At 39.4% G+C, this 144,179-nt stretch overlaps 6 protein-coding genes, 3 long non-coding RNA genes and 2 pseudogenes across 14 annotated transcripts; 3 read left to right on the forward strand and 8 right to left on the reverse strand.

Moving 5' to 3' along the window:
• Positions 1-5,832: 5,832 nt before the first annotated feature.
• On the reverse strand, positions 5,833-46,824 carry LOC125260286 (E3 ubiquitin-protein ligase TRIM39-like). Of its 5 annotated transcripts, XM_048178591.1 has the most exons (12): positions 46,746-46,824; positions 45,060-45,125; positions 44,767-44,808; positions 42,987-43,685; positions 38,895-39,445; positions 38,467-38,547; positions 38,049-38,171; positions 36,927-37,091; positions 36,733-36,850; positions 29,427-29,453; positions 28,739-29,316; positions 28,315-28,699 (listed from the first exon to the last, which is right to left on the reverse strand). In XM_048178591.1, exons 2-11 carry the CDS (start codon positions 45,067-45,069, stop codon positions 28,778-28,780), a joined length of 2,355 nt encoding a protein of 784 aa, XP_048034548.1. In that variant the 5' UTR covers positions 45,070-45,125; positions 46,746-46,824; the 3' UTR covers positions 28,315-28,699; positions 28,739-28,777. The 5 variants fall into 5 exon arrangements, with proteins under 5 accessions (XP_048034545.1, XP_048034547.1, XP_048034548.1 ...); XM_048178588.1 differs by lacking the exons at positions 28,315-28,699; positions 28,739-29,316; positions 29,427-29,453; ... (2 more) ...; positions 38,049-38,171; positions 38,467-38,547 and adding exons at positions 5,833-6,993; positions 7,104-7,130; positions 7,719-7,845; ... (1 more) ...; positions 14,014-14,136; positions 15,494-15,574; XM_048178590.1 differs by lacking the exons at positions 28,315-28,699; positions 28,739-29,316 and adding an exon at positions 5,833-6,993.
• LOC125260318 (E3 ubiquitin-protein ligase TRIM47-like) lies at positions 16,260-23,993 on the reverse strand. The gene is made up of 5 exons (XM_048178639.1): positions 23,834-23,993; positions 22,526-23,076; positions 18,930-19,013; positions 17,726-17,913; positions 16,260-16,417 (listed from the first exon to the last, which is right to left on the reverse strand). Exons 2-5 carry the CDS (start codon positions 23,072-23,074, stop codon positions 16,384-16,386), a joined length of 855 nt encoding a protein of 284 aa, XP_048034596.1. The 5' UTR covers positions 23,075-23,076; positions 23,834-23,993; the 3' UTR covers positions 16,260-16,383.
• Positions 46,825-49,949: 3,125 nt separating the features above from the next.
• On the reverse strand, positions 49,950-55,003 carry LOC125260313 (zinc-binding protein A33-like). The gene is made up of 5 exons (XM_048178633.1): positions 54,831-55,003; positions 53,859-54,047; positions 51,482-51,620; positions 50,973-51,008; positions 49,950-50,848 (listed from the first exon to the last, which is right to left on the reverse strand). The coding sequence occupies exons 1-5, from the start codon at positions 54,888-54,890 to the stop codon at positions 50,304-50,306; spliced, it is 969 nt and encodes a 322-aa protein (XP_048034590.1). The 5' UTR covers positions 54,891-55,003; the 3' UTR covers positions 49,950-50,303.
• Positions 55,004-58,840: 3,837 nt separating this feature from the next.
• On the forward strand, positions 58,841-59,873 carry LOC125260348. The gene is made up of 3 exons (XR_007183016.1): positions 58,841-58,966; positions 59,170-59,306; positions 59,458-59,873. It is a non-coding gene; the product is annotated as an uncharacterized LOC125260348 (long non-coding RNA).
• A 290-nt stretch (positions 59,874-60,163) lies between these two features.
• LOC125260294 lies at positions 60,164-67,499 on the reverse strand (annotated as a pseudogene).
• A 780-nt stretch (positions 67,500-68,279) lies between these two features.
• Positions 68,280-71,009, forward strand: LOC125260353. Its single transcript, XR_007183020.1, has 2 exons — positions 68,280-70,192; positions 70,347-71,009. It is a non-coding gene; the product is annotated as an uncharacterized LOC125260353 (long non-coding RNA).
• On the reverse strand, positions 70,483-81,237 carry LOC125260301 (E3 ubiquitin-protein ligase TRIM39-like). Of its 2 annotated transcripts, none has more exons than XM_048178616.1 (7): positions 81,138-81,237; positions 79,912-80,462; positions 77,044-77,139; positions 75,727-75,915; positions 75,345-75,483; positions 71,848-71,874; positions 70,483-71,693 (listed from the first exon to the last, which is right to left on the reverse strand). In XM_048178616.1, the coding sequence occupies exons 2-7, from the start codon at positions 80,458-80,460 to the stop codon at positions 71,185-71,187; spliced, it is 1,509 nt and encodes a 502-aa protein (XP_048034573.1). In that variant the 5' UTR covers positions 80,461-80,462; positions 81,138-81,237; the 3' UTR covers positions 70,483-71,184. The 2 variants fall into 2 exon arrangements, with proteins under 2 accessions (XP_048034573.1, XP_048034572.1); XM_048178615.1 differs by having other exon boundaries at positions 70,483-71,720.
• A 2,235-nt stretch (positions 81,238-83,472) lies between these two features.
• LOC125260336 (E3 ubiquitin-protein ligase TRIM39-like) lies at positions 83,473-91,446 on the reverse strand. Its single transcript, XM_048178677.1, has 6 exons — positions 90,442-91,446; positions 90,168-90,263; positions 89,350-89,583; positions 89,031-89,178; positions 85,341-85,367; positions 83,473-85,209 (listed from the first exon to the last, which is right to left on the reverse strand). The coding sequence occupies exons 1-6, from the start codon at positions 90,994-90,996 to the stop codon at positions 84,671-84,673; spliced, it is 1,599 nt and encodes a 532-aa protein (XP_048034634.1). The 5' UTR covers positions 90,997-91,446; the 3' UTR covers positions 83,473-84,670.
• A 10,273-nt stretch (positions 91,447-101,719) lies between these two features.
• On the reverse strand, positions 101,720-107,616 carry LOC125260337 (E3 ubiquitin-protein ligase TRIM39-like). Its single transcript, XM_048178678.1, has 6 exons — positions 106,874-107,616; positions 106,609-106,704; positions 105,888-106,121; positions 105,571-105,718; positions 102,737-102,763; positions 101,720-102,614 (listed from the first exon to the last, which is right to left on the reverse strand). The coding sequence occupies exons 1-6, from the start codon at positions 107,453-107,455 to the stop codon at positions 102,076-102,078; spliced, it is 1,626 nt and encodes a 541-aa protein (XP_048034635.1). The 5' UTR covers positions 107,456-107,616; the 3' UTR covers positions 101,720-102,075.
• A 27,202-nt stretch (positions 107,617-134,818) lies between these two features.
• LOC125260298 lies at positions 134,819-140,344 on the reverse strand (annotated as a pseudogene).
• A 220-nt stretch (positions 140,345-140,564) lies between these two features.
• Positions 140,565-141,370, forward strand: LOC125260351. Its single transcript, XR_007183019.1, has 3 exons — positions 140,565-140,694; positions 140,830-140,949; positions 141,101-141,370. It is a non-coding gene; the product is annotated as an uncharacterized LOC125260351 (long non-coding RNA).
• The last annotated feature ends 2,809 nt before the right edge of the window (positions 141,371-144,179 follow it).

Below are 144,179 nucleotides of genomic sequence, written 5' to 3' on the forward strand. Positions count from 1 at the left end.
CAACAGCCCACCCTGAGCCCATGCCCAGCCGAAGCCCAACTAGCCCAAGCGAGGCCCATGTGGGCCCCAACTGGACGTGTTTGCAGGGAACCCTTTGTTAAACACAGAGCTTATTTTCTGCGATTTTCCAAAAGTCTATGGGAAAAATGCATAGGCTTTCAACCGAGGGAACCCGTGCGCCGCTAACTTCCGGGTTGGCCTACAAAAACGCGTCATCCCTGGGCACTCTATATAAACAAGCATGGTTTCGTTTCAGATAAACATTACAATTCTATCAAACAGAAACAAAGCACAAACATTTGCTTGACCATCCGCAACAGCAGCACATTGAAAAGTTATTTATTTACCTCCAGCTCTCGTTGCAGAACACACAATCCACAGTCTCCCCAACCATTTCCTCCTCCATATTCTTTTCTTTTTCTTGTTTTCGCTGCAAATCAGCGCACAGGCAATTCGTATTGCAAGCTTGCGGGCTACCGTTTTTAATAATAATAATAATAACTCCGGTCTTGCACGCGTGATATCGCGTTGTTTCCTTGTCACATCTCGCGTGTGTTTGGTTGTGAAACGTAGTTTGCGTGCCAGACAGAGTTGTCGGCGATTCTTTCTATTGTAAAGTCATGCAGTGTGAAACCTTCTATCGCCGATCCATCGTGCAGTATGAACATAGCAGCGACTGAATGCTGGCCAAGACAGTCATGCAGTGTGAAACCTTCTATCGCCGATCCATCGTGCAGTTTGAACACAGCAGCGACTGAATGCTGGCCAAGATAGTCATGCAGTGTGAAAAGAACAGTGACCCGACTACTTTGAAAATCGTGCAGTCTGAACTCGGCTTAACAAGGAACTATACTTCTAACCACAGGTCAAGAGCTGTCGTTCCAACCACACAAGTTTGCGAACGTTCGTTGGAACGATGGTTTCGGGAAACACCAAATCATTGAACTATGCTGATAACGACGGAACTTGCGACCATAGTTGGCCAACGATGCTTTCGGGAAACGCACCCCTGTTTGTTCTGCCTCTGGATATAATCCAATCAGCGTCGAGTCACGCTCTGTGGAGTACCGCCTCTTTTTGGGCGATTTCAGTCTGGCCGAGATTTGCCCCGACTGCTCCCATAGACTTCCATCCAAAGAACTTTTTTTTCAAACTGCAGGCACTGCAATGCATTCTCTATGGGTTCCGGGAGGGCTAGCACTAACGTGCTTTCGTCATCATACGTAACCTTAACGATTGGTGGAAACAAACCGAAACAAACATACCTCTATTAATATTTTTTAAGCTGAAGTGACATCCAATAATTTCCTCAGTGCATAATTTACATTTCACAGACATATTCTCCATCTGTTAATGTTAGAAAGTCGAGAAAATATTTCCATTTTGCAGTCAGGAGTGGACGAGCCTTCAGCAAACACAAACTTCCGTGAATGAGCGCCGCCGTGCGCATGCGCGCCAAACAGACGGAGTTCAATGGAGCGCAATAATTCTGAGTAAAATACATTTTGCTAAAAATATTTGTTGTTGAAAATTTGTTTTCAACAACAAATATTATAGTTATGCCATATGTAGAATTTCGAACCTACAACTAAGTGTATTTGTACGACAGCAATAACTGTGTAAAGTGACTGTTGTAGGGTAATCAAAATAGCCTGATAATTAGTCTGTTATTTTGTTTTTATTTATTTTCATTTTTAGTTTAGTGTATTTAACTAATGCTTTAAAAAACATTTACATTTACAATTTTAGAATATAGCCTAGGCCTAATGTGATTTGACCCCTTTTTTCACACATAATATAGCATATACTACACGGTTACATTCAGGTTTGTTTTTATAGCCTTCAATATGAACATTGTTTCTAGGACAATATTGGGCAGGATGTGAAATAATTTTTTTTTTAATTAAATACAGATTTTTTTTTTTTTTTTTTAGATCCCAGCCTATGGTATGCTTTACTGAATTTTCCATGTTTTGGATAAGCAGTAATGATGCATTATTATATCACTTGTTAAATGGTTATTTAACAATTAGCCTATTCATTCCTGCATTTCTAAAAAAAAATGTTTTTGCGCCCCCCCAAAAATTTTTTGCACCAGCCGCCACTGGTCATGAAATTACCAAGCATGCGATTAAAGATGCCTCAAAACTGTGTATGTATGTATTTGTTGACATGGTTTTAAAGCTATTGTTATCCAATTTGTTGGCCTTAAAACGTCTTAAAAATGCACATATGTACACTAAGGAAATCTAAATTTTCTCGGGGGAGCATGCCCCCGAACCCCCCTAACAAACAACATTTTCTGACCTCGGTAATTAAACGCTGCGTACGGCCCTGCCTGTATTCTATCTAATGAAATCTGAGGTAAACGTGTATGAAAAAAAAACATTTAAAAACATCCCCCCCTCTGGTTTTTTCACAAATCGCACCCTAGGCTAATGTATATTCTAATGAATGTCTCTTCATATTTACTTCACTGATATATTAGACCTACTGACTGACTGTAAAGTTATTATTTTTCAATCAGTTAAAACTGACTAAATTTCGTTGTACAGCTATTTCTATATTTACGGGCCATTTACATAGAAAGTGTCGTTAAAAACGCGAAACACGGTCAGTGAAGAGAAAAAACTTAAGGGCTAGACTGAATGTGACGAGACGAAATTTTGCATTTTTGACATTAGACATACAAATAAGAATGTAGGCTATTTTTATTATATATAAACGTCACCATTATATATATATATATATATATATATATATATTTTTTTTTTTTTTTTTGCATGTAGTTTAAATTGATTACTTAACCTAATAACTACAATAGACAGGACATACAATGTTCAGGACATGGTTAAGGCCTTGTTTCAGCCCTGTGTATACATCAGCCGTCCGCGTTTGTGCACCGTCCGCAAGACGTAATTTTCGTCATGTTTAGGGCTCACGGCCGGCCGCACACCCCGTCCGCACGCAGCCCAAATTTCAAGACTGCGCGGACGGCGCGTGCAACAGCGCATGCGCAAGCAGGAAAGAAGAGTCCACTAGGTGGCAATACGCACAGTACTGAGCACAATGTGCAGTTGTCGAAGAAGAGTGTGTGAAGAACGATTCAAAAATAAGACGAGTAAACTCCATCGCTTTTCCTGTTCTCTTGGTGTATCTTCTGAACTATGTTGCAATGGTGGCTGCACTATTTTTCTTCTTCGATCCTGCCCAGCAAATGTCCAGTTGTCTGGTAATAGTATCAAAAAATTGCACTGCGCATGTGTCGAACTCTGTTATCTGCGCACATCCTCGGTTTAGTACTACTATACTTTGAAAGACGTGACGCGTCCGGGCGTGGAAAGTGAAGTATACCCGGGGCTTTACACAGAAAGTGTTTTTGTAGTTAAAACCGCAAGACACGGTCAGTGAAGAGGAAAAAACGTAAGGGCAAGACTAGAAATTACGGTTTTGATACTAGTAACGGAAATACCACCAATACCACAAACAATTCTGGCATCGGTATCGGCGAGTAATTAAACTCATGTATCAATGAAATACCATGCTGTTTGATTGACAGCTTCAGCACATGCTGCTCCAATGATTACAAAGGGAGCTTTCTTGCTCGCTTTCTTTATATTACTCTGTTAAATAACAGTTTTCATCCTACTAATAGAAACAATGCAAGTTGACATTTAGTCACTGGATTGATTTACTGATACACAGACAAAGAACATCTGACGGTACATGAATCATTAATATCAGATCAGGCGTTAGAATGAACACAGTTACTGACATGTTGTTGCATTACTGTTGAGTCCAGGCACTGCACAATATTTTGTAATCGGCATGTTTATTGCTTGGTAGCTCGATCTGGTTTAGCACCATGTAGGCCTTTGTTACTTAGGTATTCTATTGCATGTCATGTGCAAATCGGTGGGCGGGGCTAAACAGGCAGTGATGAAGTAGGTGTTGATATTCTTCTGCAGAGGCTTGCTGCCCTTTGACATCATAGATCCCCACTTTGTAAATCCTGTCATTTGCTGGGTCTGGTGTCAATAAAAGCTTTTATTGGAAGGAAGTTTTCAGCTCTAAAACTTACAGGATATTCTTAAAGTATGATGATCTCTTATATATCAAAATCTCAAGGAAAATTTGATTTCTCAGTTCATGGCCCCTTTAAAATGTAATTGTTTATTCTGGCCCATGGAACTTCCAGCTTAGCTGGCATAGAGTGGTGTATTTAGCTTTTGCCTTTGCAAGAAATAATAAACTGAGAATGAGGACTGCTTTAAACTCTGATACTGTCTCAGCCTAGGAGGTACAGTAGTGATCAGACCCTGAGATAATATAATCAAAGATTAGAAATATTATACACCTTCCTGACTCCTCCTGAATAGAGGAAGTGGCACAATAGTCATTAGTCCTAACCCCATAATCTCCTAATCTCTCCTCACTTTACATACACAGGCTGTAAAATGTAATTCCTCAGCAATCGGTTTTGCTATACTTTTGCTAAACAACTGAACTCTCTACTGAGCACAATACTGGCAATCTGTGTTGCAGATTTGGCACATAGAAGGAAACCGTTACAGTCTAGAAGCTCATTGTAGCTAAAGACACAAGTCTCACGTGTATTTCAAATCTGAGAATTATGAAATTATTTTAAGATGATGCTATGTAATTTTTTTTTTTTTTTTTTTTTTTTTTTAGATGAGAATTTCTTTTGGTGCAAACCAAAGAAAATGTGATGTATGGAGTGAAACATCTAGTTTGTTTTAGGTGCTGTAAGGGTAGAATCTCCAAACAGAACTTTTGCCTACAGCTCATAAACACATTTTCTCTTTGATTACTCTTTTCTCAGTATTCACACACAGGGTAAGGTCTGGTTTGGCATTAAAGATTCAGATGGAGATGTGTATTAAGGAGGTGAGTATGTTGAGAGCAGCTGGTGATCCTGATTTAAACTGGATTATTCAGATCTGATCTTTCAACAGCTCGGTTTGTCATCTCTTCAGGTTCAACACATTCACCATCTGCACCATCATCATTATCCATGGCAAGATCTGATCTAGTGTTGGTTCTGTTCTCTGAACTCCTGGTTCCTCTCTGACTGGTGCTGATGAAGTTTGTTCCCACCGTCTCCGGCTCTAAGAAGCTCCTGGCATCGATGGACTGCCGTCAGCTCACTCAGGTTCACGGATTCACCGATATTGTGCTCAAACCAAAGTGAAAAACTCTTTCATTATGAAGCTTTCTAATGCTCTCACTTCTCTTGAAGAATATTTACTAGATTTAATGATCATCTACACTAAATAATAATTCAGTATTTTCATTCACAACTGATGAAAGTCAATAAAGATCCTGTTTTATTCATATTCTGTCTGTTGTTTCTGTGAGCAGATGTTCATGAACTCAAATCATTCTCAAATGTGTATTTACATATTTATTAGCAAGCCATTTAGTTTACAAGCAATATCAGTTATAGAATTGAACTCTTGACTTTATTCAGATAGCTTCATAAATTTCCTTACAAAATAACATGAAACAATCTGGAAAGTCTAGAACTTTAGTATATTAGAAACAATTTCATAGTAGATTTGAAAATCAAAGTATTAATGAAAGACAAAAGAAATATATAGATGTGTAACGGTCCGTGTAACGCTTCACAATTCAATTTTCAGACCATACAATGCAAATGCAAAAATGAAATATTTGAAACCAGGCGTTCATTTTTTTTTTTTTTTGTATACTTCCTTTAATAGATACTTTTGCTAAATTATGACTTTAGAAACTACCATTTGAATAAATGAAATCTAACCGATTTTCTATTTTTCCATTTTTCTGTCTTGTAATTTGCGCTGTGGGCTGTACCATTAGCACGGGGGTGTGTCCGCGGACTACTATCATCTCATTGATGTAACTGCTTTATTTACACTACATGCATGTTGAGGAGTAGTTTAAAAGACTGAACACAGATGACCTTTTCCACCCGAAGTGCTATCATTTTTATTATTAATATAATAACTGTGCTAAACATAAGGCAGTCTCGGACTGGCCATCACGAGCAGCTGGGAAAAGTGAAATCCCGATGGCTTGGCTGTTTTGGCACATTGTCCAGCTTGTAGTTACCTACTTATTCATTATTACTTTATTTTATTAATATACATTATACCCTTGGTCCGGGGGTGCATTTTACTTAGTAGGCTACAGTACAACCATGAGATCCCAGTTAATTTTTCAGTGGGATAGACAGCAGACGGAGCGCAGCTCGAGCAGCGCTTACCAAGATCCTTCACGTCAGTATGAAAGAAAAATACTACCCAGCAAAAATATACAAAAATTTGTTTGTTTTCTTTATATCTGTAAGTAAAATCTACTTGATTGTGCAAATTCTTTTTTGGTTTTTATTTACATATTCTGAAAACATCACATCCACATTTAATCATTTCATATTTGATGTTTTTAGTTTGTTTCAGTTGACAGGTGTGATGATCAGTGGCTTTGAGTTTTTACCTTTATCATTATTGCCCGTATAGAAATATGGATAGAGTTTCTCAGTGAAAGTCTGACCAGTGAAAGAGTAGATATGAGATCTGGAGTCCACGTCATAAAAAGAGACCAGACCCTCCTCATAATCCACAAACACTCCCACCTTCTCAGGTTTCACTCTCAGAGATAAAGAGACAAATGGGCTGTCACGAGCTGCATAATTATTCTCAGTCCACTGAGTCACTGTCCAGTATCCATTCACAGGACTATTGTTTGTGTTCTCCTTCCTGTTAATGGATTCTCTGGCCACTCCTAATTCCCACACAGTCTTTCCCTTCACCTGCACCTCATAGTAAAATCTCCCTGAACTAAATCCCTGCTTTGCCAGAACACAAAACCAGGCATCAAATCTCTTTGGGTTTTTTGGGACATCCTTCTTAATGTCTCCATCACCGACTTGCTTTCCATCATCAGACAGGATGAGAAATGGATTTGCTGTATCAGGATCCAGAGTCACATCCACTGAGAGAGATCAGACATTATCAATCAACTTCAGAACAAACATTTTCATGTGTGTAAAACACAATATAATCAAAAGTATTGTGAGTGTATTGGTGTCAATCTCACTGTACCTGAGAACTTCTGCACAAACTTCAACACTGTGAACACAGATGACAATATAATGATGAATTAGTAATAGGTATATTTCAGTGAGTTTCTCTCTATTAACAGCATCAGTAGAATGTAAATATTGATCGTCAATCAGTTTGTGAAACAGAATGTGTTTAACATTAATGCACTTACAATGAAGGTCTATGAGACGATCATAACAGAGAGTTTAAAAGCAGAAATGTCAAGCTTGTGTTTTTATTAAAGCTGTAATAATCATTCAGTGTAAAAATTGCAGTAGGCATAAAAACAGTGTAAAAACAGTGCATTATTTTTGCTGTTAAGTGCCTAAATTGTCCTTGTGAGGAGGGAAAAGTTTTTAGACAGTTTATTTAGTAGTCAGATTCAGGTTGTGTGTCACATGATCCTGTGATAGAGTTTGTACAGGTATAGTTACGTCATGTGACTTACGTGTCACTAAAGTTCACATTACACTTCTGTAACTGGTTATGACGTGAGTTGTAGTTAAAAGATTTTAATAATGTGGTAATCACCAGCACATCACAGATGCTTAAAATTAATTTTAAAATGCATTTTCTTAGTTACTGACAAGAACCCTGTGTTTGATATTCACATACCAGTGAGTTTTTCATTTAGCAGTTTCTTCAGTTCAGTCAGAACTCTTTTCAGAGAGCTCACATCCACATCAGAGACACTACTGATCTCAGTCCAGTCCTTGGTGTGTGAAAGGGTGTTCAGGTACATCTACAGCAGAAGAGAGAAGACTAAGGTGCATTTGACTTTATTCTCTTTTAAACCACAAGATGGGTCCCTTATTTTATGTAGCACTTAAATAAAAGTTAACTGGATAGGTGTTACACCGTGTATTGTGCTTAAACTCCGAAATGTCATAAGAGTCCCATGAAAACTGGAGGGAGACACCATGCCTTATCTTCTTTCGTTTGGGTTTATTAACATAATAGTCAGATATCGGCTAGATGCACAGAATGCGGGAAAACTATTAAAGACGCCGGAAAGAAAGCATCAAATTTTACGAGACATCGCATCCACAGAGGTTAGTCACATTAACACAGCTAGCTATTATACTGTGGTGTAGCTGCAAGGCTCATTTGGATTGCCAGCCTGTTAAAATATGAACAAAAAATATATCTAGACTTTAAACCTAGCACTAGGTTTTATCAATCTTTTCGTAGTATATGCAGCTTTTCTCTTTTTTAATGTGTGTCCATAAGATAATGATACTGTCGTCAATAACAACGAAGCTGTATAACAAACTGCTGTATAGCAAACAGTGACTCACTGGCGCCATCTTGCGTCCGCTTAGCGACTATATTGAAAATGACTACTTGTGTTGCCAGGATGATTGTTTTGTACATTATAATGGATTATAAAGTAACAGGCTGGATGTACATTATCCCTTACATCATAGTACCTTAATTTCAAACAAAACAGATGATAGAAAGATCATATTATTTTGTCTATATAATACAACTAGGAAAAAAAATAGGATTTGTGTATGAGAATTTTTTTTTTTTTTTTTTTTTTTTTAATGATTCAAGACTCGACATGAACCCATGACAAAATACTCCAGACTTGACTCAGACTCCAGCTTAAAGACTTCAGACTTGACTCGGACTCCAGATAAAAGATTTGTAAACATCAATGCCGCTGGATGCAGCTAAAATTTAGACACTGCACCTTTAACCCTCTGGAGTCTGAGGCTGATTTGGGGCTTGGAGAAGTTTTGGCATGCCCTGACATTTGTGCTTTTTTCAGTTGTTCATGAACATATAAATGACAAAAGTGTCATTACACTGTATTCAACACAAACTAGGCTACAATAATATGTGAGAAACATGTATGTACATGTTTGTATTTTTGAAGGAATAATGTTTATGCGTGGTTATTGAAAAAACAAAAAACTTAAGTCACTGAAATAAGGCCAAAAAAAGTATATTAAATCTGTGTTCACAAGACTTTTGGGTATTGGAGGTTGTAGACTAGAGTTTTTGCTTCAGAATTATGTAAAAATTATGCTGCCTACTCCTTCATATAAAACAATATATTGATTTAGTTTTTGTAAGACACTTTTTGTCAAGAAACACAGTATGCATGGAGGCGTGAATGGTCATGAATAATGGGCCATTTACACCTGAGAAGACAAAATAATCACATAATAATGACCTGAAATGACTTGCATATTAATGAGGACTTTCAGTCAGGTAGGCTGTGAAAAAAACCCTCTGTAATAATGTCTCAGCTCATCATAAACAGCAATACTGTGAAATATTATTACAATTTAAAATAATGGTATTCTATTATATTCTTTAAAATATAATGTATTTCTGTGATGCAAAGTGTCTGAACAATTATGTTACCTCTATGGCATTTCATATAGGCTTTTAGCTTAAAAGCATGCACATATGGAGAAATATTGATGGATTCTTATATATTTATGTCAATTTTCTATACTGAGAAGTAATATTTATTGTCATCAATATGAGTGCTGGATACTGTGTTTTCAATTCATACTTGCAGCCGGAGGGCGCTCTCTGTGCACATTTAGTCCACAAATTATTCTAAAGAAGAAGAGGACATTTCAGGAATGGTGTTTTTAATTCATACTTGCAGCCGGAGGGCGCTCTCTGTACACCTTTAGGCCACAAATTCATATAAAGAAGAAAAGGAACTAGGAACTAACGGCATGTCTTCTACAGATCGCTAACCATGGCTTTAACATCCAAATAAACACTTTTCAAGACAATAAATACACGATTGAGACAATGTATGCATGTATTGCCTCTGAATTTGCATCTGAATAGCGCTGGCTCCGTGGGCGTGGCCGCATTAGCGGGTAATGAGCTGAATCTCGGACTTCTGACATGGCTCTCTTTTCATACAGATTACATAAACACAGAATGTTTGTTTTCGATTTGACTTGCACGATTTAAAACCTTACATTTCAATGTTTCTTTAGACGTAAGTGTCATTTTTTTTGTCATTAGTATTCATAAGTTACAGTTCATTTTCTGAGAACTATCAGATTGGACTTCGTTCAGAGGGAGAGGAGAGATCACGCATCATGTTAGTTTTCTTTATTTTACAAAAAGCACAACATTGTGTTTTTACTCTGAGTGTACACAAATAAAAGAAGACATTCTATAGTTTCAATTGATATATTACTTATGTCTCTATGACAAGAAATGAGTATTTTAAGTCTGTTTTGCTGCAATGTGAAAAAAATCCTGCAAAACGCGCCGGCGCGTTTTCAGACCTCAGGGAGTTAATTATTTAATGACTTTATTATGGTTTCATTCTGTTCAGTTACAGTGGCAGCTAGGATTGAAAACAGTGTTTGTCCTGTAATATTGTACATGATGACTGATGAAACAGATGTTCAGATACCTGTATGAGGTAGAGATGATCGTCAGTGTGTGAGAGCTCAGTGTTTCTCTTCTCCAGCTCAGTGTTTCTCTTCTCCAGCTCAGTGTTTCTCTTCTCCTGCTCAGTGTTTCTCTTCACTTGCTCAATATTTCTCTTCTCTTGCTCAATGTTTCTCTTCTCCAGCTCAGTGTTTCTCTTCTCTTGCTCAATGTTTTTCTTCTTCAGCTCAGTAATTTCCTGCTGCAGCTCTTTTGTGAGATCTGCACCCTGTTTCTCTGCTTCTTTTTGCTGTTCCTTCATCTTCAGCTGCTCAGACTGACATCTCTAAATGGATTGGATCAGATCAGTGAAGAGCTCAACAGTGGAAGATTTCTCGTTATCTGTGCTATGTTACATTAAAAGTTATATTTTAAGTTTTAAGGTGGTTTGCCTCTGCATTCTAACAGTGGACTGAGATGGGCAATCAAATCAAAGAAGATGGGCTTTACTGTACTGTCAACATTTGTTGTTAAAAGAACGGCATAGAAACGGCCTCAAATAAACTATAAAAAAAGAGACTGAAGTTGTGTGTAAAAGCTGCAATCATTATTTTTACTGGTTAAAATTAATGGAGAATATGTCTCGGTTACGTGTGTAACCATCATTCCCTGAAGGACAGAATGGAGACGTTACGTTAGATCATTCAGACGAATGGGGTCTCGCCCGAGAGCCCAATTACCTTTGAGTGGTAACAAAACTAGCCAATGGTAGGCTGAGTACCTTGGTCTGCGTAAACAACCTTTCCTTGGAAACAGCCTTTCCCTTCTGCTGGTGTCCGTAACAAACAAAGAGCTGGTCTGAGGTCAAAGTCGTCATTTTAAAAGAAACTTCAGCTCAACTGAGAACAAAGGCTTGAAGGGAGCTCTCTGCAGTGCTAATAGAACCACAGTGAGGTCCCAAGAGCTAGCCACCCAGGAACCTGATGGCATCAACCAGGTCCGGCCGGGCCAATAGGGCATAACCATGAGGACCTGCTCCTTGTCCTCCCTGATCTTGTCTGTGCAAGAAGGCTCACTGGGGGAAATGCATATTTGAGTAGACCTTGCGGCCAGCTGTGTGCCAGCGCATCCATGCCGAGGATGCCCTCGGTCAGGAGTAAAACAACTGGCTGTGGGAAGTGTCTAGAGAGGCAAACAGGTCTACTTGGGCATCTCTGAAGTGTTGGGCACCTTCCTGCAGCCATCTCCTCACTGCGGCTTGGGTGGAGGCTGCTGTTGTGGCTGGGTGGGAATGGAGAGGCAGCAGGGGGGCCCCCTCTATGCTGGGGCAGAATATGTTTGATGGCCTCAGACTGCTTCTGGGCAGCCGAGAATTGCTGGGTGAAACTCTCTACTGTCTTGCCCAAGAGGCCAGCCTGGAAGACCGGGGAGTTGAGAAGTTGAGTTCAATCAGACTTCCTCATGTCTGCCAGGTTTAGCCATAGGTGGCACTCCTGGACCACCAAAATGGACATCACCTGACCAAGAGACCGCGCAGTTACCTTTATCTCCTGTAGAGCGAGGTCAGTAGCAGCGTGCGCCTCCTGCATGAGTCCTTGGTCAGCACAGCCCTCGAGCAACTGTTTAAACACCTTTGTCTGATTTACAGGATGGCCATGGCATGCAAGGCAGAACGTGCCTGACCTGCAGCTCTGTAAGCCTTTCCCACAAGCGTGGACGAGAACTTAACACCTTGGATAGGTGCTTGGGATCGCCACGCCAGGTGGAGGCACGCTGAGTTGACAGCTGCATCACAACAGAGTGCTCAACTGGGGGGATCCCTGCATACCCCTTGGCCTATCGAGGGCAGTGAAGACAGAGGCAGCCCCAGAAAGGTTTTGGGCAGTTAAAGGTCACTTTCACAAACTGGTGACTTCAGGAAGAAAGGATACGGTGGGGAGCGCTTGCAATCAGCATGTGCAGCCCCCAGGAACCAATCGTCCAGCCTAGAGTGCTTGGGACACTGATGTGGAGCCTGATGCTCTCAGCTACCCGGGAAAGCTACCCATGGCCGTCAGCTCAGGATCAAACTTGGGCAACGCTGGCATACCCAGAATGAGGCAAAGCAGCCGAAATCCTCATCTCCCGAGGACTCAAGCCCTCTCTGTAAGCCTTTCCCACAAGCGTGGACGAGAACTTAACACCTTGGATAGGTGCTTGGGATCGCCACGCCAGGTGGAGGCACGCTGAGTTGACAGCTGCATCACAACAGAGTGCTCAACTGGGGGGATCCCTGCATACCCCTTGGCCTATCGAGGGCAGTGAAGACAGAGGCAGCCCCAGAAAGGTTTTGGGCAGTTAAAGGTCACTTTCACAAACTGGTGACTTCGGGAAGAAAGGATACGGTGGGGAGCGCTTGCAATCAGCATGTGCAGCCCCCAGGAACCAATCGTCCAGCCTAGAGTGCTTGGGACACTGATGTGGAGCCTGATGCTCTCAGCTACCCGGGAAAGCTACCCATGGCCGTCAGCTCAGGATCAAACTTGGGCAACGCTGGCATACCCAGAATGAGGCAAAGCAGCCGAAATCCTCATCTCCCGAGGACTCAAGCCCGCCTAGTGATGCAGTGATTGATATCTGGTCATCCGCCGGACCCCTGAATTAGATGCTGGGACCCTGATGAGAGGGACCAACAAACTCAGTTGGAAGCTCTATAGCTTGCAGTGTTTGTGAGGGGGGTGTGGCCTGAAGAGGCTGTCTCGTCGGGGAAGCCCCAACAGTCACCCTCAGATCACCCTGGCCACCAGCCAGATTAGCCCTCTCATGAGAAGAACTAGATTGGGGTGTGGCAGAGGGGACTCTACCTCATTTGAGGTAATCGAGTCTCGATCTTAACACTGCAATGGTCATGTTCATGAGTCATTCACGAACATAGCCTAAGCTTTCTGAAAGCCCAGACACGTGAGACAGCCCTTGCGACAGTCCGACGGTGCCATATATCGACCGCACCCAGAACCACACGGGCGGAATGACGTCTTTACAAAGATGCAAACTCAACCCGTGTATGCTCTTTTTAGAGAGAGAAAAAAAGCTCTTTCAGCAATGTTGAAGCGCCCAGGGGAGACGCAGAGCTGGAACAGAAGCAGGAAGCTCTTTAAACGATCTCCACCGAACCACGCCGTCACACCAACACCACTGAAGACTCAAAGCGCAGCAAAAATGAAGTGCTCGGCTCCGAAGCGAAAGCTTGAATGCGATAATTCTCATGCTGCTCCTTATATAATCACAAAGCGGGGCAGAAATCGCGATGCAAATTCCGCAGACCAAGGTACTCAGCATACCATTGGCTTGTTTTGTTACCACTCGAAGGTAATTGGGCTCTCTGGGGCAAGACCTCATTCATCAGAATGATCTTAAGTAATGTTAAACACGTGACCGACTGAAAGGGAACTCGAGTTTTTACGTGGGTGCCTGACCATTCGGTGCCTGTGGCTGAGACCATTGCATCATTCAAAAAGCAGCTACACTACACTCCTAAACCAATGCAACACACTCACTCACTCCCACTCACAGTATATTGTTTAGGCAGGATGATCAACGCTGCTACCAACAGGACACCCAGACCAATAACCATCCAGTTTGAAATATGGACGGTTCGAGATGAAGTAAGGAAACAGTCATTGGAGATAAGAGTCTGCAAAAAAGAGTAAAATTCAGTTCAAGTAACACTTCTCGAAAAAAGATAGTAAAACTTGTGCAAAGTTGTGGCCCAAAGTGCAAGAGGCCAGAAAACATGTTCTAAGGGAAGGCTATTTACTCAGTAATGCAGTGTTTCTCAACTGGTGGGTTGTAACCGTATTGGGTGAGTCGTGGAGTGTGTCGTCAAAGAAACAACAACAACAAAAAAGCCTTAATTCTAAAGGCTGATCTATACTAGTGTGTCAGACCTACGCTGTAGCCTCTGCACCTTAGGTTTTCATTTATACTTCTGCATTGTTGTCCACATCGATGTGTAATTACACATGCAGGGAGAGGTTCTAGCAGACCAATAACAATGCTTGTGGTCTGCGTAGAATTGACACTGTGTTACATTTTTGGAGAGGTGGAGTCAGTATTTGCGGTCAGGTTAGATGTTAGGCTATATGTCAGTGTTATTATTCTGCTGTTGTTTCATAACTTGTTACAAAATAAAAACTCATAGCGCTCTGAACTCATAGCGCGACCTCTTCAATTGCGCGTACTGTATGTCACTTAATACATAACGAGCAAATTATTACGAGCATGCAACAGCATAGTTACATTGTTAATTAGTAAATCATGAAATTATCAAAAAGTACCAATAAATCACATAACTGGTACATTGTGTGTTAGCTGGGAAGGATTTGCATGCAGGTATGATGTTCATTCTATTCATCAGGATCATTTCCAAATGTTTTATTAACAGTTCATGTTAGTATTGTGTTTTCAACATGGTAACTAAATACCACTTTATTTTCCCTTTGAGCTATTTTCTATATTTTTGATGACTGTGGTGGCTCTTTATTGTATTATGAAAAACTAGTTTGGGACTGCTATATTATAGCCTTACCTTAATACTGTTTATTCATCTGTGTTAGTGGTATGCTTACAATTTATGTTAATTAGGTGGAAAGTGGTAATTTTAAGTGTGTGTCAACCATTTTTGGGAAATAAATTAGTTTAGTTTAAATTCCTGTTGTGGGATTTTAGTTGTGGCTTAATGACCGTGAGAAAATGGGGGTCCCACAGACAAACCAGTTGAGAAGCACTGCAGTAATGGACTCAGGTACTTTGTTAAAGAATACTAGGTTTAGGTTTGTGTATCAAATGGAAATAATCTGATAAATCTGTTTAATAAAAAGAAATGAAAATTCTCTCTTCATCTATTGGCCTCATGTCACTTGAAACTTTTTAAAAAATATTATGATGTTTAACTGTTACAATAGGCTCAAAATTGCAAATTGAACAAGAGGCAACAAAGCAATTTATTTAAGAAAGTGTTATTATGATTAATTTGAATAATTTCTACGCACTTTTCTTGGCTTTACTGAGTGTTTGATCTGTTGAATTTTCTTCATTCTCTTCTGGATCATCTGCTGCTCATCTGTCTGTGTCTATACATACATGATGATACATAGAGAAAAAAAACACACACATTTATCACTGAAATCTTAGCTTATTTGATCTAAAAACTCAATGAATTCAAAAGTCTCCTGTGCTTTTAGTCCATGTCTGTCAGCTTTGAAAGTGACATATGGTAACATTCTCAAAAACTGACAAAATTAACTTTTAGCTGATTTATATTAAAAAAGTGACAAGCCCTTCAATGTGACCTGCACCAACATCAACACACATGAAAACTGCATTTCACAGTGAGTTTAAAGTGTTTTGTCTGTAACTCTTTACCTTCTTCTCTCGACTCTCCTCCTCTATAGGAACAGTGTTGTGAGTCCTGTGTTCTCCTTCAGTGCAGAACAGACAAACACACGTCTGATCATCTCTGCAGAACATCTCCAGAGGTCTCTCATGTTTCTGGCATATATAATCCTCCAGATTTTCCAAAGCGTTGATCAGTGTGTGTTTCTTTAGACGTGGGACTCTGAGATGAAGCTCCAGATGAGAGACACAGTAAGAGCTTTGACACGTCAGGCAGGACTTCACAGCTTTCTGCTTTCTTTCATCACAGAAGTCACAGAACACTTTAGATTCTTGATTAAGCTTATTAAAGTGTTGCACAAGCTTTACAAGTGTTGAATTAATCTTGAGATCAAGTCTTTTGCTGAATTCTTCTTTACAGAATGGACAGAAGCCGATCTTTCTGTTTGTCCAGCACTTGCTCAGGCAGGTTCTGCAGAAGTTGTGTCCACATGGAGTGGTGACTGGATCAGTGAACACTTCCAGACAGATGGAGCACTGGAGCTCCTCATTTAGTGCTGGAACACTGGAGGATGCCATGACTGAAAAGAAAAGTAATGACAGTTTATCATCTACATTGCTGAAGAGAGCAACTTTTATGAAAAGGTATGTACACTGAGTAATTTAGTTTATGTTCTAAAATGGATGTTGCATTATTTGAAGTGCCATTTTCAAAAGGTGATAACGTCTAGGGTTACGTATGTAACCCTCATTCCCTGAAGGAGGGAACGGAGACCTTATATCAGAACAGACTGACGAATGGGGGGTCTCGCCATGAGAGCCCAATCACCTTCAAGTGTTAACAAAACAAGCCAATGGTACGCTGAGTACCTTGGTCTGCGATATTTGCATCACTTTTTGTGGTTGACCAAAAACATGCCATTTCAGTGCGGTCCCTTTAAATGCAAATGAGCTGCTGCTCTTGGCCTAAGAGGGCGGAGCTTTAAGAGCTGATTCTCCCCTGTCAGGAGTCAGTCACGATGCACTATAATGTCAGAAATTTTATTTTAATTACGGTTATATTTTTATCCACTATATTACTACAAGCTTGTTGTACCTTCTGAATGATGGCCAAAACTTTACAGATGATTTTTATGACGTTTATTGTACTTCACACAAAAGATGAAGTGTCCATTTTTAGTCTGGAAAATTTCTGTAAGAGCTTTATAAAACACTGCAAGTGTGCATTAAAATATTACCTATAAACTCTCTCTCTCCCTTGCATTATCATCAACATACACAGCGAAGAACACAGAAACACTCGTTACAACTGCTTAATAAACTTGTAAACTTTATATTCATAAATCAACTCCGATGAACTGTAACAAAGTGCTCTCACCTTCATTACTGCTGTATCCAGTATCACTCTGGAGACTGTATGTTTTGTATTGTCCCTTTGTATTGACATTCGTTCTCAAAGCAGTCCGGTGTGAAATGATTCGCGCAGACATAAACGAATTCCATCCAGCTACAGAACACCTAAAACTCTTGCGCTTGGGAGACATTCTCGTCAGTGCAGCAATGGCGGACTCTGTATAGCTCACTCCGGGCGGTTCTATGTTCAAACAGCAGTGTCTGTCAACATTCGTGGGCGGGGCCTGTGGCTAATGTGACATCACACTGCCAGGAACCTGACAACGGCTTGTTCTGAGATACTGCTTATGATTTATGCGGATTAAAAAAAAAAGGAGTGGGGGGATTTTTATCACTATAGGGTGGTTGTGTTCACACACTGCCAATACACATGTATGTCCAAATTTTGCATAATAAGTACCCTTTAAAGTGTCATTACCATCTTTTTAATTATTTTATTAATACTAAATATTTAAATTGTAAACCCATAAAATTACCTTTTCAATGCCTGCCTCACCCTATTTTCTGGTTCCGGCAGAGTGGGCAAAGGAGTATTGTCACTTGCCTCGCTCAATCGCACATTTTCTCTTGTTGAAGATGTGCCACCTGATGAAGATGCAGCCAGGCCCCTGGCTAACACCTCAATAAGAGCCCTTGCAGCTGATTCCACTTCTGATGATGATGCCTGTCAAACAAAAATTTTACTTAAAGAACCTTACATGAGTTAATGTTAAACCAACAATTTTATGTGTTATAATATACTGTATACTATTGGCTATAGTAAATCCAGGGACACACCAAGCTGACGATCGGCCATTGGAAGAATGTTTGTAACCAAGCAGATCTCACCCCATTGACTACCATAGTAGGGAAAAATCTAAATGATAGTCAATGGGGGCCAAGATCTGCTTGAGCAGGGGTAAATGATTACAGAATTTTCATTTTTGGTGAACTATCCCTTTAATGCAGTAGGCAATTTGGTGTATTGTATTTCTTTTTCTTTATTCAGGTTTTGGTGCGTATGGTTAATTTGCGTTTGTATTTTGTTTGTGCTCTTGTTAGGAGAGCGGCTGTGTTCACAGTTGCTTCCGTAGTGTTTCTTCACTGTGTGCTGTGGTTTTTGGCGTGCACTGTGTTTCTTTTTTTTTTTTTTTTTTCTTTTTTTGTATTGTTTGACTGATACCTGCATCTCCATGTTTTGCTTGCCACTGGGTAGGAAACTTGTGTAAAGTCTCATAGGTAGATTCTTTGGGTGGCATAGTTAGGCATTATTTCTTAATTTATTATTTTTGCTGATTTTGGTCAATTTCACAGCTGGGCCACCCTGAATATAAAAAATATAACAGACGGCAGTACAAGGAGAACGCTGACAGGTAAGTCTCAAAAATACACACACAATTAATACTATACATACTATACACACTTAAATACTATACACACAAAGGCTATTCACACGCGAATGACGATTTGCACATTCCTATTCAAGGATAAACTCATAAATTTTAAACATTTTTGTGCACTGTTGTATATCTATGAATTGTGTTTTAAGTTTCGTATACAAGAATTGTTTGTGTGTGTGTGTGTGTGTGTTCATTAGGTTTCAATCATGTGAAATTGGCAATGCATGTGTGCATCATGTTTTTTGTGTGAATTATTAATGAGACTGATCTGCTTCCATACACAACTGGCAACAAAACTCACCTTTCTAAGCTCCACTGAGTGTTCGCTCTCTTGATTCTCCTTCATTTTGTCCTGGATCATCTGCTGCTTGTCTGTCTGAACCAGCTGATGATAGATACAGAGAAAAACACATTAATCATGGAATTTGTAGCTTATTTGAATAATGAATAATAGACCCCATGAATTCAAAATGTTAGTCTTTTAGTCCATGTCTGTCAACTTTAAAGGTAACATATGATGCATTCTGACAAATTGACAAAATTAACTTTTAGCTGATTTTTATAAAAAAAAAAAAAAAAAAAAAAAAAAGTGACAAGCATTTCATAATGACCTACACCAACATCAACAAACAGGAAAACGTCTACTTTTCAGTAGCATGTTTACCCACAAGGCAAAGCATGCAATTGTGTGGGTCCCCGTGGGAGCAGCGATTGCGGTTTCCAGAGGGAGACTATACAGATACTACAGAGGGTACTGCTGGCAATGGAGCCAGTGGCGGAACAAAAACAGAACTGAACATAGGATTCTCCACCCAGCCCTCCTCCAGGGGAGGGAGTGGTATAATCACCATCTCCCGAAGAGCTGTTTCCTCCACCACTGGGTTGCTTGGCGGGACAGGCTGGAGTTGAGACGGGCTGTGGTGTCTTCCTGTGGCTGGCTCTGCGCTGACACCTGTTTGGTGGAGACTGCTGCTGAGGCCTGGAAATCAGGGAGTCGAGAAAGTGTGTTCTGTTGAACTCCCTCATATTTGCAAGGTTCAGCCACAGATGGCATTCCTGGAACACCAGAGAGCGCATCGTCTGACCCAGGGAGCGGCAGTGACTTTCATGCACAGCTCCTGCAGCAAGTCTGGATCTGAACTATGCTCTTGCAGCTGTTTAACCCTCTGGAGTCTGAGGCTGATTTGGGGCCTGGAGAAGTTTTGACATGCCCTGACATTTGTGCTTTTTTCAGTTGTTCATAAACGTATAAATGACAAAAGTGTCATTACACTGTATTCAGCACAAACTAGGCTACAATAATATGTGAGGAACATGTATGTACATGTTTGTGTTTTTGAAGGAATAACATTTATGCGTGGTTATTGAAAAAACAAAAAACTTAAGTCACTGAAATAAGGCCCAAAAAAGTATAGTAAATCTGTGTTTACAAGACTTTTGGGTATTGGAGGTTGTAGACTAGAGTTTTTGCTTCAAAATTATGTAAAAATTATGCTTCCTACTCCTTCATAAAAAACAATATATTGATTTAGTTTTTGTAAGACACTTTTTGCCAAGAAACACAGTATGCGTGGAGGCGTGAATCACCACTGAATAATGGGTCATTCTCACATGAGAAGACAAAAGAATTGGATAGTAATGAGCTGAAATGACTTGCATATTAATGAGGCCTTTCAGTCAGGTAGGCTGTGAAAAAAACCTTCTGTGATGTCTCAAGCTCATCATGATATATGAAACATACAGAAAAATATTATTACAATATAAAGTAATGGTTTTATATTATACTTTAAAATATAATGTATTTCTGTGATGCAAATAGTCTGAATATAGGCTTTTAGTTTAAAAGCATGCACATTTGGAGAAATATTGGATTCTAATATGCTTATGTCAATTTTCTATACAGAGGAGTTATATTTATTTAATATTCATTGTCATTACTATGAGCGCTGGTGTTTTCAATTCATACTTGAAGTCGGAGGGTGCTCTCTGTGCATTTTTAGTCCACAAATTCATCTAAAAGAAGAAGAGGCTATTCCATGAATGGAGTTTCCAATTCATACTGCAGCCGGAGGGCGCTAAAGAAACAAAAACTCATCTAAAATTCATCTATAGAAGAAAAGAAAACAGGAACTAACTGCATGTCTTCTAGAGCTCCCTAACCATGACTTTTACATCCAGATAAACACTTTTCAAGACAATAAATACACGATTGAGACGATGAATGCATGTATTGCCTCTGAATTTGCGTCTGAATAGCGCTGGCTCCGTGGGCGTGGCCGCATTAGCAGATAATGAGCTGAATCACGGACTTCTGACATGGCTCTCTTTTCATACAGATTACATAAACACAGAAGGTTTGTTTTCGATTTGACTTACATGATTTAAAATCTGACATCTTAACGTTTTTTTAGACATAAGTGTAATTTTTCTGTGATTAGTATTCACTAAGTTACAGTTCATTTTCTGAGAACTATCAGATTGGACTTCGTTCAGAGAGAGAGGAGAAATCACGCATCATGTTAGTTTTCTTTATTTTACAAAAAGCACAACATTTTGTTTTTACTCTGAGTGTATACAAATAAAAGAAGATATTCTATAGTTTCAATTGATGTATTACTTATGTCTCTATGACAAAAAATGACGGCGTATTTTAAGTCTGTTTTGCTGCAATGTGAAAAAAAACCTGCAAAACGTGCCGGCGCGTTTTCAGACCTCAGAGAGTTAAGGGCCTTGGCCTGGTGCACTTGGCCAAGGGGTGCAGGGTGGAAGCGGCGTGTCCAGTGGCTCTGTAATCCTTAGCCGTGAGAACGGATGAGAACTTACAAGCCCTGGATGGGAGATGCTGATTTCCCCCCAGGTGGCAGCACTTTTGCAACTGCGTGCTCCACCGGGGGATCTCCACGAACCCCTTGGCCACCCGCCATTGAGGGTAGCGAGATCGGTTAAAGTAGCACAACGGGGCTTGCTATGATCTGGAAATCTCTTCATGCACCTTCGGGAAGAAAGGCATGGGGGTCAGTGCCACCTCTGCCCCGAGAAACCAATCGTCCATCCTCTAGAGTTTGGGACACTTTGAGCCATCCACTGGAGACCAAAGCTATCAGCGGCCCTGGAAAGCATGGCTTTCAGCTCTGGGTTGGACTCGGGCAATGCCATTCTCCCCAAAGGGGGAAATGCAGCCAAGCCTTCATCCCCGGAGGACTCTAGACAACCCTCTGATGCAGCAATCGACACCTAATCTTCCGCTGGAGCCCCGAATGAAATGCTTAGTTTCAATCTGACTTGGGTCTTACTGTGATCCTCAGGTCACCCTGGATATTCACTGAATTGAACTGTTCTGATTATCAGAAAAGGAACTTGATCGGGGCAAAACAGAGGGGACTCTGCCTCCTTTCAGGCATGCGAGTCTTGACCACAGCATCACGATGGTCTTCCCACAGTGGGTGCATGACGTATCCACAAACGCTACCTCAGCATGCTTTAAGCTCAAATACGCAAGGCAGTGATTGTGACTGTCAGACAGTGTCAGGTAACGACAGCATCCAGAAACACACAGGTGGAATGATATCTTTAAAATGATGCAGTGTCACACCCATGCTGCTCTTTTAGAGAAATTGCTCTTTTTCAAAGTGCTGCAGCACACAGGGTAAATGGCCGCTGCACAGACTAAGAAGGTATATAGTGCAGCCTGCAGCTGTGCTAGGAATGCTCTTTTAGAAAGCTGAATAAATCAGCAGGAATTTTACACTGGAGGGGAAGCGACCACCGCTGCAGCACCGTCACACCAACACCTACGAAGAGCTTCCCAGACTCGTAGCAAGACTCAAACGATGATTGGAGCTGAACAGAGAACTGTATTTCACAGTAAGTTTAAAGTGTTTTGTCTGTAACTCTTGCCTTCTCCTCTTGACTCTCCTCCTCTATAGGAACAGTGTTGTGAGTCCTGTGATCTCCTTCAGTGCAGAACAGACAAACACGCGTCTGATCATCTCTGCAGAACATCTCCAGAGGTCTCTCATGTTTCTGGCATATATAATCCTCCAGATTTTCCACAGCGTTGATGAGTTTGTGTTTCTTTAGACGTGGGACTCTGCGATGAGGCTCCAGATGATCATCACAGTAAGAGCTTTGACACATCAGGCAGGACTTCACAGCTTTCTGCTTTCTTTCATCACAGAAGTCACAGAAGACCTTAGATTCTCCTAGATCGAGCTTCTCTTTAAAGTTTTGCATAACCTCTGTTAACCTCTGTGCTGTGTTGCTCTCAAGATCAAGTATTTTGCTGGATCTTTCTTTACAGAATGGACAGAAGCAGGTCTGTGTGTTTGTAAGACAAGTTCTGCAGAAGTTGTGTCCACATGGAGTGGTGACTGGATCAGGGAACTCTTCCATACAGATGGGGCACTGGAGCTCCTCATTTAGTGCTGGACCACTGGAGGATGCCATGACTGAAAAAATAATTAATTAATAATTAATGACAATATATCATCTACATTGCTGAAGAAAGCAAATTTCATAATACAAGTTATGTGCACAGTTTTTTTTGTGTGTGTTCTAAAATATATTACAAATAAATACTATTATAACAACTTAAACTATGATCCAATGTCAAGCAGTCAAAGCAATCATACATGCCATAAGCAGGCATACGTAAAAGCAGTTTCTGACAGGAAGCGCCTCCACCACTAACCCTAACCTCACTGAGACTATAAGCTCTATCTCTATTTTACCGTCTGAAACTGCGGGCCTGATGCTTCATATGGCTGCAGTTCGATCTATTGGGCTGCAGAAGAAGAATCTAAAGTACATAATACAGCAAATGTAACTGGTTTTCATAACACCATTTTATACAATCACAAAAAGATATTTTTATATATAAAAGACAGGACAGAAAGGAAAGAAAGTGTAATTTTTCAAACAAATAACCCATGAAATAAATATCTGTAAACACCAGGTGTCATTTCTGTTTAAAAGACTTGTGACTTGTACTAGAAAAATAATTTTTATGGTTTTAATTTTTCATTCTGTCACCAGTTCAAGTACCTCCTGTCTCACCCATTATAGAAAGTCTTTGTGACATGACCACAAAAAATAAAACTTTGATTTACAGCCCAAAAAATGACAAATAGTACTTTTACCAACAATCTGATGCTGCTTCATGGTACCAAACTATACTGAACTAGCTCTTACATTTCCATCACTTACCTGAGAGTGAATATCAGATCAGGTTGTTCATTTCAAATTGTCAGAGAAATGAAATGCTGTTGTTTAATGAAGCTTCCTGTTCATCTGTTAAGTTTCACTTTCGCTGAAGTCTTTTACTCACATGCAGTGATGCTATAGCTCCTGCACCTATAATCATGAATACAGAAAAGTTCATATTTCATCCCTGCTGAGTGTGTAACAGTGTAAGAAGCTTTTATAAAAATCAAGTTATCACAGTTTACACAACTGCAGCTTGATAGAAACAGTTGTTATATCGTTGAACATCAAGATCTGTTGGTTCTGGAGGACTCCACCGCTGATGTGATTTTAGGGCGCCCATGGTTGGAGCAGCATAATCCAGTCAACTCTTGGAGAACCGGCGAAATCCTGAAGTGAGGTGACAATTGTTTCCCGAACTGTTTACCTATTCTACCACAGCATTCCTCTCCTTGTCCAGAGATGCTCCCCGTCTGCACTACGTACATCAAAAGTCCAGTGGAGAAACGTTCGGTCATTATCCCTCCTTGTTACGCCGCCTTCAGTGATGTCTTCTGCCTGAAGAAAGCCTCCAAGTTGCCTCCACACCGGCAATGGGACTGTGCCATCGATCAGTGCCCCGTGGGAATATCTACCTGTTGTCAATCCCTGTGGAGAAGGCCATGGATGAGTATATTAAAGAGGCTTTACAACAAGGTTACATCTACCTGTCGTCTTCCCCTGTGGCTTCAAGTTTCTTCTTCTTGGCTGAAAAGGACGGAGGCTTGCGGCCTTGTATATATTACCAGGCTCTCAACAAGATAACAGTAAAGTTCCGCTATCCACTTCCCCTCATCCCAGCGGCTCTGGAACATCTCCGCGGTGCCACTGTTTTGACCAAGTTGGACCTCTGTTTGCACCTTCAACCGAATGTGCATATAAAAACTATAAACTATCACTATAAAAAAAAATTGATTTTATAGCTTTGTAAGAGAAGATGCTTTTTTGCTAAACCTGAAAAGTATTAAAAAGTAGCATTTAGAAGTTATATTAACTAATAATATAATTTTCTACCATTTACAATTGATTGCACCTAGCTAATAACAACTTGCTTTGTTCTGGTTTCACCTCTCTCCAGTCTAAACTAACTGATTTTATAGGTAGGCCTAATTTACTACACATTGACATTTAAATAACCTGAAAATATTGTGGATTATTAAGGCTAATTTTACTAACCACTCTTGCTAAATGGGGTAAGCACACTTATGTTCTCATTTCAGAGTTGTTCGAGTAAATGATTCATTATAGACCGTGTGGACAGATCAGTTGTTGTCATGATTCATTAAAATGAATCTGTTCAAATGAGTCATTAGGTCGCGAATTGGACATTAGCGGACGTTGACGCACTGCATGCGAATCGCGACTGTTATTAGGACATCGCAAAAGATTTGTCAACACAGAAAACACTTCACCACTGGATAGGATTTTCTTTTTGTTTACTGAAAGTGTGGTTTATGTCAGCTGCACGTGCAGGGCGCCTGTCAGAGAAGATGAGGTGACGTTCTTTTGAGCACTATTCACACCCAGCGGTTATTCAGGAAAAACATTCTCAGAATGCGCCTCGTGAAACGTGGATTCGGTCTTACGAACTTTTAGTATTGTGTCAGTTGATTTAGATTATTATGTGCGAGGTAGAGAGAGTGCAAAGACGGTGCTTACTTTGAAGACAGAGAGAGCTCGCGCGCACGAGAACGGCTCCAGGTTCAAAAGTCAATACGGAATGGATTAATCTGCGTTATTTTTTTTAACACGTTATTTTTTCTCAGATTAATTAATCGAAATTAACGCGTTATTTTGACAGCCCTCATTTTAATACATTTAAAGGTGCTGTATGCGATTTCTCAGATTCGTTGTTGAACACTGTTGATATTTGCAATGACGTTAAACACCTCATTCTCTAGCGGGCTTCAGTGTTCAGTAGTTTACCTGCAAAACTCTCAGTGTCTGGCCTCTGTTACACACGCAATGAGAGTGGTGTCTGTTTATCACAGCTGACACGCAACTAAATGCTTCATGAAAAATAAAGCGCAGTTGATGAACGAATGACAAGGAAACACAAAAGATGAACATACAGTACACAAGAGTAAATACAAACAAGAGTTTCTTGTTAATCACAAAATTTTTTGCTTAAACCATCAAAATATGAGGAAAATATTTTTATTTTTATATAATTTAAATGTTTTAAATATGATATTGACTACAACATAATCAGTTTTTTATATTTCATTGGTTCTCTCTTGTTTTTGCATGTGTTTATAATTTCTTTGCATGACAGCCTGGCCAAAAATGATTTGAAATAAAATTGTAAGTTTAATTTCATTATCACACATGAAACAGTTGACTCCAAGCACATCTACACGATATGCTTACATCTTCAAAAATATTTGAATTAAGGTTGAAGATGTCAATCTTCATATGGCTGGACATCACATTTGGCCTCTACTCACTTCATTGACTTTCCAACTGACCATCAAACCATGCGGCAAAAGAAAGACACTTTTATGTTGACTGTGGACTTCCCTGCAGTTGTTGGAGCCGTTGATGAACTCAGCACACATCATTGCTTTAACTGTAAATGAGGAGACATATATCAATAGAAAAAGATTCCACACCATCAAAAGTAATTTGTGATAATTTTGCACAATGCAAAGCTATTACTTTTAAATAAATTTAAATATTAAAACATTAAATAATAACATCAATAATAATAATAACATTAAATGATTGGTATTGTGCTGCTGTGACTTCACCCTTCCAGGCTCGCTATTGGCTGATTCAGAGGTTGAGGTTTTGAGATGACAACATTGTAGTCCTTAGTTCACAACACTTAAGTCAGCACTTAAGAATCAGGGGCCGTATTCATAAAACATTTGATCTTACCACTAAGAGTTCTCTTAAATAGCAGTAAAAGTTCTTAGCTAAGAGTTTTCTCTTAAAACCTATTCACAAATCTGCTGAGACAAACTTTTACTAAGGAATGCACTGAAGTCTCGAGCTAAGAGTAAGGGCGGGGTTGATCTCATTGCTATGGAGTAAACACACAGTGATTGGCTGATGGGGGATGAGTCAGTGATTTAATCATAGAAATATTGTAGAATGAGGTGTCATGTTTCCAAATGAAAATAAAGGTTTTAAAACACAAATGTTGCCCTATTCAAATAAATATATTTTAATAAAAATGTTGCCATATTCAAATAAAGGTTTTAAAATGTAGGCTAAGTGTCACTAATTAAACTAACATATACAGTTAATTGTGGACCTCCTCTTGGATATCTGCATCTCAAGAGAATGCAAAATGCAAGCGACAAATTATGTTTTATAAAAAGAATAGGGGAGGAACACATTCAAACGGTCTTTCTCAAAAGGATGAATGGCGAGAGCCGACTCACCTATAGTTACTTTGGCAGTTTTCTGTATCCCTCCACCACCCCGCTCCTCGCTCTCGGCTGGGGATATGGGAGAACCTTGGGTTTGGGCTAAATTCCAAGCTTGGAGCCCTCGATCCTCATGGACAGCACACCACATACACTTATTATATATTTTTTTACTCTATTCAATCATTTGTAAATGTGAACTCATGAAAACCACTGCCACAGGTAATCAGACAATATTAATTTATTTATTAAAGGACTGACACGCCCATTATTTTTAAGAGTTTCTCCTAAATCTGCAATTTAGGAGCTACTTTTAGCCTTAAGATGTTTTGTGAATACGGCCCCTGTCTTATACTATACTAAAAGTTGCTTTTAGCTTCTTTATAAAAGTCTCCTACTCTTAGAAAAGTCCTACTCTTTACTAAGAATTTTCTGACACTTAAGTCAAAACTAAAGACTATTCTTAAGAGCATTTCTGAGAAGTTTTATACATACGGGCCCTGGAACAGAAGGAAACACAGGGTTTAAATACACAGTGAACAGAAGGACTAATGAGACTACAGGACACAGCTGAACTCAAACACTAATCAAATCAGAAACCATAGTAACAAACAAGTAGCGGTAAACTGAGAACAAAGGCGAACATGTGACCAAAGAAAAACACTCTAAACGAACTAAACAGAACAAAACACAACTCAAACCGTGACAGGTTTGTCATCTCTTCAGGTTCAACACATTCACCATCTGCACCATCATCATTATCCATGGCAAGATCTGATCCAGTGTTGGTTCTGTTCTCTGAACTCCTGGTTCCTCTCTGACTGGTGCTGATGAAGTTTGTTCCCACCGTCTCCGGCTCTCAGAAGCTCCTGGCATCGATGGACTGCCGTCAGCTCACTCAGGTTCACGGATTCACCGATATTGTGCTCAAACCAAAGTGAAAAACACTTTCATTATGAAGCTCAGTATTTTCATTCACAACTGATGAAAAGTCAATAAAGATCCTGTTTTATTCATATTCTGTCTGTTGTTTCTGTGAGCAGATGTTCATGAACTCAAATCATTCTCAAATGTGTATTTACATATTTATTAGCAATTTAGTTTACAAGCAATATCAGTTATAGAATTGAACTCTTGACTTTATTCAGATAGCTTCATAAATTTCCTTACAAAATAACATGAAACAATCTGGAAAGTCTGGAACTTTAGTATATTAGAAACACTTTCATAGTCGATTTGAAAATCAAAGTATTAATGAAAGACAAAAGAAATATAGAGATGTGTAACAAACTGGACATTTACATGTACATATAACTCACAAATATTTCATTATAGTTCATGTTTTGTCAGTGATTCATTTTTTCTAAAGGCCTGAATATACATTTCTTTTTTGCACTTGTGTCACATTTTAATTTTCTTTATATTTGTAAGTAAAATATACTTGATTGTGCAAATTCTTCTTTGGTTTTTATTTATATTCTAAAATAATCACATCCATATTTAATCTTTTCATATTTGATGTTTTTTGTTTGTTTCAGTTGACAGGTGTGATGATCAGTGGCTTTGAGTTTTTACCTTTATCATTAGGGAATGGGCTAAAATATGGATAGAGTTTCTCAGTGAAAGTCTGACCAGTGAAAGAGTAGATATGAGATCTGGAGTCCACGTCATAAAAAGAGACCAGACCCTCCTCATAATCCACAAACACTCCCACCTTCTCAGGTTTCACTCTCAGAGATAAAGAGACAACAGGATTATCACAAGCTATATATTGATTCTCATTCCTCAGAACCACAGTCCAGAATCCATTCCCAGGACTCAGTATGATCTCCCCCTTCCTGTAAATTGATTCTCTGGCCACTCCTAAATCCCAGTTAGTCTTTCCCTTCACCTGCACCTCATAGTAAAATCTCCCTGAACTGAATCCCTGCTTTGCCAGAACACAATTGGTGTAATCAAATCTCTTTGGGTTTTCTGGGACGTTCTGCTTAATGTCTCCATGACGGACTTGTTTTCCATCATCAGACAGGATGAGATATGGATTTGCTGTATCAGGATCCAGAGTCACACCCACTGAGAGAGATCAGACATTATCAATCAACTTCAGAACAAACATTTTCATGTGTATAAAACACATTATAATCAAAAGTATTGTGAGTGTATTGGTGTCAATCTCACTGTACCTGCAAACTTCTGCACAAACTTCAACTCTGTGAACACAGATGACAATATAATGATGAATTATTTATAGGAATAATTTCAGATTAACAGTGAGTTTCTCTCTATTAACAGCATCAGTAGAATGTAAATGTTGATCATCAGTTTGTGAAACAGAATGTGTTTAACATTAATGCACTTACAATGAAGGTCTATGAGACGATCATAACAGAGGGTTTAAAAGCAGAAATTCTCCCTGTTATCTATAATTTCATCACTTAAACTCATAACTGATCTACAAAATGACACATTTAAACATATTTTTCTGTGAAAAAAAAATCTTCATGCTTTTAAACAGGCATGAATAGAGGAGGAACGAGACACAGACTGGAAATACCAGAACAAGTTTCGTTTTCCCGTCATTATCCTGTCAAACATGTATGTTCGATAAGCAACAAACTAGATGAACTTACGCTAAGAGATGAACATGATTGTGAATTCAGACAGAGCAAACTCATTGACTCAAAGATCATCATAAACCCCAGGCCTAACGAGACGAGCTCATTTCAATCCACTGGAGGAGCTGTGTGTGTTTGACAATAGCTGGTCACACAATACTGTGTTCGGGTGGAAGTGAGCACACTGGAGATTATAACTCTTTATTTCAGATCATTTTATCTCCTGCTGGAGTTCAGTCAGATCTGTCATATGTTCCCGGACCGAACGTTGATGCTGCAGTGGAGAGAATAGTGAAGAACAATGATGCTCTCACTCGCTCTGCAGATCAACCTGATTTAATTTCTTTAATTGATGTGACTTATCTGAATATCTGCATTATCTTCAGCAATATTATGGAGGACCAAATTACTCAAAATGGAATAATGATATAAATCATGAATTCAAAAAAACATAAATTAAATGTACCAGTTTATTCTGAAATAATATTATAATTATTAAATTAATTAAATTAATTAATTATTAATTAAATAAATCAATAAATAAATGTATCTATTTATTTTGAAAAATTCCATGAAAACACAACATTTATTGTTTAATATATTTCACAATATCCACTTTCAACATTATTGTTTAAATTATTTTTTCATAATTGAATGTGCTTTTTCAAAAAGCCCTTTTTCATAATTATATGCTGAATTTACAAATGACGCCTATTTGACGAATCATGTATTTCCAAAGCACGATTTTCCCAAATATTCTTTTCATAATAACAGAGGACATTTCACAAATGCCAATCAACAGGCAGTGGGCGGTGCTTGGCACTAATTGGCTAATCTTTTTGGATGAATTACTTAGGTCTGGCTTGGTGAACTGAACGTTAGATATGCATCGGCGCTGTGCAGGGGTGCGTTTCCCGAACAACGATGTAACTCGCTGCTGAACTACCATAGTACGACGCATTGTTGAACAAATCAACTAGCTAGTCACGACTGTTTCCCGAAACCGTATTATCGCAAACTTGTCGTTCAGCCACGTTGGTGAATGATGTCATGCTTTAATGAATCTGTTTGAGGTCGAATTAATGCTAGAATTTCAGCTATAAATTACGGACATGGTATTAGAGGGCTAATTCCCATTTTCCTCAGTTATTTTGCTTTATTTCCAGATTAAATCAAATGCTTGTTCTGATATACTAGAGCACGTATGCACATGCGCACTCTCCAAAAGCAGTGTTTTAAATCTCTTGACAAACTAAAATATATAAATGACATTTGTATATATTCGAAATAAAAGATAAACATTGTACTTAATGTCAGCTTGCTTATTTTGCTCAAGATAATGACTAAATCCACATGTCATAAAAAAAGGAAACAGTGTTTCTAACCACAGCTGGAGTGCTGTCACTCCAACCACACAAATTTGCGATGCAGTTTGCGAATGTTCGTTTGAACTGTGGTTTCGGGAAACACCAAATCGTTGAACTATGTAAGTAAGGACAGAACTTGCGATGTTAGTTGGCTAACGATGCTTTTGGGAAACACACCCCTGGCCGATCGGCGTATGACATCAACGTAGCGCAAACACATACTGCGATCGGCCTGCACAGCGCCGATGCATCTCGAACAAGCCTTGAGACTGAATATGGTTGTAGGACTTGATCTAGTTAAAAACAAACTGCGTTCATTTGCAGATGAAGTAGAAGGGAATGTTTGTTTGGTGATGCTCTGGTATCTGGATTAGACGACAGAAGGGATCTGCTGGTGGCAATAAGTGCATCAGAGGATCTAGAAATTGATGTCTAGCTACATATGGAACACTTTACGCACTGAACGCACTGAAGTTAGATATGTGACTGGCGTAATTTGCAGGAAGGACATGTGATGTCCCCACCGCATTTTGCCAGGGTCAATATTGTCCCTACCACTTTTTTTTTAATCTCACTGTATGTATATATACTTAATGCAAATGAAACAAACATTAATTTGTGTTATCTGGTGCAGGGATGTGTTGTTGCCGAGTGTTTGTTGCCGCTGTTATCAGTGGTGGAACGTTCTCTGTCGGCTCGTGCACAGACAGTCTTCACACAGACGAGCGCGTGCGTCAATCTACCGCTAATGCCGCTGTGAAGGGTTTATTCTTTCCAGTGAAATCACAAAACAAAATGCAAACAAATGTGTCCCCGCTCTTTATATACAATCATTGCTGATCATTTGATTTTAATGAGGAGAAAAAAAACTTCATGAGGGTGGAACATGGCGTTCCTTGACTAATGTCACCAATCACATGAAGATCGATTTGTCATGTCTGTCTGCTCTCCAACTTTAAACCAATTAGCGCTAAGCACCGCCCACTGTCTTTTGATTGGCAATTGTGAATAGTCCTCTATTATTATGGAAAGGATCTTTGGGAAAATCGAGCTTTGGATATGCATGATTCTTCAAATAGGTGTCATGCATAAAAAATGAAGCATATTATTATGAAAAACAGCTTTTTGAAAAAGCACATTTAATTATGAAAAAATATATATTTGAACACAATAATAGTGTGTGAAAGAGGATATTGTGAAATATATTAAACAATAAATGTTGTGTTTTCATGGAATTTTACAAAATAAATAGATACATTTATTGATTGATTTATTTAATAATTTAATTAATAATTAAATTAATTAATTATTTCAGAATAAACTGTTACATTAAATTGTTGTTTTATTGAATTCATGATTTTTTAAATTATTTCATTTTGAGTATTTTGGTCCACCATACAATATGTGGACTGTCCCACTCGTTTGAACTGGAATATTGATCGCTGTCAGGGGAATATTCCTGGAAATCTGACCACTATGTAATCAGGGATGTGATTCTTCGGGATTAAACTGGAATTCCTATTTTTTTCAGCCAAAAATCCTGAAAATGTGAATCATTTCAATCATTTAGTAACCAGCAGAACTGTTGTTACACCAGTGGCAAACTGATAGTCAGTCCAGTTTCTACTGAGCGCTTACAGGACATCTTTATTTTATAAATGTATATTTATTCTCTATTATTTTTACAGTTATAAAGAAAGCACAAAAAAAAGACTGACCTAATATATCAAAAGAAAAGTGTTGGTATAAAAAACTGCCTTTGAGCATGATTTCAAATGAAATAAAGCGGTTGAATGTTTGCAAAAACAACAATAAAAATTAAGTTATAAAAGTTTGTTATAAAAATTATTAAGTTATAAAAGTGTCTTACTTGTAATTGACACACTTCTGTTGAATCTTTACTTTATAGAAATGGTTTAGTTTCTTCGAAATAGTCTGTTATTTATTCTGATGATGCATTAGTTGATCTACTAGAGAAAACAAACCCCTCAGGTGATTCTGGCTCACACTGAAGCCCCTGAAACATGCTATTGCTCTAGCCAGCTGCCAAGACAAAGGAATTCATTATTTGCACAAAACATGATATAATAATTAAGCCAGTTTTACTTAATGGCCAAAATGTTGAAATTGTGGAAAATTATAATTATCTTGGTACAGTTCTGGACTCGAGCTTCTCTAGTATGTTTTCAAAAGATGCTCACAGAGACTCTGTCTTCTCAGACATCTCAGCAGCCTTTGTGTTTGTCAGCACATCTTAAACTGTGTTTCACAAGTTCACCTGCCCGTTCAGTCTTAATGATTAATTGGATTTGGCTTGCTGTCCTCGCAGGAGGCTTGAACCCGAGGCTCGGCTCGAGCTCCAAACTAAACCCCTCTATAACAGTACTGCGCAGAGGGAGAATAAGAGAAATAGAGGAGATGGGGAGGAGGAGGGATGCTGGAAGAACTGTCGCTGGGATGACGCAGTGACTGCTGCTTATATACACTCATAATCTCCAACTTTATTTATAGAGCACATAATAAAACAACAGAGTTGACCATAGTGCTGTACAATAAAATAAAAATTACAAATATTAAAAACCACAACAAAAGCCTCACACCCAACATTCAAGACTAACTTGGTAGCTACAGCGACAATACCTCAATACTCATACCTGATCAAAAGCCAATGTAAAACAATATGTTTTTAACTGTTTCTTAAAATCATTTAGAGATGATAATTGTCTCAAATACGCTGGTAAACTGTTCCATAACCTTGGAGCAGCTACTGCAAATGCACGGTCACTTCTGGACTTTAGTTTAGATCGAGGAACATGTAGGAGATTTTGTGCATTGGAATGTAATGTTCTCTTTGACTCCTGAACATGAATTAGATCAGCAATGTATGGAGGGGCTGTGCCATGCTGAGATTTAAACACAAAACGTAGAATCTTAAAATTAATTCTATAAGGTACAGGTGAACAATGCAATGCTCTCAAGACAGGGGTAATATGGTCATATTTCCGAGTAGCCTTGGTCCAAAAGTTTCTTTGGGAACCATAATAAAACGAGTTGCAATAATCTAGACGGGAAAAAATAAAAACATGAATGATCTTCTCCAAGTCTGTACGTGTTAAGAAAGGCTTAATCTTGGCAATCATTCTAAGTTTAAATCATTTCAATTCATTCAGACTCAAAAAGTTTGCAGCCATCCATGACTTCACCTCATCTATCAGAGCAACAAGTGCCCCAGACCACTGGAAGAATTTGGGATAAAGGACATAAAATTGATAATCATCAGCGTCAGAATGAAATGACACACCATATTTACCCATAATCACTCCTAATAGCAGCATATAAAGAGAAAAGAAAAGGGCACCGAGATCGAACCTTGCGGGATACCACATGTTAGGGGTGCCCGAGGCTGATGCAAACTCTCCCATGCAGACCGAGAAACTCCTATTTTGAAAGTAAGACTTTATCCGTCTTAGGGCATTTCCAAAAATACTCACACACAAGACGAGATATAAGAATCCGATGGTCAATCGTATTAAACGCTGCTGTCTAAGAGTAAAAGTACTGTAAAATTACCATGATCGGTCACAAGAAAAACATTGTTATAAACTCTCAGCAAAGCTGATTCCATACTATGATGTTTTAAAATCCAGATTGAAACACTTCACCAATCTCGTTTCCATCAATAAATGACTGAAGTTGAATTGCTCTTCTCCATAATTTTAGCCAAGAATGGAAGTTTTGAAATAGCCCTAAAATTAGATAACACACTCTTATCCAAGTTTGATTTTTTCAAAAGGGTTGAATTACGGCATGTTTACAGTGATCAGGCTCAACTCCTGAAAGCAAACTCTTGTTAATTATAGACTCTAAAAATGGGCCAACTGATTCAAAAACTTGCTTTAACAAATGGGTTGGAGAATCCTTGTGGACTTTAGCTTATGCACAATGTCCTCAAGGATAGAAAGAGATTGGCTCAAAATTGGAGAAAGTAACACCAGATATAGATTGCTGTACAACCGTATATGAACAATGACTAATGTTACATTGCAAAAAATGCTGTTCTTAGAGTTGTTGTCTTTGTTTCTAGTCAAAATATCTTAAAGTTCTTAAATCAAGAAGCATTTTCTTGACAAGTAAAAATTATCTTCTTGTTTTTAGGAAAAATAAGTCAAAATTAAGTGAGTTTTTCCTTAAAACAAGCAAAATAATCTGCCAGTGGGGTAAGCAAAATAATCTTATTTCAAACCAAAAATAATATATATAATGTTGCTTTCAGTTTGGATTAAGATTATTTTGCTTACCCCTCTGGCAGATTATTTTGCTTGTTTTAAGGAAAAACTCACTTAATTTTGACTTATTTTTTCCTAAAAACAAGAAAATAATTTTTACTTGTCAAGAAAATGCTTCTTGATTTAAGAACTTTAAGATATTTTGACTAGAAACAAGACAACAACTCTAAGAACAGCATTTTTTGCAATGTACTACATATATATGACATTCGATTCATGAAAAAGTTTAAAAAACTCTCACATAAATCAACAGTCATTTCTTCATGTCTACAAACCTGTCTTAGGGAACGAATATTCTCATTAAACCATGGAGCTGATTTATGCCTTATGCTTTATATATGCTTATATAATGATGATCGACAGGACTGAATGTTTAGGCTCCTCCTGAACCTGCGTTTGGAGCTACATATAAATCTGTTAAGAGTCTTCTGACCTTTCATCTCCCTGCCTAGCTGGTATGGTCACATCAATTGTAGATTTAAGGATAAAATTTATAGAATTGTGTCAATGGCAAGTAAAATAGTTGGTAAACCCCAGAAGTCTTTAACATGACTTTTCACAGAAAGGATAATGAAGGAGGCGAGGAGTTTTCTGGCAAATCGCTCCCATCTTCCCTTCAGCCAGTTTGAGCTCCTGAAATCTGGGAGGTGCTATAGAGTCCCTCGGGCAAATAAAAATGTGTTCAAGAAGTCCTTCATCCCAAATGCCATTAAAATTCAGAAAAGTAACAGAAAATGACATTAACTGTACTTTTCTATATAATGTGAACTTGTCTTTGTGTTGTTTTATTATTATTATTGTTGGAGAGCCAAAGACAAATTTCCACTCTGGTGAATAAAATTTGAGTTTGTACAGGGATAGTTACGTCATGTGCCTTACATCTCACTAAAGTTCACATTATACTTCTTTAGAGCTGCAGTCTGTAACTTTTGGCGCTCTAACAGTTGATAAACAGAAATGAATGCATCTTGTGGAGGAACATTGGTTTGGAAAATGTATTCATGATGTACTCGTTTATTATATAAATTTGTAAATATTGAACACACAAAAAGTTAAGGACTGCAGCTTTAAATGATTATGACAAGAGTTGAACATAAAACTTTTAGTGATTTTATAATGTGGTAATCAGCAACATCACAGATGCTTAAAATTAATTTAACACTTTTTTTCTTAGTATTTTCTTAGTTCATGACAAAAACACTGTATTTGATATTCACTTACCAGTTTGAATGAGTTTTTCATTTAGATGTTCCTTCAGTAGATTCAGAGCTCTTTTCAGAGATTTCTCGTCCACATCAGAGATCTTGGTGTGTGAAATACTGTACAGGGATGAGAACATCTACAGCAGGAGAGAGAAGACTATTAAATATTAATTATATTCCACATTATCGCTGATGAGACAGATGTTCACAGACCTGTATGACATCAGGATGATCGTCAGTGTGTGAGAGCTGCTCCAGCTCAGTGATTCTCTTCTCCAGCTCAGTGTTATTTCTCTTCAGCTCTTTAATGAGATCTTCAGCCTGTTTCTCTGCTGCTTTCTGTTGTTCCTTCATCTTCAGCTGCTCAGACTGATATCTCTAAATGGATTGGATCAGATCAGTGAAGAGCCAAAGACTATAGATAAAGAAACACAGTCCACTCCTCTTAGTTATGAATAGGAGAAACTGCAACGCGCAATATGGTGGAATAGGTCCAGCCTTCTAAGTAAAAGAGCCAATCGCTGATTGATCAAGTCTTTGCATCACTGCAGCTGCTGTTAGAAGCTCTGGTTCCCATAGAAACCCGAGACTCGCGCTTATGACTGCACATGAGCATTGGCTCGTCTAGCCTGAAAAGTAAGCTTTTTTAAAGCTATTTGAGCACAAGAAACAACATTTATGGGACAGTTCATGTCAGATTGTGTTGCTGATTTGAAATATGTTATTTAATTGCAAGTTAAGTTTTTTGGATTCCCCCAATTAAAGAGATAGGACTTGGTATTGGATGTTGAAATAGCTGACAGGAGGCGTTGCAAATATGGCCGTCAAGTGAATAGACTTTCCTTGAAAGGGACTTTGGAAGAGTTCAACACTGAATGATTTCTCTTTATCTGTGTTCCCCTCCCCCCAACTGGACAAAGTTACATGTTTAAGCTGGTTTGCCTCTGCGTAACAGTGCTCATCAATGTCAAAATGATTGAGATGGCCAATCAAATCAAAGAAGACGAGCTTTACTGTTCACTTTGATTTTGTTTTTTGCTTCATCTCTGGATTTCCCTGTTCTTGCCTGAGCCCTGGACTCCATCTTTGTTTGGATTGCCTTCTCTGTGTTTTGAACGTTTTACCTGACTATGATTCTGGATTACCCTTCAATAAATACACTGCATTTGGATCCTCCGCCATTCATGTCTTGGAGCAGTCATTACACCCGAACTGCTGAGACCATTGCATCACAAACACCAAACCACCCACACTCCTAAACCAATGCACTTACACACACACACACACACACACACACACACACACTCACACACACACACACACACACACACTCACAGTGTATTGTGTAGGTAAGATGATCAACACTGCTACCAACAGAACACCCAGACCAATAATCATCCCGTTTGAAATGTGGACGGTTCGAGATGAAGTAAAGAAACCATCATTGGAGGCGAGAGTCTGTAAAAAGAGAAAGATTCAGTTCAAGTAACACTTCTCGAAGCCTTCTCCTATACTTGCAATACAAAAGCAGAGACTATTCCCTGTCTCCCATTCAATCCTAGCAGAGCATTGTTCCTTACATGGAAATGGTTCTGGTACATAAAGAAAATCATATGTTATAACATAGAGTACAGCTTCAACAGAGGACAAAAGACCCTCTGTCCACTTTCCTTCAATGCTGAGTCCAATGCTTTGTGCCAAGCTGTGGCCAAAGTACAAGAAGCTGAATGATTTTAATAATTTTTTCACTCACTTTTCTCGGCTTTACTGAGTGTTTGATCTCTTGAATCTTCTTAATTCTCTTCTGGATCTTCTGCTGCTCATCTGTCTGTGTCTGAACCAGATGATGAAACATACAGAGACAAACACACACATCACTGAATTTATTGTTCAATCTTCTGACAAAAAAAAAAAAAAAAAAAAAAATCTTATTAGAATAATGAATGTAAAACAGAATTTAAAAAATGTTGTCTCCTGGCTTTTAGTCCATGTCTGTCTTTGTCAGCTTTGAAGGTAACATTCTCAAATTCACAAAAGCTGACAAAATTAATTTTTTTTTTTTTTTTTTATTAAAAAAAAAAAAAAAAAAAGTCACAAGCCAATATGACCTGCACCAACATCAACACACAGGAAAACTGCATTTCACAGTGAGTTTAAAGTGTTTTGTCTGTAACTCTTTACCTTCTTCTCTTGACTCTCCTCCTCTATAGGAACAGTGTTGTGAGTCCTGTGTTCTCCTTCAGTGCAGAACAGACAAACACACGTCTGATCATCTCTGCAGAACATCTCCAGAGGTCTCTCATGCTTCTGGCATATATAATCCTCCAGATTTTCCACAGCGTTGATCAGTGTGTGTTTCTTTAGACATGGGACTCTGAGATGAAGCTCCAGATGAGAGACACAGTAAGAGCTTTGACACGTCAGGCAGGACTTCACAGCTTTCTGCTTTCTTTCATCACAGAAGTCACAGAACACTTTAGATTCTTGATTAAGCTTATTGAAGTGTTGCACAAGCTTTCCGAGTGTTGAATTAATCTTGAGATTAAGTCTTTTGCTGAATTCTTCTTTACAGAATGGACAGAAGCAGGTCTGTGTGTTCGTCCAGCACTTGCTCAGGCAGGTACTGCAGAAGTTGTGTCCACATGGAGTGGTGACTGGATCAGTGAACACTACCAGACAGATGGAGCACTGGAGCTCCTCATTTAGTGCTGGACCACTGGAGGATGCCATGACTGAAAAGAAAAGTAATGACAATTTATCATCTACATTGCTGAAGAGAGCAACTTTCATAAAAAGGTATGTACACCGAGCAATTTAGTTTATGTTCTAAAATGCATTATTTGAAGTGCTGTTTTTTTTTCAAAAGGTGATAACATCTAGGTTACGTATATAATCCTTGTTCCCTGAAGGAGGGAACGGAGACGTTACGTCAGAACAGACTGACGAATGGGGGGTCTTGCCCCGAGAGCTCAATCACCTTCAAGTGTTGACAAAACAGGCCAATGGTACGCTGAGTTCCTTGGTCTGTGATATTTGCATCACAAACTCCACCCACACAGTGTAGTTATGTAAGGAGCAGCGCAAGCAACTCGCATTCAAGTCTTCGCCGAGGAGCTGAGCCAATGACCTGGCATTTCAGCAGAACAGCAATTGTGGCAAAGGGACGTAAAGTCTCTGTTCCCTCCTTCAGGGAACGAGGGTTACATATGTAATCTAGAAGTTCTCTTTCAGTTGGTCATGTTCGACGTTACGTCAGAACAGACTGAAGAATGGGGTCCCTTACAAAACGCCACAATAGCTGTCTTCCAGTGACCTATAAATGTGATAGCACCCTGTCGTGAGACTCAGCACGAGTGGAGGACTACACTAAATATGGAATACACTGGGAAGCATACCCCAACAGGAATATGCTAACAAACTACTGGCTGAAGAGGTGAGTACCCGAGAGGAGACAGGCTCTACACGAAGATTATAGAATCTCGCGAATGTGTCTCCCAGCCCGCAGCTCTACAGATGTCTGTCAGCCATGTGCCAGTGCCCAGGAGGAAGCCACACACTGAGTAGAATGGGCTCTCACCCCTAGGGGGCATGGCAAGTCTTGAGACTGATAAGCCAAGACAATAGCATCCACTATCCTGTGGGTTAGCCTCTGTTTGGAGACAGCCTTCCCTTTCTGCTGGCCTCCAAAACAAACAAAGAGCTGATCTGAGGCTCTGAAGAACTGAGTTCTGTCAACAAAAGTGCAAAGAGCATATACAGGACAGAGCAGTGCCAGGGCTGGGTCTGCCTCCTCCAGGGGCAGAGCTTGCAAGTTCACCACCTGGTCCCTGAAGGGAGCGCAGTTTTCAATGACAAAAACTTGAGCTCTACTGAAAGCAAGGCTTCGAAGGGAGCCCTCTGTGATGCAGATAAAACCACTGTGAGATCCCAAGAGGGAACTTGTTGAGGGTGAGGTGGATTAAGCCTACTAGCTCCTCTCAGAAACCTTATGATCAGGTCATGCTCCCCTAATGGCTTATTGTCAACAAGATCGTGGTGAGCCGCAATGGCATCCACATAGACCTTAAGGGTGGAAGGAGACAGCCTTCGTTCCAACCCTTCTTGAAGAAAAGAGAGCACTGACTCGACCGGGCAGGAGCAGGGGTCTTCTTGACGAGAAGAACACCAAGTGACAAAGAGGTCCCACTTCATAGGCCTGTCTAGTAGACAAGGCTCTAGCCGAAGTGATGGTAGCAACCACCTTAGGTGGCAAGGTACCTAACCTTTCCACGACCTGTCCATAACCCACTCATGCAGGTTACAAAGATCGGGACGTGGGTGCCAGAGGGTGCCCCCTCTCTGAGAGAGAAGGTCCTTTCTCAGATAGATAGGCCAGGGAGAGGCTGTCGCGAGGAGAACTAGTTCAGAGAACCAGGTCTGGCCGGGCCAATACGGAGCAACCAAAAGGACCTGCTCCTTGTCCTCCCTGATCTTGCACATCGTTTGTGCCAGAAGGCTCACTGGGGGAAATGCATACTTGCGTGGGTCCCGCGGACAGCTGTGTTCCAGAGCATCCATGCCGAGAGTGCCCTCAATCAGGGAGTGAAACAACTGGCAATGAGAATTGACTGGGGAGGCAAACAGGTCTACCTGAGCATCCCCAAAGTGTTCCCAAATCAGCTGACTGGGGATGGAGTCTCCACTCACCAGGGCGAGACTGTTGCCGAGAAAGCTTGTTGGCCGCAAAATTGAGTCTGCCCGGGATATGAATGGCACGAAGCGACCTAGATGCTTCTGACTCCACAAAAGGAGATGGCAGGCGAGTTGCGACATGCGACGGGAGTGTAGACCTCTCTGACGGTTGATGTACGCTACAATTGCAGTGTTGTCCGTACAGACCAGGACGTGCTTGTCTCTCAGCCAGACCCGGAAGTGGTGCAGAGCAAGCCGAACTGCTGGCAACTCAAGGCAATGACATGCCACTTGGGGTCCTGTCCAGGAGCCCAACACAGAATGTCCATTGCACATAGTGCGCCACCCCATGGCAGAGGCATCTGTTGACAAAACAACATGCCTGGACACTGGAGCTAGAGGAATACCAGCCCATAGAAATGAAAGGTCCAACCACAGGGTAAAGATCTGACGGCAAGCCAGATACAGATTTCATACAAAGGAAATTTCAATACGGAGAAAAGAGATCCTCTGCATAGGGGAGAGTTTGCTCTTTTCCTAGTTGACCCGAAGGCCCAGATGGGCGAGGTGTCTGAGCACAAGATCCTTGTGCTCGCACAACTGATTTAGAGAGTGAGCCAGAATCATCGTCGAGGTATTTGAGAATATGAACACCTTGAACCCTGAGGGGAGCGAGAGCTTCCTCCACAACCTTCGTAAAGACACGGGGAGACAGAACCAGCCTGAACGGGAGAACTTTGTACTGATATGCTTCAGGTCGATAGCTGCAAACCAATCCATGGCATTAACATCTTGAACACGAGTCTGTGAAGAGTTTGGTTTAAGGCACGCAAGTCCAGGATCGGCCATAATCTCCTTGCTGCGGCTGGTGTGGAGGCTGCTGCTGTGGCATCGCGGGAGCGGAGGAAGCCGCAGGAGGGTGCCCTCAGTGACGAGCAGGATGAGGCTGCTGAGCCGGCAGCTGTGCAGGAGTAGCAGCGGTCCGCCGGGGCAGAATATGTTTTATAGCCTCAGACTGCTTCTGTGCGGCAGAGAAATGTTGGGCGAAACTCTCTATCGCATCGCCGAAAAGGCCAGCCTGAGAGACCGGGGAGTTGAGGAGCTGAGTCCGATCAGACTCCCTCATGTCTGCCAGGTTTAGCCATAGATGGCGCTCCTGGACTACACATGTGGTCATCAACTGACCAAAGGAACACGCAGTGACCAAAGGAACACACAGTGTTCTCTGTGGCTTTGTACACCTCCTGAAGGACTCCTGGGTCAGCACCACCCTCGTGCAACTGCTTCGTGCAACTGCTTCAGCTTCAGTGCTTCAGCTTAGACCTGATAGAGGATTCCTCTCGAGCTCAATGCTCTGAGCTCCCAGGGAAAGCATGGCCATCAGCTCGGGATCAGATTCAGGCAATGCTGTCACCCCAGAGGGAGGAAACACAGTCGAATCCCCATCTCCCAAGGACTCAAGGCCACCCTGTGATGTGGCGATCAACATTTGGTCATCCTTCGGAGCCCCGGATGAAACACTGGGTCTCATTTTTTTATTTTCTCAAATTAGTCTTGTGTGTATGTGTGGGTTAAACTAACTTTCTTGCCAACAAAACTTACACAAGGTTTTCCTTTGGGCAGCGACTTCCTTTTTCTCTTTGTTTCTCTGTTTGATTTTTCCATCATCTTCATGATCAAAATCTCCCTCTTCTTCTGCTGTGACTGAATCTCCAGATCTGCTCTTCTCTCCATCTTCTGGTGTTTCTTCTCCTGCTTCCTCATACAAGTCAGAGATAAGAAATTGGTCCTGGTTTTCTTTGAGTATCTTCTCCACTCTTTCAAGTATCTCAGAGTGTAAACCTGATTTTCTTTCATCAAACTGAAGATGTTCACCTCCACACTCCTTTATTAATTGATGAATACAGTTATTGTTTATCTCTCTCTCATCAGTCAACACTATAGTGTGTTTAAGAGCCTCCTTACTGAATTCATTCAGCACATATTTCACTCTGTGTTTGTTATTGTCACTGAAGTCGTTCTGCTGCAGTACAAGTATGATCACATGAGGTCCAGGAGCAGACAGATTCACACACTCTTTCACTCCCTGTGTGATCTGAGTGATTGACAGATTTGGCCTCAGCAGGTGAGTGTTGATGACTGTGATGTCTCTGTCCTTCAGTTTTCCTCTGTATTTCTCAATGTTCAGGTCTACATCAGCAGGTCCTTCACTCTCAAACGCTGCTCTTCCTAAGATGAAGTTTCCCACTCTGTTGTTTTCTGTTATATTCTTCCCCAGCAGAACAATCCTCAAATCACTCACTGGAACACAGAACACAAATAACAGTAAAACTCGACCCGTGATCCATGAACAGAGATGTCAGATTTCAGATTGAAGGTACTGGACCAGATCAACAACTGCCATTGAGATGAGTGGAGATGTGAACACAATCTTACACTATTTTACACAGATTTTTTTATGTTTTTGAAAAAAATCTCTTCTGCTCACCAAGGCTTCATTTATTTGATCCAAAATACATCAAAAACAGTAATATTGTGAAATATTTGTACAATTTTAAAATATCTGTTTTCTATGTGAATATGTGTTAAAGTGTAATTTATTCCTGTGATCAAAGCTGAATTTTCAGCATCATTACTCCAGTCTTCAGTGTCACATGATCCTTCAGAAATCATTCTAATATGATGATTTGCTGCTCAATAAACATTTATGATTATTGTCAATGTTGAAAACAGTAAAAAAAAAAAAAATATATATATATATATATATATATAAAGTTCCAACATTATAAATGTCTTTACTGTCACTTTTGATCAATTTAATGCATCCTTGCTGAATAAAAGTTTTAATTAAAAAAAAAAAAAAAAAACTCTTACTGACCCCAAACCTAGTGATAATGTTACAAGAGCTTTCATTTCAGATAAATTGTTCTTTTAAACTTTCTTTTCATCAAATAATCCTGAAAAACTCGTACACAACATTTTTCAACATTGATAATAATAATAAATGTTTCTTGAGCAGCAAATCATCATATCAGAATGATTTCTGAAGGATCATGTGACACTGAAGACTGGAGTAATGATGCTGAAAATTCAGCTTTGATCACAGGAATAAATTACACTTTACTATATATTCACATAGAAAACAAATATTTTAAAATTGTACAAATATTTCACAATATTACTGTTTTTGATGTATTTTGGATCAAATAAATGAAGCCTTGGTGAGCAGAAGAGACTTCTTTTAAAAACTAATTAAAAAATCTTAGTTGAAAAACTTTTAACCAGTAGTGTATATATAAACCTCCCTTTAGACATACAGTTTCTCAAGGATTTTGATATTTGCAGTACTGAATATTATGAATTATCATATTTGTTGACTTACTATCAGGTCGCTCAAGAGATATACTTCCACATCCTCTTTGAACTGCAAATAAAATAACATGGAAATTAAAACTTTTACCAAATTCTGTTATCATCTTTATTTATTAAAGAAATAATTCACACAAAAAGAACAATTTACCAACATTTATTTTTCCACCTCAGTATTATATTCTTTCTTTCATAATGCACAAAAGTTTATTGCCTGCATGGGGATAAGTAAATAATGAATTTTTCATTTTTTTCAATACTATTTAAATCTGCACAATCTTTTTTTGTTTGTTTTGTTTTGTTTACCAGCAGTCATGTTAGTGGCTTCCTTGTCTGGGAGATCTTTGTGTTGTCTTTGCTGACTTCTGTTTCCTGCAGATAAAAGAAAGTTAAATTAAATACAATATTGTGAAAGAAAGTGAGAAAAAAATCTATCATATTTTTATTTGCCCTCATTTTTGCATCAGATTTATTTAGGCTCTTGTCTGGAATGACTGCAGTATAAGACCATATCTATCTTCTGAAGGCAATGTGTGTTGAAAATTAGTCATATTTCGTTAAATATGCTAATTTTTTATTTATTTCTCGCTTTTATTCCTATTAATTTATTTATTTATTTATTTTGCAGTGCATAGGTTAAACATGACAGAATTGACCTTAAGCATATTAAAACAAATACTTCAGTTTATTTATTTCTTTTTAACCTATAGACTAAACATGTACATAAACGGCAAGAATGCATTAAAGGTATTCGGTCTTCAGTAGGAAAGGTGTCATTAAAGCGAAGTAATAATTAACCATTTTTAGAATGGAAGTGATTCAATCAAAAACCAACTTTAGCTCAATAATAATTTTCCTGTCACTGTGAAGCTGCTTTGAAACAATTAATATGTATTGCGAAAAGCATTATATAAATGAAGATGACTTGACTTCACTAGTTCCCTTCCATTACTTTTTGCCACAATAGAATTGATTTTTGACTATTTTCTGTGTTCATTTTTAGACTTGATGGATGTGAAAGATGAAAGTGAAGAACTGAATGAAGTGGAGGAGAAACATCAGTGTTAGAAACCTCAATCTTCAAACTGAAGAAAAGTCTTTCAAAAACCATCAATATGGAAAGAGTTTCATTCAGAAAGGTATTAAGCATCACAAACCGTACAAATGACCTCAGTGTGGGAGGAGTTTCTCACAAAGAGGAAACCTTGAAATGCATATAAATATTCACACTGAAGAGAAACGTTATACCTGTCATGAGTGTGGAAATAGACAATATATCATCTACATTGCTGAAGAAAGCAACTTTCATTATATAAGTTATGTGCACTGAGTAATTTAGTTTATGTTCTAAAATAGATGTTGCATGATTAAATATTATAACTTAAAACTATTATAACAATTTAAACTATGATCCACAGTCAAAGCAGGCATACATGACAGCAGTTTCTGACAGAAAGTGCCTCCGTATAAGCTCTGCATCTAACTTCCTGTCTGAGTCCATGTGGCACGTGCCATGTGCTTCATACGGCTGTAGTTAGATCTGTTGGGCTGCAGAAGAATCTACTGTAAATACACAAACTAAACATGTGTCTCTGGGAGCCACAGTACAGTAAATGTAACTGGTTTTTACAACAACATCTTATCATGAAAAGGTATTTTTATATATAAAAGACAACACAGAAAGAGGTGAAAGTTATTTCTAACAAATAATCCACTAAATAAACATCTGTAAATGCCAGATGTCATTTTTGTTTAAAAGACTTGTGAGTTTTACTAGAAATATCATCATTCTGATTTTTCATTCCGAATTTTTTAATCTTGCCGCCAATTCAAGTACTTTCTGTTTCTATAGTCTGTGTGACATGACCACAAATAATCACATTTTTTATATCTGATTCACAGCCACAAAAACTTACAGTACTTCTACCAACAATCTGTTGCTGCTTCATGCTATTAAACTACTGAACAAGCTCTTACATTTCCATCACTTACCTGTGAGTAAATATCAGATCGTTGGTTGTTGTTTTCAGAGTGTCTAAAATGAAGTGCTGTTTGATGAAGCTTCCTGTTCATCTGTTAATTTCACTTTCAGTTAGGTCTTTTATACACTTGCAGTGATGCTATAGAACCACCCATAATCATGAATATGAAACAGTTCATATTTCTTCCCTGCTGTGTAACAGTGTAAGAAACGTTTAGAATATCAAGTTATGAGAGTTTACACAACTGCAGCTTGATAGAAACAACTTGTGGAAAAATTCTTTATTCCTTTAGTGGTTAGAATGTAATAAAACAAACACTCAGGAAATGTCTTTGTTGATTTTATTTTTGCAAGAGGTTGTTTAATGCAGATACAGAGTTCTACAAAGAAGAACCACCACACCTAGTGCAGTTGCTTTATATACCCCCCTAAATAGGGCCCAAGCCCCAAAGGGACAGATGCCCTATTAAGCAATATTTTGTGTGGGTGTGTGGCACATTTGGGGCCCTTAACATGCTCGAAAATTTTGCACACACGTCGGAATCATCAACCATAAGGGCCAGGCCGAAGCTGGTACCTGGACATGATAGGGGGGTTCAACAGTGCTCCTTTGAATGGGGTCCGAAAACTTGGTCCATATGTCAAACACACTTGCATTATTGGATCCACGAGTTCACATATCCATATAATTAAATAAAGTAAAGTTATGCGTATTTGGCGTGCTGTCCAGGGAGAGGGCTCCAAGCTCGGAATTTTGGCCCAAACCCAGAGTACTCCCCTGGGTGTGGTAAAAGTAGATAGATCGAGAAGTGAGGAGATGGGGTGGAGGTGGGATGCTGATAAACTCTCAGATGAACAGAGGTAAGTCTGCTGAATTTATACCTCTTGACATTGGTTGAGTTGATTAACTGAATGTTCTCCACCTGTGCTAATTAGGTTAATTATCTTAATTTGCTCCTCCCGACTTTTGTTAATAAAACATAATTTAGTATAAAACTCGGTACACATATAGACCTCACCAGTCCTAACAACTTTCCTGCTCTAAGTTATACGCCAGCCCAACAGGAAGTCTGCTATTGTGGTTTGTTTCTTATAGGTTCCTCCCAGGCGATTCATCTGATCGCAAAACCAAAAGCCAAGACATTGAGGATGCTAAATTGCAGACAGATTTTTTATATCTTAAACAGTCTGGTGTTGAAATGAATTCATGGGATGAAAAGGGAAACAGGAAGTGTGTTATAACTTCTGCATACATTGGCTGATTTTGATGAAACTTCAGCTGTGTGTTCATTGTAGGAGGCTGATTACATATCAGTATTGAGAGTCAAAGTCATAGCACCACCAACTGGCAACATCAAAACAGGGAAGATGTAGACCTGTGAAAGGATTCTTGATATCTTAAATACTGTTGCCATGGCAACATATCGAACTTTAATAATATTCTTGGGTGTTTTCATGCTTCAAATTGCATGAAACTCAACACACACATCAAAGTTGTCAGCCAGTAGACATGGGCAAAGCCTTAGAAACGCGCAGGGAGGAGGGCCTCTATATCGCCACCTTTTGACAAAAGTTGAAGGGGTTTTTTTTACCCACAGTCAATAAACTTGGTACATATATTGTACCGACCAACAGGAATTCATTAAAATGAATGTACTATATTTCAGATTAATATATTTGTTTTCTTTAAAATATTTCTTCTGAATCTCACCTCCCCCTCAATTCCTCAGTCTCACCTTTCATTGTCTGTGTGTGTGTCTTTCTCTGTCTAACTGTCTGTTTCTCTAATGTATAGATGAACCGATCTATAAATGAACATGCATCCCATGACATTATTATAACTGTCTTGCAAACTGTTGTGTGCATGATATCTATTTTATGCATATTTTATGATAAGAACCGATGGTTATCGTAAACTAACCTATACCATGTTTGGTGTCTACGAGTTTGTATTTTGAAGATTTAAATGATTGTGTATATGATATATTGTTTCCTGTGCAACATATCAGTATTACAAGAATCTTTAATAGTTTCTTCAAAACAACTCAGCCAGTTTAATCACATTCAAAGACAAGAGCCATAAACTCCTCCAAAAAGAACCTTAAGAGGAGACGCACAACTCCGCCTCTTTCTCTTGCTTCTTTTGGACGGACTGAAGAGACCCCCTTTTCCTGCAGGCTTCTTCAGGCCAAGGCCTGTAGTCCGTAACCTGCACCCCAGCCATGTGCTCATCTTTCCTACTACAAAAGTCAAATTAATTAGCAAAGATGCTTTATTACTGAAAAAAAAAACTGATGGTCTTTTCCAGATTGTTTTTGACTTTTTCCCAAAGCTCCATTTTCTGTCACACTTCTAGTTCAACTCTATCACTGTTCATTTTTTACCTATGTATGTGTGTGACCTGCGTGTACGTTATGTGTTTGTTAGTTTAGTTATGTGTTTGTGATTTAGTTAATAAAACTTGTGCACAATACATATTTGGTTCTGACTCTCTGTCTGTGAAAGATTGCCTCTTAAATGATCAGATCTTATTACCTGCTTTATAAATGCTTATTACCAAGCACTGGAAATGCTAAGAAAGATAATACTGAGTGTTCACAGGATAAACTGATTTATGGATTGTAATTTTAATGTAGCTACATCAAGTTAATCTGACTGATAATTGACCATAATTAATAATCATAATGAGTTATGGATAATTATTAATAGTCCCCCTTTGAGTTAATTCACAAGGTTTAGAGTTTAGCCCTTTCATTTTTGGGTGCTTTTGTCTGCATTATAGGAGAGGAAATCTCTTAGGCCTTCTCTTCTACAAATTTGAATAAAACCAGTACAACCAGTTTATTTGTACTGCACTGACTACATAGTTTTGTATAATTAGTTAAAAAAAAAAAAAGTTTAATAATAATGCAAAAGACCTTAAAGTAAATACATCTGGATTTTGAACTGCATATGATAACTTTTCACTCATTTGAAACTGATCTATAACATGAAATACTCTCATGGATGTGGCTGTTATGGTTCATGGTCACATTGGCACCAGCTGGCTGCTGTAAATGTGGCATATTCAAACGACTTTGACTTAGTCCTTTTACATTTACTGGGTTTAAATTCATATTGCCTGCCATGCACAGTTTCCCTAACATGCCCGGGGTGACGGTGGCACTCTGGCTCTCTGACCATTAGTGCTGTTCATTCACTACCCTCACTCACCCAAGAAATTTAGTTTACAAGTAATCTAATAAAATTTAACATTGGCCTTTATTCAGATGTTGCAGTTATTCCAATATAAACCAAGAATTGCAATGTTTTACAAGCAATTTTGAAGTTAACAGCTGAAAAGGAGAGAGAGAGAGAGAGAGAGAGAGAGAGAGAGAGAGAGAGAGAGAGAGAGAGATAATGGACAATGGAAATTTCCTTACAGATGTAGAAGTTTATAATATTTTACAGAATTTCTAAATATTAAAAATATTTAATCATATTATTATTTGATTTGCTAATTATAATCCTTATAAATACACATGCATAGTATCTTTCTAGATTTCATGTTTCATATTTTGGGGGATTTGTTAATTTAGTTTGACATGTGTGATGATCAGTGGGTTTGAGTTTTTACCTTTATCATTAAGGCCTGGGTTAAAATATGGATAGAGTTTCTCAGTGAAAGTCTGACCAGTGAAAGAGTAGATATGAGAGCTGGAGCCCACATTGTAAAAAGAGACCAGACCCTCCTCATAATCCACAAACACTCCCACCTTCTCAGGTTTCACTTTCAGAGATAACAAGATAGATGAATTATCACAAGCTTTATATTGATTCTCATTCCTCAGAATCACATTCCAGATTCCATCCTCAGGACTTGGGCTAATGTCCTCTTTCCTATTAATGGATTCTTTGGCCACTCCTAAATCCCAATTAGACTTTCCCTTCACAAGCACCTCATAGTAAAATTTCCCTGAACTGAATCCCTGCTTTCCCAGAACACTCAAACTCTCATCAAATCTCTTTGGGTTTTCTGGGACGTCCTGCTCAATGTCTCCATCACTGACTTGTTTTCCATCATCAGACAGGATAAGATATGGATTTGCCGTATCAGGATCCAGAGTCACATCCACTGAGAGAGATCAGACATTATCAATCAACTTCAATACAAATATTTTCAGATGTACAATAAATCATAAAGATCATTAAGTATTGTACGTGTACAATAAAAGAAAATGGTGTCAATCGCACTGTACCTGCATACTTCTGCACAAACTTCAACCCCATGGACACTGATGACAATATAATGTAATGAATTATTAATTGGAATATTTCAGGTTAACAACGATTATATCTCTATTAGCAGTATCAGTGGCATGTAAATGCGGCTCATCTATCAGTTTATAAAACAGAATGCAGAATGTTTATTAAAGCTCTAATATTAATTACTTATTAGATCTTTTATTATTTATTCAGTGGGGGAAAAATGTGTTACATGGGAAGTAAAGTTTCTAAATTGTCCTTGTGAGGTGGGAAAACATTTTAGGCAGACTTCTGGTTACTGTGTGTGTTTCTGATGTACAAACTCCACTAACAAAAATTACATGTACATTAATAGTTGCGTCACATTCCTTACATGTTGCTTTCAGGTATTCTCAACGGATAATCAAGTTAAAGTCATACTGCTTTAACTGGCTATGGCATGGCTTGAAGTTTGTATTGAACTTTACATAAGAAATCTATTCACTGTTTGAAATTCACATACCTGTTTGATAGAATTTTTTATTCAGAGTATTCTTCAGTTGAGTCAGAGCTCTATACAGAGGGATCAAATTCACATCAGAGTCAATCCTGATCTCAGTCCAGTTCTTGGTGTGTGGACGACTGGACAGGGATGAGTTCATCTACAGCATTAGAGAGAAGACTATTAAATATTTTTTAAGTTAATTGAATATTTTTTTCTAATTTGACATTATTACTGTTTCATTCTATTCTGTATACACCGATCAGGCATACCATTCTGAGCACTGACATGTGAAGTGAATAACACTGATTATCTCTTCATCACAGCAGCTGTTAGTGGGTGGATATATTAGGCAGCAAGTGAACATTTTGTCCTCAAGGTTGATGTGTTAGAATCAGGAAAAATGGCCAAAGCGTAAGGATTTTAGTGTGTTTGACAAGGGCCAAATTGTGATGGCTAGAGGCCAAGGCTGATGCACGTGGGGAGTGAAGGCTGGCCCGTGTGGTCCGATCCAACAGACGAACTACTGTTGCTCATGAAGTTAATGCTGGTTCTGATAGAAAGGTGTCAGAATACACAGTGCATCACAGTTTGTTGCATATGGGGCTGCATAGCCACAGACCAGTCAGGGTGCCCATGCTGACCGGTTTGAGGAGCACAACAACGAGTTTGAGGTGTTGACTTGGCCTCCAAATTCCCCAAATCTCAATCCAATCAAGCATCTGTGGGATGTGCTGAACAAACAAGTCCAATCCATGGAGGCTCCACCTCGCAACTTACAGGATTTAAAGGATCTGCTGCTAACATCTTGGTGCAGATACCACAGCACACCTTCAGGGGTCTAGAGGAGTCCATGCCTCGAATGGGCAGGGGTGTTTTGGCAGCAAAAGGATGCCTGATTGGTGTATAAGAGTGTTTCAAGAGTGGCTGTCTGTAAATTGTGGTGCAGATTGAGTTTTTGTCCTGTGATGTACAGCCCGAATTCCGGAAAAGTTGGGACTTTTTTAAAATTTGAATAAAATGAAAACTAAAAGACTTTCAAATCACATGAGCCAATAATTTATTCACAATGGAACATAGATAACATAACAAATGTTTAAACTGAGAAATTTTACAATTGTATTCACTAAATGAGCTCATTTCAAATTTGATGCCTGCTACAGGTCTCAAAAAAGTTTGGGCGGGGGCATGTTTACCATGCTGTAGCATCTCCTCTTCTTTTCAAAACAGTTTGAAGATATCTGGGCATCGAGGTTATGAGTTTCTGGAGTTTTGGTGTTAGAATTTGGTCCCATTCTTGCCTGATATAGGTTTCCAGCTGCTGAAGAGTTTGTGGTCGTCTTTGACATATTTGTTGTTTAATGTTGCTCTAAAACCTTTATATACCTTTCAGCATTCATAGTGCCTTCCAAAACATGCAAGCTGCCCATACCGTATGCACCCCCATACCATCAGATGCTGGCTTTTGAACTGAATGCTGATAACATGCTGGAAGGTCTCCCTCCTCTTCAGCCCAGAGGACACGGCGTCTGTGATTTCCAACAAGAATGTCAAATTTAAACTCGTCTGACCTTAGAACACTTTGAAACAGTCCATTTTAAATGAGCCTTGGCCCACAGGACACGACGGTGCTTCTGGACCATGTTTACATATGGCTTCCTTTTTGCATGATAGAGCTTTAGTTGGCATCTGCAGATGGCACGGCGGATTGTGTTCACCAACAGTGACTTCTGGAAGTATTCCTGGGCCCATTTAGAAATGTCATTGACACAGTCATGCCGATGAGTGATGCAGTGTCGTCTGAGGACCCAAATACCACGTGCATCCAAGGTCTTCGGCCTTGATCCTTACACACGAGATTTATCCAGTTTCTCTGAATCTTTTGATGATGTTATGTACTGTAGATGATGAGATTTGCAAAGCCTTTGCAATTTGACGTTGAGCAACATTGTTTTTATAGTTTTCCACAATCTTTTTACGCACTCTTTCACAGCTTTGCTCACCTTTAGAGAGACTCTGCCTCTCTAAGACATCCCTTTTATAGCTAATCATGTTACAGACCTGATATCAATTAATTTAATTAGTTGCTAGATGTTCTCCCAGCTGAATCTTTGTTGCCCACGTGCCAACTTTTTTGAGATCTGTAGCAGTCATCAAATTTGAAATGAGCTCATTTTGTGAATAAAATTGTAAAATTTCTCAGTTTAAACATTTGTTATGTTATCTATGTTCTATTGTGAATAAAATATTGGCTCATGCAATTTGAAAGTCTTTTATTCAAATTTAAAAAACATCCCAACTTTTCCGGAATTCGGGTTGTACATGATGACTGATTACACAGATGTTGACAGACCTGTATGACATGGAGATGATCATCAGTGTGTGAGAGCTGCTCTACCTCAGTGTTTCTCTTCTTCAGCTCAGTGATTTCCTGATGCAGCTCTTTAATGAGATCTGCAGCCTGTTTCTCTGCTGCTCTCTGCTGTTCCTCCATCATCTTCAGCTGCTCAAACTGACATCTCTGAATGGAGCGCATCAGATCGGTGAAGATCTCAACACTGGATGATTTCACTTTCTCTGTGTTACTCTGATGAAGGATAAAAATGTGTATTATTACAGCGACAGCCAGTGACTCTCCATTCAACTCAGTACCTTTATTTATGAAGCAGATTGAAATATTATGATGCATTACGTTAATAATTGTAATAATGTTATGCATCATTGTAACCACCCTACACCCTTAAACCTATGCACTTACACACACACACACACTCAAAACATCAAACAAAAACAGCCTTTCTCCACTTTTCTAGCTTGCTTCTTAATCTATTTGTCTAATAAACCTTTGTGCATTACGTACATTGTTGGCTCTTTGACAAATACAATGTTCTGTCATGAAACTCTAGACGGCGCAGGCTAATAGGTCCTTTAACTCAACCTGCTTGTGACCACATCATTATATCTACAGGGTACAGCTGATTGGTTCTTGCTGTATCAGTAGCCAATGAGCTTGCATGCTCAACCTTCAAAATACTTTGGTAGCATTTGCCTTAGCAGTGCAGCATGCTTCAAAACCCTCCACCTTCCCCAGCTCCACCTGTATAGATCTGCTACGGGTAATTCATGTACTTTATATTGTACAGCAGCAGCATGTCTTACTTGCTCACAGCAGTGTGTCGTGTATGTATTGGCAGTAGCAAGTCCCGTACTTGCTCTGCAGCAAGCAGATCTAACCAAACATATCAACATTGTCATACCCATTACCATGACAAACACACAGAGAGTTTTCATGAAAAAAATTGCTTTGTTCCTTTTGGATAAAAGTGTGTGCTATATGTGTAAATGTAAATATTATTTTCTTTTCACTCACCCTTTTCAGCCCTACTGAGTATTGAATCTCTTGAATCTTCTTCATTCTGTCCTGGATCATCTGAAGAATGTCTGTCTGTGGCTGAACCAGCTGATTCTACATACAGAGAAAAGACACCATAGCTTTTAGTCCAGTTCATAAAACACAGATACATTTACAATGTAGTCCTTCTCTTCTGGGAAACAGGCCAGAAATATTTATACTCATCATTTATAATGCTTTCTAGAATGAGAATGTCCTTCCCTCTAAAACCACCTGTCTATGACTAACAACATCAAATAGCAAAGCATAGTTCACGACTATGATGTACAGTAAAGCTACTGGTTTTGACTATGTTTAAAGTGTTTTTTTTTCTTGCCTTCTCTCGACTCTCCCCTATAGGAGCAGTGTTGTGAATCCTGTGTTTTCCTTCAGTGCAGGATAGACACACACACAGAGGTCTCTCGTGTTTCTGGCATATATAATCCTCCAGATTTTCCACAGCGTTGATCAGTTTGTGTTTCTTCAGACGTGGGACTCTGAGATGAGGCTCCAGATGATCATCACAGTAAGAGCTTTGACACGTCAGGCAGGACTTCACAGCTTTCTGCTTTCTTTCATCACAGATGTCACAGAACACCTCAGATTCTTCTAGATCAAGCTTCTCCTTGTGTTGTACAACTTCCCTGAGCTCCTCGTTTTGTGGACCACTAGAGGATGCCATGGCTGAAAAGACAAACAATGACAACATATTATCTACATTGCTGAATTAAACAAGTCACAAGTATACCTGCATATCCAGTCTTAATAGTTAGTGGTAAAATAACTTGGTTTGCTGTCCTCGACAGAGGCTTGAACCTGAGGCTCAGAAGGAGAATGAGAGGAATAGAGGAGGAGATGAGTAGGTGGAGGGATGCCAGAAGAATTGTCACTGGGATGGAATGGATTTGGCTTGCTGTCCTCGATCTCTGAGCTCAACCCCCAAAAAGATTTTACCAAGCTTCAAAAAGCTGGGCAATCAACTGAGAGCAGTTTGGTGACATAAGTAGAGAAGACTTTAATGGATTCAACTCCCCCACCAACACCACCAAGGATGTGCAGAATACTTTTCACTGTTCAATATAAGGCGGGTCGGGGGCTAAGGAATGAAAAGGCTCCTGTAGGAGCGGAGGGGTTAAATCATTGCTAGTTTCCATATCTGTCAGTCACTTCGATGTGGTGTCTAATGCTGACACCAGGGGCACTCTTGGGAGCCCCAAACACCTCTGATACTTCAGAAAAGACCAATGAGTTTGCCTTGGAAGGCCACGATCTTTGTACCACGTGTCTGGGTTGTAAGCACGCTGAGACCGCTTTCATGGATGGGTCATGTCCTTACTGTGAGAACATGACGGATGATTTTAATGTTGTTTCTGCAAACTGCTTATTACATTATGTGCAGTTATTACATTATGAGTTGCTACACATGTGGAATGAAACGATACCAAATCAGAAAGTGAGCTGATGGAAGCATAACATGACTTCATCCAAACATTTTTCTTTTTCCCCCACAAATTTTCTGTAAAAAGCAGTCCAAACACTATTATCGCCATTTCTTCTTGCCTGTCGTCCACCATGTTCGTTTACACTAAACTCACATTTGACTACGAGGGATTTGGTTGTAGTGAATTGAATGTGTTAGTGTGTATTGTGCTGTCTTGGTCACATCGCGGCACACCACACACTATAGGAACAAAACTGTTAAATCTATGATTTTTTTTATCGTCATGGTTGTGGTCTCTCACATTTTGAAAATCTGATAAGATTTTAAAAATCTTTTAGTGTAGGCCAGTCTTCACATGTGCATGGACAGTTCTTCAAAAACCACCACCACAGGTATGGCAAGAAATTCTTAGCACTGAATCTTGTATACTGGTTTAACTTGCGGGTTAACTTGAGCATTTTCGCTTTCAAAAAACTGAAAGTCAATTCATTGTTATATCCGTGCTCATGTTGAAACTCATACACTGGTAAAAGTAACAAAACAAAAAGGTAATTTATGTTTGGCATTGAAATATTATGGTGAGCCTACATAAAAATATAACTAATAACTGCTGTTTTTATCAGAGCCAAAGTACTTGATTGACATTTCTGTGTCAGAAGAAAAAAAACAATACTGAAACTGAATATATATATATATATATATAACAGGTCTATACAACATTATCATCTGTGCCACTGCTGCGTCTGTCTTAGCAACCACACATAGCAATGTAAACATATGTTTGTTTTCAGTTGATTTTGTTCATTGAAGCTTACTGCATTATGTAGAAGAGTATTGTGAGAAACCCAAAGATATTCATTGACTGAGTGTATTACCTGCATTCAGATGTAGCATTTTCCTTCAGGTCAGTCCTATGTTCATAATAAAAAATAAGTTTGAATGTCCGCTGCGATCTTGTCCTTTTAATATTTAATGGGTTTTCCTGTGCCCTGCTGACACTGACGGCGCTGGTCAAAGCATTTTTCATTTGCGTTTTGTTCCGTGTTCAAAACAAGTTTCTCGCTCATAAAGACAATCTTCGCCGCAATTTAATGGCGTAATAATGTAACTTCTGTTGCTGTTCACGCTCAGGGACTATTTTTTCCAGCGGAAGGAAAGCTTTTAGTGATTTTACTTCATGAAAGTTGCATTGATACATATTTTTTGGCTTTAATATTTAAATTGTGTGGTAACCGTTTTATCAAAGCAATAAGCCACAAGAAGTCGTGGTTTACAGTGAATGTATGCGTCGTGCCTAACAACGCCCCTTAACTGTTATAAATTCACTGTAAACAACAGCTTCTTGGGGCTTATTTCTTTAGTAAACACCAGGTGTAATTTAATTTATTTATGTATTCATGAGAGGGCTAAAATCAGCATGGAAAATGGCCTTTTATTTCTAAATTATAACCATTGTTGATGTAAAAATCATACTAACATTATAAGTGCACCTCAGGAAACAAAATAATAAAAAAAATGCAGTTTATAGTTTTTATTGGACTAGTTAAAGGTGTCCATTCTGTCTGAAGTTCAAGTGCTTTCTATTTCTAAAGTATTCAAGTTGACATGACAGTACACATCAAATGTTGGTTTACAGCCAATTAAATGACACACTCATTAATATTTAATTACTGTTTCAGAGTTTAAAACTACTGAACCAAATACATTTCTATCACTTACCTGTGAGTGAATATCAGCTCTGATCACTAGTTTCAGTGTGTGAATAAAGTGGTTGCTGTTTGAGGAAGCTTTCAGTTCATCTGTTTTATTAAGTTTCACCTTCACTGAATTTCCTTCACTCAGCTGCAGTGATGTCATAGCCCCGCCCACAGCTGTGAATATGTTCCTGATTTATCTCTAATGAGTGTGCAAACACTTTGTGTTTTAAAATCCATTTAACAACATTCATCACATTTACAAAAATATATTTTAGTTTTCATACAAAACAATGTTTTCAGTTGCCAGGACAAGCACTGTACGAATGCACACCTCACGACCTGAAGCGCTTCCTTGTGTTTTAAATCTAAATGGTTATATGACTGTCAGTCAATCTGAGAAGAATCAGCTGGTTCATCGAGCTAAAAATGTTAGTATTGCTTTTATTTAATTTTAATGTCTGAACAATATAAATAATTGCGCAAAACCTACACTTTGGGATTTATATAGGTAAAAAAAAGAAGAAAAAAAAAGAATAACTCTTCATCATCAAATTTATGAAATTCTTTACACGTGTAGCATAGCAGCATAACAGAAAATGTCATTTAGGGTTTTTTTAAGCGTAAGTGAGATTCATTACTTATCCTAATTTATTCCTCATTTTTTGTAGTTGGATGCAATCCATGGAGTTTATGATCAAATCCGATCATGTGTTTTTTTATATATATATATATATGAGGCGTTTTATAACATTTTAGTTACTCTTCAACACAGCTGCTGTTTTAAATCATAACAGAGACAGTCTTGCTCTAAAACTACAGTACAGAATTAACGCCCTGTTCTCTTGTCTCCAAGACTATTCCCTGGACTCTGTATAAGGAGTACATGAATCATCTGGTGGATCAGGGCGCTCTGATGCTCATGCTCACCGGACGGGTCAATCAGTCCAAACAGATTCTGGCCACACGGTTCAACTTCAGTAAGATTATATAACTATAAAATTATCATAAGAGTAGTGCACTACATTCTGACTCATGCACTATATTCCAAGTCTTCTGAAGTCATGTGATGCTTAGAGTGAGGAACTGCAACCTGATGAAACATCTGAAGGCGTCATATTCAGATTCAGTTCATCACAAACAGAAACTCTACATTCTTTGATTGTGTTTGTACTGTTTTCAGCCTCTAGATGGCACTGTGGTGTGTAAAGAGTTGACAGTCAAGATCACGTTCCAGAACCCGCTGACGCAAGTGTTGAAGAACGTTTTGTTCCGGATAGAGGGATTGGGAATGCAGAGCGTCAGAAAGATCCCGTATGGGTAAGACTTTCAGTGTTTCAAAATGCTGTTAGCATTTTAATTTCAGCTGTGACGTCTGAATTGTTTAGACACATAAATTGTACTACACTAAATATGATATTTAAAGAGTGAAAATCTTCCATAGAGTTGATATTGTGTTTCTGTCTGTCAGTGATGTGGAGAAGCTTGCGACGGTTACACTGATGGAGAAGTTTGTTCCCACCGTCTCCGGCTCTCAGAAGCTCCTGGCATCGATGGACTGCCGTCAGCTCACTCAGGTTCACGGATTCACCGATATTGTGCTCAAACCAAAGTGAAAAACTCTTTCATTGTGAAGCTTTCTAATGCTCTCGCTTCTCTTTAAGAATATTTACTAGATTTAATGATCATCTACACTAAATAATAGCTAATTCAGTATTTTCATTCCCAACTGATGAAAGTCAACAATAAAGATCCTGTTTTATTCATATCCTGTCTGTTGTTTACTATGAGTAGATAGTAAACATCGCTCTCCAGAGTGTATTTGCATAATAATAAAACAAGCTGTTTAGTTTATAAGCAATTTCAGTAAAAGAATTGAACACTTGTCTTTATTCAGATGCTGCAGATATTACAATATAAACCAAGAATCACAAAATTTCAGAAGCAATTCAGTGTTAACAGCTGGAGAGGAGAGAAAATGGCTTCAGAGATTTCCTTTAAAAAACATGTAAAACAAAGTTTGGAAATCAATGTATCATGTATCATGTAAAATTTCACCATATAATATTAAATCAAATTATGTAAAATTTCATAGTATCACAAGCTACAGATATGTATTAAATGAAAGAGAAAAGCAAACAAATCATTGTGTTGATTAGAAACGTATAGGCTCGTAACACATTTGCCATTCAAATGTAGCCGTGATGAAATAAAAACAACATATAACTCAAAATATATTTCAATATAGTTGGTATTTATTGTCAGTGGCTGATTTTTTTTAAAGGCCTGAATATACAGTTCTTGTTTTGCACACATTTTTTTATATCACATTAATTTCTTTATAACTAAGTAAAATTTACTTGATTGTGGTTTGTGCAAATTATTTTTGGGGGTTTTATTTACATATTCTGATACTTTAAAGGTGAGACAGGTGTGATGATTAGTGGACTTGAGGTTTTACCTTTATCATTATCGCCTGGGCTAAAATAAGGATAGAGTTTGTCAGTGAAAGTCTGACCAGTGAAAGAGTAGATATGAGATCTGGAGTCCACATCATAAAAAGAGACCAGACCCTCCTCATAATCCACAAACACTCCCACCTTCTCAGGTTTCACTCTCGGAGATAAAGAGACAGGTGGATTTTCACAAGCTGAATATTCATTTTCATTCTCCAGAATCAAAGTCCAGAATCCATCCTCAGGACTCAGTATGATCTCCCCCTTCCTGTTAATGGATTCTCTGGCCACTCCTAATTCCCACCCAGTCTTTCCCTTCACCTGCACCTCATAGTAAAATCTCCCTGAACTGAATCCCTCCTTTGCCAGAACACAGCAAGCCTTATTAAATCTCTTTGGGTTTTTTGGGACGTCCTGCTTAATGTCTCCACGACTGACTTGTTTTCCATCATTAGACAGATAGAGATGGTGATTTGCTGTATCAGGATCCAGAGTCACACCCACTGAGAGAGATCAGACAGTCAACTTAAGACAAAATATTTTTAGATACAGTATACAATACAGATTATCAAGTAAAAAATTTTTTTCTATAAATGTATTAAAAGAAAATAGTGTCAATCTCACTGTACCTGCATACTTCTGCACAAACTTCAACTCTGTGGACACAGATGACAATAAAATGATGAATTATTTACGGAAATATTTTCAGGTTAACATTTTGTTTTTCTTTTTGGAAGCATCAGTGGAATGTAGTGATTTCTGGTTAGGTATTTGTGTTTGTACACAGATAGTTACATCATGTAACTTACATGTCTCTAAAGTAAGTTAAAGTAATACTGCTTTAGCTGGTTGTGATGTGAGTTAAAGTTTGGATAGAACTACTGGGTTTAGTGAGTCTTTTATTATACTTTTATCTAATGCTAACATAGCAAGTTTAAGTTATATTTCTGAAACTGTGATTGTTGTAACTTTTTTTTGTTAAATAATAATTTAATTTTTCCTTAATAGAAGCATGTGATGTTAAATGTAAAAACAGAAAAATATGCCGATACTTTTATAATGTTTTGTGTTTATTTTGAAAGGTAAGCGTCTCAATTTTCTAGAACTGTCACTAACACTGATCCTTTGTAGACTGAGAAAAATTATCTGCAGTGATCACCGTATGCCACCGATGTTTAAATTGGATTTAAAAAAAAATAATGTTCTTAGATTACTGGCCAAAAAAAATCTATACATTGTATTTAAAACTCACATACCAGTTTGAATGATTTTTTCATTTAGTGTTTCTTGAGTTTTCTTCAGTAGAGTCAGAGCTCTTTTACAGAGGAATCACATTCACATCCGAGTCAATCCTGATCTCAGTCCAGTTCTTGTTGTGTGGACGACTGCACAGGGATGAGCACATCTACAACAGGAGAGAGAGGGATTATTAAACATGTTATTTTTTATTTTAATGTTTTACATAGTACCTTTCTTACGGTTATATTCTCTTTTTTCACTTTATTACAGTTTACAATCAGCTCATCAGTTTTGTGAACAGAGTGTTCCCATTCAGTCAGTCACGTTCGACGTTAACGTCGATACTGACGTAATGGGGTCTCGCTTGGGAGTCTAATCACCTCCAAGTGGTACAAAACGAGAACCACCGAGAATGAGAGGTGGTGAGGTGGAGGAGAGCACACGTCCAAATTCCAGGGGGGCATATCTCTGTGACCAGGCTGAATTGGGGCTCCATACAGCCAGTGTAGGGGGGTGCCCTTGGGCCCCCTCTGTGCTCGGAGTCTGGAGCTCCAAGTCAGCTTGGTTCCCCAGTTATAGCCAGTCAAAATTTGACAGGAAGTGTCTGTATCTCTGCGAACCAAGCCTGAGTTGGGGCTCCATACGGCCGGTGTAGGGGGGCACCCTAGGGTCCCCTCTGCATCCGGAGTCTGGAGCTCCAAGTCGACTTGGTTCTCGAGTTACTCCCGGTCCAAGTTCCAAAAGAAGATCAACCGTATCTCGGCCCCCCCGCGGGCCACGGGAATTGGCCAGTGAGATTTACATGCCGGGCAACATCCCCGGCATCCGCGTATAAATAGGACCGGCTTACCCACTTCCATTCATTCTTTTGCTTCAGAGCCGATCAGTTGTGTGATCGTTCTCTCACCTTCAATCAAAGAAAGTATAAATTTCTCAGAACAAAAAGAGCAATTTTAATTGCATGGAGTGATCTCCACAACAGCAATTTTCATTGCTTTAACTGTTTTTGTTCTGGTGGCTGCAGCTTGCGGATCTCTCTCTGTCTGGTGGGAAGGCACGTTCAGCGGTGTGTGCGTGTGACAGCATGCTTGCACAGGATGGTGCGGCACTTATCCCTGTGTGCTTCAGCTAAAAGAGCAGTTCTAAAAGAGCAAAGCATGGGCGATCAGCATTTTTTTTCAAGATGTCTTTTCGTCCGTGTGTTTCTGGATGTGGCCGTTTCCTGACCTCGTCTGACGGCCACGATCGCTGTCTCACTTGTCTGGGTAAACAGCATGCTGAGTCAGAGCTTGTGGATGGTACATGCCCTCACTGCGAGGGCATGTACATGTTGCATGTCCATGCTTTAACACAGAGGTAGGAGTGCCCTCTGCTGCTACCCAGCTGCCCGCAGCTTCAAAAGCTGCTGGTCTGGTTAGCACTCTGGGAGATCTGAGGGTCACAATGGGAGCTTCTTCGTCGGGTCCTTCCCCTGATCCTCCCACTCCTCTAGCACGCCATGTGCTGTCGAGTTGCTGGCTGCTGCCACTTTCGGCGCTCCCAATGAGGATCAGATGTTGATCGCTGCATCAGTGAGTGGGCTTTTGGTCTCTGAAGAGGATGACAAAGCCGATCTTCCGCACTCCGGGGTGGCTGGTCAGGCGGAGTTGGATTCAGAGTTAATGGCCATGCTTGCCCGGGCCACCGCAGGCATCTGACTCAAGTGGAACCCTCCACGTCAAGTGGAATCATCCACATCTCCCATCCAAGGCAAGTAAGACCACGGCAGCCCAGGCCTCCACCCTGCACGCCATGGCCATCTTGCAGCTCCCTTCGAGCCCCTTGAGTCAGTTGAGCTGAAACGTCTGTCATTAAAGATGCGCTCACTTCCTTTAAGAGGGTTAGGGACCTGCAGGCATTTTTGGTCAGTGAATCGTGCCTAGAATTCGGGCCAGCTTCCTCTCACGTTATCCTGAGACCCCGGCTTGGATATGTGCCCAAAGTTCCCACCACTCCCTTCCGAGACCAGGTGGTGAACTTGCAAGCACTGCCCCTGGAGGAGGCAGTCCCAGCCCTAGCATTGCTGTGTCCCTTTCATGCCCTGCGTGTTTATGTGGACCGCACGCAGAGCTTCAGAGCTCTGAGCAGCTCTTTGTTTGCTTTGGAGGTCAGCAGAAGGGAAAGGTTGTCTCCAAACAGAGGTTTGCCCACTGGATAGTGGATGCCATCGCCTTGGCGTACCTGTCCCAAGGCGAGCCGTGCCCCCTCGGGTTGTGAGCTCACTCCACTTGGGGTGTTGCTTTCTCCTGGTCATTGGCGCACAGTGCCTCTGTAGCAGACATCTGCAGAGCTGCAGGCTGGGTGACATTTTACATTCGCAAGATTTTCTCCGAGTGGACCCGGTGTCCACCCATGTGCTGTCTACACATAGGTAGCCATGGGTTTTTTGCTTGCTTGTGCCATTTCCCTCAGACGAGGGAATACGAGCATTTTCCTGCTCCTCAGTTAAGTTCCCCACATGGTGAACCCTGTGGAGTTACTCCTGCATCCTGCGGCAGTCAAACGCAGCGGAGGCGTCCGATGCCAGGTCCAGTATTTGTGTGCATGCCCGGTTGGTCAGCCCTTGTACTGGGCTAGATGCCCATATGATGTGATTGCCCTTGGGTAATCCCATATGTGTCTGTCCATGGTATTGTTTCCCTGATGGTAAACCCGTGTCTTTCCCTGGGCGGCTCTGCTCTGCCCTGTCTCTGAGTGATAGAGTTCCTCCCTGGAGGTAGGACCTACATCAGGGATCTTCCATATGCGTCACTGCCCCACAGGTCAGTCCATATGTGTCTTCCACACGTCACCTCCGTTCGGGCAGGGTGTGGTCTCCGTAGCTTTCTTCTCCTTTGGACTGGGAACACTTTCCTGGCGTTTTGGTCATGGCTGAAAAACATGGGAATCGAGCCCCGAAGCACTCTTCCCCAGGGGTAAGGAACAGTTGCTTCGACCATCCCCTGAGTAATGCTCTGTCCGCTCCAACCCACTGGTATGGATGAATTTTCGGGCTTACTCCAGGCGCTGGAAGGTTATGACTCTGTGGTTGCACCTGTATTGGGCACGCTTTGGCTTGCCAGCATCTGCTTCCCTAACACTCGTAACGTGGCTTAGTTGCTATGGTGCTTTTCATTGGACCCCATTACATCAGTATCGACGTAACGTTGAACGTGACTGACTGAATGGGAACTTACTATTGTAACCCCTGTTCCCTGAAGGAGGGAACGGAGACGTTCCGTCCCCTTGCCATAGCCCTGAGTCACCTCTGAACGGCCGGGTACCTATCTCGGCTCCTCAGCAAAATATGAATGGAAGTGAGTATGCCGGTCCTATTTATACGCGGATGCCGGGGGTGTTGCCCGGCATGTAAATCTCACTGGCGAATTCCCATTGGCTCGTTTAATACCACTTGGAGGTGATTGGGCTCCTAAGCGAGACCCCATTACGCCAGTATTGACGTAACATCTCCATTCCCTCCTTCAGGGAACGGGGGTTACAATAGTAGCCTAGACGTTTCTGCAGCAACTCGACTCAGACTAGCTATCCCTTTTTCTCCTCAACACACGCATTACAAGTTCACAGACCTGTATGAGGTGGAGATGATCGTCAGTGTGTGAGATCTGCTCCAGCTCAGTGTTTCTTCTCTTTAGCTCAGTGATTTCCTGCTTGCAGCTCTTTAATGAGATCTTCAGCCTGTTTCTCTGCTTCTTTCTGCTGTTTCTCCATCATCTTCAGCTGCTCAGACTGACATCTCTCAATAGAGCGGATCAGATCAGTGAAGAGCTCAACACTGGATGATTTCTCTTTCTCCGTGTTTCTCTGTAAGTTCAAGTAGCAGATTTGTTTATTATGTATTTACATATTTAAAGGGATAGTTTACTAAAAAATAGAAATTCTCATTTCATCTAATGGCCTCAAATCATGTAAATGTTTTTTTTAATCTAATTTATTAAGCAGATCAAAATATTATAATGCATTTTTCATTTTTTTAACATCCACTCACCTTTCTCAGATCTACTGAGTGTTTTATCTCTTGAATCTTCTTCATTCTGTCCTGGATCATCTGATAAACGTCTATCTGTGTCTGAACCAGCTGATTCTACATACAGAGAAAAAACATTTTAGATAAAGTCTGATTTGAATATTGATTTTGAAAACCATTTAAAGACCCCATGGATTCAAAATTGTTGTTTTGTATCTTTTAGTCCATTTCTGATAGTTTTGATGGCAACTGCTGTAAATGCTGTAAACACTGACAAAAACAAATAATGAAAGGCTATTAGCTTTGGGGGTTTTTTTTTTTGTTGTTGTTGTTTTTTTTTTATGTGTCAACATACAGGAAAACTGATTTCATGAGGTGTTTAAAGTGTTTTGTCTGTAACTCTTTGCCTTCTTCTCTCGACTCTCCTCCTCTATAGGAACAGTGTTGTGAGTCCTGTGTTCTCCTTCAGTGCAGGAACAGACAAACACACGTCTGATCATCTCTGCAGAACATCTCCAGAGGTCTCTTGTGTTTCTGGCATATATAATCCTCCAGATTTTCCACAGCATTGATCAATGTGTGTTTCATTAGATGTGGGACTCTGAGATGAGGCTCCAGATGATCATCACAGTAAGAGCTTTGACACATCAGGCAGGACTTCACAGCTTTCTGCTTTCTTTCATCACAGAAGTCACAGAACACCTCCGATTCTTCTAGATTGAGGTTCTTCTTAAAGTGTTGCACAAGGTCTCTGAGTGTTGTATTAATCTTGAGATCAGGTCTTCTGACAAATATTTCTTTACAGATTGGACAGAAGCCGATCTTTTTGTTCGTCCAGCACTTGCTCAGGCAGGTTCTGCAGAAGTTGTGTCCACATGGAGTGGTGACTGGATCAGTGAACACTTCTAGACAGATGGAGCACTGGAGCTCCTCATTTAGTGCTGGACCATTGCAGGATGCCATGACTGAAAAGATAAGTAATGACAATATATAATCTTCATTGCTGAAGAGAGCAACTTTCATAAAAAGTTATGTGCAATAATAATTTAAGTAATTTATTTTATGTTCCAAAATGGATGTTGCATGGTTAAAAAGTATTATAACTAAAAAAAATATTATAACAACTTAAACTATGAACCACTGTCAAGCAGTCAGAGCACACATACATGACAGCAGTTTCTGACAGGAAGTGCCTCCATCACTAACCCTAACCTCACTGAGACTATAAGCTCCGCCTCTAACTTCCCGTCTGAGACTGCTGGCCATGTGCTTCATACGGCTGTAGTTAGATCTGTTGGGCTGCAGAAGAAGAATCTACTGTAAATACAGAAACTAAATATGTGTATCTGGGAGTCACAGTTCAGCAGATGTAACCAGTTTTTACAAAACCATTTTATACAATCATGAAAAGATATTTTTATAAATAAAAGACCACACAGAAAGGGGTAAAAGTGTAATTTTCCAAACAAATAGCCCACTAAATATACATCTGTAAACACCAGGTGTCATTTTTGTTTAATAGACTTTTTACTAGAAAAAACATTCTGATTTTTAATTTGTTCATCTTGCCGCCAAATTTAAATTCTTCCTGTTTCTAAAATCTCTAAAATATGACATGGCCACAAATAATCAAACTTTGATTTACAGCCAAAGAAAAAATTTTTTTTTACCAACAATCTGATGCTGCTTCATGCTACTAAACTACCGAACAAGCTCTTACATTTCAATCACTTACCTGTGAGTGAATATCAGATCTGGTCGTTGATTTCAGAGTCTCTAAAATGAAATGCTGTTTGATGAAGCTCTTACTTTCACTTTCACTTTCACTGAAGTCTTTTACACACTTGCAGTGATGCTGTAGCTCCGCCCATAATCATGAATATGGAACAGTTCCTATTTCATCCCTGCTGAGTGTGTAACAGTGTAAGAAACTTTTACAATATCAAGTTTTCACAGTTTACACAATTGCAGCTTGATAGAAATGACACACATTAAACATGTTTCACAGTGAAATCTTCTGTGATTTCATGAGTCTTGTACAAAGGTAAAACATACAATATATAAAGCTATTTAAAAAGTAGCAAAAAAATAAATAATGGCATGTTTAAGAAAAGTGTGAACACGCAGTCTAATATTTCATAAGTTTATGTGGCAGTTATTCTTATAGTTATCAGATTATTCAAGTGTCTTTAATATTGTTTTATCTTTTTATGACATTTGTCTGCTGTCAGTACATATTACAAGATTGTTTCAAATTACTCAAGAGTTGCTTTTAAAGTCACTTCGCTTTATTTACTATCCCTAGTAAAAAAAGTAATATATTTAAAATACATTTATTTCATATTAAGTGTAGTTTAAATCTATTAACATATTTACTGACATATCACTAGAGACTTACTGATTTAAAAAATAATTTAACTTTATTTGAAGTTTTTCTTTATTGCACAATGCACATTTTTTCACGAATACTGCATTATACACCACCCCCGGTCTGGAGCTGTGGAAGCTATGGGTCTGGCCCCTGATTCTCGAGTGGTCCTTCACCGTCCACACTTAAGGTCTATGTGGCGGCCATAGCTGCCTTCCACACACCTATAAGTGGTGGCCCTTTGGGGAGACACCAATTGATAGTTTGTTTCCTTCCTGTTGTCCAAGCCAGGGTTCCTCTTTAGGACCTGGCAGTGGTTCTTGAGAGGTTATCCCTTGCACCCTTCGAACCCACTGACGAGGTGTCTGAGAAGTTTCTCACTTTCAGAATGACCTTCCTGCTAGCTATTACATCCCTCAAAAGGGTTGGGGACCTGCAGGCGCTATCTGTTGATCCCTCTTGCCTTGAGTTTGCTCCTGGGAGGGTAAAGGCTATTCTCCACCCTAGGCCGGGATATGTGCCCAAGGGGCCATCAAATGTAGTGTAGTCTATCATCCTGCAGGCTCTTCATCCTGCACCACATGTCAGCTGATCATGAGAGGCTACACCTATTATGCCCTATCCGGGCCCTAGAGGCCTATGTATGGAGATCCTCAGGTTGGAGGAATTCTGACCAACTATTCGTGTTTTGGGTCACTTAAGAAGGGTTCCCCTGCCTCTAAACAGACAGCTAGCAGGTGGATTGTGGAGGCTGTTTCTTCAATGTATGATGTGTGCAGTTAGCCCTTGCCTCTCCTGATAAGAGCCCACTCAACTACAGGAGTAGTAGCATCTAAAGCCCAGCTATCAGAGGTCTCCCTTCAAGAGGTCTGTGATGCCGCTGGCTGGATCTCCCCACATACTTTCATAAGATATTATAGCTTGGATCTGCCCTCCACACCAGGTTCTCAAGTCCTCTCGTCCTGAGCTGTGCCTGACAAGTTTCACACCAGGACAGGCACTAGTCATTGTGGTGCAGTAGATATTTTCTTCTCAAAAGTGTCATCTTCAACGCAGTGTGAGTTCCCTCGAAAGGGAACGTCTCGGGTTATGACTGTAACCTTTGCTCCCTGAGAAGGGAACAAGATGCTGCATCTCTTTGTCACACCTGAGAACAAATTGCTTCGACCTATCAGAAGCTAACACTGTTCAGTGCCTGACTCCCCTTTGTAGCTTCTGTGTACGCTGTCACATGTGACATCATGATGCAACACTAATTTTAGATTGGACTAGATCTACATGTGCTTCAGACCCTATCATGCTGGAGGTGTTCTCCAAAGTGTCGTCTTCGATGCAGAATCTCATTCCCTTCTCAGGGAACAAGGGTTACAGTCATAACCCGAGATGATTTGTAGCCTCGTTACTTTGAATTTGAAATCTAATTTTTTGATTTGGTGTGCAGATTCATTGTGGCTTTGTACATAATTTAATCCTTCAAAAACAGCACATGTATAGATAACTTTTCCAGGTGTAATGTTTCATATTTGGGGGGGAATTTATTTGTTCATTTTATCTGACAGGTGTGATGATCAGTGGACTTGAGTTTTTACCTTTATCATCAAGGCATGGGCTAAAATACGGATAGAGTTTGTCAGTGAAAGTCTGACCAGTGAAAGAGTAGATATGAGATCTGGAGTCCACGTCATAAAAAGAGACCAGACCCTCCTCATCATCCACAAACACTCCCACTTTCTCAGGTTTCTCTCTCTGAGGAACAGAGACCACTAGATATACAAAATTATAAATGCAACACTTTTGTTTTTGCCCCCATTTTTCATGAGCTGAACTCAAAGATCTAAGACTTTTTCTATGTACACAAAAGGCCTTTTTCTCTCAAATATTGTTCACAAATCTGTCTAAATCTGTGTTAGTGAGCACTTCTCCTTTGCCGAGATAATCCATCAAGATTGAGTTCATCACAAAAAGAAACTCTAAATCCATTGATTTTGTTTGTACGGTTTCAGCCTATAGATGGCGCTGTTGTGTATAAAGAGTTGACAGTCAAGATCACGTTCCAGAACCCGCTGTCACAAGTGTTGAAGAACGTTTTGTTCCGGATAGAGGGATTGGGAATGCAGAGCGTCAGAAAGATCCCGTATGGGTAAGACTTTCAGTGTTTAACAGCAGTTTAATTTCAGCTGTGACGTGTTCATGCACTTCAGATTTGTTTAAAAACATAAATTGTACTACATTAATACGATATTTAATGAGTGAAAATCCTTCCAGAGAGTTGATATTGTGTTTCTGTCTGTCAGTGATGTGGAGAAGCTTGCGATGGTTACACTGATGGAGAAGTTTGTTCCCACCGTCTCCAGCTCTTTCATTTTATGTTTCATGTATATTTAATAATTCAGTCAATTGAAACTGATATAACAACAAAGATCCTCCATGTTTTATTCATATCACATTTATTTGTTGTAATGTTTATGTGAGCAGATGTTCATGAGCTTGAATCATTCTCCAATACGTTTTTGCATGATTAGCAAGCTGTTTAGATTATGAGCAATATCAGTTAAAGAACTGAACATGTCTTTATTCAGATTTTGCAGTTCTTCCATTGTCAACCAAAAACCTCAACATTTCACAAGTAATTCAAGTGTTAACAGCTGGAGAGAAGAGAGAAAATGGCTTCAGAATTTTCTTTACAAAACCACATGTAGAAACACAAAAGTTTGTTAATTTAGGATATTATGTAGAATTTCACCATTAAAGATTAAATCATATTATGTTACATTTTTATAGTATATTTGAAAAAAGAATCAATGAAAAACAAAAGCAGACAAATCATTGTGTTCATTAGAAATGTATAGACTCATAACAAATTGACCATGCACATGTACAAATAACTTGTAGTTCCATGTTTTGCCAGCATTAGATTTTTTATGGGCCCAAATAAACTGTTCTTTTTTGCACTTGTACACATTTTGTCTATCATATATTAATTTCTTTATAATTGTAAGTAAAATCTATTTGTGGTTAGTGCAAATTCTCTTTCTTCTTCCCTTACACATTCTTATCCATTAAAAACAGTACATCCATTGGTAATCTTTTAAGAATTCTTTTTTTTTTTTTTTTTTTTTTTTTTTACTCATTTTAACTGACAGGTGTGATGATCAGTGGACTTGAGTTTTTACCATCATCATTACTGCATGGGTTAAAATATGGATAGAGTTTCTCAGTGAAAGTCTGACCAGTGAAAGAGTAGATATGAGATCTGGAGTCCACGTCAAAAAAAGAGACCAGACCCTCCTCATAATCCACAAACACTCCCACCTTCTCAGGTTTCACTCTCAGAGATAAAGAGACAGGTGAATCTTCACAAGCTTTATATTGATTCTCATTCATCAGAATCACAGTCCAGACTCCATTCTTAGGACTGAGTCTGAAACTTGCCTTCCTGTTAATGGATTCTCTGATCACTCCTAACCTCCACCCAGTCTTTCCCTTCACCTGCACCTCATAGTAAAATCTCCCTGAACTGAATCCCTGCTTTGCCAGAACACAAAGGGCATAAAATCTCTTTGGGTTGTCTGGGACATCCTGCATAATGTCTCCTTCACTGACTTGTTTTCCATCATCAGACAGGATGAGATATCGATGTGCTGTATCAGGATCCAGAGTCACATCCACTGAGAGAGGATCAGACATTATCAATCAACTTGAGACCAAACATTTTCAGATATACAGTATATGATACTGATTATAACGTTTTATACTGTAAGTGTATTGAAGGAAATAGTGTCAGTCACACTGTACCTGCATACTTCTGCACAGACTTCAACCCTGTGAACACAGATGACAATATAATGATTAATTATTTATAGGAATAATTCAGGTTAATGAGTTTATTTCTATTGGCAGCATTAGTTGCATGTAATTGTGGCTTGTCCATCCAATTGTAACAGAATTCAGAATGTTTAAATATACTTACTTTAAATAGAAGTCTATGGGACAAACATACCACATGGATTAAAAGCAGAAATGTGAAGCTTGTATTTTTATTAAAGCTTTAATATTAATTGCCTATTAGAGCTTAAATTTCTTAATTTTTTCAGTGGAAAAAAATGTGTTATTTGAGAATGTAGGGCCCTATCATACTCCTGGAGCAATGCGGTGCCAGGCACGACGCAAGTGTTTTTTGCTAGTTTCATCCCAACGCAGTTATCATTTTCACGGCCTGCGCCACATTGTTTAAAATAGCAAATGCATTTGCGCCCATTTGTTCATCCATGGGCGTGCTGGTCTGAAAATGTTTCAGGTTACGTATGTAACCCTGGTTCCCTGAATAGGGAACGAGAAGCTGCGTCGAGATGCATTGGGAATGCTCCTGGGTGATTGCGTCATGAAGAACTTATGAAATCGGTCTCATGGCGTGTGATGTCACAGACCAGAAAACTATAAAGCATACCCAGAACAAAGAACACCAGCTTCTGATAGGCTGAAGCAATGTGCTCACAGGCACGCAGGAAGTATGGCAAAGCGATGCAGCGTCTCGTTCCCTATTCAGGGAACCAGAGTTACATACGTAACCTGAGACATTCCCTTTCATGGGAACTTCGAGCTGCGTCGAGACGCATTGGGAACCTTATCCCAACTACGCCATAATGACAAGTGCATGTCTGTTACTCTAAGACGAAAGCACAGCAGACCCCAGAGTGGAGCCAAAGCCCAGGTTATAGAACCTAATAAAAGTATGCGGTGAGGACCACCCAGCCGCATTACAGATATCATGGAGAGGAACCCCTGAAATTAGAAGCAGCCATACTCCTAGTAGAATGTGCCCGGACAACCAAGGGAGAAGGCTATCCGGTAGACTCATAAGCTAGTGAGACAGCCTCAACAACCCACTTGCTCATCCTCTGCTTGGACGCAGGACCTCCCTTCTTAAGAGACTCATAGCAGACAAAGATCAACTCTGTTTTACACCACAGGGCAGCTCTGTGGACATAAGTGTCTAATGCCTTAACAGGGCAAAGCAGATTAAGTTTTCCTGATCTGAATTAGAGAAAGGAGGAGGAAAAAAGGCCTGCAGCACAATAGGCCCTGGGACGTTGGTGGGGACCTTAGGTATATAAGCAGGTCTAGGATAAAGGAAAGTCTTCACCATACCAGGTGCAAATTCCAGACATGAAGGGGCAACTGACAGTGCTTGAAGATCTCAAATCCTTTTGAGAGATAATATAGCCAGCAAGAAGATAGTCTTTAGAATAGAATTCTTTCTTCCAGAGGTTTAAAGGGAGCAGATGCTAATCCTTCCAAAGCAATCGCCAGGTCCCAGGCCGGAGTCCTTGTACGCTGGGAAGGCCTCAGCCTCAGAGTACCACGAAGAAAACATATCACTAAAGGATCTCCCCACAGATAAGCCACCTATTGGAGCGTGATAAGCAGATATAGCCGCCACATAAACTTTTAAATTGGAAGGAGATAATCCATCAGAGAACCTAATCTGTAGAAATTCTAGCACAGAGCTGACAGAGCAATGGACAGAGTCTGACTAATGTTGTCTACACCAATAAGAGAATAATTTCCATTTAGTTGCATACAATTTCCTCATAGAGGGAGCTCTGGACTGGAGTATGGTCTCCACAACCTCAGTTGAGAGACCGGATTCTATAAACCTAGCCCCCTCAGAGGCCAGGCCCACAGTTTACACAACTCCGGGCAGGGGTGAAGTATCGAGCTGCCCGCTCGAGATGGGAGGTCCTGTCTGACAGGAATCTCCAGGGGAGAGCCGTCGAGCAGAGATACTAGGTCTGAGAACCAAACTCGGGTTGGCCAGAAAGGGGCTACTAATATGAGACAGACCTTGTCCCAGCGAACCCTCTCCAGAATTCCCGGGAGCATAGCGTCCATACCCAGAGGGGCTGGATGTGACAGAGAGATCCACATCAGACAGTGTGTTGTTTCCTTTGATGCAAATAGGTCGACTTCTGCTTGCCCTGGGATGTAAGCCGCTCTCAGAGAGAGAAGCTTCCCCTGGGCCCATAGGAGGATCTGATGGGCCAGCTTGCACAGGTGACGTTACCTCAGACCCCCCTGATGGTTGATGTAAGAGACCACCGACATGTTGTCCATGCAGACCAACACGTGATGGCCCCTCAGGTCTGGGAGGAAGTATTTGAGAGCTCGAAATACCACCATCATTTCCAGCCGATTTATGTGCCAGGAAAGTAGACGGTCCTCCCAAAGACCCTGAGCTGAGTGACCACTCATGATCGCCCCCCAACCTTTGAGGGAAGCATCCGTCGTTAGCATTGCGTGACGACAAGGAGCTCCCAACACAGGTTCTTGGGACAGGAACCAAGGCTTCTTCCACATGACTAAGGTATGAAAGCATTGACCTTGATCATGCGAAACGGATTTCCCCTTGGAGAAAACCCCTTGGTCCTGAGCCACCACTTTAAAGGTCTCATGTACAGCAGACCAAAAGGTATCACGTTGGACGCAGCTGCCATCAGACCTAACAGTCTTTGAAACTGTTTAACAGTGAGTGACTGGCCTAGTTTCACCCCATTTACGGCTGAGAGAATAGAATTTATATGAGCAGGAGACAGACATGCCTGCATCATAGTTGAATCCCAAACTACAACTAGAAAGGTGGCTCTTTGAGCTGGAAGAAGTAAACTCTTCATGGCATTGAGTCTCAGCCTAACTTTTGCATGTGGGACAGAACGACATCTCGATTTTGAACTGCCATGAGCTCAGATTGAGCTAAAATCAACCAATTGTCAATATAATTTAATACACAAATGCCCTGGAATCTCAGAGGAGCAAGAGCTGCATCCACGCATTTTGTAAAGGGGTGAAAGTTCTAGGCCGAACTGAAGTACCCGATATTGATATGCTTTGCCCCCAAAAGCAAATCTGAGGAACTCCCTGTGTTGAGGATGGATGGATATATGATGAAAGTAGACGACTTTCAGATCTATTGTCACAAACCAGTCCTCGGATCTGATCTGTTTGAGTGTAAGCATTTTGAACTTCTGAATTGTGCGATTTAGTATGCGTAAATCTAGAATGGGACGCAACCCTCCATCCTTCTTTGGAACAATGAAGTAATGGCTGTAATAACCTGACAGCTTGCTGGGAGGAGGAACCCATTCTATAGCTCCTTTTCGCAAGAGAGTCAAAACCTCCTGTTCCAATACCAGAGACTGGTCAGGGTCCACCATCATACAATGTCAAATGACATGAGTTAAAGTTTGGATAGAACTTCACATAAGAAATCTGTTCACTGTTTGAAATTCACATACCTGTTTGATAGAATTTTTTATTCAGAGTATTCTTCAGTTGAGTCAGAGCTCTATACAGAGGGATCGCATTCACATCAGAGTCAATCCTGATCTTAGTCCAGTTCTTTGTGTGTGGACGCCTGGACAGGGATGAGCACATCTACAGCAGGAGAGAGAAGACTGTTAAATTGTTTTTTATTAAGTTAATTAAATATTTTTCTAATTTGAAACTCTTTTACTCTTTCGTTCTGTTCTGTATATTTATGAGTGTTTCAAGAGTGACTGTCTGTAAGTTGCGGCACAGATTGAGTGTTTGTAATATTTCACATGATGACTGATGAGACAGATGTTGACAGATTTGTATGACATGGAGATGATTATCAGTGTGTGAGAGCTGCTTTACCTCAGTGTTTCTTCTCTTCAGCTCAGTGATTTCCTGCTGCAGCTCTTTAATGAGATCTTCAGCCTGTTCCTCTGCTTCTTTCTGCTGTTTCTCCATCATCTTCAGCTGCTCAGACTGACATCTCTCAATAGAGCAGATCAGATCAGTGAAGAACTCAACACTGGATGATTTCTCTTTTTCTGTGTTTCTCTGATGAATGAGAACAGTTAGCAGATCCATACATTAAGTATTTACATGTATATTTAAAGGGTTCACTCAATTAGACCCTTTTTTTAAAGGGGTGTTGAACTGAGAAATCAAATTTTCCTTGAGCTTTTGACATATAAGAGGTCATCATACTTTAAGAATATCCTGCAAGTTTTAGAGCTGAAATCTTCCTTGTTAGTCCAGTAAAAGCTTTAATTGACACCAGACCCAGCAAACAACAGGATTTACAAAGTGGGGATCTATGTCGTCAAAGGGCAGCAAGCACCGCCTCTGCAGAAGAAGATCAACGCCTACTTCATCCCTGTCTGTATAGCCCCACCCACCGATTCACACATGACATGCAATAGAATACCTAGTAACATAGTAACATAGACCTACGTGGTGCTAAACCAGATCGAGCTACCAAGCAATAAATCAAACCCATGACTAAACGTCAACTTGCGTTGTTTCTCTTAGTAGGATGAAAATAATCTGTTATTTAATGGTGATTAAATTATATAAAGGAAGCGGTCAAAGAAAGCTTCCTTTGGAATCGTTGGAACAGCGTGCGCTGAAGCTGTCAATCAAACAGCACGAGTTTATCAGTGACTGACGCGCAAAACTCCTATTTTAATCAACGAATCTTAGTTATATCGTGTTTGCACCGTTAGTGAAGATGAAAGCATTTGTTAGTGTACAGAAATTGAGTTGCAATGACGAGATCACTGCTTTCATGAGCTCAACAACATGTCTGTGATCAACTATGTTCATCTCTGCAACCTTTCATGCCACAATCTCAATATAATGCCATAGATCTAAATGTAATGCAACAGTTTTCACGATTAGTTTACCTTGAGAGCTGTAATAGTAAAAACGCGCTAAAAGAGAGAGCAATACTTGGATATTTCATATGCAAAGATGTCAGCCAATCACAGCAGTGAGCGTTTACACTGAAGTCTCACAGCAGACACGCCCCTTACAACAGAGCGTTCAAATCAGAGGCTAAAATCATTATAAGTGCACCCTAGGAAACATTATAAAACAATAAACCAACGCAGTTCATGACCCCTTTAAGCAGATAGCAGATATTATAATGCATTATCAATTTGCACTGTTTTAACTTGCACTCACTTTTCTCAGCTCTACTGAGTGTTTGATCTCTTGAATCTTCTTCATTCTGTCCTGGATCATCTGATGAACGTTTGTCTGTGTCTGAAACAGCTGATTCTACATACAGAGAAAAACAGATAACTTCCATCTTTTGAAAAAAAGATGTTAAATTTCTCAATTCTAAGAACACAAAGACCAGTTTTAGTTTAATTCAGGAATAAATAAACCTTGTATGCGGGCATTCATCTCTGAATTTTACTGTTAGATATTATAGATGTACACACTATAAGTCTAACTTCTTCATGGCAACTCTGGCTAACAAAAATAGCCAGCCACTTCATCAAATTCAGAGAACAGGGGATCAGATCAGCCTTCGTGGCCGGGACACAGGAGAACAGGAGATTCCATAGGCCACTTGGGCTGTGGAGAGAAGGCTAGTAACAGTCATTCTGACCACAGCGTAGGAGCATGGAGAACAGTAGATCATGGCAACATTTGGGCAAACAGGAAATTCGGGGACAACCTTTTTAGTCTTATCTGGGCAAACAGAAATCTTAGGGATGATCTCTTTGATCACATTTTGACAAATCAATACTGGAACTACCTCCATGGTCACATCTGAACAGACAGGAAACTCAGGAACAACCACCATGGCCATCTTTGGGCAAACAGGAAACTTAGGAACGATCTCTGTGGTTGCATGCAGACAAACAGAGGACTTGGAAGCAACCTCCGTGGTCACATCTGGGCAAACCGGAAATTAGGGAACGACGTCTGGGCACTCAGGAAACTCTGGAACAACCGTTGTGGTCACTTCTGAGCAAACAGTAAACTCTGGAATGACCTCAGTGGTCGCTTCTAGAGAGACAGAAGACTTGGGAGCACTCTCCATGGTCGCATCTGAACAGACAGGAAACTCAGGAATGACCTCCATGGTCGCATCTGGGCAAACAGGTAATTCAGGGATGAATACCTCCACTTCGATATGAGTGGGAGAGCAGTGTGTACGAACATACATTATGGCCACCACCATAACAGGGAGAACAATCATTGACAGAGGGGTCTCTGAACCCTCTGGGCTTGGAAGTATCTGATTGGGTTCTGGCATGATGACCATGTTGGCTGAGGATTCTGGCAGTAGAGCGGGCACTGGGCTGAGCTCTGTGATGAGAGCGGGCACCAGGCTGAGATCAGGGATGAGAGTGGGCACCGGGCTCTGGTCAGGGGCTGGAACCATCACTGGACTCTGGTCAGGGGCTGGAGCCATCACAGGACTGTAGTCTGGAGAGGACTCTTGGTCGTATTCTCATACGAACTCAAGGACTGGAGATACATTTAGAGGTAACTCACAGGTACGAGTGGGCTCTGATGCTGATTCAGGGGTTAGAATGGGCTCCAATGTTGATTCGGGGGTTAGAGTGGACTCCGATACAGACTCTGAGGCCTGAACGGGCTCGATACAGAACTCTGAGACTGGAGCAGACTCGTTACTGAATTCTGGGGCTGGAGCGGACTCATGGCTGAAATCTGAGATGAGGCTGAACTCAGGGACTGGAGCCATCTCTGTACTGTGCTCAGGTGCTGGAGCAATCATTAGACTAAGGTCAGGGGCTGGAGCCAACTCTGGGCTGTGATCAGGGGTTGGACTTACAGAGGGCCATTTCTTCTTCCCCTGCCTCCTCCTTTGAGTTGAGGTTAAATGAGGCGCTGAAGCTTTAGTAGTCCTTGGACTTGGTTCAGAATCTGGAGTAGGGGCAGATTCTGTAGCTGGAATGGACCTATAACTGAACGCTAGGTTGGAGCAGGTTCGGGACTGAACTCTGGGACTGGAACGGGCTTGTGATTGGACTCTGGGGCTGGAACAGTCTGGTGACTGAACTCTAGGACTGGAACGGGCTTGTGACTGGACTCTGGGGATGAACCGGACTCTGGAGAGCATACTAGAGCGGGCTCTTGGCTAAATCCCGTAGCAGGCTCTGAAGCAGATGAGATGGTCCCAATGCTTAGGGATGTGGAAGATTTCATTGCAGATTCAGGTTGAGTTGGAGCGTCCAAATGCTTTCGGAATGGGACTGGATGAGGGGATTAACTTCGTCAACCAAGGAATCTGAACCATTTAGCCAGAGAATTAAATTATTGGAATCGACCAAGAGTAAATCACAATGACCAGGAGACATCCAGTCCCATCTTAAAGTGGGTATTGAGCATAGTTGATCCAACTCAGAGGGCTGACAGATGTGGTGAGCCAGGAGGATTCTGGGAAATGTAGTGTTCTGAGGTGACTGGACTGGTAAATGGATATTGTGACAAGCACATTCTGTTATTGCATTTTGTGATTATTTTGTATGAAGCACATTAGTGTTCGATGAGAGTGTTCTCTTGGATTTTTATAATAATAGTTTTAATATTTGTTTTTTGCCATACAGATAAGAATAAGACATCATTCGAAACTTATTTTATTTGTGTACACTCACAATAACAACAAAATGTTGCGCTTTTGTAAAGTAAAGAAAACAAAGAGGATGTGCTTTCTGCCGTCTCAGTCTCCTTTCTGGAGTGTGTCACAATAACAGTCATGATAAGAAATATATCTATAGAAAGCTTGAAGTGTGAAATTTAAATGAGCCACTTCAAGTCGAAAACAAATACTCTCTAATTATGTAATCCGTATGAAACCAACAAGAGGTACAGAGGTAATCTGCTCAAACGTAGATGTTTATGTATGAGCATTTCCCAGTAAGGAAAGTTTCTATAAATGTTACTTTAACAACTGCATGAAATACCCACAATGGTTCATTACCCACAATGCCCCCCCCCCTTCACAAATCGCACCTGCTTATAAGGTTATAAAGCTTACAAAGGTTAAAGTGTTTTGTTTGTAACTCTTGCCTTCTCTTGACTCTCCTCCTCTATAGGAACAGTGTTGTGAGTCCTGTGTTCTCCTTCAGCGCAGGACAGACAAACATGCATCTGATCATCTCTGCAGAACATCTCCAGAGGTCTCTTGTGTTTCTGGCATATATAATCCTCCAGATTTTCCACAGCGTTGATCAGTGTGTGTTTCTTCAGACGTGGGACTCTGAGATGAGGCTCCAGATGATCATCACAGTAAGAGCTTTGACATGTCAGGCAGGACTTCACAGCTTTCTGCTTTCTTTCATCACAGATGTCACAGAACACCTCAGATTCTCCTAGATTGAGCTTCTTAAAGTGTTGCACAACCTCTCTGAGTGTTGTATTAATCTTGAGATCAGGTCTTCTGCTGAATGTTTCTTTACAGATTGGACAGAAGCAGGTCTGTGTGTTCGTCCAGCACTTGCTCAGGCAGGTTCTGCAGAAGTTGTGTCCACATGGAGTGGTGACTGGATCAGTGAACACGTCCAGACAGATGGAGCACTGGAGCTCCTGATTTAGTACTGAACCACTGGAGGATGCCATGACTGAAAAGAAAAGTAATGACAATATATCATCTACATTGCTGAAGATAGCAACTTTCATAATACAAGTTATGTGCACTGAGTAATTCAATTTGTGTTATGGATGTTGCATGTTTAAAAAGTATTATATCTATAAACTATTATAACTTAAACTATAAATCAGTCAAAGCAGGCATACATAACAGCAGTTTCTGACAGAAGTGCCTCCATCACTAAGCCTAACCTCACTGAGCCTATAATCTCCGCCTCTAACTTCCCATCTGAGACCGCTGGCCTGATGCTTCAGATAGCTGTAGTTAGATCTATTGGGCTACTAAATGTTTTTTTACAACAACATTTTATACAATCATGAATATATATATATATATATAAAACAACACAGAAAGTAATATTCTTTAAACAAATAACCCACTAAATAAACATCTGTAAACACCAGGTGTCATTGTACTTGTACTAGAAGTTGTACCAGAAAAATCATCATTCGGATTTTTAATTTGGTTATTCTGTCACCAGTTCAAATACTTCCTGTTTCTAAAATCTCTAAAGTGTGACATGACCACAAAAAAATCAAACTTTGATTTACAGCCAAAAAAATGACATGCAGTACTTCTACCAACAATTTGATACTGCTTCATGCTATTAAACTACTGAACAAGCTCTTACATTTCCATCACTTACCTGTGAGTGAATATCAGATCTGGTCTTTGATTTCAGAGTTTCTGAAATGAAGTGCGGAAACTCAGGAAGCTTACTGTTCATCTGTTACTTTCACATATTGTGAAGTCTTTTACGCACATGCAGTGTTGTCATATAGTTTCGCCCATAATCATGAATATGGAACAGTTCCTATTTCATCCCTGCTGAGGTTGTAACAGTGTAACTTTAACTTGATACAAACTTTACACAAGTTTACACAATTGCAGCTTGATAGAAAGGACACACACGAAACATGTTTCACAGTGAAATCTTCTGTGATTTCATGAGTCTTGTACAAAGGTAAAACAATACAATAGATAAAGTCATTTGACAAAAAGCAAAAATAAATGAAGGCATGTTTTAAAAAAAAGTGGGCACACAGTCTAAAATATCATATACATGGCATATACATTTACATGGCGGTTATTCTTATAGTTGTCAAATTATTCAAGTTTTTTATTTACATTTTTATTTCTTTTCATGACATTTGTCTGCTGTCAGTAAATGTTATAAGAAAGATGGATTTAAATCACTCAATAGTTGCTTTTAAAGTCATTTGCTGTACTTACTATGCTAAACGTTAAATCCAAAATTAGCATGTTTTTCTTTACAGTATGTTTTTCATTCCTGTAAAGTGACATTACCGACATATGCTCTTCGTTCAACATACAGATCTAATCAACAATAAAACTTATTGTCCTGTCAACTATTTTCATTGTTAGTTTTTATTAGTTATTGCAGTCATAACACTATTTTTATTTTAAGTCACAACGGTTCTATAGAGCAAGTGACTGAAAACTATTTCATTTATATACTTTGTGCAATTATTTTTATGTCTATTTAATGTGTATTGATATAAAATGACACGCTTATATGATGCTCTCATATAATGAGTGGAGTTTGTCTATTAAACAGTCCCACCAGGGTAAATGAAATAAGAATAAGATTTTTTTTCCCCCTCATTACTGTGGCCTAAAATGTTTGACTTTGCCGCTGCATTTCCTAAAGTCACTTAATGGGGCCTGTTAATATTTTCTTATTTCTTAGTCTACACTTTTGACCATTCTTGTGTAAGCCCTCCTTTGTGTAACTTCTTTCCGTTATGTTATTTGCACATCATGGACACTCTTAAACAAAACAAGAACTAGGCTTTGGACACACTCGCAAACAAACAGGAACTAAAGACACACACGTACATTTGAACATCTGACCTCTCTTATTATTATATTTCTTAATCTGCCATATATAGTAAGGGTTGAGTACTATGATTGGATGGCTTGGACATTTTGGACGATTCTGCTATATCTTGTGTATATCTTGTGAATATGACACTTCTGCCTTAATAAATCTGAGAATGTTATGGTATTTCATAACATGATAATTTCTCCCGAGATTGATCTTGCACTGCTGCTACTGCCACACATCGCAGGGGTTGAGGCCTGTTTCCAACTTCAAATAGTCTACATGAAAATTAATCTAACAGATCCTGAGTCACATACACATGTATGCATTTGGCATATACCTTTATCCAAAGCGATATACTTTGCATTCAAGCTAAATGTAACATGATTAGCTATAAAAGGTATGTCTTAGAGAGCCAGTCTCTCTCAGAAATAAAGATGGGCAGAGGCTCTCCAATCTGTGAAAGAATGCGTAAAAAGATTGTGCAAAACAAAGTCCCTTAAAATCTCATCATCTACAGTGCATAACATCATCAAAAGATTCAGAGAACCTGGAGAAATCTTGTGCGTAAGGGACAAGGCCGAAGACCTTGGATGCCCGTAGTTTTCGGGCCCTCAGACGACACCGCATCACTCGTCGGTATGATTGTGTCAATGACATTATTAAATGGACCCAGGAATACTTCTAGAAACCACTGTCGGTAAACACAATCCGCCGTGCCATCTGCAGATGCCAACTAAGCACAGCTTCGTCATAGAAGAGTCCGGGTGCTGAATATTTCACCTATAGAGAACATTTGGTGCATCATTAAAACGAAAAATACATCAAAGACGACCACGAACTCTTCAGCAACTGGAAACCTATTTCAAGCAAGAATGGGACCAAATTTCAACACCAAAACTCCAGAAACTCATAACCTCGATGCCCAGACATCTTCACAGTTTTGAAAAGAAGAGGAGATGCTACACCATGGTAAACATTCCCCCACGTTACAACTTTTTTGAGACCTGTAGCAGGCATCAAATTTGAAATGAGCTCATTTTGTGCATAAAATTGTAAAATTTCTCTGTCTAAACATTTGTTATGTTATCTATGTTCTATCGTGAATAAAATATTGACTCATGTGATTTGAAAGTCCTTTAGTTTTCATTTTATTCACATTTAAAAAGCGGCCCAATTTTTCCGGAATTCGGATTGTACATGATCCACTTATTTGTGATGTGTAACAAGCATAAAACATTTTTATATTTCATTATGTTGCATTTTGGTTGTAGTTAGGCTGTTACTGTAAAGTATGGGAAAAAGAAGCATGATGTCTGTACACTGAAAAGCTCCAAACAACTTTTATTGAAAGCACAACATTTCAACCTTCAGGTCTGCATCAGTTAAGGTGCTTTCGCAACGGAAGAACCTTTTCATAGTTCATAGAACTATTGGCTGAAGTACCTGGATTTCATTTAGAACAAAAATGATTTGTGTTTAATGTCCTTAATCAGGGTTTTTGTGTCAACTTTTACTTAAATCAAAACACTACATTTGAGTAATTTTCATCACAAAAAGAAACTCTACATCCATTAGAAGTGTTTGTACTGTTTCAGCCTCTAGAGGACACTGTGGTGGGTAAATGTCATGTCCTGTCTATCTGTACAAATGTTTATGTGAGATGTTTATTCTTCAGTTTGTATTTGCATATTTATTAGCATGCAGTTTAATACAAGCGATATCAGTTACAGAATTTAATATGTATTTATTCAGATACTGTAGTTGAAGAACTGCAACATTTTAAATCTCATTTCAAGTTAACAGCTGGAGAACAAAGAGAGAAAATGGCTTCAGAAATGGTCTCATTACAAGCTGTAATCCACACATGAATTAAAAAATGGCATTATTTATAGAAATGAGTTTCCATGGTTTCAGTGTTTTTACTTAGGTTTGGATGGTTAGCATAACCCAGTTAGATAAAAGGTAAGTCACACTTCTTGTTCCATTGACTTCCATTCTTATGTATGTGAATGTGTGAGTCAGGAAACACAAGTTCATGTAAATTTCACTGCATTCCAGAGTTCAAGTTTGGTGAACTCTGCCCTGTGAAGTTGTGTGACCAATAGAAGACTGATGCATAACGGCGTTACTCTTAGCTGAATTAAAAGAACGCAATCTTTAAATCTACAGCAGCTTTGCAGTAAAATGGTGTAGACTGCATAATGAATTAATCTAATTTTTTGATTTGGTGTGCAGATTCATTTTGGCTTTGTACATATTTTAATCCTTAACAACAGCACATACATTTTCCAGGTTTAATGTTTAACGTCTGGGGAATTTATTTGCTAATTTTATCTGACAGGTGTGATGATCAGTGGCTTTGAGTTTTTACCTTCATTATTAAGGCATGAGCTTAAATATGGATAGAGTTTCTCAGTGAAAGTCTGACTAGTGAAAGAGTAGATATGAGAGCCGGTGCCCACGTCATAAAAAGAGACCAGACCCTCCTCATAATCCACAAACACTCCCACCTTCTCAGGTTTCACTCTCAGAGATAAAGAGACACATAGATAATCAAAAACTAAAAAATTATTCTCAATAAACTGAGTCACAGTCCAGTATCCATCCTCAGGACTCAGTGTGATCTCCCCCTTCCTGTTAATGGATTCTCTGGCCACTCCTAAACTCCACTGAGTCTTTCCCTTCACCTGCACCTCATAGTAAAATCTCCCTGAACTGAATCCCTGCTTTGCCAGAACACAAAAACAGACATCAAATCTCTTTGGGTTTTCTGGGACGTTCTGCTCAGTGTCTCCATGACTGACTTCTTTTCCATCATCAGATAGGATAAGATATGGATTTGCTGTATTAGGATCCAGAGTCACATCCACTGAGAGAGATCAGACATTATCAATCAACTTCAGAGCACCGCTGTACATGCAGTACATATATAATACAGATTAACAAAGTATTCAAAGTGTATTTGAGAAAATTACTCTTGAGAAAATTATCTCACTGTACCTGCATACTTCTGTACACACTTCAACCCTGTGGACACAGATAATACAAGATGATGAATTATTTGTAGGAATAGTTTCAGGTTAACAATGAGATTATCTCTATTCAGTGGCATGTAAATGTGGCTCATCCATCCATTTCTAACACAATGTTTTTACAGTTAATGTACTTATAATAAAAGTATAAGGGCATATTAATTATCCAGTAACTAAATTGTCCTGTCATGACAACTCTTGGGAAATTGGTATGGTAATAGATTGGCATGGAAATGTAGATCTGTTATGCTGCTGCAGAGAAAGTACCAAGACTTGCTGCCAATACATTCACAAACATTGCTGTGAGCATGTAAGACATGCAGCTGCACATGTAACATACATAAATGAAACCCCCATAGCAGATCTATACAGGTGAAGCTGAGGAAGGCGAAGGGTTTCTGAAAGTGCGCTGCAGACTGCTAACAGCAAACACTACCAGTATTTGTTGGATTGTTGAGCTGCAGCTCATTGGCTGCTGACGCGACAACAACAAATCAGCTGTGCTATGTAAATAATGATGTAATCGCTACCAAATGAGTTAGTCCTATCAGCCTACAACATCTAGAGTTTCATGCCAGAACTTTGCATTTATTTGAGCTGTAAAGTATCTAAATACTCCTTGTGAGGTAGAAAACTTCTATAGTTATGTGCCCAGGTGTTGTTTCCTCCTTATTCCTTGTATGTAAATGTAGTATTGTGTTGGTACCCCTTTGGCTGCCAAAACAGCCCTGACCCGTCGAGGCATGGACTCCTCTAGACCCCTGAAGGTGTGCTGTGGTATCTGACACCAAGATGTTAGCAGCAGATCCTTTAAGTCCTGTAAGTTGTGAGGTGGAGCCTCCATGGATCAGACTTGTTTGTTCAGCACATCCCACAGATGCTCGATTGGATTGAGATCTGGGGAATTTGGAGGCCAAGTCAACTCCTCAAACTCTTTGTGCTCCTCTTGTTGTTGTGCTTGCCCATTTTTCCTGCTTCTAAGGCATCAACTTTGAGGACAAAATTTTCACTTGCTGCCTAATATATCTCCCCCAATAACAGGTGCCATGATAAAGAGATAATCAGTGTTATTCACTTCACCTATTCATCTTTTCATTATGGCACCTGTTAGTGGGTGGGATATATTAGGCAGCAAGTGAAAATTTTTTCCAAATTGTGATGGCTAGACGACTGGGCCAGAGCATCTCCAAAACTGCAGCTCTTGTGGGGTGTTCCAGGTCTGCAGTGGTCAGTATCTATCAAAAGTGGTCCTAGGAAGGAACAGTGGTGAACCGGAGACAGGGTCATGGACAGTCAAGACTCACTGATGCACGTGGGGAGCGAAGGCTGGCCCATGTGGTCCGATTCAACAGACGAGATACTGTAGCTCAAACTGCTCAAGAAGTTAATGCTGGTTCTGATAGAAAGGTGTCAGAATACACAGTGCATCACTTTTGTTGCGTATGGGGCTGCATAGCTGCAGACCAGTCAGGGTGCCCATGCTGACCCCTGTCCACCACCGAAAGAGCCTGATAATTTCAGTAGGATAATGCACCCTGCCACAAAGAAAAAATGGTTCAGAAATGGTTTGAGGAGCACAACAACAAGTTTGAGGTGTTGACTTGGCCTCCAAATTCCCCAGATCTCAATCCAATCGAGCATCTGTGGGATGTGCTGAACAAACAAGTCCGATCCATGGAGGATCCACCTTGCAACTTACAGGACTTAATGGATCTGCTGCTACATCTTGGTGTCAGATACCACAGCACACCTTCAGGGGTCTAGAGGAGTCCATGCCTCAACGGGTCAGGGCTGTTTTGGCAACAAAAGCGGGACCAACACAGTATTTGGTAGGTGATCATAATGTAATGCCTGATTGGTATATATATATATATATATATATATATATATATATATATATATATATAGCCTTTGTGCTTCTTTTGTACTTGGTCATCTTATTCCCTAGCTATTGGTTAATATTCTCCGTGCTTCTTGTTTCCTTGTGTTTTTGTTCTGTTCCTTGTTTCCTAGTGTTTAGTTTTTTTAATTACTATTAAAGTTTTATCTGCACTTGGATCCAGTTTTCCTCATCTTTGAGTTCCCCTTATGTCATAGAAGACCTGACCCACAATGGTTCCAGCAGAATAAAATTAAAAACTCTGCCAAGAGAAATCAGAGAACTCTGCCCTATATCAGTGGTCCCAAGTTCGATGGTCTCAGCTCTCCCTTCACCAATGGTTTCTCTGCATTCAAGTCTGGTGATCTCTGTGATCCCAAGTCCCATGGTCTCTGTGCTCTCCAGCCTGGAGGTCCCAAGTCCGGTGGTCACGGAAGTCCATCCCCTGGCTTCAGTACTTCCTACAATAGCTACTGCCATCTTGTGTGTCTGGGCCATACACACCTCCAAAGATGGAGGTGTGTATGGGCCGTCCCTGACTCCTCTGTTACGGCCACCAGTGATGCGCGGATCAATGTATAAACAACCCGCACCTGACCGACGTTTTCAACTAACCCGCCCGCAACTCGGACCGCAAAAAAAAAAGAAAGAAAATATTGTACCCGACCCGCTTCCTTACCCGCATTTTTTAAAAGTAGTAAATGCTCATCGTAGCGTCATTGGGCCATATTTGGAAAAGTGTGACAGCCCTTAGGAGTATTCTTTTTCTGAATGCTGTATGATATAGCCTAGTGTTATGTAATAAAGGCTTGATTTATTCATTTATTTCGTTTCATTTTCTGAACAATTAAGATGCTGCATATGTTTAACCAGTCTAATCGAAGTGTGCGTCTCTCCCCCGACTTTCCCAACAAAAATCCCGCCCCCTCTCAGAAAATACATAAAACTGACATTACTGAGCTATATGCGTTTAAAAGTAGCCTATTAAAATGGTGCAATGGCTCAGTTCAACGTGTTGGGAAATCGGGCATTTTGTCCCGCGTCAGCATTTATTCAAAAGTTAATAACGCTCAACATTAATAATGTTACTATTTCATTCTTTCATTATTTCGGCAAATGTCTCCCACACTTTGCTCTTTCTATTTGTGTATTTGTGGAGCTTCCACTCCCCAGTCTTCACCTTTTCTCTTGCCGCCTCCATCTCTACCTGCAGACTGAGCTTGTGCGTCATCTTCGCGCAAGTTATTCAGCCAATAAAGTCTAGGCCTATGTATTTCATAGAAAATTGTGTCTAGTACTATATAAATTACAAAGGTTTAATTGGCATCTTTATTTCAAACGACCCGACCGACCGCGACCCGAATATCATTAAAAATATTTTTGGATGACTCGTAACCGCTGGTAACCGCGGGTGACCGCAGGCACCCGCTCATTTTGGATCAACCCGCGCATCACTGACGGCCACTGAGGCCATCTCTAAATCTCCTGTGCTCCCTGTCTGGACTATAAAGGGGCACAGCCTATCCCACCTCCGTCTACCCCACCATGGACTTTTATCACTCCAGTCTAATGCTAATATGGAGTTTTTAAGTTGATGATTATGGCATGGTTATATTTTCTAAGCAATCCTACAAACTGAGACTAAATAATTGTCTATGGTAATCACCAGCACATAACAGATCCTTATATTGGATTTGTCCCAGAATTTCCTTTAAAAATATTTCTCATTACTGACAACTGACAAAAAATATCTATGCACTGTATTTTATAATCACATACCAGTTTGACTAAGTTTTTGATTTAGTGTCTTATGAGTTTTCTTCAGTTGAGCCAAAGCTTTATACAGAGGGTTCACATTGACTTCAGAGTCAATCCAGATCTTATTCCAGTTCTTGGCATTTCGACGGCTGTACAGGGGTGAGTACATCTACAGAAGAAGAGAGAAACATTAAGTATTTGCTTTTTATAAAGTTAATTAAATGTTTTACAAATTCTCTTTTGCTCTTTTGCTTACAGAGGCAGCTCATCAGGTTTGGGAAATAGTGAGTTTGTCCTGTAATATTTCACATGATGACTGATGAGACAGATGTTGACAGACCTGTATGAGGTGGAGATGATCATCAGTGTGTGAGAGCTGCTCCAGCTCAGTGTTTTTCTTCTTCAGCTCAGTGATTTCTTGCTGCAGCTCTTTAATGAGATCTTCAGCCTGTTTCTCTGCTTCTTTCTGCTGGTCCTCCATCATCTTCAGCAGCTCAGACTGACATCTCTCAAAGGAGCGGATCAGATCAGTGAAGATCTCAACACTGGATGATTTCTCTTTCTCCATGTTCTTCTGATGAATGAGATCAATTAGCAAATTAATTTATTATGTATTTACATATTAATTTAAAAGGATAGTTTAAGAAATATGTGACTTTTTAAATCCATTAAATTCAGCACCTTTATTAATGTCACGAACGCTGTCACTGAACATCCTGTCTGACACCGGAGTTCTCTCTCACCCAAGTATTAGTAATTGGACTACAAATCCCAGAACTCACATACCTGGACTGATTGCACACACCTGTGCACCATTTCATGGCCTATTTATGGCCACCATTTCATGGCCAAGCTAGACTCAGTGCCAAGTCTTGTTTTGCCGAGGCTAACATCTCTGAGCATTTTCCCCATGATTGTCTTGCCTGGTTTTGACCCTTTTTAGATTATTATTATTTATGACTCTTGCTACCTGCATTTTGAACCTGACTTGTTTACCTGTATATTGTTTCTGTTTGTCTACTGTCTGCCCTGACAATTTGCCTGTTATGACTACAATTAGTGAACCTTCTATGTTGCTGTTGTTACTATTGGTGCTTCGGCCAATACCAGTTTGTACTTTGAGACTGCTGTTGTGCTGTAATCGTTTTTTCCACTCACTTTTCTTAGTTCTAGTGAGTGTTTGATCTCTTGAATCTTCTTCATTCTGTCCTGGATCATCTGATGAACATCTGTCTGTGTCTGAACCAGCTGATCCTACATACAGAGAAAAACACATTTATCACTGAATTTTATTATTATTTGTTTCCATCTTCTGACAAACTCTTATTTGAATATTGACTTTGAAAATCATTTAAAGACCCAATTGTAGTTTTGTGTATTTCAAAGATGCATTTCATTGGGTATTTAAAGTGTTTTGTCTGTATCTCTTTACCTTCTTCTCTCGACTCTCCTCCTCTATAGGAACAGTGTTGTGAGTCCTGTGTTCTCCTTCAGAGCAGGACAGACAAACACACGTCTGATCATCTCTGCAGAACATCTCCAGAGGTCTCTCGTGTTTCTGGCATATATAATCCTCCAGATTTTCCACAGCGTTGATCAGTTTGTGTTTCATTAGACGTGGGACTCTGCGATGAGGCTCCAGATGATCATCACAGTAAGAGCTTTGACACGTCAGGCAAGACTTCACAGCTTTCTGCTTTCTTTCATCACAGAAGTCACAGAACCCTTTAGATTCTCCTAGATTGAGCTTCTTCTTGAAGTGTTGCACAACATCTCTGAGTGTTGTATTAATCTTGAGATCAGGTCTTTTGCTGAATCTTTCTTTACAGAATGGACAGAAGCAGGACCAAGTGTTCGTCCAGCACTTGCTCAGGCAGGTTCTGCAGAAGTTGTGTCCACATGGAGTGGTGACTGGATCAGTGAACACTTCCAGACAGATGGAGCACTGGAGCTCCTCATTTAGTGCTGGACCACGGGAGGATGCCATGACTGAAAAAACAATGACGATATTTCTTCTACGTTGTTGTATTAGCAATTTTGATAATACCAAGGTAAACTGAAATGTTTTAAGTATTTCTCCACTGATGGCCTTTCAAATGTAGCTGTATATTCTGACAAAATATTTATTTCCCAAGTGCCACGTAATCACACATATTTCATTGTATCTGTCTCTTGACATCCACAGCTCATGAACTCTGTTTACTCTTGTGCTGCTTTCCAATTCCGTTCTTTAATAACTAACTAACAACACTAGGCTAACTGACCACAGGTATGACAACACTTCGGCAGCTAAATTCTTACTCAGTCTTGTAAACTGGTCTAACTTGTGTGGTAGCTTGTGCATTTCTCCCTCAAAACCTGAAATTCAAATAAATTCATTTTCATATCCTGACATGCAAACATCTATTAAGGTTATACAATATAAGATCATTTTATGTTTGGAGTTGAGATAATGTAGTGAGTCTGCTAATTATAATTTTTTTATAAGCTGTGTTCAAGTACTTTCTGTTTCTGAAGTCTTTTAGTTGTGTGACATGACAGCACATATCAAATTCTACTTTACAGCCAGAATGATATACTCATTAACAATATTCTAATAGTATTCAAGTTTAAAACTGCCGAACAAGCTCTTACATTACATCTATCACTTACCTTTGAGTGAATATCAGCTGCGATCACTAGCTTCCGTGTGTCTGAATAAAGTTGTTTGAAGAAGTTTCCAGTTCATCTGTTTTATTTAGTTTCACCTTCACTGAATTCTTACTCTCAGCTGCAGTGATGTCATAGCCCCTCCCACAGTCATGAATAAGGAACAGTTTCTAGTTCATCTCTGCTGAGTGTGCAAACACTTTAACATCATATTTGGGTAAACTTTTATAGTGGTGAATGAGAGACTTCATTAAATATATTTTGTATGTTTCCATTTGTGAAAATAGCAAAAGAAAAACTCCATAATACTGTTTTCACAACTTTCAAAAAGGGAAAAAATAAAGTGGGATTGATAACGGCCATCAGAAGAGAGAAAGATGTAATTTTTTACCATCACTCCCATAGCCGCTCTATAGAGAGTATGCATCGACGTCACTTTCCCGCTGGAACGCGCTCCCTCAGCTGGACTGAGTGGCAAAAGAACCTGCTGCATGACTGTATTTAATAGAGGAAATGTCTCAGGTTACGCATGTAACCATGGTTCCCTGAGAACAGGGAACGAGACTCTGCGCTGATTGCGCTATGGGGGAACGTCACTTGTGACTCGTTTTCAAAATGCCAAAAATCACAACACTCCAATCCTATTGGCCGGCGACAGCCTATGACATCAAACGGCGTGAACCGTGATGTATAAAGGGAGCACCTGAGGAAGCAGTCAACATCTTTTCGTCTTTGAGGGACTGTTCAGCAGGCATCCTGAAGCATGGCCGGAAAGCGCAGAGTCTCGTTCCCTGTTCTCAGGGAACCATGGTTACATGCGTAACCTGAGACGTTCCCTTTCGAAAGGAAACTTCAACTCTGCACTGATTGCGCTATGGGGAACGATATACCCCCGCCACCATGCTAGAGGAGATTGCATGCCCAAAATGTCTGGACAAACGTCCGGCAGTTCCAGGGAAAAACCGGGAGCAATTTCTCCAAGGCTGTCAGTGACAGCATTCCCTATGGCCAACAGTCCAAGCTGAGCCTAAAAGAGGCCTTCTGTAAAAGGTCTGCCAAGGCTGCTCGAGCATCTGGGACCAACAAACCATAGAAAGTGGTCCCTCTAAGGCAGTGGTCGCCAACCCGTCGATCGCGATCGACCGGTCGATCTTTATCACTGTTCCAGTAGCTCGCGAAAATAACAGAAATATCTCCAGTTTTTGTACTGTATTTTTGTATTTATTTTATTTTTGGGAGCTACTGGGACAGACAGATAAAGGTAAATAGCCCACATCATTTCTGAGTCTGTAAACGGCCGTTAACAAGAGGCCAGAGACGCTTAAGACGGACGCAAAGAGGAGAAAAGTCTGTAGCAGACAGATCAGCTCACTGTTCACGATGCTCGAAATATAGGAAGAAAATATAAATATTGAATTTGGGTGAGGGCTTATATGAATGCATCTTTAAAAGGAGATCAGTCTTCAGAAAGATTTCGATGGCAATGGCATTTTATTTTCCTCTTACCTTAGAATATAGTAGCTAATTAGCGCATTTCAGTATTGTTTACAGCGGTAACCAAGGAAACACTGTATTACTGCTGCTCCATAAGCGCTACCTGCTGTTGAATTTACGTTTTTGTTTCATGCTTTTTTGTGTATGTAGCATAATTGTAAACTACAATTTCACAAAGATAAAGTCAGACTGTTCTGTTTCTGCTTTAAATCCAGAAATTAAATCTAATTAAAACAAAAAAATAACTGCTCATGCAACGTGCGTAGTATCTTTGTTTGGATTGTGATCAAAAAGCAGTGGTTCCCAATTTGAAATGGCTATGTATTTTTGTTTATTATAATAATATTAATAACGAATATCTGAAACCAGTATCAGAATCGGCCAATTTGCTTGTAAAAATAAATAAATAAATAAATCAGAATCTACATTGGCCACGAAAAAAATACTAAATACAATCTGGGCTGTCTTTTTCTATCAAGTAGATCTTGTCTTTCAAAAAGGTCGAGGTCAGGGATCTTGAGCTTAAAAAGGTTGGTGACCACTGCTCTAAGGGAATGTGGCCAAGAGTCCAAAAGGAATCCTGGCCAGTCACTGGGGGGGGGGGGGGGGGGGGTGACTGCGAAAAGGCAGTAAGCAACTCAAACCCACACGCAGAGATGGGCATCCTGGAGAGTGGAACTCAGCTGAGCGCTATAAACCCTCGTATGAGGGGAGAACAACCACTCATCCTAGGATCTACTCAGCTTCTGATAAAAGCGCTGAGGAGGCTGTGCACTAGAAAAAACCCTGGTACAGGGGAGCACAAACCAGCCTGGGGCCAGTCTGAATGGGAGACTTCACAGAAGTTTACAACCAATGACCAGCTTAGGGAGCTAAGCACAATTACACAGTCAACCCAAAGGGAAGTACGACGCTCAACCTAACAGACAGACCGTACTGTAGACACATAGCCATGGAGGCCAAACAGAAGGAGCCTACAACATAACTAAAGTTCTTATAATGAACTAATATCACAACAAGAACCCAATCCATAAGGTGGTATTCAGGATGGCCCATAAGGCCATTCGACTGAAAACATAGCATGCTAAGTGCATGACCAACCAAATGACTAGGTAGCTGTGAGTGCCCACGAACAGCCCGTCCAACACAATCCAACGAGCAGTGTACTCAGTAAAAGCACCTTTCTACTCTTTAAGCAAGAGGAGTACAGCGGAGTACACGCTAAAGAAGGCCCCATGGGCCTATAACCTCAGCAGACACGTGGCATCAGCTCGTGGCAGTGTTATCAAGTTCCAGGCAGAAAAAAATCGACTACAGAGGAGGTTAATGAGTCAGCCGGAGCCCTGGCCAGCCAGCGACAAAATTCCTTTCACTGTTTCTTGTCAAATAAACGCAAAAAGGTACATGCCAGCATGTTCCCAAAGGAGGCCCCCGAGGGCCTACCCGTTACATGCAGCGTCAGCTAGCGGCCATTAAGAGATGGGCATCCCAGAGAGCAGAACTCAGCTAAGTGCTATAAACCCTCGTATTGAGGGGAGTAAAATCCGCTCTTCTTAGGATCTACTCAGTGGCTGATAAAGCACTGAGGAGGCTGTGCGCTAGAAAAACCCTGGTACAGGTGAGCACAAACCAGCCTGGGGCCAGTCTGAACGGGAGACTTCACAGAAGTCTACAACCAATGACCAGCTTAGGGAGCTAAGCATAATTACACAGTCAACCCAAAAGGGAAGTACGAAGCTCAACCTAACAGACAGACCGTACTGTGGGCACGTAGTCATGGAGGCCGGAACAAAGGGCCTACAACATAACTAGAGTTCTTAATAATGAACTAAGCATTCCACAGAAACTCAACACATGAGGCGATATTCCGGGATGGCCCGTAAGGCCAAGCACCTGAAACATAGCATGCTGGAAGCATGACCGCCAAGTAATTAAGTAGCTGTGAGTGCCCATGAAAACAGCCCATCCAACACAATCCAACGAGCAGTGTACTCGGTAAAAGCACCTTTCTACTCTTTAAGCAAGAGGAGTACAGCGTACGCCATCACGCGCTAAAGAAGGTCCCATGGGCCTATAACCTCAGCAGACACATGGCATCAGCTCGTGGCAGTGTTATCCTTAAGGAAGCAAATGCACTCAGAAATGTACTCAGTAAAAGCACCTTTTACTCTCTAAGCGAGAGGAGTACAAAGCCAAACTCCAGCGTGATAGCAAAGGAGGCCTGTGAAAGCCTACGACTCGTGAAACACACGGCGTCAGCTAGTGCAATCACGATTCACCCATGGTGAAGAGACATACAAAAAACCCACACAAAGCTGTGCCAACATGCAGAACGAAAGGAGGCCCTGATGAGGGCCTACAACCTCCATGGACACATGGCAACAACAGTGGTAACTGTTGTAACTGACAAATGCCAGCCAACAGGCCAGTACTCGAAAGACCCATAGGTAGGAGAAGTACACACTACGCCACAGAACTCAATGAAAAGCCTGAACTAAGGCTTATTCGTAAGGAGGGGGCGTGGCCACTGGCGGCATGTGTCATAAAACATGACTCAACCATGGAAAGAATCTAGATATAACCAACCTAGCTGGGTCAACACAGAGGCTACAAAGGAGGCCTGGTAAGGCCTACTACTTTTAAGCACCATGTGGCGCCAGCCTGTGGTCATAACAGGGCCAATGCTCAAAGGGGACCAGTTCTAGACCCTACACGATAACTGTGGGGAACTCGCTACACAACCTGAGCTTAAGCCTACACATTCCAACAGGCAATGTACATATAAATATGCTATCACGGTCTAAGGAAGGCCTATAAGGCCTAACACCTCAAATAACGTGAGCATAAGCCTGAGGCAGTGCTAAAAAGCATGAGCAAACTAGTGATCGTAAACCAACAGCGCCCCAAAACAAGCTGTATTAAAGAGAGGCTATAATAAAGAGCCAACAATCTAAAAACAGCTGCTGTGGTCATGATCGACTGGGGGGAAGTCGAGAATATACTATTCTAACCAGAATAGGACTCTCTACACTCACCCTGAGTGTGCAATCCAACAGGTGATGCACTCAGTGAAACACAAACCCTAACCGGGGAGTACAATAAAACACCACGTTCATAGACAGAGGCCAGTCACAGCCTGCTATCACAGAAACAGGTGTTAACCTGTGGCAGCACTAGAGTAAGCTCACATAAATATGTAGGGCTAAAGTCTAAGAACCCCAAAGCAAAAAATGCTTTGAACACACATGCCATCCTTACAAGGATAAATGTTTTTCATAGGACAAATCTGACATTTGTACTGAACCCAAGAAAAACGGATAAAACGCTAAACCGTTAAAACGCGTCATCAGTCTGTGAAAAGGGTCTCCTTTTCGTCCCCCTCCCGTGCGCTCATGCACTGCATACAGCATACTTATTATTGCTCCACTGAGTAGAATCTGTTGGTTCATTGAGCTAAAATCTGTGAATATTTCTTTTGTTTCATTTTTTCAAGCGAGGTTGTTGAGACCATTTTAAATTATAGAGCTCCCTCCACAAGGAAACTTTATGCCTTAAAGTGGAATGTGTTCGCTTTATGGTGCAGAGAACGGCAGTCGGACCCACTTAACTACCCAGTGGCTTCAGTGCTGGAGTTCCCCCAGGGTCGTTTCTCAAGTCGTCTTTCCCCATCCACACTTAAGGTCTATGTGGTGGTCATAGCTGCCTTCCACACACCTATAAGTGGTGGCCCTTTGGGGAGACACCAATTGATTGTTTGTTTCCTTCCTGTCATCCAAGCCATGGTTCCTCTTTAGGACCTGGCAGTGGTTCTTGAGAGGTTATCCCTGGCACCATTCGAACCCACTGATGAGGTGTCTGAGAAGTTTCTCACTTTCAGAATGACTTTCCTGCTAGCTATTACATCCCTCAAAAGTGTTGGGGACCTGCAGGCGCTATCTGTTGATCCCTCTTGCCTTGAGTTTGCTCCTGGGAGGGTAAAGGCTATTCTCCACCCTAGGCCGGGATATGTGCCCAAGGGGCCATCGAAAGTAGTGTAGTCTATCATCTTGCAGGCTCTTCATCCTGCACCACATGTCAGCTGATCATGAGAGGCTACACCTATTATGCCCTATCCGGGCCCTAGAGGCCTATGTATGGAGATCATCGGGTTGGAGGAATTCTGACCAGCTATTCGTGTTTTGGGTCACTTAAGAAGGGTTCCCCTGCCTCTAAACAGACAGCTAGCAGGTGGATTGTGGAGGCTGTTTCTTCAGTGTATGATGTGTGCAGTTAGCCCTTGCCTCTCCTGATAAGAGCCCACTCAACTAGAGGAGTGGTAGCATCTAAAGCCCAGCTATCAGGGGTTTCCCTTCAAGAGGTCTGTGATGCCGCTGGCTGGATCTCCCCACATACTTTCATAAGATATTATAGCTTGGATCTGCACTCAACACCAGGTTCTCAAGTCCTCTCATCCTGATCCGTGCCTGACAAGTTTCACACCAGGACAGGCACTAGTCATTGTGGTGCAGTGGGTATTTTCTTCTCTAAAGTGTCGTCTTCAACGCAGCATGACTTCTCTCGAAAGGGAATGTCTCGGGTTATGACAGAGGTGGATAGGCTCCCTGAGAAGGGAATGAGATGCTGTGTCCCTTTGCCACACCTCCTTAGTGCCTGAGAACGACTTGCTTCGACCTATCAGAAGCTAACACTGTTCAGTGCCGACTCCCCTTTGTAGCTTCTGTGTACGCTGTCACATGTGACCTCATGACACAACACTTATTCAAGATTGGACTTGTTACCCTGTCATGCTGGAGGCGTTCCCCAAAGTGTTGTCTTTGAGGCAGAATCTCATTCCCTTCTCAGGGAACCAAGATTACAGTCATAACCCGAGACAATTTGTAGCCTCGTTACTTTGAATTATCAATCTAATTTTTTGATTTGGTGTGCAGATTCATTTTGGCTTTGTACATAATTTAATCCTTCAAAAACAGCACATGTATAGATAACTTTTCCAGGTGTAATGTTTCATATATGGGGGGAATTTATTTGTTCATTTTAACTGACAAGTCCTGTGGTCTCTGTGCTCCCTAGCCTGGAGGTCCCAAGTCTGGTGGTCACAATTGTCCATCCCCTGGCTTCAGTACTTCCTACAATAGTTACTGCCATCTTGTGTGTCTGGGCCATACACACCTCCAAACATTGACCGCTACAGCTCTCCCATAGGTGGAGTCATCTGCTCCCGAGTTCCCCGTCAAGACCAGGAGGGCTGTCCCTGGCTCCTCTGTTACAGCCACTGAGGCCATCTCTGAATCCCCTGTGCTCCCTGTCTGGACTATAAAGGAGCACGGCCTATCCCACCTCCGTCAGTCCCACCATGGTCTTTTATTGACCTGAAACATGTAAAAACAGATACTTCAGTTTTATGTTTTCTGCAAAAATGTGGGGTTCCCTTTCATTTCTTTTTGATTTACATTTGTCACAATAGAATTACTTTTCACAGTTTCCTATGTTCATTTTTAGACTTGATGGACATGGAAGAAGAAAGTGAAAAGCTGAATGAAATGGAGAATAAACATCAGCATCAGAAACCTCAATCTCATAACTGAAGAAAAGTTATTCACGGGCCACCAACGTGGAAATATTTTCATTCAGAAAGGTATCACAAACCATATAAATGCCATCAGTGTGAGACGATTTTAACAGTGCAAAAATTATTTCTGGGTTGCATTAAATTGAATGTTTTTTTTCTTAGCTTAGGAAGGTGATGAAAAATGTAAAAGCACTTATAGGGCACATTAAAAATGTAATTTATTGCATCTTCTAATCAAAGCCGCTAATACATAATGTGCAGTGTGCTGATTGTACACAAAAGCACCAGCAATGAAAAAGAAGCAAAACCTTGAGTCAGAGGCTTATTTACTGAATAGAGAATAGTTTTATTTATGTAGTGGTTTTCACAAGTGGCATCAAATGTTTTGAGTTTTGGTCAGATGGATTTTTTTGAGATATTGGTAACTTGTAGAGCCTCTTATTGTATTATCAACACCAGGAAGACACAAGTGTAATCAGCAGCCAAGACTATTCCCTGGACTACACTGCGTTCCAAATTATTATGCAAGAGACAAATCAGTAAGATTTCAGTACAATAAACATTCAGATTTTAGTTTTTCTAAGAAAATGTTTGTTCGTTTATTTATCCATGTCTTTTTAGATAAATGGTATCAATCTCAGACAAAATAATTTGCCAGATCTATGGAAACCCTACTTAGAGGTTGTTCCACATTATTAAGCAAGTCACAGTTCTCATGCAATATGGGGAGGAAGAAAGATCTTTCTGAAGATGAAAAGCATGAAATGGTGCAATGTTGTGCAAAAGGCATGAAAACCACTAATATTGTGTGAAACTGAATGGAGATTATCGAATTATCATAAGATTTGTGAGTGATTTAGAGCACAGCAGAACTCGGTCAGATAAAGGCTTATTGGGGAAAGTTCCTGTCAAAAAAATGTATTGTATTAAAAGGGCAGCTATAAAAAAGCCAGTGTTGAGCAGCAAACATGTATTTGAAGCTCCTGGTGCCTCTGGAGTCTTGAGAACCTCACCATGCAGGCTGGCAGTTGTGCGTAAAGATGCATTTCAGCCACTCCAAACCAAACCTTACAAAGAGAAACATTTACAGTGGGTTTAGAAATACATGAAGACTCATTTTTAAATGGTTTTATTCACTGACTAATGCCGTACTACAATGGATGGTCTAAATGGATGGATTTCTGGATGGTTGGTGAATGGCCACCATGTTCGAACAAGACTGCGACGTCAGCAAGGAGCTGGTGGGTGATGATTTGGGCTGGAATACTGGGAAGTAAGATGGAGGGTATTAAAATGATTTTTGCAAGATATGTGGAGTTCATAACTGGCCATTTTCATCTATGGTATAAAAAGGAGGATAGTGTAAAGTACAATGCACTATTGTACAATGCACTATGCACTATCCCATGCTGCAAAAAACACCACAGCAATAAATCTGTTTGAAAATGTATTTCTACACCCACTGTAAATGTTTCTCTTTGTTAAGTTTGGTTAGTGGTGTCTAAAATGCATCTTTATGCACGACTGCCAGCCTGCATGGTGAGGTTCTCAAGACTCCAGAGACACCAGCAGCTCCAAATACCTGTTTGCTGCTCAACACTGGCTTTTTTTATAGCTGCCCTTTTAATACAATACATTTTTTTGATAGGAACTTTCATTAATAAGCCTTTATCTGACCGAGTTCTGCTGTGCTCTAAATCACTTACAAATCTTATGATAATTTGATAATCTCCATTCAGTTTTCACACAATATTAGTTGTTTTCATGCCTTTTGCACAACATTGCACCATTTCATGCTTTTAATCTTCAGAAAGATCTTTCTTCCTCCCCATATTGCATGAGAACTGTGACTTGCTTAATAATGTGGAACAACCTCTAAGTAGGGTTTCCATAGATCTGGCAAATTATTTTGTCTGAGATTGATACCAGTTATCTAAAAAGACATGGATAAATAAACAAACAAACATTTTCTTAGAAAAACTAAAATCTGAATGTTTATTGTACTGAAATCTTACTGATATGTCAATTACATAATAATTTGGAACGCAGTGTAAGGAGTACATGAATCATCTGGTGGATCAGGGCGCTCTGATGCTCACGCTCACCGGACGGGTCAATCAGACCAAACATGTTTATGTTTCATGATGTTGCATTTTAGTTGCAGTTAGATTATGTAACTCTAAATTATCATAAGAGTAGTGCACTACATTCTGACTCATGCTCTATATTCCAAGTCTTCTGAACTCATGTGATGCTTAGAGTGAGGAACTGCAACCTGATGAAACATGTGAAGGTGTAATATTTGGATTAAGCTCATCACAAAAAGAAACTCTACATCCATTGATTGTGTTTGTACTGTTTTCAGCCTCTAGAGGACACTGTGGTGGGTAAATGTCATGTCCTGTCTGTCCAAAATGTTTATGTGAGATGTTTATTCTGCAGTTTGTATTTGCATATTTATTATCATGCAGTTTAATACAAGCGATATCAGTTACAGAATTTAATATGTATTTATTCAGATACTGTAGTTGAAGAACTGCAACATTTTACATCTCATTTCAAGTTAACAGCTGGTGAAAAAAAAGAAATGGCTTCAGAAATTGCCTCATTACAAGCTGTCAAGCTGTAATCCACAAATGAAGTAAAAAATGGCATTATTTATAGAAATGAGTTTCCATGGTTTCAGTGTTTTTACTTAGGTTTGGATGGTTAACATAACCCAGTTAGATAAAGGGGCAGTCACACTTTTCATTTCACTCACAATGTGTGAGACAGGAAACACAAGTTCATGTGAATTTCATTGTGTTCCAGAGTTCAAGTTTGGTGAACTCTGCCCTGTGAAGTTGTGTGACCAATAGAAGACTGATGCATAACGGCGTTACTCTTAGCTGAATTAAAAGAACGCAAACTTTAAATCTACAGGATTGCAGCTTTGCAGTAAAATGGTGCAGACTGTATTTTTTTTTTACATTTTGTGTAATATGTATTGTGTATATGTTGAATTATGCTTTTAAAAAAGATGCCACAGAGTGTTAAGTCATACTACGATCATTGCAGTGTCCATAGAAATTTTGCATGCTCAAAGTCTAGTGTGACTGTGGCTTTACTTGAAAACAGCCAGTTGTGCTGGAGTAGAGTTGGTCCTGAAGGTTGCAGGATTTGATTTGTTCAGTAAAATCTACTTGATCATGGGTCTTACATTTGTAGCCTCGTCAGTTTGAATTATCAATCTAATTTTTTGATTTGGTGTGCAGATTCATTTTGGCTTTGTACATATTTTAATCCTTAGCAGCACATGCATAGATACATTTTCCAGGTATAATGTTTAACATCTGGGGAATTTATTTGTTCATTTTATCTGATAGGTGTGATGATCAGTGGCTTTGAGTTTTTACCTTCATTATTAAGGCATGGGCTTAAATATGGATAGAGTTTCTCAGTGAAAGTCTGATCAGTGAAAGAGTAGATATGAGAGCCGGTGCCCACGTCATAAAAAGAGACCAGACCCTCCTCATAATCCACAAACACTCCCACCTTCTCAGGTGTCTTTCTGTGAGGGAAAGAGACCACTGGATCGTCACAAACTAAATATTCATTCTCGTTAATCAGAGCCACTGTCCAGAATCCATTCGCTGGAGTCAGTTGGTTTATCTCCTTCCTGTTAATGGATTCTCTGGCCACTCCTAAATCCCACTCAGTCTTTCCCTTCACCTGCACCTCATAGTAAAATCTCCCTGAACTAAATCCCTCCTTTGCCAGAACACAAAAACAGACATCAAATCTCTTTGGGTTTTCTGGGATGTCCTGCTCAATGTCTCCATGACTGACTTCTTTTCCATCATCAGATAGGATAAGATATGGATTTGCTGTATCAGGATCCAGAGTCACATCCACTGAGAGAGATCAGACATTATCAATCAACTTCAGAGCACCGCTGTACATGCAGTACATATATAATACAGATTAACAAAGTATTCAAAGTGTATTTGAGAAAATTATGTCAATCACACTGTACCTGCATACTTCTGTACACACTTCAACCCTGTGGACACAGATAATATAAGATGATGAATTATTTGTAGGAATAGTTTCAGGTTAACAATGAGATTATCTCTATTCAGTGGCATGTAAATGTGGCTCATCCATCCATTTCTAAAACATAATGTGTTTACAGTACATGTACTTATAACAAAAGTATAAGGGCATATTAATTATTCAGTAACTAAACTGTCCTGTCATGACAACTCTTGGGAAATTGGTATGGTAATAGATTGGCGTGTAAATGTATATCTACTACGCTGCTGCAGAGCAAGTACCAAGACTTGCTGCCAATACATTCACAAACATTGCTGTGAGCATGTAAGACATGCAGCTGCACATGTAACATACATAAATGAAACCCCCATAGCAGATCTATACAGGTGGAGCTGAGGAAGGCGAAGGGTTTCTGAAAGTGCGCTGCAGACTGCTAACAGCAAACACTACCAGTATTTGTTGGATTGTTGAGCTGCAGCTCATTGGCTGCTGACGTGACAACAACAAATCAGCTGTGCTATGTAAATAATGATGTAATCGCTACCAAATGAGTTAGACCTATCAGCCTACAACATCTAGAGTTTCATGCCAGAACTTTGCATTTATTTGAGCTGTAAAGTGTCTAAATTGTCCTTGTGAGGTAGAAAACTTATATTGTTATGTGCCCAGGTGTTGCTTCCTCATTATTCCTTGTATGTATATGTAATATTGTGTTGGTCCTGCTTTTGCTGCCAAAACAGCCCTGACCCATTGAGGCATGGACTCCACTAGACCCCAGAAGGTGTGCTGTAGTATCTGACACCAAGATGTTAGCAGCAGATCCTTTAAATCCTGTAAGTTGCGAGGTGGAGCCTCCATGGATCGGACTTGTTTGTTCAGCACATCCCACAGATGCTCCATTGGATTGAGATCTGGGGATTTTGGAGGCCAAGTCTACACCTCAAATATACTGTTTCCATCGTCTAGCCATCCTTGTTAAACTCGCTCAAATCCTTACGCTTGCCCATTTTTCCTGCTTCTAACGCATCAAATTTGAGGGCAAAATTTTCACTTGCTGCCTAATATATCCACCCACTAACAGGGGCCGTGATGTTCCCCAGGTGTTCACACGCATCGCTTACCTGGGGAACACATGGCACCAGGATGCAGTATGGGAAGAAGGCAAGCTGGCAGAGGCAGTGTGATGCTTTGGGCAATGTTCTACTGGGAAACCTTGGGTCCTGCCATCCATGTGGATGTTACTTTGACACGTACCACCTACCTAAGCATTGTTGCAGACCATGTACACCCTTTCATGGAAACGGTATTCCCTGGTGATCTCACAAAGCAAAACTGTTTCAGGAATGGTTTGTGGAGCACAACAACGAGTTTGAGGTGTTGACTTGGCCTCCAAATTCCCCAGATCTCAATCCAATCGAGCATCTGTGGGATGTGCTGAACAAACAAGTCCGATCCATGGAGGCTCCACCTCACAACTTAATATGTAACATCTTGGTGTCAGATACCACAGCACACCATCAGGGGTCTAGTGGAGTCCATGCCTCGATGGGTCAGGGCTGTTTTGGCAGCAAAAGTGGGACCAACACAATATTAGGAAGGTGATCAAAATGTAATGCCTGATTGGTGTGTATATGTATGTATAGCCATTGTGCTTCCTTTGTACTTGGTCTCTTCATCCTCATCTCTGAGTTCCCCTTATGTCATAGAAGACCTGACCCACAATGGATCCAGCAGAAGAAATTTAAAAACTCTGCCAAGAGAAATCAGAGAACTCTGCCCTATATCAGTGGACCTATGTTCGATGGTCTCAGCTCTCACCATTGGTTTCTCTGCATTCAAGTCTGGTGATATCTGTGATCCCAAGTCCCATGGTCTCTGTGCTCCCTAGCCTGGAGTACCCAAGTCCGGCGGGCACGGAAGTCCATCCCCTGGCTTCAGTACTTCCTACAATAGCTACTGCCATCTTGTGTGTCTGGGCAACACACACCTCCCCAGAGGTGACATTAGCCGCTTTTCCACTGTCGGGCCAGTGCGAGCCAGGGCTAACAGCGTGCCGGGCTGGGCCTATGGCCACAGACCTTAGGCACCGAGGCCAAAATCAAGTTGCGTTTCCATTGTCAGTCCGCTAGCTCCACAGCCCTTAAACACACCTCCCTTGATCAAAAGTCACACAACCCAACCCATTTCAGCGTGTAGACCATCACCTGACTACGATTAGCTCCGCCTTTCACCTCAACCGCGCCTCAAGCCCCAGCTGGCCTGCTTTGGACCAAGGTTTTCGGCGGGCCGAAAAACCCGTGCCTTTGGCACCAAGGAAGCACCGAAGAGGCACGATCAAGCCCCGGAAGTGACAGTCGAAACACGACCGGCCCTGGCACGCACTAGCACACCCACTTTTGGCCCGGCAGTGGAAACGCGGCTATTGACGCTACAGCTCCCACATAGGTGGTGTCATCTGCTGCTGACCAGGAGGGCCGTCCCTGACTCCTCTGTTACAGCCACTGAGGCCATCTCTGAATCTCCTGTGCTCCCTGTCTGGACTATAAAGGGGCACAGCCTATCCCACCTCCGTCTACCCCACCATGGACTTTTATCACTCCAGTCTAATGCTAATATGGAGTTTTTAAGTTGATGATTATGGCATGGTTATATTTTCTAAGCAATCCTACAAACTGAGACTAAATAATTGTCTGTGGTAATCACCAGCACATAACAGATCCTTAAATTGGATTTGTCCCAGAATTTTCTTTAAAAATATTTCTCATTACTGACAACTGACAAAATATTTATGCACTGTATTTTATAATCACATACCAGTTTGACTGAGTTTTTGATTTAGTGTCTTATGAGTTTTCTTCAGTTGAGCCAAAGCTTTATATAGAGGGTTCACATTCACTTCAGAGTCAATCCGGATCTTAGTCCAGTTCTTGGCATTTCGACGGCTGTACAGGGGTGAGTACATCTACAGAAGAAGAGAGAAATATTAAATATTTGTTTTTTATAAAGTTCATTAAATGTTTCACAAATTCTCTTTTGCTCTCTTGCTTACAGAGGCAGCTCATCAGGTTTGGGAAATAGTGAGTTTGTCCTGTAATATTGTACATGATGACTGATGAGAGATGTTTACAGACCTGTATGAGGTGGATATGATTATCAGTGTGTGAGAGCTGCTCCAGTTCAGTGTTTTTCTTCTTCAGCTCAGTGATTTCCTGCTGCAGCTCTTTAATGAGATCTTCAGCCTGTTTCTCTGCTTCTTTCTGCTGGTCCTCCATCATCTTCAGCAGCTCAGACTGACATCTCTCAAAGCAGCAGATCAGATCAGTAAAGATCTCAACACTGGATGATTTCTCTTTCTCCATGTTCTTCTGATGAATGAGATCAATTAGCAAATTAATTTATGTATTTACACCTTTATTAATGTCACGAACGCTGTCGCTGAACATCCTCCTGTCTGCCACCGGAGTATTAGTAATTGGACTACAAATCCCAGAACTCACATACCTGGACTGATTGCACACACCTGTGCACCATTTCATGGCCTATTTAAGCACTGAGCCAGCTAGGCTCAGTGCCAAGTCTTGTTTTGCCAAGGCTAACATTTCTGAGCATTGTCTTGCCTGGTTTTGACCCTTTTTAGATTATTATTATTTATGACTCTTGCTACCTGCATTTTGAACCTGACTTGTTTACCTGTATATTGTTTCTGTTTGTCTACTGTCTGCCCTGACCATTTGCCTGTTATGACTACAATTAGTGAACCTTCTATGTTGCTGTTGTTACTATTGGTGCTTCGGCCAATACCAGTTTGTACTTTGAGACTGCTGTTGTGCTGTAATCGTTTTTTCCACTCACTTTTCTTAGTTCTAGTGAGTGTTTGATCTCTTGAATCTTCTTCATTCTGTCCTGGATCATCTGATGAACATCTGTCTGTGTCTGAACCAGCTGATCCTACATACAGAGAAAAACACATTTATCACTGAATTTATGTTTCCATCTTCTGACAAACTCTTATTTGAATATTGATTTTGAAAACCATTTAAAGACCCAATTGTAGTTTTGTGCATTTCAAAGATGCATATTATTGGGTGTTTAAAGTGTTTTGTCTGTAACTTTTTACCATCTTCTCTCGACTCTCCTCCTCTATAGGAACAGTGTTGTGAGTCCTGTGTTCTCCTTCAGAGCAGGACAGACAAATACACGTCTGATCATCTCTGCAGAACATCTCCAGAGGTCTCTCGTGTTTCTGGCATATATAATCCTCCAGATTTTCCACAGCGTTGATCAGTGTGTGTTTCATTAGACGTGGGACTCTGAGATGAGGCTCCAGATGAGAGTCACAGTAAGAGCTTTGACACGTCAGGCAGGACTTCACAGCTTTCTGCTTTCTTTCATCACAGAAGTCACAGAACCCTTTGGATTCTCCTAGATTGAGTTTCTTCTGAAAGTGTTGCACAACCTCCCTGAGTGTTGTATTAATCTTGAGATCAGGTCTTCTGCTGAATTTTTCTTTACAAAGCGGACAGAAGCAGGACCAAGTGTTTGTCCAGCACTTGCTCAGGCAGGTTCTGCAGAAGTTGTGTCCACATGGAGTGGTGACTGGATCAGTGAACACTTCCAGACAGATGGAGCACTGGAGCTCCTCATTTAGTGCTGGACCACGGGAGGATGCCATGACTGAAAAGATAAGTAGGGCTATCATGATTCCTTGATTAAATCTGAGTACTTGATTTTTAAAACATCCTTGATTGCAATTTGCCTGTGTTGATTAACTGTCAAAATACGGGAAGTGGTGCATTCCACGAACAAGAATCCATGGACCGCATTATATAGGGTATGCATTGATGTCACTTTCCTGCCAGAATATGCCCTCGCAGCCGGACTGAGTGGCAAAAGAGCCTGTTGCATGACTGGATTTAATAAGGGGAACTGTGAAAATGTGAGTAAAACAAATAATTATCAGTTTAAACTAAAGGTTAGTCTCAATAGTGTTCCTTATGACTTACCAAAGGTCCAGTGATCCTTGGGACTTTGCCATGCAGCCAGGAATTGTGTTTTTATTGTATTTACATGTGCCTGATTTTGGCACAAGGAAAAAACATAAAGCATAAAGCAAATTTGCCTGTGAACGCTTTATATAAATATAATATAGATAGGTCTAAATACGGTTGATCACTTATATCAATGTTATATACACTGATCAGGCATAACATTATGACCACGTTCCTAATATTGTGTTGGTCCTCCTTTTGCTGCCAAAACAGCCCTGACCCGTTGAGGCATGGACTCCTCTAGACCCCTGAAGGTATGCTGTGGTATCTGCACCAAGATGTTAGCAGCAGATCCTTTAAGTCCTGTAAGTTGTGAGGTGGAGCCTCCATGGATCGGACTTGTTTGTTCAGCACATCCCACAGATGCTCGATTGGATTGAGATCTGGGGAATTTGGAGGCCAACTCAACACCTCAAACTTGTTGTTGTGCTCCTCAAACCATTCCTGAACAATTTTTGCTTTGTGGCAGGAGCATTATCCTGCTGAAAGAGGCCACAGCCACCAGGGAATACCGTTTCCATGAAAGGGTGTATTTGGTCTGCAACAGTGCTTAGGTAGGTGGTACGTGTCAAAGTAAAATCCACATGGATGGCAGGACCCAAGGTTTCTCAGCAGAACATTGCCCAAAGCATCACACTGCCTCCGCCGGCATGCCTTCTTCCCATAGTGCATCCTGGTGCCATGTGTTCCCCAGGTAAGCGATGCACATTCACCTGACCATCCACATGATGTAAAAGAAAACATGATTCATCAGACCAGGCCACCTTCTTCCATTGCTCCGTGGTCCAGTTCTGATGCTCACATGTCCACTGTTGGCTCTTTCGGTGGTGGACAGGGGTCAGCATTTTCACCCTGACTGGTCTGCAGCTATGCAGCTCCATACGCACCAAACTGTGATGCTCTGTGTATTCTGACACCTTTCTATCAGAACCAGCATTAACTTCTTGAGCAATTTGAGCTACAGTAGCTCATCTGTTGGATCGGACCACACGGGTCAGCCTTCACTCCCCACGTGCATCAATGAGCCTCGGCCGCCCATGACCCTGTCTCCGGTTCATCACTGTTCCTTCCTTGGACCACTTTTGATAGATACTGACCACTGCAGACCGGGAACACCCCACAAGAGCTGCAGTTTTGGAGATGCTCTGACCCAGTCTTCTAGCCATCACAATTTGGCCCTTGTCAAACTCGCTCAAATCCTTTACGCTTTCCCATTCTTTCCAACTTCTAATGGTGCGTTCACACCGGACGCGAATGCGCGAGTGATTTACATGTTAAGTCAATGCAAAGACGCGAATTGACATCCTGCGGCGCGAATTGAGCGATTCGGGCGTTTGACGCACTTAATGCGTGATTCGCGCGAATCGCGCAAGTTGAAAAATCTGAACTTTGGCGAATTTCCGCGCCACATTAACCAATCAGGAGCTTGCTCTAGTAGTGACGTGACGTAGCGAGCTGAGGCAGAAATTCGAAACAACAATGGAGGACAAAATCATCGTCGCTGTACATCTTCATACATTTATAGCAACAGAAATAAAAAGGATCGTGAGTGAAAGTGAGTGAGGAGGTCGGACAATCTGATAAGTTGTAAAAAACGGTCTTTACTCAATTTGAGCTATATATATATATACATATTAAGACTACAAGCCAACTAAAGACGACCAGTTGAGCTTATTTGCTGTAATTTACAATTATTTCCCCACTGACAAGTTGTGTTTATTCAGAGGAAGTGTGCAGAAAGCAGTGGGAGAGTCTGGGACACATAAAGGAGCGGGAGAGCCCCTCTCATGACGCGAATTTGCGTTTGTTGTGAAGGGATTTTCACGCGCGAATGAAGCGAGTAAACTCAAAATGTTCAAGCGTCCGACTACGCGCAAATAGCGCGATTTATTCGTGCAAGTCGCATCTGGTGTGAACGCAGCATAACACATCAACTTTGAGAACAAAATGTTAACTTGCTGCCTAATATATCCACCCACTAACAGATGATGAAGGTGATGAAGAAATCATCAGTGTTATTCACTTCACATGTAAGAGCTCATAATGTTATGCCTGATCAGTGTATATCATCATATCGTCCAGCCCTAAAACATTTTGTATAGTTTTGTCAGTGTTTATTTAAAAACCTGCAATTATGCATGAATATAATACGGAAAATATTTATGTGATAATTTATCAATACAATAATATAACAATACAATATATAGGGAATGATTTTACCCCAAAAATTCAACAAATAATAACTGCAAATCCACATTTCACTGCCTGGAGTCCAGTTGTTTCTGTGAATTGCAGCAATCCATTTGCTACTTTGATTTGAACAAAGAAAGCTTGTGTATTTCTAGATGTCATGTACAAGCCAAGCACCTGCCATTGAGATGCATGTAAATGCAACACATAGCTTTTTATCAGGTATTATAGACTTCCTTATTGTTTGATAAGGAATAAATTGAAAGTCTAAATGAGACTGTAGGGAGTACAAAGTACAAGGTTTTCCCCTGGAGACGTAGTTGTAATACAACATTTTAGGCTACATGAGTAGGTACAAATTCCTCAAAATAATAAAGTATAGTAACTAAGTACTATAATCCGTCAGCTATTCCAGGTCTTTAACTGCTAGGCTACATCACCAGAGACAGGGCAGCAACTCTTATCATTCTTTCTTAGTCTAGTTCTGGATTACTGGAGTATTTCCATATGAAATTGATAAAGAATTGTTACATGACACACAAACACTGACAACATGCAATCATTATGGTGACACATTCCAGTGTAGTCATAAAATATATTATAACAATGTAAATATGAACAGTTGTTGATTGATTATCATCTCTCTCTGGTGTGTAGAAGAAACTACTAATGTCTCTACGAGCTACAGTGAAAGGATCTTTCTATATACAATTTAAAAGACAACACAGCAATTTTGTATTTTTCAAATAAATAACCTAATAAAGATCCTCTAAACATGCAATTTTCATTTTATGAAGTAGTTTTCACTGGGCTTTGTTCATTCTGGTCAAGTTCTTGTTTCTGAAGTATGACATGATATTACACATCAAACACACTTTTAAATAACAATAAATACTGCATCATGGTATTAAACTCTGCTAAACTTACATTTCTGTCACTTACCTGTGATTGAATATCAGATGTAATTTCAGAGAGTTTTAATAAAAAGGTTGTTGTCTGAAGAAGCTTTTAGTTCATCTGTGATAGTTTCACCTTAAATAAAAACTCTTTCACTCACCTGCTGTGATGTCATACAGTAGATCCGCCCATATTTCATGAATATGAAAGTGTGTAAATAGTCTTAGGGTAGATATGAATATAGTAACTAGAATTTTTATGAAGCCCACACAATATACAAGATCACAAGTTAAATTGTCATTCCTGCGTCTTGTTCGAGGGTAAACCAATATTGGCATAAACAATATACATACATAGGCCTATTTATGTTAAATGTTTTGTTTCTTGGAAGAATTGATTTGACAAAAGCTTGAGCTGACAGTAGAGTAGCTTGAGATAGGACAGAGATGTAAAATTATTACACAAACTATCTGTAAAACTTTTAACAACCTTGTTTTTAAAGGGTGAAATTTAAATAATATTACCATTAGAGCTCTACTCATATTTAAATTAAAAAGTAATAATTAGATCATGGCAGGTAACATGGCACCTCACTACATGGTAAAAAGTAAAAATATTGTCTCTATATTTAGAATGGCTTTATGGTATTTAGTCTAAATAAATACGAATGCACAAAACTGCAAGTTTATGACAAAAAAATAGTCTGTAATTTGGCCTTTATTACTCATTGATTTAATACATGTCTACATTAAAGATTAAAATAAAATGAGATATTAACCTACATTTCTGACTAAATACCACGGTTACAGTTAGTGTTACCACAGTAAATCCATGATAAATGTTGTTGAATTGTTGGTTGAACAGTATAACTGGATCGGCTCAGTGTTTCTCCTGATTTGCACGTTAGTGTTGTTGATTCAGTCAGCGCTGTTTCAACTGGCTTTAAACTAAATTAAATCACAGAGAGATTTGCAGCTTGTACCTGAGACCTCTACGCCGAACTCGAACACTTCTCGCTGGCTGTTTAGTGCTCGTGTGATCAACACACATTTGTGAGCAGGGGCCCGTTCTTCGTACGTCGCTAACTCAGTTAGCTGGATTTGATTGTTGACGATTTGGCATGATCTTGGATCGTTTGGTTCTTCGAAGCTCATCCTAGACTTGCTGTCATAGCAACAGGTCCGTAAGCTCAAACCTGCTCGGGAGCAGGCTTATTTCATGTAAACAGGATTAGATTGCATCTTTTTAAGCGGAGGTGATGTTTAAAGTCTGTCCCAGCCTCTGCTACTTTCCCACAAGAGTACCCTAATGTAAACCAGGGACAATAATAATGATTTAAAAATAAATTTGCAAATAACACTATAATGCCGTGTAGTGTCATAATATAGACACCGACAGTTTTACTCTGTGAGAGATTCATTCGTGAGGGAATAATTACATAATATTTTTTATTGGAGTTTTACACACATGATGTACAGATGTCTATGCCATACATGCATTTGTGCATTTGAACCGCAACAGATATTATGGGAGTGGCTTGATGAAGCGCAGGAGATGCAGATAACTTGATCTTGACCCTTAAGAAACTTTAATTAATGCTGTCAAATATGCTTCAAAGGTAAATTAGTTGCTAATTACAACATTGAAATAAAAAATTGAATGTACAAATAATAGAAATTGTGAATATAGCCTAAATAATTGGGTAATCATGTAAAAAAAAAAAAAATAGTGCACATTTCATTTATCTAACATTTATGTCGTTCTTCTGTCATTTATTCGCTTGGCTGTTTCCTTATAAATGTCTAGAAATTCGTCAAGTTTTTCGTCAGGTGTCTTTTCTCATTCTATGATGTCATTACGTTGCCGTCTTGACTCCAGCCAATCGCTGCATTGCTGATCAATGTTTCTACTATCGATACATATCCCCTTTTAAGCCAACACATGAACGCGCAATTATCTCAGATAACTCAATCCAGCGATACTAATCATACACAACAGGTGTTTTCGAAGAACCCAATTAGCCGGATCATGATTAGCACGATGATATCATCTTGCATGTGTCATTTGATCTCGGATGTAATAAGCGACGTACGAAGAACGGGCCCCTGTTTCGTTTTGCGTTGTTTCCCTGGCCTAAAATCCAGTACTGCCACCTTGTGTTCACATTGTGAAACTGCACGATTTGTAAATTATGCATGGCGGGCCACACGTGATATATTTTAATAGACAAGCTGCGGGCCGTTTGAAATTCATCCGCGGGACTGCCCTGGTATAGAGGGATTGGGAATGCAGAGTGTCAGAAAGATCCCGACTTTCAGTGTTTAACAGCAGTTTAATTTCAGCTGTGACGTGATCATGCACTTTAGATTTGTTTGAAAACATAAATTGTACTACATTAATATGATATTTAGAGAGTGAAAATCTTCCCGAGAGTTGATATTGTGTTTCTGTCTGTCAGTGATGTGGAGAAGCTTGCGACGGTTACACTGATGGAGAAGTTTGTTCCCACCGTCTCCGGCTCTCAGAAGCTCCTGGCATCGATGGACTGCCGTCAGCTCACTCAGGTTCACGGATTCACCGATATTGTGGTCAAAACAAAGTGAAAAACTCTTTCATTGTGAAGCTTTCTAATGCTCTCACTTCTCTTGAAGAATATTTACTAGATTTAATGGCATCTATGCTAAATAATAATTCAGTATTTTCATATACAACTGATGAAAGTCAACAATAAAGATCCTGTTTTATTCATATTCTGTCTGTCTGTTGTATATTGTGTGAGCAGATGTTCAGTGTGTCTCCAATGTGTATTTGCATAATATTTAGCAATATATTTAGTTTATAAGCAATATCAGTAATAGAATTGAACACTTGTCTTTATTCAGATGCTGCAGATATTACAATATACAGTAAATCAAGAACCACAATATTTCACAAGTAATTCAGTGTTAACAGCTGGAGATGAGAGAAAGAAAATGGCTTCAGAGTTTTCTTTACAAAATAACACAATAGAAACACTGGAAATGTAGCATATTATGTAGAAATTCACCATATAATATTATATCAATTTATGTAAAATTTTATAGTAGATTTGAAAAGTAAAATCAAAGTATAAATGAAAGAGAAAAGCAAACAAATCTTGATTTATATAAAGAAAAATATAAAGACTCATTTTGGCTATTCACATGTAGCCTTAAAGTGCCGTAGAACGTGTTTTCAAAAGATGTAATATAAGTCTAAGGTGTCCACTGAATGTGTCTATGAAGTTTCAGCTCAAAATACCCTATAGATTTTTGTTTTTTTTAATTTTTTTAACTGCCTATTTTGGGGCATCATTAAATATGCGCCGATTCAGGCTGCAGCCCCTTTAAATCTCGTGCTCCCTGCCTATCGAGCTCACGCTTGCCTTAAACAGCATAAACAAAGTTCACACAGCTAATATAACCCTCAAAATGGATCTTTACAAAGTGTTCGTCATGCAGCATGTCTAATCGCGTAAGTTCAGTGTTTATTTGGATGTTTACATTTGATTCTGAATGAGTTTGTTAGTGCTCTGTGGCTAAAGCTGACATTACACACTGTTGGAGAGATTTATAAAGAATGAAGATGTTTATGAATTATACAGACTGCAAGTGTTTAAAAATGAAAATAACGACAGTCTTGTCTCCGTGAATACAGTAATAAACGATGGTAACTTTAACCACATTTAACAGTACATTAGCAACATGCTAACGAAACATTTAGAAAGACAATTTACAAATATCACTAAAAATATCATGTTAATGGATCATGTCAGTTATTATTGCTCCATCTGCCATTTTTCGCTATTGTTCTTGCTTGCTTACCTAGTCTGATGATTCAGCTGTGCACAGATCCAGACGTTAATACTGGCTGCCCTTGTGTAATGCCTTGAACATGGGCTGGCATATGCAAATATTGGGGGCGTGCATATTAATGATCCCGACTGTAACGTAACAGTTGGTGTTATGTTGAGATTCGCCTGTTCTTCGGAGGTCGTTTAAACAAATGAGATTTATATAAGAAGGAGGAAACAATGGAGTTTGAGACTCACTGTATGTCATTTCCATGTACTGAACTCTTGTTATTCAACTATGCCGAGGTAAATTCAATTTTTAATTCTAGGGCACCTTTAATAAAAATATAATTATTGGCACCCTTGTTAAATAAGATCAAAGATGGATGTAAAAATACATATGAATTGTTTATCCTTTTGATCTTTCATTCAAATTATTTGTAAAAAAAATCAAACATTTTATTAAATGTTTTTCTCCAAAACACACTGGACACAATTATTGTAATTTTTTAATGAGTATATCCCCATATTCCTATATTTACAGTTTTTAGTACAGTTTTTTTTTTTTTTTTTTTTTTTTTTTTACTTCAATGGAAGGTGAGATTTTTTTAAAATAAAAGAAAAAAAGGATTAACAATGCAGATTTATTTTCACAGCTGGCTTTGCTCATATTTACCAATATTTATTGCCAATAATTCTGACCATGGTTATAATATACAGTATAATATACAATATATATATTTTTTTTTTTGCACTTAATTTCTTTATAATCTATAATCGTAAGTAAAATGTACTTGATTGTGGTTTGTGCAAATTGTTTTTTGGTTTTCATTTACATCAAATACAAACCTTCATAAATAAATTCATGTGTGATGATCAGTGGGTTTGAGTTTTTACCTTCATCATTAAGACCTGGATAGAAATATGGATAGAGTTTGTCAGTGAAAGTCTGACCAGTGAAAGAGTAGATATGAGATCTGGAGTCCACGTCATAAAAAGAGACCAGACCCTCCTCATAATCCACAAACACTCCCACCTTCTCAGGTTTCACTTTCAGAGATAAAGAGACAGATGAATCTTCACAAGCTGAATATTGATTTTCATTCTCCAGAATCACAGTCCAGACTCCCTCCTCAGGAGTCAGTACGATCGTCCTCTTCCTGTCAATGGATTCTCTGGCCACTCCTAAACCCCACCCAGTCTTTCCGTTCACCTCCACCTCATAGTAAAATCTCCCTGAACTGAATCCCTCCTCTGCCAGAACACAAGAACTCTTATCAAATCTCTTTGGGTTTTCAGGGACATTCTGCTCAATGTCTCCATCACTGACTTTTTTTCCATAATCATACAGGATGAGATATGGATTTGCTGTATCAGGATCCAGAGTCACATCCACTGAGAGAGATCAGACATTATCAATCAACTTCAGAACATACATTTTCAGATATACAGTATATAATACAGATTATAACAAAGTATTGTCAGTGTATTGAAGAAAATGGTGTCAGTCACTGTACCTCTAAACTTCTGCACACACTTCAACTCTGTGGACAAAGATGACAATATAATGATAAATTATTATAGGAATAATTTCAGGTCAACAGTGAGTTTATCTCTATTAGGCAGCATCATAATAATGTAGTGATTTCTGGTTATGTATTATTGTTTGTACATGATAGTTATGTCATGTTGCTTATATGTCTCTAAAGTAAGTTAAAGTAATACTGCAGTAACTGGTTATGGCATAAGTTAAAGTTTGGATTTAACTTCACATAGACTAGGTTTAGTAAGTGATTTTATCATACCAGTTTAATGCTAACATTGCAAGTTTAAGTTATATTGTGGTTATGTTTTTGAAACATTGTGAACATTTGCAGACAGAGATAAAATAATTGTGATGACCAGCAGCAGGTCACCAATGCTAACATTTTATTGGTTACACTTTATTTTAAGGTGTCTTTGTTACACTGTAATTAAACATTTATGTTGAGTAATATTAAGTAACTTACTGTAGGATTATGGTTTGGTTAGGATTAGTTGCAGCATGTAATTATGCATAATTTATAGTTATTACTATTCTAACTACATATAACAATGCCACTATAAAATAAAGTGCTACCATTTTTCACATATAGTCCTTGAAAATGTACTTTCTTAGATATTTACATACCAATTTGACTGAGTTTTTCATTTAGTGTCTCTTGAGTTTTCTTCAGTTCAGTCAGAGCTCTATACAGAGAGTTCACATTCACATCAGAGTCACTACTGATCTCAGTCCAGTTCTTGATGTGTGGACGACTGGACAGGGATGAGCACATCTAGCAGGAGAGAGGTGTCAAACTTATTCAGTTATCTTGTATTAGTTTCATTTTCACAAGTTCATTCAGTCTGAATGGTTAATGATAAAACAGGCTTGCTGTCCTCGAAGGAGGCTTGAACTCAAGGCTCGGCTCGAGCTCCAAGTTAAACCCCCCTATAACAGTACTGCATAGAGGGAGAATAAAAGAAATTGAGGAGGAGACGGGGAGGAGGAGGGATGCTGGAAGAATTGTCGCTGGGATGACGCAGTGACTGCTGCTTATAGGCTTATAATGATGATTGACAGGACTGAATGTTTAGGCTCCTCCCAAACCTACGTTTGGAACTACATTTCCTGAACTTTTAGTTTGCTCAACATTTCCTGTTTCCTGTGTTCATTTTCCCGTCACTTTTTTGTTACTATGGTTACTGATTAATTTGATCACACCTTGTATTCTGTTCATCATCTTCTATCTGTTCATACTTGTGTGAGTATGAGAATTTATAGAATTGACAAAAAAAGAAAAGAAAATGGAAAATACAGAAATATTTAATAAACAACTGCTTAGGAGAAAAACTCACAGCCTTACAAGATATGTAATATAATTGAAATCTACAAGAAAAATAGATAAAGTGCAATAAATTAAATACATAAAAGGGTATTTTGGATGTTTTCTTTCCACTGAAACACTACCCAAAATCTCAAAATTGACCAGTGCATGAATTGTTTTTGTCTGTAGTATCTTGCCTTAACACATTTCCCTTTGATTTTATTACTGATTCTTCCTGTTCTCTATGTTTCCTAAAGCACAGTAATAAATGGTCAGGCTGCAGGATTGCTGAATGACTAAAGAATATTTATCAGTATGATGGTGAAAACTGTACATTTCTTGTCTATTACGTATACCATAGATGGAAATAAGCACAGTTAGAATAGCAAAATATCTGGGAGAAAGTTTCTATAGTGTGAAACTGGCATGTGAAGGCCATCCAAGTTAGTGCACACATATTAGGAGTAGTGAGTAGTGAGGACTTGTTTGGTCAACTTCATTCAGGTGAAAATACCACACCCCTATGGAATGTATGGAAGGTCATCTTTAGGGACCTTTGCAAAAATAAGAATATACAGACTTTCCAGTGCGTACGCATTACAATTTGTGGTTTGTGTATACTATATCTTGTTTCATTTGTGCGTCACTGCCTATGAAGAAAGTGAAAGTATGGATGCACATGAATTAATAAAGCTGTATTTTCTCAAAATTTGGCTTTCTTAGACCAGTTCTTTTAGGATGAAATTAATCCAGCTAATTATTCGTTTTAATTTTTTTTAAACATGCCTCCCTTAAAGTCCTTTATGTCAATGGCTCTGCTCGCAGTGAGAGCTGTTAGAACTGAATGAAGAAAATAAGCATTTCTCTGCCACCTGTAAGGATGCGTTAAATCCGACAAAGTGGTTTAATAAAGGGGTATTTGATCTTGTGAAATACAAATTTTAGTAGGCCTACATTTTACAGTTCCAGTATTTTTATATGGGACAATATAAATTTGGCCTACTGCCCTAACGAAATCCAAAGTTTAATAATTTTTAATAATCATAAATGAACCATTAAACATGGCTTTATGACAATGCACACTGAGCCCATTTCTTAGTGCGATTTCTTGGCCGCCACAGAGTTAATTTCGTTAAAATGGACATAAGTCCTTGAAATATGACACACTACCCTAATGAAAGCCACATTTGAACACTTTTTACTGTATCAGCCTTTTTTTAACTTGGCAAAAAGAACAATGCACAGAGCCATTCATGTCACTGTTTCCCGGCCATCACAGAGAATGCTTTAAAGCAGAAATAAGGCCGTGATATATACTGCCCTATGAAAGCCACATTTCAGCAAATAGATCTTTATTAATTCATGCGTGTCCATTTTCTTCATAATTTTGAGCAAATAGACCATTCTTTGAGCAAATACTGTAGATGCTTTCTTCATAGGCAGTGATGCACAAACTAAATAGTTTTTAGTATACACAAACCGGAAATTATAACGTGATAGAAGATAGATAGATAGATTTCTCGTGATAGAAGATAACAAGATAGATTTCTCATGCGTAACTCTGTATATTTTTCAAAGGAGCCTTTAGGGGCTCCTTAAGAATAGGCTTGTGAGAAGCTATAAATAGATGTGAAACATGTGTGCCTTTAGGTTTCTTTGTCTTTAGAGACAAAGTATTGAGTATTGTGTGCTGTGTGTGCTACCTCTCTTTCAAACTATCCCTGTGGCAGAAGTCAGTTTTGTTAGGCAGGAATGAAGCTTTCAAAAAAAAGGTTTAACATGTCATGAGATACCATCAAGAGATGCATGCCGTCGTGTTCATGGCCCATCACTGTGGATGACCCACGAGTTCTGTATTAGATGTCTGGGGGAAGATCACGCTGTTCTTGCCCTCGAGGGCACAGAGTCTGAGCACTGTGATATATAGTCCATCAAGGTGCTCTAAGAGATCATGGGGCTCATGTGCTGCCTTCGACACAGTAGATCATAATGTTCTGCTGTCCCGTTTAGAACAGATAGTGGGCATCAGAGGTTCAGCTTTACATTGGTTCCAGTCATACCTGACAAACGGGAGTTTTTCTGTCAATATTGGCAAATTTCGTTCATCTTCTGTACCATTGACCTGTGGGATTCCTCAGGGCTCCACATTAGCTCCTATGTTATTTTCTTTGTAAATGCTCCCTCTTGGTACCATCTTCGAAAAGCATGGCTTAAATTATCATTGCTATGCAGACGACACACACATATATTTTCCTCTTAAACACAAGAATGGCATTGAACAAGTGGCCACTTGCCTTTTAGATGTCAAAACATGGATGGCTCTGAATTTTTTAAGTTTGAATGAGAGAAAAAAAGAGGTTGTGGTGTTTACCCCCTCTGATGTACATGGTACAGGAGATGTAAATCTTGGTGTTCTGGCACCTTATGTTAAGCCATGTGTGAAAAACTTGGGCGTGTGGTTGGATAGTGCCCTAAAGCTCGATAAACAGATCAACCAAGTTGTGAAGTCCAGCTTTTATCAGCTGCGAACCTTAGTAAAAATGAAATCCTTTCTGTCATTTGCAAATTTTGAAAGAGCAATACATGGTTTTATCACCACAAGACTTGATTATTGTAATTCTCTTTATTTGGGGATTAATCAATTTTCCATAAATCGCCTTCAGATGATTCAAAATGCTGCTGCCAGAGCCCTGACAGGAGTTCGCAAACGGGAACATATAACTCCTGTCCTTCAGTCACTCCATTGGCTACCTGTGCGGTATAGGATACATTTTAAAGTACTGGTATTAGTTTTTAAGTCGCTAAATGGGTCAGCACCACCTTACCTTTCAAATCTGTTGACAATCCATCAGCCTACACGCGCTCTCAGGTCTGCTAACCTGAGGCTCTTAGTGGCTCCTAGATCGAGGCTCAAGACCAGGGGAGATCGAGCCTTTTCAATAGCGGCACCAAAACTCTGGAACAGTTTGCCCACTGACATTAGAACTGCTTCTACTCTGTCCATTTTTAAATCCAAGTTAAAAACTTTTTTATTTGAGTTGTCTTATACTATATGACGGGTGATGATGTTGTCCTGTTTCGATGTTGTGTCATTTATGCTGTGATTTTGTCGTTTTTACATTGTACAGCACATTGGTCAACGGCAGTTGTGTTTAATTGTGCTTTATAAATAAATTGAATTGAATTGGTGTGTCGATCTGTCTGAGAGTCCCTCCCTTTCTCTTATTCCCTCGTCATCGTGAGGTCCTCATGCATCCTTAAGCTGACAGATTTCTGTCAGGTGGCCTAGGGGAAGAACCACAGCGCCAGATCTTCATGACGAGTTATCTCATTCATAGAACAAGCCATATTCTTCCCGTGTCTTTGTACACTCAACGTAATTTTATTCAACTATCGTCGGCACAAAGGCACAGGGATCTGTGATGCCACTGGTGGATCTCTCCCCTGGCAGTACATGATCTTTAGAGAAGCCAACAATCCACTCCAAGCCATGTAGAATAATATCCATACTAGTGGTGAAAACGTTTCAGGCAGCGGTTCAGGCTGGTGCTGCCCTACACACCATGACAGTTTTGTAGGCATACCAGGCTGAACTGCTAAAACAATTGAGAACGAGCAGGGGAAATATTGTCTCTTAGTGCAACCAAGCAATCGGCCCGTGCCATAAGAGAAGTGCTCACTAACACAGATTCAGACAGATTTGTAAACAATATTTGAGAGAAATAGGCCATTTGTGTACATAGAAAAGGTCTTAGATCTTTGAGTTCAGCTCATGAAAAATGGGGGCAAAAACAAAAGTATTGCGTTTATAATTTTGTTCAGTGTAAATCACCATGGTGGACTGCGTTCACGCCATCTGAACAAACTAGTGCAACAAGTTCCTGACCCTCAGGGTGATTCACATTCCTGGACAAATTAATGTTGGAGCAGATTTACTGTCGAGACAGGCTGTGACACACAGGGAATGGAAGCTTCCCAGATTTGGGAAATTTTTTACTTCTTTCACTGGGCCAATTGGGTGAACCTTACAGAACAAAGTGTTTGTCCTGTAATATTGTCCATGATGACTGATGAGACAGATGTTTACAGACCTGTATGAGGTGGAGATGATCATCAGTGTGTGAGATCTGCTCCAGCTCAGTGTTTCTCTTCTTCAGCTCAGTGATTTCCTGCTGCAGCTCTTTAATGAGATCTTCAGCCTGTTTCTCTGCTTCTTTCTGCTGTTCCTCCATCATCTTCAACAGCTCCGACTGACATCTCTCAATGGAGCGGATCAGATCAGTGAAGAGCTCAACTCTGGAGGATTTCTTTTTCTCTCTTTTTCTCTGATGAAGGAAAACAAATAAAAGTTATATTTGTTAATCTATTACATATTTACATATTATTTAAAGTGTTAGTTCACCCTAAAATGAAAAGTCTCTCATCATCAATTAACCGCATGTCACTTAAAATGCTTGATTTTCAGTGGAATACAAAAGACACTCAAGTGCACCAAGATTTGTGCTCTATGGGAAAAAAGCATATGTGTTTGGAGCAACATGAGGGTTACTAGATGATGGCAGAACTTTCAATTTAATTCAATGCCTTTATTAATTAGGTTGAAATACCATGATGCATAATTTTTTTTAGATATATTTTTGGTAGGATAGTTACAGAGCAAACAGAAAGTGAAATGGGATAGGGCGATTGAAAAGGACCATGAGTCAGGAAATGAACTCGGTTTGATCAAAGCACAAACTTTTCTCAGCTCTACTGAGTGTTTGATGTCTTGAATCTTCTCCATTCTGTCCTCGATCATCTGATGAATGTCAGTCTGTCTCTGAACCAGCTGATCCTACATACACAGGAAAAAAACATTTATCACTGAATTTATGTTTCTGACAGTTTTGTTTGATTTTTTTTCTTTTTAAACCATTTAAAGATCATATTAATTCAAAATTATAGCTTTGAATCTTTTAATCCTGACAGTTTCAAGGATAACAAAAAGCTTTTATCAGAAGTAATGAAAGACTATTGGATTTGGGTCAGGTTCTTCAACATGCCAAGACACAGGAAAGAAAACACCCCAGGTTACTTCACTGTAACCCTGTTCCCTGAAAAGGTGAGAACGAGAAGCTGTGCTTGGCACTATGGGAACGTCTTTAGTTGTGACCAGCTGTGAATTTGTGTAAAACAACTTCAATTAACCCTCTGGAGTCTGAGGCTGATTTGGGGCCTGGAGAAGTTTTGACATGCCCTGACATTTGTGCTTTTTTCAGTTGTTCATAAACATATTAATGGAAAAAGTGTCATTACACTGTATTCAGCACAAACTAGGCTACCATAATATGTGAGGAACATGTATGTACATGTTTGTGTTTTTGAAGGAATAACATTTATGCATGGTTATTGAAAAAACAAAAAACTTAAGTCACTGAAATAAGGCCAAAAAAAGTATAGTAAATCTGTGTTTACAAGACTTTTGGGTATTGGAGGTTGTAAACTAGAGTTTTTGCTTCAAAATTATGTAAAAATTATGCTGCCTACTCCTTCATATAAAACAATATATTGATTTAGTTTTTGTAAGACACTTTTTGCCAAGAAACATAGTATGCGTGGAGGCGTGAATCACCACTGAATAATGGGCCATTCTCACCTGGGAAGACAAAAGAATTGGATAGTAATGAGCTGAAATGACTTGCATATTAATGAGGCATTTCAGTCAGGTAGGCTGTGAAAAGCTCATCATGATATATGAAACATACAGAAAAATAATATTACAATATAAAGTAATGGTTTTATATTATACTTTAAAATATAATGTATCTCTGTGATGCAAAGAGTCTGAATATATAAAGAATATAATATAAAGCATGCACATTTGGAGAAATATTGGATTCTCATATGCTTATGTCAATTTTCTATACAGAGGAGTTATATTTATTTAAAATTCATTCTCATTACTATGAGCGCTGGTGTTTTCAATTCATCCTTGAAGTCGGAGGGCGCTCTGTGCATTTTTAGTCCACAAATTCATCTAAAAGAAGAAGAGGCTATTCCATGAATGGAGTTTCCAATTCATACTGCAGCCGGAGGGCGCTAAAGAAACAAAAACTCATCTAAAATTCATCTATAGAAGAAATGAAAACAGGAACTAACTGTATGTCTTCTAGAGCTCCCTAACCATGACTTTTACATCCAGATAAACACTTTTCAAGACAATAAATACACGATTGAGACGATGAATGCATGTATTGCCTCTGAATTTGCGTCTGAATAGCGCTGGCTCCGTGGGCGTGGCCGCATTAGCGGATAATGAGCTGAATCACGGACTTCTGACATGGCTCTCTTTTCATACAGATTACATAAACACGGAAGGTTTGTTTTCGATTTAACTTACATGATTTAAAACCTGACATCTTAACGTTTTTTAGACATAAGTTTAATTTTTCTGTGATTAGTATTCACTAAGTTACAGTTAATTTTCTGAGAACTATCAGATTGGACTTCGTTCAGAGGGAGAGGAGAAATCACGCATCATGTTAGTTTTCTTTATTTTACAAAAAGCACAACATTGTGTTTTTACTCTGAGTGTATACAAATAAAAGAAGATATTCTATAGTTTCAATTGATATATTACTTATGTCTCTATGACAAAAAATGACGGAGTATTTTAAGTCTGTTTTGCTGCAATGTGAAAAAAAACCTGCAAAACGCGCCGGCGCGTTTTCAGACCTCAGAGTGTTAAATTGACCTATATTTATATAGCCTGTGTGACGTCATTGGAATGCATCGTAAGCAAGGCTATAATTAGATGTGCCACAGGTGTATCAGCAGATATTTTGTCTGAAGAGCAGTCCTGGGACATCCCAGTGTGGCAATGAAATGCAGCTGTAACAGGGAACAGGGTTACAGTAAAGTAACCCGGGGCTTTCCCTACACTCAAAGCTGTGCTTGGCACTATGGGAACGAGAATACCCACGCCGCCACACTGTGTGTCCGGACCCCCTGGCTGTGAAGTGTGACACAAAGCGCAGAGTCTCAGACACTAGCTTGCGATGTTGTCTCAAGGACGTAAGAGCCTGGAGTCACATGAACATCCAAACTATGAAACCTTATGAATGTGTGCAGAGAGGACCAACCTGCCACATCACAAACATGTTGCAAGGAAGCACCCCCTGCCAAAGCTCTAGAAGAGGCAACTCCCCTGGTGGAATGAGCCCTGATGCCTGTTGGCGAAGTGTGACCACGCGCCTCATAGGCAAGGACAATAGCATCCCTCACCCAATGCGACATGGTCGGAGGGCAGGAGGCTTCAGGAGTGACTGGATGCAAGATCGAGAAAGGTACCTTTGGGAGATAGTTAGGATGAGGATGCAAAATAGCTTTCACCATTCCTGGGGCAAAGTCTAAGCAGGGTGGCACAATAGATAGAGCCTGCAAATCCCCAATTCTTTTTAGAGAAGTTACAGCCATGAGAAAAAAAAACATTTTTAGAGTTAACAGCTTGTCAGAAACTTACTCTAATGGTTCAAAGGGGGTCTCAACCAGGCCCTCCAGGACTATTGCTAGGTCCCAAGAAGGGATCCTGGTTCTAGAAGGAGGCTTAAGCTGCCTAGCTCCTCGAACGAAGTGAGAGAGTAGGACATGCTTCACCAAAGGCACCCAATCAATCAGAGCATGGCAAGCCGAAAGAGCAGCCACATAAACCCTGAGAGTGGTGAGGCATGTGCCTGTTGATAATTTCTCCTGCAGAAAATCCAGAACTGTAACAATTTGTCAGTTTACTGGATCTGCATTGTGTGCAGTACAACATCTTACAAACACACCCCACTTGTTGGCAAAACTTGATCTAGTGGAGGGAGCTCTAGCACTCAAAATGGTCTCAATAACATCAGGTGAAAGTCCTGTGTCCCCCAGTTGGTTCCCCTCAGGGGCCAAACATTAAGGTTCCACATCTCCGGCCGGGGATGAAATATTGTCCCCTGCACCTGAGACAGAAGGTCCCTCCTCTCCAGTATCGCCCAATGCGAGCCTTCAAGGAGAGATATTATCTCTGAGAACCATATTCTGTTCGGCCAACGTGGCGCTATCAATACGAGGCAAGTCCATTGTTGACGAACTCTGGCTAGAACTCCAGGGAGCAGAGCAACTGGAGGAAAGGCATACAGGTGCAACGAAGGCCATGTATGCGCCATCACATCTAGACCCAGGGGAGCTGGGGGGCTGAGAGAGGAGTAAAGAGGACATTGCGCTGTCTGTTGAGAGGCGAAGAGGTCACCCTCCTCTTCGTAGAATCTCAGCCATATCTGTTTCACTACCTTGGGGTGAAGTTTCCATTCCCCACTCAGTAGTTTCTGTCTGGACAGTAAATCCACTCCCACATTCTGGTTCCCAGGAATATACACTGCCCTCAGTGACAAAAATTTGTCCTGGGCCCAGAGGAAGATCTGTAGCGCTATCTTGATCAGATAAGAGACTGCTGTTGTGTTGTCCATCCGCACTAGGACATGACAGCCTCTCAGCTGCTGGAGAAAGTATTTCAGGGCCAGAAATACAGCCATCAGCTCTAGGCAGTTGATGTGCCAGACGAGCTGATAACCCCTCCCATTCCCCTTGGGCTGGACAGCCACTTAAGACCGCTCCCCAGCCCGTCAGGGAGGCGTCTGTCGTTAGCAATCTGAGACGACATGGCGCACCTAGAGTGGGACCCAAGGTGAGGAACCGGGGTCTAAGCCACATAGATAGGGTATGAAGCCTGTGGCGCGTAACTCTTATTTGCCTTAGGGGTTTGGCCCTTGGATGAGCATCTCTTCAACCTGTGTCATCATCATATACCCCGTGCTTTGGCACCTACGATAGTCGAATAAATCTATGTCGAGGGCACAAAAACACAAGAGGTATATGGTTTTCTCCATGACTTTGATAATTCGTCATGGAGGACCTCAAAGAATGGGAGAGACTGACGTTGTGGCCCCTCCCCTTTGCCATCAGACAAAAACCTATCCTCAAGCTGTCACGGAAAAGAAGACTGGATACAGTTGCAAGTGATCAGTGATCAGCGGCGACGCCCACACAGAACAATCAAGTGACACACCCCACAACCTACACACAGACAACAGTATGAGACAGCGGATTAGTGAACCGTGACACAAGCTTAGATGATTTGGGGGTCTCTTTTTCCTGTGGCCAGTCTAGCTGTAATCTAGCCACAGCTCAAGTTACTACCTCCAGTAATTCCTCAACGGATTTATCATCACGTGAGGAATGCCCAGAAGCAGCAAACTTGAGAAGAGAATCGTTGTGAGCTGAAGAAGCACCGAAACAGATAAGAGAGAAAGTTCTGCGCTCTGCCTATCAAATCTAACTCCTGACAAAGAGGGAAAGAGAGATGACAGAGATTGCTTTTGTAACACACAAAACTTCACAGAATGGCCTCTGAAGACAAAAGACCTGCTGATGCACCTGTGACACATCTAATGATAGCCTCGCTTACGACGCATTCCAATGACGTCACGCAGGCTATAAATATAGGTCAATTTCATTGATGTTGCTATAAACATATTCACAGCTGGTCACGACTAAAGACATTCCCATAGCGCCAAGCGCAGCTTTTAGTGTAGCCTTTGAAAGGGAACTGTATTTATTGAGGTTTTTAAATGGTTTTGTTGTAACTCTTTACCTTCTTCTTTCGACTCTCCTCCTCTATAGGAACAGTGTTGTGAGTCCTGTGTTCTCCTTCAGTGCAGGACAGACAAACACATGTCTGATCATCTCTGCAGAACATCTCCAGAGGTCTCTCATGTTTCTGGCATATATAATCCTCCAGATTTTCCACAGCGTTGATCAGTGTGTGTTTCTTTAGACGTGGGACTCTGCGATGAGGCTCCAGATGAGAGTCACAGTAAGAGCTTTGACACATCAGGCAGGACTTCACAGCTTTCTGCTTTCTTACTTCACAGATGTCACAGAATACCCCAGATTCTTCTAGTTTGAGCTTCTCCTTAAAGTGTTGCGCAACCTCCCTAAGTGTTGTATTAATCTTGAGATCAGGTCTTTTGCTGAATTTTTCTTTACAGAACGGACAGAAGCAGGTCTGTGTGTTCGTCCAGCACTTGCTCAGGCAGGTTCTGCAGAAGTTGTGTCCACATGGAGTGGTGACTGGATCAGTGAACACTTCCAGACAGATGGAGCACTGGAGCTCCTCATTTAGTGCTGGACCACTGGAGGATGCCATGACTGAAAAGATAAATAGGGCTATAATGATTCCTTGATTAAATCTGAATATTCAATTTTTAAAACATCCTTGATTTACAATTTGCCTTTGTCGATTAACCGTCAAAATACGGGAAGTGGCGCATTTCACGGATAAGAATCCATGGGCCGCATTATATAGGGTATGCATTGATGTCACGTTCCTGCCAGAACATGCCCTCTCAGCCAGACTGAGTGGCAAAAGAGCCTGTTGTATGACTGGATTTAATAGGGGGAAATGCAAAAACGTGAGTAAAACAAAGAATTATCAGTTTAAACTAAAGGTTAGACTCAATAGTGTTCCTTACTTTAGATGACTTTAGTTTTAAGACTAGTCTAAGCAGTTAATGCAACTGGCCAAAGAGCTGGTAATTTCTATGTAATGTTTATGTGCAAGGATGCACTTTATTTTACAGTCCTATTTCCATGTACTGACTATGAACATACTAGTGAATATACCAGTTAGTAAATGCGTAAGTTACACCCTGTAAGAGCTGGTAATTCCTATGTAATGTTTATGTATAAGGATGCACTTTCGTTTACAGTCCTAATTCCATGTACTTACTATGAGCATACTAGTGAATATACCAGTTAGTTAATGCTGAAGTTACACATTACTTAGGTTGGTGGTGGGGGGTTAAAGCATGGTACAAGATACTTCTTGAGTACTGGATGATATACTATTGCGATTCAGCTTGCCTAATCTTTACTGGACAATGATTCACTTCACCGATTGGACCAATAGGGGTATTTTGATGACATACATACAATAGATCAGTAACACTACAACTGTACTTGGTATACTCAGTTGTCATGTGTTAAAAGCCTTGCTTAAAAGGACTACTGGATAAGTATTAACACCATGAATGCTATATAGTTACTGCAGTGTATCATTTTGGTAAGCACATTTGTTTCTCAGTAGTTAAGTAAGTGTCTGTTATGTGTCCACACTTGTGGGTGAGTACAACATAGTTACCATGTATATACCACTAGAAAGTACAGTAATGTGTCTGTTAGTTATTATATACGGTCACTATACTAAGTGCCTGTTATCACCCAACACTTGTCTATAAGTACAAAGTAGTTACCATTTGAAAGTACAGCAGTGTTTCTTGTACATACATGTCAGGTAAGTACCTTGTGTTACCACTCTTGTACTTGTATGTACAACATAATTACTATATATGTACCAGGAAAGTACACATACTGTAAAATAAAGTGCTACCGAAAACACATGTGCTGCAAATACTCATAACTCAACTAAATACAGAAATGCAATACTCACAATGTACATACGATCAAGGATGTTAAAATAAACAAAAAACTCACCTTTTAGGTAACTGACAACACCAGTGATGAGCAGAAATTGAACAATTAGTGGTCCCACCCAGGTTCGTCAATTATTGGGTCCCGTTGCAAGATTTTATTTGTGGTCTGTGCTATTTGCAGTGCGTTTCAGTATTTAGTTGGATTGTGAGTATTTGCAGCACACATGTTGTCAATATGATTAAGATGTTTTCTTAACTTGCTGATGTTTTTTTTTATTTGCTATAGCTTGTTAAGCTCTTTTGGCTACCATACACAACCTATATAAAAAATTAATATTACATTCGTTTGCGCAATTTCTTGACATTTCACGGATTCCTAACGTTTGCGCATACATCATTTTGCGACAGGAAGCTCGTGCTCCAGACTGCCATGAATGTGCTCAGGACTGTTTGCCGAGGCTATGGATTACATGAAATATTGTTGTAAATAATGTTCATGTATCAATGTATCGTCAGGAGCCACAGGTATTAATTTGTTTTGCCTGTATATGTTTTTTGTTTTTTTTACTCTCAAAGTGATGGCAGCCATTGACTTGCATTAAATAAATCAACAAGGATCTCAGTTTCAGCTAAAAATCTTCTTTACATTTCTACTGAAGAAAAAGAGACACCTACATCTTGGATAGCCTGAGGGTGAGTAAATTAACAGCAAATGTCCATCTTTGGGTGAACTATCTCTTTAACAAACTCCATCTCTGCATATGGTTGCTTATAACATTCATCTGCATACGCAGCACCATTTTAATCAGATTTGTAGCATAAATCTATAAATTTATAAGCCAACACAGGAGAGAATACATCAATATGTTTCTAAATATGCGAAATGTTGTTCATTGCAATTTCAAAATAAAAGTTTAAACCCTTGCTCTGTGTTTGCATGTTTTGATGTTGTGATCTTGTTCAAGAAATTACAGTGGTTGTAGCATTTCTATTGTTAAATATTAACGATTAAGTGGACTTTTGAATTAAATGTTGTTTTGCCAAGGATTTATCATGCTGTAAAGTGTAACAACAACAATTACCATGCTGCCCTCTGCAGGCAATTGTTATAACACGTAATGTACATATATGTTGATTATGTTTATGTTATGTATATTAAATAGAGTCAGACTGGTAACTCAAAGGTTGTGGGTTCGATTCTCAATACCGGCAGGAAAGGACTGAGCTGCCCTTGAGCAAGGCATCTAACCTTAGAGTATGGGTTACGGCCTTCACGTCATGTCACTTTCACTTATTATTGCCTAATTTTTTATTACACCTATGTATTTTAAGTGATTTTACTGGTTATTGTTCACTTATGTCTATTTTTATTACCACAAAAAAAAAAAATACAATTAATCGATTAATCGTAAAATAATCGACTGATTACTCAACAAAAATAATCATTAGTGATAGCTCTAATGCAAAGTAATGATAATATATCATCTACATTGCTGGATAATTCTAATAAGTATTACGCATAGGGTAAAAGTTTAGTTGGTTGGCACAGTCCATTCAGCCCCTGCTGGCAGATGCCGTAACTACACCATTCTATGTCCAAAAGTATCATTCAGTAATCCACATGTAGCCATGTATAGGCTATTGACATGCAACGTATAAATTATATTATAGACCTTGTGCTCATGAACAAAGATGACAACAGGTAGGTTTTGTATTTCTAGATGTCATGCACAAGCCAATCAACTGCCATTGAGATGAATGTAAATGCAACAGATAGCTTTTTATCAGGTATCAGGTATTATAGGCTTCCTTATTGTTTGATAAGGAATAAATTGAAAGTCTAAATGAGATTGTAAGGAGTACAAAGTACAAGGTTTTTCCCTGGAGACGTAGTTGTAATACAAAATTTTAGGCTACATGAGTAGGTACAAATTCCTCAAAATAATAAAGTATACTAAGTACTTTAATCCGTCAATTATTCCAGGTCTTACTGCTAGGCTACATCACCAGAGACAGTCTAATTCTGAATAACTTGAGTATTTCCATATGAAATTGATTATAAGGAAGCACTGATATTGGGACATGCAATCATAATGGTGACACATTCCAGTGTATTCATAAAATATATTATAACAATGTAACTATGAACAGTTGTTTATGTCTTCCTTTACTTATGTCTCTACAAGCTACAGTGAAGAACAACAGCATACAATCAAGAAAGGAACTTTCTTAATTTAAAAGACAACACAGCAATTTTTTATATAACCTGTTTTTTTTTTTTTTATAATAACCTAATAAATAAAGATCCTCTAAACATCATGCGATTTTCATTTTATGGAGTAGTTTTCACTGGACTTTGTTCATTCTGTCTATTGGTCAAGTACTTGTTCCTGAAGTTACACAAACAATAAATAAATAACAATAAATACTGCTTTATGGTATTAAACTCTGCTAAACTCTTACATTTCTTTCACTTACCTGTGAGTGAATATCAGATGTAATCACTAGTTTCAGAGAGTTTGAATAAAAAGGTTGTTGTCTGAAGAAGCTTTTAGTTCATCTGTGATAGATTCACCTTCAGTAAAAACTCTTTCACTCTCCTGCTGTGATGTCATACAGTAGATCCGCCCATATTTCATGAATATGAAAGTGTGTAAATAGTCTTAGGGTAGATATGCCTATAGTAATCGTTAATGATAATGATAATTTCATAACTATAATTTTATGAAGCACAGCTGTATATAATTAAATAAACGCCAAACAATAAACATGATCACAAGTTAAATTGTCATTCCTGCATCTTGTTCAAGGTTAAACCAATATTGGCATTTAAAAGTAAAAACAAACAATATAAAAGCATGCTAACAAGTTTCCAAGAAAATGTTGATGTGACTTTAATATAATAAAAAAGATATGTTAGTTTTCATAAAACTGTTGTCACTGTACGAGTGCACACGTCAGAATCTGCGCAAATATGTACAATTTAAATTTCAACGGTTATTTAGATGGTCCATCTGAGGAGAATCTGTAGATTTATCAAGCTAAGATATGGGAGTATAGATTTTGTTTAATTTTCTATGTCTGAACAATAATTGCACAGAACCTTTGAGAGTTTTAAGCAGGCGAAATATTCATTATCTTCATCGAATTTTATGAAATTCTCATCAACACTTTATAGTGTCGATTCAGTGCAGCACAGAGGAAGACTCGCCGGTAAAACAACATAAAAGAAAGAAAGAGCTCACAGGAAGGAAAAACATATGTCAAATACACTTACAATTTGGTGTGCCGTGCTCTTTCGTCGCTCTGTGAGTCGCAGTGTGGATACTTGAAAAGGATGCTTGCATGAGCCCTCAGAGACAAAGAGTGTTGTTGGGTTTGTGATCCAGACTGCCAGTAGGTGGCGCTAATGCATTATTAAGTAGTTTAATATCCGCTGTAAATGAAACGAAGCAGCAGCAGCCTTAAAGGGATAGTTCACCCAAAAATGAAAATTTGATGTTTATCTGTTTACCCCAAGTGCATCCAAGATGTAGGTGACTTTGTTTCTTCAGTCGAACACAAATGATGATTTTTAACTTCAGTCGAACACAAATGATGATTTTTAACTTCAGTCGAACACAAATGATGATTTTTAACTTTGACTGACAGACCGCTTAGTGAGGTCTGATCGCGCTCTGACAACGGAAGTGATGTCTAGCACTCATTGAAGTATAAGCGCAAGACATCACTGCTGCTGTCAGAGCGCGATCAGACCTCACTAATCGAGTGATGAATGCAGTTGGACATAGTGGTGTACTAGAGGTAAAAAATGATATAAATACTGTTCGGTTTCTCGCACAAACTGATCGTTTCATGTCTTAGGACATCAATGTGTTGTCACGAGCCGCAGGGTTTAATTTGGACTTGTCTGTCATGTTTTTTTTGACTCTTATAGATTGTGTTCCCATTGACACACATTATACGACTGACAGACCGTAACGGTTGGAGTTAAAAATCATCATTTGTGTTCTACTGAAGAAATAAAGTCACCTACATCTTGGCTGCGCTTGGGGGTAAGCAGATAAACATCAAATTTTCATTTTTGGTTGAACTATCCTTTTAAAAGAGTTCACACTCTCAGATTCAGAAGAAACCGGCAGAAGTTTGAGAATTGCATGTTTAAAATGCAAACGTGTTAAATGAAGGAGATGATATATGTCTGTTTATGCTGGATATTGATGGTTTCATCACAGAAATCTGTCAGCTGTAGAAAGAAAAGGCATCACTGGAGTTAATTTGATGGAGAGAAGCCACATACTAAACGTTTGTACAGGATAAAGATTCACTTCATCCTTTAATGACTGTGCGACATGCGTGTTTGTCTTTCCCTCGTTTTTCTTTTCTTTCTGCTGACTAATGAACCAATCAAATTGATTAATTGATTTGATTCTCACAATTCAAACATCTTGATTTAACTGCAGATTCTGAATGCAATGTTTATATTTACCCTAAACACGTGATTTTAGTGTCAGTATTACCAGAACAACAACAAGCTTCAAGCATTTGTGTCAGATATAGTGATTGAGCACAGCTCCACGGTCTGGACTGCTATTTTAACACATCTATCTAAAAATGTTTCTTACTTTTTGTATAAATACAGTCTGCCAACATTTTTTATTCTTCAAAATAATCTCCTTCAGAGGAGCATCTGTTACATAAATTGAAAGTCACTGTGATTCTGTGTTCCTCAGGAGCTGGAAAAGATTGTGACTGATGGATCAGATTCAGTCTGGAGCATCAAAGATCAAGTGTCTGAACAGATCCCGAGACACACACAGGGCTCACTTTACTCTGTTACACTGACACTCAGGAGAGAGTGTGACGGTCATGATCCACCGATCAAACCTCCCCTGAGTCTCTGGGTTCAGACGCTGGAGAACAGCAGATGCTGCAGATGCCCCTGAAGATGATGAAGATGAGAAGAGAAACCATAGCTGAGTGATGATGATGTTTTTATTTCTTCAGGTAAGTTTCTTGCTTTAATGCTTTTACCTTTTAATGACATTTGTCAGTAACTGTTCAAGATAGATGATTTAAAATCACTCAAGACTCCACTATAAGGAGAAAATCCTGGAATGTTTTCATCAAAAACCTTAATTTCTTTTCGACTGAAGAAAGAAAGACATGAACATCTTGGATGACATGGGGGAGTAAATTATCAGGAAAATTTTATTTGAAAGTGAACTAATCCTTTAATTCAACAGCTGAAGAGGAGAGAGAAAATGGCTTCAGAGATTTCTTTACAAAATAATATGTAGAAACACTTTTGGAAATTTAGCGTACTATGTAAAATTTCACCATATAATATTATTATATCAATTTATGTAAAATTTCATAGTAGATTTGAAAAGCAAAAAACAAAGTATAAATATAAGAGAAAAGCAAACAAATCCTGAATAGAAATATAAAGAATCATTTTGGCCATTCAAATATAGCTGTGATGAAAATATATATTTTTCAAACATAAAACTCAATCAGTCATTGCCAGAATTATTGGCACCCTTGTTAAATATTATCAAAGATGGATGTAAAAATAAATATGAATTGTTTATCCTTTTGATCTTTCATTCAAATTATTTATAAAAAAAATCTAACATTTTATAAAATAAATGTTTTTCTCCAAAACACACTGGCCACAATTATTGTAATTTTTTAATGAGTAAAATATCTCTGAAGTATATACCCATATCTACAGTTTTTAGTAGTTTTTTTTTTTTACTTCAATGAAAGGTGAGATTGTTGTGATTATTTTTTAATAAAAGAAAAAAAGGATTAATGATGCAGATTTATTTTCTCAGCCAACTTTGCTCATATTTACCAATATTTATTGCCAATAATTCTGACCGTGATTATAGTTGATGTAATTTTGTCAGTGACTGATTTTTTAAAAGGGCCTGAATATAGCCTACATGTTTGTTGATTTTTTTTTTTTTTTTTTGTACACATTTTGTCTATCACACATTAATTTCTTTATAATCACAAGTAAAATGTACCTGATTGTGGTTTGTGCAAAATGTTTTTTGGTTTTCATTAACATATTCTAAAATCATCACATCCGTATTTAATCTTTTCAGATTTTATGTTTTTTGTTTGTTTCAGTTGACAGGTGTGATGATCAGTGGGTTTGAGTTTTTACCTTCATCATTACGGCCTGGGTAAAAATATGGATAGAGTTTGTCAGAGAAAGTCTGACCAGTGAAAGAATAGATATGAGATCTGGAGTCCACGTCATAAAAAGAGACCAGACCCTCCTCATAATCCACAAACACTCCCACCTTCTCAGGTTTCACTCTCAGAGATAAAGAGACAGATGGACTGTCCAAAGCTTCATATTGATTCTCATTCCTCAGAAACACAGTCCAGTATCCATTCTTAGGACTCAGTATGATCTTCCCCTTCCTGTTAATGGATTCTCTGGCCACTCCTAAATCCCACTTAGTCTTTCCCTTCACCTGCACCTCATAGTAAAATCTCCCTGAACTGAATCCCTGCTTTGCCAGAACACAAGGACCCTTATCAAATCTCTTTGATGTTTTTGGGACGTTCTGCTTAATGTCTCCATGACTGACTTGTTTTCCATCATCAGACAGGATGAGATCTGGATTTGCTGTATCAGGATCCAGAGTCACATCCACTGAGAGAGATCAGTCATTATCAATCAACTTGAGACCAAACATTTTCAGATGTACAGTATATAATAGATTATAAACAAAGTATTGTCAGTGTATTGAAGAAAATGGTGTCAGTCACTGTACCTGCATACTTCTGCACAAACTTCAACTCTGTAGACACTGATGACAATAAAATGATGAATTATTATAGGAATTTCAGGTTTACAGTGAGTTTGTTTCTATTGGCAGCATCACATGAATGTAGTGATTTCTGTTTTTTGTTTGTACATGAATAGTTATGTCATGCTGCTTATATGTCTCTAAAGTAAGTTAAAGTAATACTGCAGTAACTGGTTATGGCATAAGTTAAAGTTTGGATTTAACTTCACATAGACTAGGTTTAGTAAGTGAGTTTATCATACCAGTTTAATGCTAACATTGCAAGTTTAAGTTATATTGTGGTTATGCATGACAGCATGCCATAGAAATATACAGCGCTACCGCAAAAACGGAAGATCAAAGACAATATTATAAAGATGCCAGAGCACTTGTTTCTCTGGCAAATAAGGTCTATAGGGTTACGATTAGGGTTTGGTTTGGTTTATGATTGCATCATGTAATTATGCATAATTTATAGTTATTACCATACTAACTATATGTACAATGACACTATAAAATAAAGTGTTACTCTTTTATCACATATAGTCCTTGAAAATGTATTTTCTTACATAGTTACTAACAAAAATATCTATACACTGTATTTGATATTCACATACCAGTTTGACTGAGTTTTTCATTTAGTTTCCCATCTAGAGTATTCTTCAGTAGAGTCAGAGCTCTTTTCAGAGAGTTCACATTCACATCAGAGTCAATCCGGATCTCAGTCCAGTTCTTGGTGTGTGGACGACTGGACAGGGATGAGCACATCTACAGCAGGAGAGAGAGATGTCACACTTATTCTGTTATCTTGTCTTAGTTTCATTTTCATGAACTTTTAGTTTGCTCAGCATTGTTTCCTGTTTCCGTTGTTTGTTACTATGGTTACTGATTAATCACACCTTGTATTCTGTTCATTATCTGTGTAGATTTAAGTTCCTGTGAGTTTCGTTTCACTGTCTGTTATTGTTTGTGTAACGCTTGTGCTTAGACACACTGTCTCGTGGACTTGTTTTAGGAATCCCTTGAATCATCTTCATCTTTGGACTTTAATAGCATGACAAGAGGACAGTTAAATGTGTTATTTTTATGATTTTAAAGAAGTTAATTCAATATTTTTTTTATGCACGATCTTTCTAACACAATTGAGGCAAGACACCCCAGATGAATAGTGTAAAATATCCAAAGTATGGATAATACCATACCTCCCCCAGCTGATTGATTACTTTAAAAATTGCTAATATTTTCTGTATTAAAACTTGTACTGAATAAATGATAAAAGAGTTTGTACTGTAATATTGTACATGATGAGACAGATGTTGACAGACCTGTATGAGGTGGAGATGATCATCAGTGTGTGAGATCTGCTCCAGCTCAGTGTTTCTCTTCTTCAGCTCAGTGATTTCCTGCTGCAGCTCTTTAATGAGATCTTCAGCCTGTTTCTCTGCTTCTTTCTGCTGTTCCTCCATCATCTTCAGCAGCTCAGACTGACATCTCTCAATGGAGCGGATCAGATCAGTGAAGAGCTCAACACTGGAGGATTTCTCTTTCTCTGTGTTTCTCTGATGAATGAAAACAGTTAAAAGTTCTGTTTTTTATATATTATGTACTACATATTATTTAAAGGGATTGTACAACCCAAAATGCAAATTCTCTCATCATCAGTTACCTGCATGTCACTTAAAATGCTTGATTTTCAGAGGAACACAAAAAACACTCAAGTGCAATACACTAAGATTTGTGAAATATGGGAAAAAATAATAGAGCAACTTGAGGGTTACTGGCAGAACTCTCATTTTAATTCAATGTATTTATTAATTAGGTTGAAATATGATGGTGCATAACATTTATTGAGATATATTTTTTGGTAGGATAGTTAAACAGTAAGTGAAATGGGATAGGGGGATTGAAAAGGACCATGAGTTAGGAAATGAACTGATTGATCGGAGCACAAACCTTTCTCAGCTCTACTGAGTGTTTGATCTCTTGAATCTTCTTCATTCTGTCCTGGATCATCTGATGAACATCTGTCTGTGTCTGAACCAGCTGATCCTACATACAGAGAAAAACACACATTTATCACTGCTTTCCATCTTCTGACAGTCTTTTTTGATTTTTTTTTTTCTTTTTAAACCATTTAAAGTTCATACGAATTCAAAATTATAGTTTTAAATTTTTTAATCCTGACAGTTTTGCGAGTAACAAAAAGCTTTTATCAGAAGAAATGAAAGACCATTGGATTTGGGTCAGTTTCTTCAACATGTCAAGACACAGGAAAGAAAACTGCATTTCATTGGGTGTTTAAAGTGTTTTGTCTGTAACTCTTTACCTTCTTCTCTCGACTCTCCTCCTCTATAGGAACAGTGTTGTGAGTCCTGTGTTCTCCTTCAGTGCAGGACAGACAAACACACGTCTGATCATCTCTGCAGAACATCTCCAGAGGTCTCTCATGTTTCTGGCATATATAATCCTCCAGATTTTCCACAGCATTGATCAGTTTGTGTTTCTTTAGACGTGGGACTCTGAGATGAGGCTCCAGATGAGTCTCACAGTAAGAACTTGGACACGTCAGGCAGGACTTCACAGCTTTCTGCTTTCTTTCATCACAGATGTCACAGAACACCTCAGATTCTCTTAAACTGAGCTTCTTATTAAAGTGTTGCACAACCTCCCTAAGTGTTGTATTAATCTTGAGATCAGGTGCTGAATGTTTCTTTACAGAATGGACAGAAGCAGGTCTCTGTGTTCGTCCAGCACTTGCTCAGGCAGGTTCTGCAGAAGTTGTGTCCACATGGAGTGGTGACTGGATCAGTGAACACTTCCAGACAGATGGAGCACTGGAGCTCCTCATTTAGTGCTGGACCACTGGAAGATGCCATGACTGAAAAGAAAATAATATAAGATAATATATAATCTACATTGCTGAAGAGAGCAATGTTTAATAATTATATGCACTGAATAAATTAGGCTATGGATGTTGCATGTTAAATACTATTATAAATAACAATGATTATTTATGTACCACTGTTCAAAGAATGTCAGACACGCCTCCAACACTAACCCTAACCACACCGAGCCTATAAGCTCCACCACTAACTTCTGGTCTGATTGCTGGTCTGTACTTTCAGCTCTGTGGCACTGCAGTAGGGTACTATTGAGTGGTAGAAAAACAACTGAAGGTACTAAATACAGAAACTAAATATTTAGAGTTTGGTTAAATAACTCCATTTTGATTAATTTGAGTAAAAAGTTGTTTTCTTTACCAAGAAAGTGGCAAGATGAAAACCACTATTTTCTGTTTCAAACTTTCACATAGCATCTTTTGGTTATAAAAACATTAAAAATGTAAATCTACATTTTGATTTTAAAAAGTTTATTATAAAAACGTATTAATTTTTTCCCCAAAATGCAATAAATCCATCAATATAAAAGTTATTTTCAAATTGAAAATACACAACAAAGTAAGTTGATTCACATATATGACAGCGTCTGAACTTTGCCAATATTTATCTTATATACAGGCATTTTACTAAAAATACATTCAGCCGTCGCTGCCAAAATGAATTCAACGGGTCATCTTGTTAATGTTATAAATTATTTGTCATTACTGATTAAAGAGTATCTGGCGCCACCGCACGGTTAAATAAACAGATTTGCCGAGTACATTGGTATTAAAAACGGCTTTTTAAAAAAGCCTTCAATGTTTAAAGTGGGTGGAATGGAGCGCTGTGATTGGTTTAGCAGATATATCGCATTCTGCAGAAAAAGGAGACGTTTTGGAAAGAAAGGGAGAAAACATGACAGAATAACACGACGGATATCGCATTTTGCGCAAAATTAATAAATTACTTTTCAATACCGACCAGATACATACTGATTTTGGCAGAAACTCAATTTTTTTTTTTTTTTTTTTTTTGAAAATGGCGTTTATCGTGTTTTGGAACCAAACTCTTCATATGTCTCTGGGAGCCACAGTACAGCAAATTTAAGAGGTTTTTACAACATTTTAATACCATCATGAAAATATATTTTATAAAAGACAACAAATAAAATAAGTGGAACTGTAATTTTTCCAACAAATAACCTACTTTATAAATATCTGTAAACACAAGGTGGCAGTTCTGTTTAATGGACTTTTCACTGAACTTTGTTTATTCTGTCTGCAGTTCAAGTACTTCTGTTTCTGATATGTGGCATGAACACAAACTATAATTTTACCAACATAGGCCTACTTCTTCATGCTATTAAACTAGTGAACTTATAATTCCATCACTTACCTTTGAGTGAATATCAGATTTGATCGTTAATTTCAGAGTTTCTGAAAAGAAATGTTGTTTTTAAGAAGCTTCCAGTTCATCTGTTAAGTTTCACTTTCTCTGAAGTCTTTACACACGTGCAGCGATGTCATATAGCTCCGCCCATAATCAAAAATATGAAACAGTTCCTAATTCATCTCTGCTGAGTGTGTAAACATTGTAATAAATATATAGGCAGACTATATGTGTAGTTTTGTTTAGTTCCTTAATTTTGCAGCACAAGAAGACCGTATTTCAAATATGCTTACGATATAGTGTGGAGTACTATTTGTTTGCTCTGAGTCTGGACGGTGTGTGCGGTTCAGATACTGGAGGAGCTGAAAACAAGATGAAGGGTGTTGTGTTTTCTGGTCCATACTGCCAGTAGGTGGCGCTAATACACTATTTTGTAGTCTAAGTTCTGAAGGAGACAATATATGTCAGTCCATGCTGGATTAATAGTTTAATCACAGAAATGAAGAGAGAGAGAAGGCGTCATTGGAGGTTGATGGAGAGAAACCACAAGCTGAACGGAGAGGTTAGTACAGGATAATAATTTATTTCATTCTAAACCTTAATTACTGTTTGTGTTTGTCTTACAGTATTTTATTTAATTCTGCTTTGATTTGAATTTGATTTGAATTGATTCTCACAATTCAAACTTCTAACTCAGTTGGAGGTAAAGTTGATGGAGAGAAACCACGTTCCAGAACCCGCTGTCACAAGTGTTGAGGAACGTTTTGTTCCGGATAGAGGGATTGGGAATGCAGAGCGTCAGAAAGATCGCGTATGGGTAAGACTTTCAGTGTTTAACAGCAGTTTATTTCAGTTGTGATGTGTTCATGCACTTTAGATTAATTTAAAAACATAAATTGTACTACATTAAATATGATGTTTAGAGTGAAAATCTTCCAGAGAGTTGATATTGTGTTTCTGTCTGTCAGTGATGTGGAGAAGCTTGCGACGGTTACACTGATGGAGAAGTTTGTTCCCACCGTCTCCGGCTCTCAGAAGCTCCTGGCATCGATGGACTGCCGTCAGCTCACTCAGGTTCACGGATTCACCGATATTGTGCTCAAACCAAAGTGAAAAACTCTTTCATTGTGAAGCTTTCTAATGCTCTCACTTCTCTTGAAGAATATTTACTAGATTGAAAGTCATTTACACTTAATAATAATTCAGTACCAGTGCTTCCCACAGGTTTGAAATATACTTGCGTTGGTAGCGGGGTGGAAAATCCTCCTATTTCCCACAGAACAAAAATGGTCTACTACATGTGACAAATAACAAATAATGTGTGATTTTTAACAATATTTTTATTTATTGAAATTTATTTTAATTACATAGGCTACTATTACATTTAATCACATACTAATATTATGCATTATTATACATTGTAAATTATGCAAAATTACAGCATTTAAATGGCAGAGTTCTTGCTTTGTCATATAGTGTCTCATACTATTGATATACATATTATTGTTTCTTCTGAATTATGTTGTAAAAATGAGATATGTCCTTAAAAATATATATTTCATAGCATTCATAATGGAATGTCATTAAAACAACATTTATTTATCATAATAACAAATATTTTCTGGTAATAACTAGGGATGTGCGCAACGACTAATTTCATAACCGTTTAAATGTACATTTTTTCAATTGACTAGTCAATTTGAAAGAACACTTAATCTATGAACAGTCAAATCCTATAATGAATGCCACTAAAAATAGATATAGCCTATGCGATGTGCTTGCCTTGCATTATTATCATTGTATATTAAACTTTAGCGTTCACTTAAGCAATGTTAGCCATTATAGACATAGGCCTATTCAGGGGCGGACTGGGACAAAAATTCAGCACTGGCATTGTAGCCACACCAGCCCACATTACCACACCCACAGACACACGCATTCCCAGGTGAAAAAAGTACACTTCCATAATGTACTTAAAGTGCTATTTTCACACACTAATTTTGTACTTTAATATACTAAAAATTCTTCTTAAGTAGCCTACTTCTTAAGATAATGTTAAGAACACCTTAGTGTACTCAACTGTGCTATTTTGAGACACTATTTAGTTACCACTTGTAGTACACTTGAATCCATAACACTACAAATACAGAGATAATATGTTAAAAGCACATTTTAGTTCTAATTCATGGTGTCTCAAAATAGCACAGTTGAATATATTCTTAAGATTATTTTAAGAAGTAGGCCTATTAAAGAAGAATTTTATTAAAAAATACTATGGAAGTACAAAATTAAGAACAATCTATTAAGTACAAAATTAGTGTGTAAAAATAGAGCACTTTAAGTAGGCTACATTATGAAAGTGTACTTTTTTTCACCTGGGTTGCTCTGCGTTTTTGACGTGTTTTTGACTATATTGCAACTTTGCAAGTAGCATACAGCAGTCTGTTTACCCTAAATCCCACCTTATCTGCTGATATTTCAGTCATGTAATTCAGTAACAGGCTAGCTAACACTTGTAACCAATTACCACGAAGCAATGACATTTTAAAATATACACGGGTTATATGCTACGCTTACAACTGTTTAATACAAAAAAAAAAACTGGAGCAAAATAGCATGAATTGCATGAAAATGACTTGAGCTAGCTGTATTTTCTTTTTTTTTCTTTTTTTCTTACCTCTGTCCTCCGCTGCAGCAGCCAAATTTAAACCCTTTGAAAAGAGTTAATTTTAGGCATTTGGCAGCGTCGGACTTAAGAGCCTTTTTTGCTTTCTCGAACCTTTTCTCCACCGCTTTTCCTTTTTTCTAACTTTTACTGATGATTTGCTCGTGTTGCACTCTCTCTCTGATGACTGATTTTGACTGAGTTTGATTGACAGGCCATCTAACCAATCATAACGCCGTATCTACATTTATGTCCAACAAAGCAGTTAGATTAACGTTGTGGATTTGAATTTTAAAAATGGTGTGTTACGGGCCGCTTGAACTGAGACGCTACAGCAATCTGTCAAGACACATTAAAGAGCAACAAAACGGTATTTATTGTTTAAATTTCTCTTGTCTGTCGACGCATTGTCAGTGTTCTTTGCTCCAATGTATTTTTCACTCTGACAGAGCTGATGTGTGGAGTGAGAGCGCCACAATAACTAAAGGGGGCGGGGCAGTCGGCCCATCTCGGGACCGGCCGTTGCCAACTGGGCCGGCCATTTCTTAACATTTATTATTCTTAACATTATTATAAACATGGTGAAATCATGCTAGCAATAAAATCATGTCCTATGCACTTTCAGCCTGTAAAAACAATTTATTTATATTGGATTTATTTATTATTGGATGCACATGTGAAATATTCTGAAATTAAGAAAAAAGACAAAAAAACAATCAGTAAACAGCAAATATTTTTACATTAAAGCTTAAAATTTGCATTCACATCATTAATTTCACTAATTTGATGATGAAAAAGTAATTTTGAAACACTAACAATAAGAATTATTGTAATTTACGAAGAGAACTATTTATTAAACAGTATGCACGATTTAGTACATTAATTAGGGAATGGGTGAATGAATCATATTGTGCATTTACTTAAAATGAGGGAATGAAAACCTGCTCACATATTGTCAAATCGTGGCCACGATACATACGTTTACCCTCCATAAATAACCAATGCACACAAAAAAACACATATTTAACAAAAATATCATGGTTAAGTAACATATTCAAGTTTTTTTAGGCTTATTTATTTAACAAAAACTAACATTATATTGCTAATGTTTTATGAAGCTAGCTCATCATTAAGAACACTCAAAACTTTTCAAATGTACAGACTGATGACAACACAACCATTGAATGAAATTACATTTACTCAATAAATTAAATCTAAAAATCGACAATATAATGCAGTTTATTGCTTACCTGTCGAGACTCGAGTGCAGATGGAGTGTAGTGCAGATTGGAGAAGCATTCGATGATCGCGGGTATTCTTTCAGCGCATGCGCAGATTCCTTGCTTCAAGATGACGTAAATTTTACTTGATTTTTTTTTAAA

The sequence above is a fragment of the Megalobrama amblycephala genome, linkage group LG24 (assembly GCF_018812025.1).
Source record: "Megalobrama amblycephala isolate DHTTF-2021 linkage group LG24, ASM1881202v1, whole genome shotgun sequence".
Lineage (NCBI taxonomy): Eukaryota > Metazoa > Chordata > Actinopteri > Cypriniformes > Xenocyprididae > Megalobrama > Megalobrama amblycephala.

Coding starts and splice junctions, on each gene's coding strand:
- LOC125260318 (XM_048178639.1), bottom strand. CDS start 23,074: ATGGCATCCTCCAGTGGTCCAGCACTAAATGAGGAGCTCCAGTGCCCC. Junction 19,014..22,525: donor AGGAGAGTCAAGAGGAGAAG/GCAAGAGTTACA, acceptor ATCTATCATCAG/CTGGTTCAGACAGACAAGCA. Junction 16,418..17,725: donor GTGAGGCAGGCATTGAAAAG/GTAATTTTATGG, acceptor TTTTCTTTTCAG/TCATGGCATCCTCCAGTGTT.
- LOC125260286 (XM_048178588.1), bottom strand. Junction 14,137..15,493: donor ACTCAGTAAAGCCAAGAAAA/GTGCGTAGAAAT, acceptor TCTTTTTTGCAG/ACTCTTATCTCCAATGACTG. Junction 7,846..10,506: donor ATCATCTCTACCTCATACAG/GTATCTGAACAT, acceptor CTTCTGCTGTAG/ATGTACCTGAACACCCTTTC.
- LOC125260313 (XM_048178633.1), bottom strand. CDS start 54,890: ATGATCCAGGACAGAATGAAGAAGATTCAAGAGATTCAATACTCAGTA. Junction 51,621..53,858: donor TGAAGAAGAGAAACACTGAG/GTAGAGCAGCTC, acceptor CTAATGCTGTAG/ATGAACTCATCCCTGTCCAG. Junction 51,009..51,481: donor TAAAAAATTCTATCAAACAG/GTATGTGAATTT, acceptor TATTGTCATCAG/TGTCCATGGGGTTGAAGTTT.
- LOC125260301 (XM_048178615.1), bottom strand. CDS start 80,460: ATGGCATCCTCCAGTGGTTCAGTACTAAATCAGGAGCTCCAGTGCTCC. Junction 75,916..77,043: donor ACTCAGTAGAGCTGAGAAAA/GTGAGTGCAAGT, acceptor CTCATTCATCAG/AGAAACACAGAAAAAGAGAA. Junction 75,484..75,726: donor TGAAGAGAAGAAACACTGAG/GTAAAGCAGCTC, acceptor CTCCTGCTGTAG/ATGTGCTCATCCCTGTCCAG.
- LOC125260336 (XM_048178677.1), bottom strand. CDS start 90,996: ATGGCATCCTCCCGTGGTCCAGCACTAAATGAGGAGCTCCAGTGCTCC. Junction 90,264..90,441: donor AGGAGAGTCGAGAGAAGAAG/GTAAAGAGATAC, acceptor CTCTGTATGTAG/GATCAGCTGGTTCAGACACA. Junction 85,210..85,340: donor GTGTGTACAGAAGTATGCAG/GTACAGTGAGAT, acceptor GATCTCTCTCAG/TGGATGTGACTCTGGATCCT.
- LOC125260337 (XM_048178678.1), bottom strand. CDS start 107,455: ATGATAGCCCTACTTATCTTTTCAGTCATGGCATCCTCCCGTGGTCCA. Junction 106,705..106,873: donor AGGAGAGTCGAGAGAAGATG/GTAAAAAGTTAC, acceptor CTCTGTATGTAG/GATCAGCTGGTTCAGACACA. Junction 102,764..105,570: donor TCAAAAACTCAGTCAAACTG/GTATGTGATTAT, acceptor CTGTGTCCACAG/GGTTGAAGTGTGTACAGAAG.